This window comes from Pomacea canaliculata, linkage group LG9, assembly GCF_003073045.1.
Source record: "Pomacea canaliculata isolate SZHN2017 linkage group LG9, ASM307304v1, whole genome shotgun sequence".
Lineage (NCBI taxonomy): Eukaryota > Metazoa > Mollusca > Gastropoda > Architaenioglossa > Ampullariidae > Pomacea > Pomacea canaliculata.
The window spans coordinates 6,720,321-6,834,241 of NC_037598.1; the positions used below are offsets into that span (position 1 = coordinate 6,720,321).

The window sequence follows — 113,921 nt, forward strand, 5'->3', positions numbered from 1 at the left end:
TTACAGTAACAGGTCTACGATGTTGTAGGTTAAAACCATCTTAAATAACCCTAGGGCTGGCCGACTTAACAAACATCCAAGTTTATATCCCTCTTTTCTTGACCAAGTCTGCAAACAAGATCGACGCCATTGCTGCTTTAAAGTAGGGGTTGCTGACACTTTGCTGCAGACCTTTCCAACTTCCTGCACTTTTAGAGACAAGCCCAGAATAGTAATAAATGCAAAAAAAACAACACGACACCATCTGCATACACTGTCCGTGAATCTCAACTAGCAGCCTGACAGTAATGCAGATCAGAGGATATGTGTGCTTATTTTCGAGATATGTAATCTTTATACTCTCCATAAAGAAGCTTCTTAATGTCAAGATCCGTTCAATAATGTTTCCCGTGAACTATACAGTTTTCTTTCTATATTCAGATGCTTTCGTCGCCAGATATTCGTGATACTCTTTCTTACTCATTACATGCAGACATTTTCTTTTCCATATTAACAATGTAAACTGATATAGCGACATCGACATTTGCTGTCTCCTTTTGATGTGTGCATTTCACTGCCTGGGTCATTCTTCTATGCCTGTGTCAAGTAGTTTCCAGCCAAAAACATCTTCATTTGCTGCTGTCTTTGCAGCTTATTCCCCGTCCTAGCTATCTGGTCTGAAGTTTTTCGAGATGTATTTTTTTCTGATCTTTGAACCATGTATGATGCTCACTTTTTCAACTGTAAAGGCCATATGCTTCTGCATTTCCCCACCAAGGAAAGGCAGCCATCCCTGTAAACAGATACCACAAAGAAAGAACAGCGTGTCCAAGACAAGAGTTGAACTCAGGACAGCAAATCCTTACTGCATTGCTGAGAGGCGCTAACCGTTGCACCATCGGACCGCCTTACGAAGAAAAAAAAAAAAGAAAGAAAGCGAATAAAATTGTAAATAAGGATACAGATACTGAAATCCTTACTCACACACCATCAGGTATTTCTGTTACCCTCGCACCACACCTAATTAAAAATAATCCTCCAAATTCCATGACATTTTTTTTATCCATAAAAAGTCGTATATTAATATACATCAAAGCATTAGAATCTTCTAATAGGCTCATGCTAACATAGATGAAGTTCAGCAACAGACGTCTGCTTCTAATTTAATGCACAAGTCTGAAAGGGAGAGCATTCTAATGTCATTTGCTTTGGAAATGTGGGCGTCCAGGCTTGCAGACTCAAGTCGTTGAATATACTTTGCGATGACATCGAAACATAAATTTTCGGAGCAACAGTGCCTCGCTTCTTTGAGCTGCATACAGCCTTTAGCATCCTCGTGTGAAGTCTCCGGTTCCTCAGGGAGATAATTGCTTGGATATTTTAAGTAATCCGATAGAGGGATTTTCATTTCGCGTTCAAGGACTTGAACCATCGCATTGCCTTTTTCTCATTTCTTCCGCACGCATACCCAACACTGTTCAAGACACAAACACACACATACACATACACATTTCCTCTACCCTTTCATGACTGTCACATTTACTGCTCTACTTATTTGTGAAATCAACCGTGTAGAGAATTCACCATCTAATGCAATGGAAGCTATATAACACTCTTTTATCCAGAGTCATTGTTTCATAACTTTTATTATGTTGAGTGATTTTATATGGTTTTTATCTGCACTGCCCAGCCTTAGCTTCTCAAAAGCATTAACAGAAAATTGTTCGACGCGTTTTAATTAGCTAATTTTTCTCAGCCATTTGTTATCACCATAATTTTTTTCAAATATTTACTTTTTAGTTTATTCTTCATGCATACCCTTGGCATTTTCTTTCTTGCACAAAAGAGAATATGAAATGATTCGTCTTTCATAACTTTTCTATAACCTTTAATTTTAAAGTTATTTCTTGGATTTATCTAACGTCTGCAAACCACTCGTCTCCAGATGAGAAAGTGTGCATTAAAAGTACGACCGATCTCGAGTGCATGAAAATAGGGACTGCTTCTATACTGAGAATGTTGGCTTTGTTAAAATTATGTTTGGAGGTTATAAGGCCATGTCGAGGGAGCTGGCTGGTGGCAAGAAGCACCACGTGATCACCAAGCAGCCTGTTATCCGCTCTGATGACGGCTGACAGTATAACAAGTGGTTTCATTTTCAAAACTGTAGTCGTTACCGCCGCGGCTGAGACAGCTTTTGACTGTCTTCTCCCTCCTCTGTAATCAAATGCCGAGCATCCGGTATCTGTATTTCATTGACTTGCGTCTGGCATCAGGATGGTAAGAGGAAGGGTTAATCTTCAGCCCCTTGTCACGTATCATTGATAGCATCTAGTCATAATACACCATATTACTGGAAGACATCCAGAAGCCTTTTATTTCACCTTTCTTATTATCAGGTCTGTCAAACCCACACGACACAAAGGCCGAGACAGGTCTGAGTTCTTCTTTCTCTTTATACCACCTACATTTTTAGCATATTATGTCAGTTTCTGTCCTTTGCACCAAATGTGTGGGATGCAACATTAAATAGAATCGACGATCAGATTTCTATTACATTTGTAGGTGGCCATGTGGAATGTTTTGTTATATTTTGGCCGTAAATGTTAAATGTACTTTGCCCAATAGTAATGTCTGCGTGTAAACTGTTTTCTAACATTTTCCGAGTGTTTCCGAGACGTACATTCTGCCGATATTTCTAATGGTAGAAAATTAGCAAACATTAAAGGAGTTTGTCTGAGACCAAACTTTTTAAAAATGTGTTTATAATAATAATAATAACACTTCTGAGAAAATTTAACTCAAATGCATGGCATTTGCTGACAGACGATGACGACGACAACAACATGGATGATGATGATGATGATGATGATGATGATGATGATACAACTTAGACTGCAATGGCTGTGATTGTCACCCATTAAATTATGATATGGAGATGAGGGATCTCCTTTTAAACCTTTTTTTTATTAAAAAAACTTCAGTCGAAACTTCTAAATAAAGTTCAGATCCGTCGGATTGTATTCCAAAATCAGCTGTTTCATTTTCTGGGCAAAAAATCACTTCGTGAACACAGTCTGAGTGATGTTTCTTCATCTGACTAGAGGACATACCTAGATTGACTGAACTTGCTGTTACAGAAACTGCCTATACGCTACAGAACTCTCCAGGAGAATAATCTTCTGCTTTCCTGACGGCAGGTGCGAATGCCGATGTTATATCTTGAAAATTGAGCATAGATATGTACTCATATTTCGAGATTATTATTTTTAAATGAACTTTACCTGATCACAAAGAAAAAATGTTGCGCTCGTGTTGCCCTTCAAGGCAGAAATATCACCGCTGTCCAGGGAAGATAATATGTCTATGGTCGCTTGAATTAGTTTCGGTTCTGTCAAAAGGTCTAAATGCTGACTGAGCTTGGGGAATACTGTGGTGCTCTTGTAAGCCCAGAGCTGTGTCAAAACTACTTTCTCTATGACATCAGAAAAAAAGGCAAGTTTGAAACTGGAGGTAGGTAGTTGCTGAACACGTTGACGCGAAGAGTGGATTTTTCATGAAGTGGCTACACCAGGGCATTTTTAAACAAAGATGGGAAAAACACAATGACAAGCTGATATTTACAGTGCTTCTGATGGTAGGAAATAAAACATCTCAGCACTCAAGAAGAAGGCTTGTGGGCTTTGGGTCTAACTGACAAGCTGTTGGCTAGGGTTTCAGAATAATCGCCTTTATGTAGGCCGCAGAGACTGGTCGAAAGTTGGTCACAGAGCATCCCAGAAAAACATCACAAGGGTTGGTGTCAGGCGCCGACCTCCAGTCCAAGGATGATAGAATGTCTGGTATCTTGCTACCGAGATAATCACAAAACACTTGCGGCAGCTGTGAAGCAGGATAGTTCAAGACAGGCACAGTGAAACTAAAAGCTGACATTCCTTACATAAACCTGTTTTATATTTTTTGAATAATGTAGGTCCATTAACAAACGTTGAAAATGGAGGATCCAAGAAATACGAAAGATTTACTATTAAGATGGCTACAAATAAGATTGCTTCATAGCATTTTCCCCAACACTCAAATATCTATTTACATGTAAGGGGATTCAGAAGCATTATTTTTCTTTTTCTTCTTTTGTCTTCACTCAAATCTACAAAGAGGGGTGTCCAAATTATTTAAAAATTTGTCTTTGAAATAAAAATATTCAAAAATATATTAACTAGCTTGGATACAATTGGAGTTTTCCCCTCTGTCATTTGTCCAAGAGGCGTTAAATTTCTTTTTCTTCGATTGTGCTGAATATTGTTTATTTCATCTAATTTCCCCTCAAACTTTATCTCAACTATTGCGCTCATGACAGTTGAGAACTTGATACTCCCAACAAATTTTTATGTTTACAACATCTAATTCCCCAACGTTTAGAACTGCCCGTGCATATGACTATCAACCATCCAGTCTGACACTCGTGCTCTTTCACAACACAAAAACAACGATTTTGTCACGGATTTCTCACCTGGCACAACACAACACAAAAATATTCTATTCAAATAAGCAAACAACTTTATCTCTAAATTGTTATATTCACATATATAGATAAAATCACAACAATCAATCCCAACACCGGACATAATCTTAGTAACGTGTTTACTGTTTGTGAACAGAGTCCAGCCTCAAGGCAATTTCAGTCTGTTAACTCAGATTACTTCCGCTCCTCCGTTCTAATCTTCTATTCTTCTAAGACCAATTTTGTGAAAAGTTTATCGCTCGGGACTGGACACAGCAGCAAGTTATGAACGCTATTACATACAGCACGGAGCTTTCTCATCTGTAGGACCTCGTAGACCGGAAGCTCTAACGAGGTTACAGGTTGTCTCATGTCGAGTTTTCCCCAACCAAAGAATTAGCCCATGCTTGGACGACACCAGCTTGTTGTCGCAGAATGCTGGTGTCTTATGAAATACTGTTCAGACCCATCCAGACATCAGCAAACTGTGACTGTGCTTTGCATCTTCTTGTTTATTCTGATTACTTGTCAAGAGGATGGACAATATCTCTGTTGAAATTAAGTTCAAATAAAGTGAGAATGGATCCACTTGACATACTCCTCTGAATATATTAAAGCAAACAGTCTTGCCCATTTCCACAAACACAAGGTAAATGCATTCGTATAGTAAGTATGTACCCAACGCTTAAAGGACAACGCGAGTCCTCGTTGAAAATAGCTGGAAATGGAGCATAAAGCATCGAAAAAACATATTCCGGTGGTATTTTCCGACAAACAGGCATGAGAGATTTTATATTAATGTTTCTTTTAAACACGCCTGGATGTGTCGAGAAAGCAGGAAGCGACGAAAGGGAAATATTTCTAAAAATAGCGTGGTCTGCTTGAGGTGAGTTTGAAGAGAAAACATGACATCCTTGGTAAAATAAAGCAGCTCAGGACACAATGTGTTGCTGACTGTTCTCTTCGACACTCAAACGGAGTTTGTACTCTTTTAAGAAATCCTAAAGATAACAACAAATGCCAGTGGATTAACTTTATTCAGAGATGTGTTTATACAGATTTCTGCTTTGTTCCAATGGGCCGTGGGAACCTTGTCCCCGCGCTGCACTCAGGAATTTGCTCAAACCATGTTAAAATCGATCATTATCCGGCCACACAACACACGCAAGTTTTGGATTTTCAGTAAAACAAAGAGATTTTCCTACACAAGGCCAACTATACCAAAGCAGGAGCCTTTAAAACCAACTACGATTGCTGGTAAAAAGTTTAAACAAAGATCAAGCATCAGATATACAACATCGACACTTTATACACCATCTGGTCTGTAAGTAACATCGTGACACACTCACAAACACATCAGTCGTATCTTTATCCACCTCAATGCAAAAGCAACTGACAGTGTGAGGGTAACATTGATGGGCTTTCTCAAAACACATGAAAAAGAATTGAGGGAGATAAACGTTTGAGGAGCTTAAACTGGAACATGTGCGAGTATCAGTAACTGTATAGTAAACTCTTCATGCAGCTAAACGAAGAAGAAATACATTTTTACATTATACTTTTATTATATTTTTAAGTGTAAAAAGTCATTATTAGATGTCAGTTGTAACTATAAAACAATGATGCAATTTGGGCAAATCTATCAAATAAAAAAATACAGGAGTGTATTTGAGACAAACGCATATATGTATTTCAATGTGTTTATATTTTATTAACAATAATACACTTGGAAAAATGCTCCCATTACATAAATTAACCGTTTCATTTTCTGGACCAAACAAACAAACAAAAAATCATTCCTTGAACAAGATAATCTGAGCGATGTTTCGTCTTTTGACTCGAAGATGTTCACAGGTTTGTTGAACTCAGCCACATCTAGCGGCAGGTGAGAATGCTGATATTTGGATGCTTAAATCTTTAAAAGTAAGCATAATTATGTTCTCTTATTTTGGGAATTATTATTTCAAAATAAACGTAACCCAATCATAAAGAAAAAATGTTGCAATCGCGTTGTCCTTTAAAGACCTGTCCTCACACACGAGCGCGTGTTTGTCGCGTGACTGACCATGTTTTTTTGGTCATATATTAAGTAATATAAAAAAAAGACAAAATAATCCCCAAGTAAAAAAGGAAAAATGAAAAAAAAATCTGGCACCAATAAAGATTATTTTTCTACTACCTCTGTATATAGGTTATTTTGTTCTGCTGCACGCATGGCTGAGACAATGAGGCGGATAGGCATCGGAAAGTTGCTGATGTTTGTACTCTCTAGTCACATGGACTGAGAGCTGAGAACTGAGAAAAGATACGTCCATGCACACAGCAACTGGTAACCTTCACTAGCAGAATTTTTTCTGATTGTTTAATTTTCTCTAGCCTGTGTACTAAAAGACATTTCAAAAGAAAGAAAAAAATCGTAGAGCTTTTCTGTCTTGACACACAAATCGATACACCGTTTCTTGTCTTCGTTTTCGAAAGAGTTTTTCATAAACAGAAGATTGCCGAGCAAAATGTAGTCGAGGGAAGGGGGTAGGCATTTAAACGCAACGGTGATTTCCAGAAGTTAGGAGCAGACAAAGCAGTGAGCTTGGTACATAATGCACACGACTGTGCTGTAAGAGCCAAGCACAAAGGCGGGTGGCTCCAGTGTGCTTTACCTTTGTGGAGCGACAAGGGTAATTTAATCCCCGACAGCACTGGCATTTTAAGACAAGCTGCTGTCGTCGACGCGTTCTTGCTGTAGGTCCTTGAGACCATAAAGCATCCGCTGGGTGCCAGAAATAAGTGACATTCACGTTGCCAGCACGTGCACTGGTTGGGTGGTGTGACGTGCGAGCGCGTGTTTCATTTTGAACAAACATGCATGCCTTTGCACACGCAAACAATCGCGCGTGAAAAAAAACAAAAACACCCACACACATACAAGCAAGTAGACGCAGATGCACACCCAAACGAATGCATTAGCATGTTCGTCATCAGAGGAATGGCGCGCAAAATATACACATACAAATCGTACAGACGGACGGACTGACGAACAAATACATGTGTGCGCGCGCACACACACACATACACACACATACACTTTTTCAAAAGTCCACCAATGGACTCGTATTTGCACGTGAAGTGAAAACATTTGAAGAATCTAACTAAATTAGGAAAGATTTTGCTGTAACTTAATGAAGGCTCGCGAAAGACGAGAAGACAAAAACGTTGGACGTTGAACGGTATACACCAAAATCTAGCTTCCGTAATCATTAAACTGGTAAAGAAGACGGGAAAAAAACATCGATATTTAAAAAATGTTTTCTATGATTAGCCACTCTTGCGTCAACGATGTAGATTTTTTCAATGCAGCACTGAGAATATATTGAGCTTATATTGACTTTGAACTGTAGGAAGCTTACTGGACTGGTATGGTGAAGATGTTGGACTTATTTGTGACAATCATTAAAAATGAAATTATAGACTTCTTACGAATGGATTAAAAGTTGAGCGCCCTCTTTGATATTCTTTTAAAGAGAGAACAGGTTATATCGTATAATAACTAAAGCTGAAATATTTTTCAAAATAAAAAATGTAACTGCAGTGAAAAATCATTAAAGCTTTTTTCAATTATAAGTAAGCTGTGTAGAAATTAGAATTCCAGCTGTGAAGACCATCAACTAAAACTTTAAAGACTGGCAGAGCTTCAAAGGCAGAAACTTTGGTAGCAAAGAATTTTACGATGTCCCCCAGTAACAATAAAATATAGTCATAATTACCATTTCTTTTTTAAAAAGTATAATTTAAACTGAATATCAAAGCAAGGAATTTGAAATTCTCAGAATGTTCTACATAAAAAATAATATCAAGCCATACAAGGGAGGCAGTCCCCGATAATTAACTGTCCATATAGTGTTCCTCACTACTCTCTACCCAACCTTCGCCCACGCGCGCGCGTGCGTACATGCGTGTGCTGCCAATATAGTGTTTTGCTTACCACAATATTCTGCTCCTCTTTCTCCGCTACTTCTTTTATATATTATATATAATCGTCGGTTTTGTTGCTATTCACAGTCCTAACATAAAACATGCCACCACTCAGCTTTGCCATATTGAGTTCAGGCTTTGTTGTTCACCTTAACTTTCCATGCACATGTGTGTACTACGCCATCTTCCCCTACCCCTACAAGAAAGAAAGAAAGAAAGAAAGAAAGAAAGAAAGAAAGAAAGAAAGAAAGAAAGAAAGAAAGAAAGAAAATGAAGAAGCCTGTTCACCATTTGGGGATTTACGTCAGTTTCAGAATTGTCAGGCGAAAGACGTTCATTGAAATAAGGCTTTGGCGTGGAATAAGACTTTTGCCGAAATTGTCCAATTAAAAACACTTTTTTTCTTCGGTGACATGCATGAAGTCGGTGTTTCCAAGTATGTCTTACTTGGTTGTCAAATATTTAGTTATTACTGGTCTCAAGTTTAGCGCTAAAACCCGCAAACCCTTCGAGCAAATTGTGAGGCATAGCTTTTCTCACCCGTGTCCTAGCCTGTGTCAGTTGGTCGGTTGGTCCTTCTTTCTCTTTGTCTGTCCATCTGTCTAGAACACACACTACACTCTGGAAACGTCTGTCTTACGATGTCTGCCTGCACCGGGTGGCGAGACACTGGTAAGCGATCGTCTGATGATGCTCCTATAGCTTCCCGTTCCTGCTTAATGAAAATATGAAGAGCTATCAGAACACCTGCTTCTCTGTCGCCAGACGAAGACAGCAGGCAGCAGCTTTAGAGGCCGAGCTGTTTGGTGAGTGCAAGCGTCTCCATCTCGCGTTGTGATCTCGGAGGTGCGAGAGTGCCCAATGCGCGGCTGTTGCGACTGATCACAATGTGAATAATTCAGCACCGCCATCCAAGACAGACTTATTTTCCAGGAGAAAAAAAGCAAATTGTAGAAGACAGTCAAGGACTCGACCACGATCGAGTCGTCACTGTTTAGGGGGATGGGCTGTTGGGAACTGCAAACGACATTAGATGTCGGGGGGGGGGGGGGGGAAGAAGTGAAAGTAAACGATCAGATCTCTGTAGATATTTTTCCCCGAAAAAATGTAGCCTTGGAGGAGCCAAGAATTTTAAAGATTTTTCAAGAAAATGATGTAACGATAGGTTGGTATTTTTAAAAACTTTTCCAAGGGAAGAAAGTGCAATGGGCGCAGATTTTAGTTGATTTAAAAAAATGCTTTGGTAAGAGCAGAATGTAAATGTCCCATTTCCACCTCTTACCCATAATATTAACGTGTAATGGAGGTAGTATTAAATGTCCATGTAAAGGCTGGTGATGGTGCTGATTATGAAGACTACGAAAGGAGTATAACGATTTTTATCTGCACGCCCGCGCACACAGATAAAAGACTTTATGTATCAAATATACTTAAATGGGATAAATAGAGGGTAGGGGAGGCTGGAGTTTAAAGATGGGGAGGGGAATCAGGCGCATATGCTCGGAAATGTAGCTGCACACATGCGTTTGCTGTCGATTTTATGTCAGATGCCCAGAACCTTAATCAGCCTTGTTTCATGGAGACACGACCCACCTTCTTCGGACATTGTAACAAATATCGGTATATGGAGGTGAGCAGATAAAGCTGCTAGCAAACTATCGCCTCTTCAGTCAGTCGAACAAGAGACATGACACTATATGATTGTCAGACTACGAACTGTAGTTAATGAAGAGATGTGAAGCATTGTTCAGGAGGCAAAAGGTGGAAACAATGATAATCGTTTTGTCACTGCTGCAGAGTGGAGTGCAGACCCCGCAAACACTGCCTTGCTTTACCCTAGGAACTCTTTGCCAGTGCTTTATAGCTACACCCCAAGGGTAGTGCTACATTCGCGGTGTCTGGACACGGCTTTGTAACAAGAAGCTTGTCTTTCCCATAGTGCACCAGGGCAACGCGTTACCATCGCTTTATAACTATGGGATTCTTGCGCTATCACGAGCAAGTGATTAAAGAAAAAATACAAATGAGCTAGGCGACTTACTTCTGTGTGAGCATGTAGGTAATTTGTCTCTTCCACACTCCCGTCCTCGTGGATTTTCTCTTTGTGTGCAGCTTCAGGCTGCTGCCTGATCGTGTTCCGACACACAGGAGACCTCTCTGATGGGAGCTAATGAAACTGCAGAACTGATGCCTGACTGGATATTGATGCAAGGCGCCAGTTACGGAGGTGTCTTTACGAAGGATCAGTTGGTAGTGATCGAGTCTGGTGTTTTCTAATACCTCTAGTGAAAGATTAAAAAAAGCAGTCATCTTCAAACACAGAAAGGTAGATAGATAGGTAGGTTTGGGAGGGTACTAGAGCAGATTAGAAAGAAATATATCTAATATATGGCTTGAAAAACTTAACTTACATAGATACATAGTTCACAACCAAGCCCTAAAGTAATTTAACGCCGCAGTATTTTTACCGTGTAACCAATTATTCTCTCACGAGCATACACAATTGACACGAAAATATGTTCTTTCAAGACTTGCCATGATTTTTGTGAGGACTCCTCCTTTCCCCCTGTTTGTTGCTTTGTGTAGAAAGAATAAATGTAGCATTAAGAGGCAATTTAAATAGCGTCTAAAAGCCGGAGGCAACTGAAGTCTGGTGCTGAACGCAGCGAAATCACGGGGTCCACGAGAGAATGCGAGATTGGGGGGATATCATTCGTGGCACGAAGGAAATGTTAGAGGCGACGGCAAAAGCCACTGGGACCTGGAATATCACCGTGAAAGGGGCATGCGGAATAAATGTCTCGTTTCCGTCGGAAATAACTGCTCCTGACTGACAGACAGTCTGCTGGCGCGCGAACACGCATCCTAATGCGCGCACCTTTTCCCCGAACTCCCCTCGTGTACGTCTGTCAATGTCTGTCTGTTGGTGTGTCTGTCCAAAGTACGCGTTAATTCACTTTATGGCATGTTCGTGCTTTCTTACCTGTCTTTCTACCTACCCATCTATGAGTCTAGTGGGCTATCCATAAAACTGTTATCATTCTATGGCTGTGGGTGCCAAAATGTGTACACCGACTCTCCATCCTACATTAATACACGCACGCACGTACGCACGTAAGCACGAACGCACCTACACATTGTGTTGCATATCATAGACGTTTCATCAAGCATTTATGTTTTCTTTCTTTCTTTCGTTCCTTCTTGGGTCCTACACCAACACTACACCACTAACAGGATTCTCCCCCACCCTCTACTGTTTACTGTTTTATTCCACGAATCTCTTAGAAAGAGTCGAATATCGATTCAGGTAGCTTTACAATTCTAGAAAATCTTTTACGTTTCTGAAAGTACATGCACTTTTCAAAGGAACAAAGTTCACTCAAAGGTGAGGACAAATAGAGAATTGTAAAGGGCTGTGAGGGCACGACCTGAGTGCGACAAAGAGTGCGACAGCAGCTGTAGTTAAATAGTTTTTGTTTTAGGTTCAAAGTGGCAAAGCCCGTGTCGCAGTGATTATCTGCGGCCGGTACAGCTTCAGAGGTTTGTTTTTTATTTTCGTTTTTAAAAATTGTTTTCTATTTTCTAGTCTATTTGTGTGCTTGTTTGATTTCAACACAATTTTCTCATTCTCAGCATCGTGCTCTGAGAAAGATTTGGATAATGGGGTTTAACTGTTTGATGGATGGTAGCGAAATTGAAATTTTATTTTGTCGAGTGGCCGTACAGGTTGGGTGGTCAATGCAGTGTTTTCCCATCCGAGCACGGCTTGTATTTCTTGGTAGGGTGGGGGTCAGAATCGTTAAGTTTCTGCCTCCAGATTTGTAAAGCTTTCTGTCACTACTCTTCGGGGTGCCTGCAGGCACTTGGTGCATCTATGCTCTCATTACCTAATGGAATTCACTCCCTTTCCATATCCGCCACCTTCCTATAATTGAATCCTTCAAATCTGCACAGAAAACACACCAATTCCTTGAGCATTACTCCTAACACAGTCCACACATTGCTAGTTCTCTTTCAGCCCCTCCCTTCCCCGCCTTTTCCGCCTATTCCTACTTTTCTACTCGTCTTCCTTCGCAGAATCACGACATTCTCAGCTTCTGTTACTTGTTCCTCTCCGCGTTTTCTATATTTGTCTTCTATTCTTCCTCAGTACTGTTGTGTATTCTTTAGTCCTTCGTATGCTGTCCATGTTGTCCATGTCTCATTCTTGTTTTAAGCGCCAAGAGCATGCTCCTTACAAGTGTGAGTAAGCGCTATACAAATCTTTAATTATTGTTACTATTAAGCCACATTTACCACTCCTCTCAACAAGATTAGTATATAATTTCTGCATTTACTCGTAGCTACCAAAGTCCACGAAACATTAGGTCTGACAGCTTACAGCTTCTGTTGTTACTGTTGCTGATTGATGGTACGAAATCCTAACGATAACAAAGGGCAGAAATGGTAATCGCAAGCCGACTTGTGCACCAACAGCTAAAGGTACAGGCGGCATCCTAACTTCCCTTGAATTCCTTCCACAGAGAAACGACTATCAGGTTATCTGTCCCGACTGGAAAGAGAGATGTCATGGTCGTTGTTCCCATTTGTTTGCATGTGAGCCCATGTTAACTTTTCTCCTTGTGTCACGGTTGGGCCTCAAGCGTGCATCCCCTGGCTTGATTTATCTCTTTTTTCACGGAGGAGCACCACGCATGTGAAACCAAGTTCACATCTATCTTAATTAATAAGGCACCTCATGCATATGTGACCCCACAGCTCTGTGATTAGAACATGGTTGATAGCAATTTAATGAATAACTTCTCCGAAAGGCAAAATAGTGTCGGGTACTTATCAGAATTCGAGACTGCGGCAAAAAACACGAGGAGACAGGAGTGGACTCCCAGAAATACAACCATCTAGTTCTGTGACCGACAGGTGGCAACTGTTTACTACTGCTCAGTCTTAATGTTGATGACGATAACAGTCTCGTTCTGTCGAGTGGAGCCAGGCGTCCTTGCAGACTTCGAGCCGACAGAGATCTCCATATTTTGGTCATGAGCATATGGGGAAACATTAGGCTACGATGCTGGAGGACTTAGTCAGTGCAGTCACGTGACCCTTTGTCGGTCAGTCCTCATTGTTGCATGCACTCACTTTTTAATACACAGGCACCCCTACACACAATCACGCACCTGATTATCGAATGAAACATAGATGCAAAAACTCGCCAAAGAAACAATAACAACATCAACAATTACCACAACAGGCTTGTAGGTTTTGTAAGACATACGTTACAATCCCAACTGTCCATTTGTGATTTATCAATTATCTACTGTTGCATCACCTGTCTTGGGTAGTAATCAGGCTATTTCTACTAATTGCAGACAGCACATACACAACTTCATTTTCAATTAGCAGTACTTTGTAGTTGTTTAGCGGCGCTAAGGTTTTGTTTTTGAAGGGGAGGGAGGGGGAAAGAGGTCTGCATGATGAGTCTTAAGCTAAACGACATTTCTCTGTCAAGTAGCACACTTAAGGCAGGCGACAGAAAAAGCTGGAAATGGCCTAATGGTTGCGACATTGTTGCCATGGTAACGCGGACTTGGACCTTTTTTTTTTTTGGCACACGTAAACAAAGCGCTCGTTTACAAGGGAGAGTTGGGCATTTGCATCAGCAACTCTCGCACTTATGTTGTACCAAATAGCCCAGAATGTCTCAAAAGGACATGGCCATTAGCACACGCGTATGTACCTTTCTCGTAACGAACTGTCGCATATGTTTGCTGTCGAGTTATTCCAATGACCTTCACGAACTTGTGTAAGACAGAACGTTCTCGACAGAAGGTGCACAGGAGACTGTTTCTTTCGTGACCCTTGCTGTAATGACATTATGGTTGAAACGAGAGAGAGCGGTAGGATGCAATTCTTTTTATTGATGAGGGTGATACCATAATCAACGGGCTTTTTCCACAGCTAGCCACAAATGGAAATATCAATTTGATAAAGAAATAAGACCACAGCAACATTCATGAAACATCACAGAGAGAGAGAGAACGATCACTGTGCTTTGAAATGTACAGCAAAAGAAACTACTTGTTTGCAATAATCGAAGTTGGAGAACGTCTCTGATCAGGATTCCTTGCCAAACAGAACTAAGAAGCCTCGGAGAATCGATAAAGACCGCGGCGATTTCAATTTGTGTCGTCCGTTGTGTTTGATTTTTGAGACTCCGTGTGGCGCGTGGGGGCGTGCGCGCGTGGATTAGTAAGTCTCAGCTTTAGAATAATCAACAAAACTGTCGAAGACTTAGGAACGCAGCGAGGAATGTTTAGTAGGTTCTTTTGCATCTCCCTTTCTGTTCCAAGCATTTAAGTGTCCATAAATTTTAGATACTGAACTGTCTTATAAACAGCTGGACAGAGAAGAACAAGAGTTAAGAACACCTCATGCAGCCTACCCCCTGGGACTTTATTTAAAAGCAGAAAAGAAAGGCTGTTCATACATCCTTACCGGTTTGCATCATTACATCCAGTCCACACAAACTGCAGAGTGGATCACTTTCAACCATTCACGCTTGTAAAATCGTACAAGTGCCAGGGCAAACACACGGACACCTACACAAACACATATATGTACGTGTCATAATCTGTCTTTTGACATTTTAATTATATTCTTAATAAATTCTGAGGGTCTTATTCTATACACATTTCTGATGTTGGTGTATTTGAGAACAAATCACCATACTTCCCACAGCCGAAAATTTGTAAGAGGAGATAAGACCACGGAGAGATATATACCCATGATACGACAAGAGTCGGTATCCATGGAGACAACACAGGGGAGAAAAAAAAAAAGGAGTAGTTGCAACACTATTTTCCAAAATGTAATTGTCTTCTGAAGCTTGCAACAAAGCCACTCACCATGGTGCCTGCCTTCGCACGCGCCGCCTGCCAAGTTCCTCCCCTTCTCCCACACGACTTATTTGCTTAGGACCAGACATCAGGTCGTCTGCTTGTTTCGTCGTCTGCTAGCCTCGTCGTCTGCTTCTTCGCGTCTGCGCTTGACTTCAAGCCCCCTATGACGTCGACTATTTGTTATCGATAAAACTATATCGTCACTTTTATTCAAAAAAAGGACCAAGAACGATGTACAATACGTGTCAGAAAAAACAAACGAGGCTACATTTGTATAATTTGTCGACTAACGGCGGCGAGTAGCTGCAGCTGATCGGCGCGTAGCTTTGTAAAGGGACACGACTCTCCATTGCTGCTGGGATCGATTGATAGCAGGCGGGGCTACTGAGCCAGCGAGCGCGACCCTTCGTAAGTTAGATCTCACTTTACATGTTTATAAGTAAGATGCGTGTATGTGTGAGCTTTACACCGTGCTTGGCCACAAAGCTCTGAAATCGTGCAGCAAGACATGCAATTTCTCATCTCATCCGGGGGATCTTCTTCTTCTCCTCCTTCCCCCGGACTTGAGCGTCGCCAGAAATGACAGCCTTCGTCGTTGCAGACGATAGTATGTGTCAGCGCTAATGCCACATGACTGACAGCAGACGCCAAACTGTTTCATGTAACACTAAATTTGTGAACCCGAGGCCTGGTTTTAACGCATGACTGTTGTCAGCTTGTTTATCTTTTCGAGAGTGCTGGGTGTTGTGATGCAGTAGTGTACTTCGCGTGGCGGCGAAACTCTTTGCGAGGAGGACACGTGTTGCACACCTTTGGTTTTTTAAACCGCCTGCATAGCAGCGCCATCGTCTGCTCAGCTGATCGACAAGCGAACACACTCTCTGATGGAAACTCATCTATATCTTATAACTGCGCGCGTGTCTGTGTTGATCTCAAGTACTTTCAATTTTTCGCAATGTTTTACAGTGTCAGGCTCAAGTCAACACCAAGTGATTCTTCGTAAACAGATGATTTCTTTTTGAAGAAAGCACTTTTATTCAAGATTCATACATTTCCACGAGAAATACACGCAACATTTCCAAGGCAAATATAAAATCGCCAGGTCAGGTCCATGACTTAATCCAAACATGAAGTTGATTTGGCCATTGGCATGAAAAGATGACTGCAGGAATTTTGGACACTAGTAGAGGCAGTGCAGCATTATTGGAAATTGTATTTGAACAAAATTTTAACAGAAACTGGCCTAGGATGGACTAATAAAATAAAAAAGAAGAGCAAGATTTTCAAGGCATACTGTCAAGTGACTTGCATCTGCTGGGAGACTGCCACTGTATGTAACTTTCCTAAAATGCAGCCAGTCCTGAGTCCTTTCTTCCATCTGCTGTATGTATGTGGTGGCAACTCTGGCTTACTGCCATTGCAGGCAGTTTCCAAGTCCATCATTGTTCTCTTCTTAGTATCTGTAGTACTGCTGGGGACAGTGATGACATTAGATCAATCTTCACCAGCTCTCAGCACAACAAGCATGACAAGAGAAGCTACCACTTCCCTTCCTAATGCAGGCATTAGATCATCATGCAACTCACGGTCCTGCTCTTCACAGGTAAGTTAGAAAAGTTTTTAGAGGTACCAATACTCATTAAATAGCAGCTTGCGTTATCATTATAATGTCAGTTTTGGCAGAGGGTTCTAGAAAATAAGATAACATAAAATTCTCTTAACAACACACTGTTGTAACTTGGATATCTCTAAGCTTTTTACACCCATAGTGGAGGTAACAGGCATGCAACTGTCAGTTTTCAAAAATGAAAAATGTAATCAGATCTTTTACTTACACATTTATTTTTAAGAAAAGCATTTTCATTTTACCAGTTTTCATGAGCGAAACAAAGAGAAAACAAGCTAAAACAAAGAAAAATTAAGGAAAGTATAAAAAGTAGATGAACATTCTTTTCTTAAATTTCAGAAATAGTTTATTTTTATTGTTTTAGAGATTGAATGAAGATTATGGGTGCACGTGTACCTATGACATGACCTCTTATTGTAGACTCTCTCTGGACAGCCAGTTCGGGCATGGGAAATAACCTTCTTTGCTTGCTATGTTTCGTGTTCTAATCAATTGTTCTCCAATAGCAAGTGTTTTTTAAATGCTTATTATATAACAGATGCATGCTTAAACAACATTATCAACTAGTTTACTGCTTTCAAAATCTTCATAATGACTCCTACATGTAGAAATCTTTTTCTTTAGTTGAAAATATGCTGCAATGATAAGAAAACTGTCAAGAACCATCTTCATTTCTGGCTTAGTATTTTGTAATCTGAAGAGCGAGAAATGTGGATGGACATATGCACATGCACACGCAACCACATGCGCATATACATTCACCTGTGCTCACATTCACATAAGAGCTCACATGCACACACAGAGGTATTGACACAGCACACTTATTGGCATGAATGTACTCTCCCTACTTTTCATTCTCATGGATGTATACACATTCATTCCCAACTCATACATATATTTGCACATCTCTATCCCACGTAATGACTGATTTGATACAAAAATACAGAAGAGGGCACTTTTAAAAATCTGGGGAGGTAGTTAAGTACATTGAAAACTAAAAATATAAGCTGATGGCCATTTACTTTTCTGAATTAGTAAGCTGTCATAACATAGATATATAAAAAAAGCCAATAAGCCTACTTACTTATTATAAATCAGGTAAAATTTATGTTGTGAGAAAACTTTAAAATTTGTTAAAATGTTGATATTTAGCTTTAGGAAAATAGTTTTTGTAAAACAGTTATTTGAAGATATACTTTTTTTAATGTTATGAATATGTATTTGTAGTCGTTCGTGAGTCAACATGTTTTATTTCTGTCTGTTCAAACATCTTCCTCATGTTTGTGCTTGTGTTACGCTTTCACTGCCAGTCTGTCAGGATCTCAGGTTTGTTGTCTGCCTTCCTAGTCTTTGTTCCTGTCTGCCCATTTGTTTGTTTTAGCTTTGAACCTTGCCTGAGGCATTCTCTCATGTGTCTCATAAGATAATTGTGAAGTCCAATACAAAACAGATCTCCTTTGTAGATAATCCTGAACATCAATTATAAATTATCATTTTAACTTATAAATTTACTGCTCACAAGGCTTCTTCTTTGTTTGTATAATAATCATACAAAACTGCATGAATAGGTTAGTTTACATACCTAATGTTCTTACTGTCACCTGGAAATGTTAAGCAATATGCACAGTAAGATAAAAGATAGAAGAGCTGGTAGTGAACTTCTCATGTTCTGTTCTTTTTATTTCCCCTTTAAAATATCATTAAGAAAGATTACCTTCTCTTACACGTCTGTTCCGTAGACTACAAGATCGATTTTATGAGCATCGTAGCCGTGAGAAGAACTATGTATATAAGTCTCTAAGCATCTCCAGTCAATATTTTCCTGCTTTAACTCAGTTAGATTGACACGTCGGTGTCTATTTATCACATGATAATTTGTCTGGTTAGTGGAAATTAAATTATTTTAAATCGAATAAACAGCGGGATTCCTGTTTGGCCACCGTCTGCTGTCTTGTACTCACACCATAGACACTGTCCATGCCGCACACCAACGCACATTCCAGTGCTAGCCTCCCCCATGTTTTATAGGTTCGGCCGACATCGCTGGATAAAGCATCACAAAATCTTGTTCCGCTATGATTTTTAAGACAAAAAAAGACATGACAGATTTTATGTTAATGTTTTTCTCCAAATTACACCTGGATTTGTTGAAATAACAGGAGGTGACGCACCTTGAGTATGACTAAAGATGGCGTCGTTGGCTAGTTTTGTGCTCACATAAATAAACGATGGAATCACTGGTAATAGAAAACAGAAGGGAAAGGAATGCGTTTAAGGCCCAATACTGCTCAGAAGAATTCGTACAAAACAGTTCAGTAGAGACCGTTTAAAAGTGTTTGTTCAGTGTAGGCAAGTGTTGGGTTAAAAATGAGACGAAAAGAACTGTCTACAGCAGGGGTGGGCAACTTCTCCGGTCGGCGGGCCGGATATGGGGAAATGAAGTCCTTGGCGGGCCAGATTACTGGATCAATACCTTAATCGCGTATTTATCTACATATGCAAGGAATAAATCGTGTTTAATGTAAACTCGCAAACTTTAATTTTAAAGCATAGAGACCGAAAACAGTATTTAATGATGTTAACGTAATGTACTTCAATAGCTGCTGAAGTCAATGAGACAGCTGCGGTCGATCAAAGTTGTCAACAAGTTGCTGGAACTCTGTGAACTCTGGCTGCATGTCGGACATAGAAATCCTCAGTAACGACTGCACGTGAATATCAGTTAGACTGGAACGCAGATTTGTCTTGTTAATGTTCATGGGCCACATTATCATGTACGACCAGAAACAGTCTGCGGGCCAGTCAAAATCCCGTCGCGGGCCGGATCCGGCCCGCGGGCCGTATGTTGCCCACCCCTGGTCTACAGTTATGACTATACCGTAAGATAAATGGCAAGTCCATCATCGGTGGTGACCTTATACAATGTCATGAGTGTGAGTGATGTGTATGCTGGAAGCAGCTTGATACACTAAATGGCAACGTGTGGGTAAGTAAAGTATAAACTGGTTTTATAGACAGCAATGATCAATTTCGTATAAAGTTTATATTATTATTTTAATGTTAATGGTGAAACAATGTTAACTGTTGAGAGATGTAACAACAGAGCACACTAAACTTTAACTATGACAATAAGTGCTTTGTGTGAACATTTTAAAAATTTAAGAACCCTTGAATTATCTGTTTTAATTAATTCCTAAATGAGGTTCTAAACGTCTTAAAATCAAGCAAAGAACAAATTAATAATGGTAGCAGCTGAAAACATTGAGATGTCTGAATGCGCTGGGAGTCAGTGGAAATACAGGCTAACATCCCTTAATGGTGAAAGCCTGCAGAGTCTTGAAATGGTTTGAAAAATGCCATCATGTCTTCATTTAAATGGTTTTTACTAGTTGTTTACTCCTTTCATTTCAGCTGGAGACTGAGATAAAACAGCTCCAAAAGTTATCTTCCTGTATGTTTGGAGTTTGACAGGCGTTGAATTTTGTAACGAACTAAAACAAGCTTTTGAAAGTGTGCAGACGTACTTTCATTAAGGAGCGATGTGAGCTCAGTAGTTTTGTGCATATAATTGAATTATATAAAGTTTAAAAAATTGGAATTCTTTAAACCATCCTGTCAATTAGAGTTACGATTACAGACTTGAAACTCCATGGACAAGTTTGTTGTGGCTTTCACACACTGACCGAGGTCCTTTCGCCAATCCTTGCAAAGGGATGAGTTGCGAAATCACACAAATATTCCCATCTTCAGAATATTTCTCCTTCGTCAACTCAAAAGCAGCAACCACACGTTCGATGAATTGCTTCTAAAATACATTACATAGAAGCTCTCCATTAGTAGCGGGTAATTTTCATCCACTTTCCGAGCAGTAGGTGAGAATGTCGATTTCTGAAGACGTATACTCACAGAGTAAAAGGTATTATTAATGCATATTTTAATTATTATACATTAAATATTGTTTTATTTTCATAGCATATTATTATCTATATCCGAACATACCGAAAACTAATGCACTCAGGTTGGCCTTTAAAGTAAAGTATAGGCGGTGATAATAAAAGTCAGTTAAAGAAGTTTCACACGGTATCAGACGTGGTTTTGAGCAGAAGGGTCAGTGACCTAAGACAGGGCAGCCCCATTTTCCACAGGTTGTAGGAGCATATAGGTAGCAGGTTACATCCTGCGCAAGAGAACTCAAGTACTTTTAACTCAGTTCGACACAAGAGTTTCGCGATGGCTTGCGCCTCTGTGTCGCAGATGTGTGAAAACTGTCGTCGTCGACATAATTGATGATGACCGGTGTAGATAAGTCTGACCTGACTCAAACTGCATAGTGAGAATGAGCCCACACATCTTTGTGGAGAGAGAGAGGGGAGGGGGTGGAAATAAAAGGAACTTATTTCTCTTGAATATTTTTTGACCCGATAAATGACATAAAATTTCGTCTGCAGGTTTAAGAACTGCTGGTAGGTGGGTAGGTGGGCAAGGAAAGCAATACGACGGAGCGAAAGTCGAGAGAGGGTAAAGTTGTGTAGCAGCAGTTTTGCAGACCCCAGAAGACAGGGTATGCTGCGAGTACTCACTCACAAACACGTGCATATACACCTGCGCACATCGAGGCAATAATTCCTAGCAAAGGAAGGCAGCATCAGCGATGGCTCAAATAAAAGAGATACAATAGGCAATCCTCACACGCACAAAGGAACCTGAGGGTCGATAATCCACAGAGAAAGGTAAGCTGAACTAGCCACAAGATCTGGCAACTTTATGCATGGAAGAAGCCACGCAGCTGTCGCAGGTGTTGTTCCTAACCTGCCCATAAGTTGCACTCAACACCTTTGCTCGTGCCGAATACACTCATCAAGACCAAAGTCTGCTGGGATGCAATGTGCGGCGCGCGCGCCATACTTGCTCGTGCAAACGTTCGCATTCGCAAAGCGCATCGACGAGCACCACAGATTTACCGGTCAAGTCGAAGTAAAGTTGTTCAAAATCCCAGGTAGTTTGATCATTTTAAATTTCATTAGCTTTTGTGTCAAACTCACTGCTAAAATGTTGAAGGCTGTGGACAATGTTATATTTTATAAAACCAGTTGCACAGGGTTGTTAAGTAACACACACACATATGCTTTCTTTAGGCATAATTATCTCTTCTTGCTGCAAAAATAACTGCTGAAAATTACAGTCTTTCTTTCTAGCCAAAAACTAATATGTGGCTGCGTTTGTTTGTCTGCTTAACCATGCACAGGCTTAACTTTGCAGCGTGCGTGTCAGATCGGAATCCTTGTAGCGGATTTACAAAGGAGATGAGTCCAGGCTATGGAAATGAGATCCTAGCAAAAGGATCATCCGTATTATACAGAGCACCGTGTAACCAGCAATAGGTTCTCCAACAGAATCATTTCTTTCAGAACATCCTGGTCATTGTCAGGAAAGGCAAATCCCATAGCTTTATGAGCGTATCGACCTCTTCCCCATCTCTTTATAAAACTAGGTGAAGAGTAGGAAGTAAGACAAATACCGCAAAGCATAAGGTACAGGGAGTACAAGCAAGTTATAGAGGATGAATGCGGCGAACAGCAACGACGATGATGATTGTAACGACTTGTGAACATAATTCTCGTGCATGCTGTATTGGTCTAGGCTGGTGTGCACATACCAAGTCGTTCGTACGTCGCATGAAATCTTTCATTGAAGATGGCAGACGATAGTACTTCATGGATATAACTAAGAAATCACTTGAATACTAAGACTATCTCTGTCATCATTATTAGATGCATTATTTCAAACTCTCATGACTTTTATTTTAGTCATTTCCTTTCTTATTAGACCACATGGCGCATGACATTGCGATCAGCGTACAGACAGACGTACAGACTGCGAGTGTGCACTGCTTCCAGAAGGAAGTGACTTCATACAGTAAGAAGCAATCATATAGGAATGGATATGTTTCAACAAAATCGTGCAGTAACGAAACTGGATAAAAATATATTAAAAAATAGCAAGTTGTATAGTAGTTTTGGAGTGTAAAGAGGGGTCTTCTGAGGAGTGCTAGACGTCATTTGTAACGGTCACATGAATCTTTTTTTGTTTGTTTCTTGTCCACACATGTTTCTTGTCTTACACATCAAACATCAAATACTCCCGAAAAGGTCATAATTCGCATGGGCATGGAATCGGCTAAACTCGCATGCGACATGACTATCAGTAAAATTAAAACTGATTACACTCAAGTGCTATAACTATGTAACTCTCCCAAAATTATAAGAATTGTGACTACTTGTTTTAATTTTTTTTTTAAATTGCCAATGGAAAATAACAACCTTTGAGAAATATTAACAAACACGAAAATAAATTATTAGGAGCACAAAGTAATTATTTTGTGAAAGAAACACTTTATTTTTATTTTTTAATACTTTAACAAATTGAGCGACAATGTGAAGACAGGAGCAAGAATGACTTTGACCCCAGGTTTATTAGGTCGGATATGTCATGTCGCTGGAGAGAATACATCGTTTCAAAATTATGTGTGTACACCTTAAGCTGTCATCCGCATATTTATCACCAACAGAAGAATGCCACGCTTCTCTGAAAGAGGTATTTTTCAAAATCATGTATGTGCTAAACATCTCTTTTTAAAAAAGACTTTCGTTGACATCTTAATATGCTTTGTGAATTACAGGAACTACCTGAAAAGAATTTTTAAGCATTAACTGACAATGGCACCATCTCTACCAGTGATTGTGAAAGACAAGATAAACCAAGATTTTCGGCCTTGATATACAAGCAGCACGCGCAAGCATTTCGTATTTGCTTCCCTTTCCCACCTCGCAAGAGGGCGCTATTGTGCTTTTAGCTATAAATCAATCACATCACATTCCTCCTTGATCAATACTGTGAAAAATATGGCCGGACGTTCTTGCCGGTTGCGAAAACGAGGGTCTTGAGCAGTACAGATCGAAATTACATGTCGACACCCTCTCTTCCGCTTGGTTTGTTCCCGACAGCCGAGAGCAGGAAAAAAAATACAATAATAAATAAACAGTTACAGGAGGTCGATATTAATAATGCTGAGATCACAGTGCTGTACAGTTGTATTTCTCTGTAGCCACGTCTTTATGACAGACCGAAAACCAGCCACGTGGCTCCCACGTTTTTTTTTTTCCACCCTGAGTTGCACGCGCATTGATTACCGAACGGTACTATGGCCCAGGTACGGGTGTGTAATTGCTACGACCTAGGCACACCTGGTGCAAACGACTGTTTTTCGTTCATTAAATCGGTAGACATATGATCATTTCCAGCGTTCTCATTGTTGTTGTTTTTTCTGTCTGATAATAAGGGTTCCCTGGTAATAGGTTGTCGTCAATAAACCTGCAGCAGCGAGCTGAATACCGTGACCGATGAAAGATGTTGCTCACGTAACCGGGTAACCAGGCGTACGCTAGTTGCGAGTCTTTACATTAACTGGGACAACCGCTAAAGAACAGGTGCACCGCTAATTTCATGGCATAAGTACAGTTTGGTACACCGTTATTTTGCCCTAAATTAACTGGGGGAACCGCTAATTAACTAATTAAGAACTTGCAAAGAGCAGGTGCACGGCTAATTTTGAGCTGTTAGAAGAGTAGGTGCACCACTAATTTCGAGGGTTCAGTTTGCCTGTTTCAGTAAAAAATGGATACAAACCGGAAAATGCCTCATTATCATATGGCCCGGGGGATGAAAGAGAGGTACACAAAAGAGACGAGACAGGACAATCTAACACATTTATCGACAATACTTTTTTGTCCTTGAGCTATTTAGTTCTTACATTTGGGCTGAAGAAAAAAAAAAAGCCATTTGTGACCAGGCTAGTTAAACCTACTCTGTAGCACCTCCATTCTTCTAACAGCTTTGTTCGTAATTGTGGTCTGATGCCGGGCTTTTTTGTGCTCTAGGGCTGCTACTGTGGCAACTTGACGAGCTAAAGAATTTGTTGAAGTACATAAAGGGGGAGTAGGGCAACGTAACCCAGTTATGATCATCTGTAGAGCAGAAGGTCGCTGGCTGGAGGTCTGACCTACCCAGCAGCTGCTCTACATGAATAGATGCCCCACTTATCAGGGAAGATAAGACTTGGGTCCGTCTTCCTCATGCCCGACACGCGGTAAGCCACCAACCTTCATTGTCTGCACGACCACCAAAGGCTCTGGAACTGTCCTATTTCTTTAAATATAACAGTCTTTCATAATGTTATGCGTATGCATCGTTTTTATCCTCAGACTAACTTGATCATTTTTTTTTTACATTTGTGTAAGCACCTGCTATTCATTTCAAAGGGAACTTCTTCTCTGATTCTACTAGTTTAAAACGTTTGATCCTTTACTGTCTGACCAGAGAGAGTGTGTGTGTTTGTCTTGGTGGGAGTTGGGGAGGCCTCTACGGCCTGTGTATTGAGCTCGTGTTGACTGGGAGGACACGCGATCCCGAGGTCAACCTCGAATGGCTCATCAAATCGAAGGTCGAGTGAACGATGTAAACACGAACTGACCGACAGCTCTGTAGCTGAGGGGGAAAATCGATTTTGGAGAATTTAGATTTTTGCTGTTGTTTTGGAGCAAGTCTTCCTTTGTGGACTGATTGGGCTAAGTTCAGTGTAAGACAAATGTACAAAGTGTAAATGAGTACCCCATCACCCAGGTTTACCACTATTCCACTTCCTTCACCCGCCTTGTCGTTCTCGTGGTCCTGATCTACAAACATCAGTGGATACGACTGTGGGGCATCTGTAACCTTGAGGTACAAAGAAGGGGATTACAGCTTCACTGCAAGCCAGCAAATACGGTTACATCAGTGCCAAGTGCCATATGCAGAGAAAGACCAGCGTGCCCTGGACGAGATGTGAACCAAGGACACATTATCGTAATAGTATCGGTGCAAAGTCTTTACTGCAGCGCCACCAGACCGCGCAACAGCTGCCATGACAATGAAGAGAGACCGGCAGAACATTCTAGTCTTTTGCTGTAGAAACTAATGAAAGCTGATTAATGCAGCTGAGATAAAGCAGTTGTGAGCAAAGCTTTGTCCAAAGGTAATGACAAAGGATAATGCCGCGCGTGTGTGTGTTCTAAGCATTTACTTTTTTTCGCGCGCAGACACATTTTTTGAGCTTACAGTGGCAAATCACTACCTCAATCACCCCTTCCCCCCTCGAAGGAAGAAGCAAAAAGTTAAGAATGTCGAAAGGGCAGCAGAATCCCTAGAAGAGTTGTTTTCTCTTCAGCTTTCCCGTGGACCACCTCTATTATTGTCTCCAATATCTCTCTCATCGTCGTCTTCGCATGCCAGGTATCTATGTGGGGCAGACAGTCACCTACATAGTCGGAAAGAGCAGCAGAACACTTGCTATAGAGACAAGACTCTCAGGCTTCGGAAGCCTGTGAAGGCGCGCAGTACCTCAAGTAGCCCAGAGGATCCGTGGACAGCAGGGAAAAGATGGCGACAGGAAGTCCTGCTGATGCTCCACTCTAGTACTGCGCATGCTCGAGTGTGGAGGTCACTGCCGGTGTGACACATTTACGGGGTACCCAGCATGGCATTTTCTTTTTTTTTTTCTTGTCGGCATTTTTCTGCGCCACTGACCTAGCAGCGTACTGTCTACTTCACTAGTCTAGCTTACACCTGGCTTTTGCACGCGTGTACGGGTGTGAACGTGCTGTGAATGTGACACAGTCTGTCTTTTCACCAACAGCCGTGACTTCGCTGAGTGAATGAACTGTGTTCATTGACACGTAAACGAATCAGTCACGGGCTGCCGAGCACACGGTTACCTGGCACAGAGTTGATGCATTGCACACTAGGCAAGTATCTGTGCCTAACTGTCACTGACAGTAAACTGAACTTTTTTCTCTCCCCTACTTATTTAAACTTCAGGGGCATTTGATTGATGAAACTTGGGTATATTAATATTGGAATGCGCACACTACTTGACCGCACCCGCGTTTCTAAAGAACATTAGAAGTGGTGTGACTGTGTGTGGAGTAAGTATTTAAAAAAAAATTCTCTTGTTTGTCGCTAATGAGATAGGGCAGTTGTAGCTGTTTCTGGTTGCACACGACACCAATAAAAGATTTCAACCCATCTTCTCTGATATATACATTGTGGTAGATACAGTATAAATATTATGTCAGCTGATCTGTATCTACTGTAAAATAGGCCAGTCATTAAGACAGTGCAGTAGAGGTGTGTCCTTTAAAAAAATAAACACAACTGGTTGCAAACACGGTTGCCGTGGGAATACGACTGACGACCGTACATCAAGCCTGGCTGCTGTGAGATGGACGGCTGCTGCACCGTTTGACACCGTGAAGACAGGTGCATTCGCACCGAACAGCTTTATACGTCCGTCCAACGTGCTTATCTGTAACTTTTACAACAGACGCTTGACGAACGAGGCTTCATCCGCCAACTTCTCCTGGAAGTTTCAATTGCTATACAAACTTGTGTTGAAGGGACTGAGCCATTAACATTTTTTTCAACTTTTTTGTGTCAGGGATCAGGCACGATCAAAGTCCCTCTGGCGCTGCGCCGACAGAGATAATAAACAGTTCGTCTGCTGACATTGACGAAGCGAGCAGCTTGTCACTCAAACACCCGACTCCCTTAAATGCATACAAAAAGAATTAAAAGGACAGGCATAGTGAAGGGAAAGAGGACCACAGGATGAAACATGATGGATTTGGACTTTTTTTCCCCTTGGAGTATTTTGCAGATTAGCTTCATTGTGGCGGTTTTTGTTTTTCGCGAGTTTATCTTGGCTATGTATTTATTTATTTAAGCAAAGCTGTACGCTTTAATAAGTGTTTTTCAAGCAGTCTGAAAGACTTGACATTAACTGTCAAATTTCTGCAAAGAAAGGCAGGACCAAAGAAAGAAAAAACGAAAGAAGGAAAGAAGGCAAAATGTAGAAGAGGCAATGCGTAAGTGCATTCTGAGAGGTTTATGGCGGGCGCTGTATTAAACCTGTTTGCTTAATCACAAATATAACATCATTTTGGCTGATGCTTGTGTCAGTATAAAGTTTGTTGCTAGCCTGTACTAAACCTGTCTGCTTAATCACAAACAGAACAATATTCTGGCTGATGCTTGTGTCAGTATAAAGTTTGTTGCTAGCCTGTACTAAACCTGTCTGCTTAATCACAAACAGAACAATGTTCTGGCTGATGCTTGAATCATTTTGAGGTTTGTTGCGAGCCTACATGCATATGTTTCTAACTTACAACCACATGCTCTAATTTACAACCATGTGCGGTAACTTACAGCCATATATTCTGATGCTCCAATTTACAAATGTCTGCTTTAATCTAAAACAATAAGCTGTAACCTATCGCCAAACGCCCTGACAACCATTTGGTCTGACTTACAGCCATATGGTCTTATTGACAGTCAAATGTTACTAACTTGCAGCTATATGGTGTAAAACGACTTGCCGCATACTGTTATTCTCCAACACACTGATTGTGTTTTATTCTATTTTTACAACAGTGGTTGATGAGACAGATTTATTATCTTTGCAAAAAATAATCGCCTTATGCGATGCTTAACAAGACCACTCAGTTCAGAACTGTGAGTTATCCATCGAGTCTGTAGTAAATCAGTTGTCATCAAGATAACAAGAATGGCGTATGTTAACATTTTTTGTATCTCTGAAGGGTACTGGTAGTTGCTGGCTTCCCTCTACAATATCGGAAACCTTGACATCTTACAGGACACTGGTACTGTGGCCTTGACCTGTCTTTCTCTTTGCCCCACAAGCTTCTCCAGTTCTTGGGGTTAATTCGATTTTGAAGAGCCACTTTTATGCACCGTATCCTGGTGGTTATAGGAGAAAATTTCGCGTCCCGGGCCTGTGACTGGATACTTCTCTCCATCCACCTGCCTCATAAATACCCGATTCCCAGGGTGCGGTAAAAGAAAGTTGAATAGAAGAGCAGATTCCGTCATGGTCTGGACAAAGAGCACACTAGCAATTCACTTGGCTATGGAACTCCTGACTATTTAATTTCTAGAAAGAAAATAAAACTTCTGAAAAACAGCTCTACGAAGAAAAAATAAATAAGAGTGATTTTTCTCGTGGTGGGTGCATTCTTTCCCCATGTAGTCGAAACGATTGTGGATTAATATCTAGGATTCGCGGCGTTACGCTCGATCGCACCCACTGTCGGTACAAGGATGCACGCGCAGTGAAAGAAGTTGTTTTGGCTGGATTGACTGTGATTCCACTGATTCAGTATTTATGAGATCTTATTCTTTAGTTCTCTCCTACAACATTAAAACTTAACTCCTGCACACTAACTAAAGAATAGCAAAGCTGGGACTGTTTCTATCAACCCCACTGCTGGAAGCTGGAAGAGTCGAGACTACAGGTCGGCACAACAACACAATCCTAGCAATGCACTTGAATGCATAGAAACCCCGCTCTTCACTTAATCACTTAATTGTGCGATGATTGTTGGGATGAGAAGAACGGGAGCATCTAAGACATACTTGATCAATTTTACTAATTGATGTTTCTTCCATTAAGTTTACTAATCAAGTGGCGTGCTTCCAGAACAAGTCTATCTTCATTTAGGGACTGTCATTAATCAGGTTCTGTCTTCTCTTTAATTAGCACTGTCCGAGCTCGTATTCGTGGGTATCGATAATTAACAGTGGGTATAATATCCCAAATTGGAATCAGAAGGTAAAGTTAACCCGATAGATAAACTGTCTCCTGATTAATGAGCCCCTCAGAAGGTGAAGTTTATTAACCGACTGGCATAGCCATAATTTCGGAAAAAACTGCGAGATTGCGCGTGTGCTGGTCAGCCAAAAATAAATAAATAAAAATAAAAAACCCACAAACATCTAAAAGACAAGAAAAAAAAAAGAAAAACTGTAAAGAGTCCAATTTATTCCCTCTGAGCAAATGGTGCCCGCCGTGCACCGGTATTAGACAACAAAAATTTGGTTTGTTTTTGGAAACAAAAGAAATCCTAAAAACCGAAGACATGATCGATGTAGTTAGAAAGCGGGAGACACGATGTTGAAGGGAAGCGTTGACTGAGATATTCAGTTTTATTGTATGGAGTCTGTTGTTCTAAAAATTACGAAATCAACAAACTAAGCAGTTCTGTACCATTATATTTGCCTTCTTTATTTATGACATCTTGAAAATTCTATGTTTGTTTCTGCTTGATTTTTCTTGTTGTTTTTATCAAACACGATATCCGCCATTTTTCGCCACGCTAGATGTGTTATCGGTAGAGGCCCTGTCCGATAATTTACTGTTTGAGGAGGAGGTTAAGGTGGGCTTGGAATACTAGGATTCAGCCGTTACCTGCGGGTAGCGAATTAACCCAAGCCGGGTAGGAAAACAGGCTCCGTAAACATGCTTTATGAATACTCACCCAGTTTTACGAGACTAGGTCAGCCCGTGTGCAGAAGGGTGGTACCCAGAGCTTGAGGATCACAACTTGTTTACATTTCTCATGTCGGGGGTTTAGGGGTTTGCGGGTGTCTGAACTTTTTGCACCAGACATTCGCGTCTCAAGCTACACATGCGTTGGGCGACAAGAGACGCATGCGCAGACAAGATGGAATGGTTATCTTGTATTTTGAGACGAGGATTCTCACATATGTTAAAGTATCTGTCTAGAGTGTAATGATGTAATCCGCTTTGAGACGACCGTTTGCTTATTGCAAGGACAATATATGTCTTGAGTTTGACGGCGTAAGACGCCGTGAGACGACCATTTCCTCATATTCTAATATATTATATAATATATTATTGAATAAACAATGTATATAATATGCAAATACGATCACTCGCTCATATCCTAGGATAATAATGTTTTAAACAAAAAGCATGTAATCCGCTCTGATACGACCATTTAATTGTATGTAAGGACGAGATATGTCTTGAATTTGACGGCATATTTTAGACCAGTATATCTCTTCCGCTTTGAGACGACCAGTTACACAACAAATGATTCATGGAAGGATGAATAAGAAATTTCTGGCTTAAATAACCTGCGAAACATTATCTTTACGAAAATGACCCGGCGTATGACGGAAATGACCCAGTCCTGCGCATGCGCACTTTGAAGTGAATGGCTATCTCGCGAGAAAGTTCAGATCGCGGTAGACGTTTACCTGAGCTTTTGTGTCGATGCCGCGAATGTTATCGAGACAGCGGTGTTGACTCGGGTGGGTTAAAATTGCTGGTTAATGATGTGGCAGACCGGGCAGCTGCGTCCCACCGCAAGAATTGTTGATAATGATGGGAGGTGTTGTGTTTCTTATGCTCCTCCGTGTGTTTGGTGTGGTTGTGGTGTGTGGTATTTCGTGTGTTACATACCTTAGTGTTACATTCTTCGAATTTGAAAGGAGTCGAGGATAATATCAATTAAGACAGTGTTCTCAAACCTATCATGCTCAGATTCCATGTTCTTTAGTGCGCCGGCAAATGTCTTTGCTTCTGTCTGTCGGTGAGCGTCTGTCACCAATACAGTGAAGGTTGGCTGTCTTGGGTTCGGCTTTCGTCTCGGACACGCTGTTATTTCTCTATATGTGACATCTACAGGGCTGGCTGATATAGCCTAAGTTGCTGGCGGTGTCAAACACCAGACCCCAACCCCCATTGCTTTTATCTGTGATCAGGACTCGCTCTCTCTAAAGGAAAGTCTTGTCTAGTATCAAGCGCATGATGCAAAACAGCTGCATCTCTAAATCGCTTCATTTCTCCACGGGTCATAGCGGTACTGCTTCCTTCGCCATGACAGTAAGTACAGCTGCGCTGTTTTTCCATTACAACGCAGCTGTGGGGCTTGTTTTCCAGTGTGCACAGTTCCAATGTTTCCTTAGTCCACTTACGGTTTTACCATTGTCCCCCCAGCTGAATACTGTTTTCCATTTTTTGTGAGTTTATAGCATGGATTGTGCTTTTCTCACCCTTTTCTAGCCCTATACACACATGTGCATTATTTGCAGTGGAACACAGCTGCACTGTACTGCGCCGTATCACCGTTTTCCAGCGCAGTGTATGTGGCCTCCTTGTGTCGCCCGCTCATGGCGGACAACTGTACCACTTGCCATCTCTACTTTGTGCACTCATTATGACATTTTGGCCAGATCTGTTTTTATTAGTTTTACTTCTATTGCTAACAATAATGAGTATAACAACAAAGGAGTATTAGCAGCAGCAATTTTAGTGTTATCTAGAGACAGTTGGAGAGGGAAGGAAGAGAAGAAGAGAGGGGGCGAAGGAGGACGACGTGTGTGTGGGGAGGGAGGGAACAAAGAAGAATGATGATAGCTGAAGCAGTGTAAGGTCTACATTTTCAATACACAGATATGTTGTCTATGTGTGTGGTGCGCCTGTCGGAGTCGAGATGGCCACTTAGTTTTCAGACTGTAATAAAATTCACATGTAAATGGCCCGGCCACTGACTTCTCGTTATTGGAGCGTAGCTGATGTCGCTGATATCTGACTTGATAAGTGAACAAAAGAGGTGTGGATCGCAGGTGAAGTGGCGGGGGTTGCACCCGAAGGTGAAGTAATTAGTTATTCTATCTGCATTGTGAGAACGAGACCCAATACACCGGGAGATGGGCTGCTCGGGGCATCTACACCCTTGCCACACATCATTGCCCGTTTTTAGACACAATGACCCTACGGGCGTTTTTTATGGAGGAAAAAGAAAGATGTAGACGGTAATGCAATCCTCCTCCCCCCATCCCTTGGCAGTACACGTGCACCTTTTTCTTCCTTGGAAGACTGAAGTGAGTGTGAGAAAGAGAGGTGGGGTAGTATGTGTCAAAGTCTTTTGCACGCATTTTGAGCGTGAACTGTTATTTTTTTTTTTAAAAAAAGGTCAAGGAGAATTGAACACCTCTCATTATTCACCATTCTACCCCTTTAAAACCCCGTCTAATCTGTACCCAAACAGTAGTCACGGAGCTGGGTAAGATCGTACCTTCTTTATCCACAAGCTCAAGGTGTGTTTAAAAATAAAAATCTATTTGCTCTCAGGTAATCTCGGCAAAGTAATCGTATCCACCCTGCACGAAGTCTTTTCAGTTCCTGTGTCAAGTACTTCCAACTAGCCACGACCTACATTTCCCCTTCCTTCCCGTACCCGACCTTTATCGCTCTGTTTGTTATCGCGCCACCCGGGGAAGACGAACAAAGTGATCCTGACTCCACGCCCTGTCACCACCATGGCCTCTGTCCCCGTGCTTTGGGACACGTACACTCATACCCGCAGTTTAGCCACATACCAGGGGTAGGTGGGAGCTGCTAGTCGTCTTTGTCACCAGGTACCCCACCCGCGTCCTTAGGGAGACGCTTTGCTTTTATGAACATCCTTCTCAGCATAATTTTTCTCAACTCATGGTTGACACTTACACCTGTGCCTGCCTCGCATTCAAGGCTCGCGAAATGAGGAATTGCGACCCGCTGCATTGATATATGTTTTTTCTTTTTATTTGTGTGTGTAATGGAGAGGAGGTTGTTTTATTTTCTTGTATTAAAGTTCTACGTACGTGGATGAAACCCCGATGTTGTACCCCTCTCCACCTTATAACTGCCCTCTGACCTACTCAGTGAAGGTCAAAGTTGAACGTTTTTTCTTTGACTCAGAGGCACGTATATTCTCTCTTTCTCTCTCTCTCTCACGCACAAGCATGAGATTGAAGTGCACGTGTTGTTTGACTGTCCTGCCTATACAGTTATAGAACGAAAGTTGATGTTTTAAAATATACATACCATGTGAACAGGGCACTTATGGAATCATGCCAGTCTTTATAGATGATTCAGAAACAACCATCTAACAAATCTCTAGATATCTGTTTCAGGTATTTGAAAACATAAATATGAACTGGGTACATCGTCGAGACCATAAAGAAATGTTAGTATGCAATAATGCTACTGTAAATATTGCTGATGCTGTTTTATTTCATTTTTAATTTCCTCCCCTTGAAACAAACCAAAGGGTTTGCTCAATAAAGAATTTGTTCGTTGTTTGTTTGTTTTGTTTTTTTTTATCTTTCTCTCTCACACACACAGATGCAAGCGCGCGAAAATGGTCTTTGGCCTTTTCTCTTTCAAAAAAAAAAAGCACCAAGACATGCCTAGTGATTTTCTGCAGGGCGGTGCTTCAGCTACAAGGTTATCATTTGCTCATTATGTACTTACTGGGAATGTGTTGTTGCGAAGAGATGATTATAAGCTTTTAGTTGCACCAGGTTCTTGTGGGTCGAACGATCCACACCCCTTGGCTGATAGAGAGAAGGACGTTGAGGAAGTATGCAATGACGTGAGTGAGGATTGAGGTGTCATTGTCATCTGTTGAGACGACACGCAGAGAGTGGACTGCCACATGGACGATGCTTTCTTGTGGCAGTAATTGTGAAGGGAGGGTGTATCCATGCCTCAGGGCCTACACGAAGAAAGCAAAGACAAGTATTTTTGTAAAAAAATATAAATGTCAGTCCCGCGACCTTACAGTAGTAGAGCAGTGAGGTATTAATGCTCATTTATATCAGGGCTTCTGTGAGGGCGGTACCCAGTTGATTCTGGTCGCTTCCTTACCTCCCTCACCCCTGTACGGAGTCGGGTACCCATTCCAGTCTTTGGGTGTGGGCGCCGTTGTTCTATCAAATCTATCTCGCGGGTAGGCCCTTTGCTCCGATGTCCTCCTCGATCCAGTTCTCCGTAGCTGCTTTAATCCCCTTCAGGATGGAACAATTAACTATCTTTAGTTAAAATCTACTCTCGGGTTGCTTTTCCTCTTTCGTCGAGGCCCTCCGTTGGTGACAAGGTAACTATATCAGCGTCTGGGTATGGCCCCCCATTTCCTTTCCATTTCCGGTTAGACCTTGGGTTTCCAGTCGCCGAGCACAACAAAGATTTCCTCTTCGGTACTGCCTTTATAGCCTTGTCTAGCACTTGATAACACTTCTCCACTGTTATCTTCGTGCGGGAAGTTCGGAGCATGTAGTTGGGCGATGGTGACACTGTGAAGCTTGGCAGAGACACCCATCGAGATCAGTTAGATATGAGAGTACAGTCGATGACTCCATGTGCAAGTAAGCCCACGCCATACTTATCTCTGGCATCCTCCCCACTTGTATCACAGTTTAAGACCCTCGTCAGCGACCGTCTTCCCAAATATCCTGTGCCATTCTAGCTCTTGTGGAAGCCGAAGCTCGTTCACTGGTGTAACGTGCGGACGTTCCACGTACCAATGAATGTTCTTTCTCTTAATTTTATTAATTTTTTCAGGTTTCTTTTTGTTTGCTTGTTTTTTTGGGTTTTTCTTTTTTTTTGTTTTTTTGTTGGGTTTTTTTTTTTTTTTTGCGTCAGGAACCTTACGACGGATGAAGGTGTGGCGGCTCGGAAGAGTTATGGGAGGACAAGCACTGCTAGTCATTGATCGTAAAGAAGGTGAAAGTTGTGAGTAGCCAGCAAACAGAAATAGACTGGATCGGGATCACATATTTACTTGCCAGCAACCTTCAGGAAAGTGGATCGGAAATTAAACCTGATCGACTGACCTCCCGTCTTCATCAAATGTCATTTCAAAGGAAAGAAAATATGTCTAAGCGGAAAAACCTAAACACCAGGTGAAAAGTATTGATGAGAAAACTGTCGCGTCATCTTGACCGGTACATCGTGGGCATGGCGACCTTTTCTTAAAGGCTTGTGAGTGAATTACAAGCTTTAATCTCTTTAAAACTCGGAAAAAATATAAGAATTAACATTTTGACTGCAGTAGACGAAGTTGGTTTGCTTCTCGGAGAAATTTTATTTTAAACTCTTTTAAACTTTAAATTCTTTTAACAAAAGAATTAGGAGAGGAGGAGGAGGAAAGAGGATTAGAAACGGAACTATTTAAAATATGTCTATAGCATATTTCAAGCAAGCACACCAAGAAAGAAAAAGGAAAAAAAATAAAAAGGAGACAAGAAGAAAAGTTAAAATACAAAGATTTTAATTGTTTACAATAATAGTTATTATTCCTATTGCATTTGTAGAGCGCATTTCTCCGTTGAGTCTGTTGTACGAGTCTTATCTCTTGTAAGATTATTTTCAGAATCGTAGTAAAGCTCCTTAGCTAAAAAAAAACAAAACAGAGTGTGTATAGTGCCTTCACGCACATCCGACCACACAAATATAAAAGGCATGTACCAAAATATAAAAAGTACACACGTGGCTTGCCCGCGAACATGGATTTAGGGGAAAGATTGCCATTTGTTGCCTAGGAAACGAGAGGATATTGTTTGGCCTGGTTGTTATTGGTTTCTGTTAGCTGTCCTTTTATCTCACACTTTTTGTGAATGTTTCTATACAGGTCGTGCGTTCTACAGACCTTACTGGATAACCAGCATTCTTTCCTTCTCTCTCTCTCTGCGTACGCGAGTGTGTAGTACTATAAAAAGTTTCACCGCCTCTATAGTCGGACTGTGTTGGGGACAGACATACCATTGTCACATGTTTACTTAAGCATTGCATATTGATATCTCTGTAATATTTTATTAACAATCCGAATGGCATTTTGCAGAGCAAATCTTTCCACCGCTAACAGTCTCTATGACACCCGACAAAGGATACAAGCTGCTCGGCGTTGTTGCGAGACAGTGTCTTTTAGAACTAAAGTTGAAAAAACTTTCGTTGCTTCAGTTTATTTATTTATTTGTTTGTTTGTTTACCCTAGCGAAATATCGACCGGCCTCAGACGTGTATAGGTGTCAGTGGCGGTTAGAAAACATTTCAAAGCTGTAACTTCCAACATTTGATGATGTTACGTGGAGACATGATGAGATAACGCTTCCACCCTTCGGTGACGTTGCAGGAAGTGTCATTGCCTGAAAGTTGAGGAGTCTAACGGAAACGACGTCACAGTAAGACACGGCAGGTAACGTTTAAAAGCGAAAACTTCCGGTGACGTTCTCTCGGCTGGATCACGCTTAAAACACGAAACTTTCAACTTTCCGTGACATCACGGTAAGACGCGGCTAGGTGACGCTTCAGAGCTGAAGCTTCCGTTATTTAGTGACGCTCGCTGCCGATGGATGCGATTAGTAAGTGCTTACCTCTGTAGAGGACTCGTGGGACCTTTGCTATTTCAGAAAAGCCATGGGAGGGGGAGCTAGACAACTCTACTGGGAGCAAAATATGACTGGTTTGAGGCTCGCTCAGTTGTGTTGATGAAACCTCCCCCTCTCCCCCAACTAGGTTTATTAGAGGAGAGATTGATGCTGCGGGAGGAAAGGGTTGACCTCCGACTTTCACATGCCAGGTACTAGAGACAGTTACATTGACAGCTGCAACAGCCACCAGGCTATGGAGCTCTTTATTTTGATCTTGACCTGTATCAGCAAAATTACTGGCGATCCTAGGTGAGGGAGCAGCCATAACAAAATGCTGTCATACACCACTCATCTTGACACACGCACGAGCAGGTCCAGACATACAGACAAAGACACAGGGGCACATTTAAGCACCTTCAGGGGCACACTGATAGGGAGATCGGGGCCGCAAGCACGAGCCAGAAGGGGCAGGCCAACGGGGCCCCCTGCCGAATAATTTCCAATCCTCAGTCGCACTTGCTGCGTCCCGCAGATGTTGTTAGTGTGTCTTAGTGGGGGATCTCTAAGCCTTAGGCAAACTTTAATCAGAACATACCGAGTATTTTTAAAACAGCCAAGTCGAATAAAGTAGAACGCCTGTAGGTACAATGTGGTTTTCTTAGAGAAGGAAACAGACGGAAGAAAGAAGAACAAAGGACACGATAAAGCAGAAATGAAATGCAGGTGTCGCAGGCACCACTGTAGAGGTTGTAGGAGCTTCCGAGGAACGTGCAGCATGTTAAAGTTAAACTTCAAACTTGTCTTTGTCAAGTGCCAGCGCTAGCAATTTTTTTTTAAAGGAACTCAGAACTACACGGACGAGAAAAAGTGAACCAATCAATAAATCAGCTTTGTAGAGAAGAGGTAGACACACATGCGATATGACTGCCCGTCGCCATATTGACACTTTGAGGATGTATGGTTGCTGGAGAAGTTAAGACGGGCACGCGCTGTAAATATTTACCTTCCTTTGTTCCTTCTTTTATATGACTCCGCACTAAACAGTTGATGATAAAGACACTCGATGCGCAATAAAACGTCTCATCAGTTGCTTCTTATGCTTCGCATTTCCAAAGAGGTGGCTTGGATAGCTCGGCACACACTTTGTCCAACCTTGTTTGACTTAAAATTAAAATTTCGAAGCAAATCAACATTGGGGGCGCATTTGTTAGAGGATGACCTCAGCAACATTAGTTGTTTTTTTTAAATTGTTTACTTCTCATGGTGAATGCCTACAAACGTTTTCCGGCACAAACAGAGGTCCAACGCAAAGTAGGCATTGGCGTCGTCTTGGCTACAGCCAATGGAAGGACTGGAAAAGTATGTTAATTACGCGTTCCTTCATTCGTTCGATGATGACTATGGTTTCAGAAAAAGTAAATAATTGAAGAAATAAAGATTTAGTGATGGGTTTGGAAATTTCTGACGAGGACAGTCAGCTTGGAAGCGTCTCCCACATGTATAGTGTTTGTGGGAAGGTAGGGTTGCGGGGGAGGACACTGGCCTTGCGTGCTGCGCGTCTCTCTTCTGCTGCCGTAACGCATCAGGCCTCAGCTGCGTGGGCTACCTGGGCGAGGGTGTTGCGCCAGAAGAGTCGTCGAGGACAAGGGCCTCCCAGTTGAAAGAATCGATCCCAAGGTCTGTGAGGTTGACTTTGAGGTTGTAACGGTTGTAACAGCACATTCTTAATTTTGTTGACCTTAAGTCTGGTCGCTGTATCTAGCATCGAAATATTGAACAGTTTGCAGTCTCAAAAGACATCCTTCATCATGGCAGAGAAGAACATGCTAAAGAGTGTTGGGGTGAGCACACAGCCCTGCTTGACGCCATTGGTGACGAGGAAGGCCAGCTTGTATTTCTCTCCCTTGTCGAGGACTGACCATAATACGGTCAAGGAAATGCAGGACGAATCTGGTGAACGTTTGTGGGCACCACACACCACGCGATTTTGCCTGTAGGGAAAGCAACTGTAGTTATCTCCAAGTTTGAAGTTGCTCTTTCTTTTGTTTATAGGTACTACACTGGCTTCGTCGTCTTGCTGGGGGCCGTGCATTCATGCTACATGGACTGGTAAAGTTGGGCCAGAAGTGAAACAGAATTTTAATTAGGCGTAACCATGAACAGTCGTGACATTACAGTTTTGACCTCCTGTGGCACGTGGTCTTTGTAGGCTTGTATCTCGTCAAGGGAAGAAATTTATTCACACTACATTTTATGAATATGTCCTTCTGAGCTTGATACAGTCGCTAAAAAGAACAAGATGCACTCGTATAGCAGCTTCATATGCTGTGGTTATTTGTATTAGAACCCACACCCACTCCCGTCGGTGCCCGTTACCCGCCTGGTCAACCCACACTTGGTGATTGGTATTTACTCCTGACTGTATCTTAGGAACGAAGGCATGTGTCAAATACGGATAATGGGGAGTAATTTACGGTGTCTTGTTTGAAGTCCTCGGTCTGTAAAGTTCGACCTAGGAATTCCAAGGTAGTCTTTGTGTTTTGCTGAAAGAATGCGCAGTCGTCACGGATGCGTGTGAAGTGTGCGTGACAGGGTTAAGAAGGTGAAGTGAATCAGACTGTGACGGTCAGATCATGTTCATGTCGACTGCTACGACAGAAATGTGGGCTATCGCAAAATATTGATTTATTTGGAAAGAAAACACCTGAAAAATGGAGGAAAATAATTGTACAGGGAGATCTGTGGACCGACAGGTCCTGGAAATTATTTGATTGACGACCACATGCTGTTCCCTGTACACTAACTGCGACTGAGAGAGACTCCAAGTTCCCTCACTGTCCTTTGTCTGAACCAAACTCTTCTGTGTTGTTTGGTTTTCCACTTGTACGGAAATTTGAGAAACGTGGTGTTGTAGTCGCTCTTCCCCTACCTACCTGTCCCACTCTTTTTTTAAACCAAACACAGCCTCGTTCTCGCCGATCCTCACAGGCTTTGTATTCCTTAAACCAGACTCACTACATTAGGTATGCGGGTTTTTTTTTTCTTTTTTGTCCCCGGTCCACTCACCTGAAATAAACTGCCACTCCGTACTCGACAGAAACCCACCCTTTTAAAATATCTTAGAAGTCTGTTTTCTGTTGCTTTTATATCTGTGTGTGACCAGGTGTTCGTGTGCAGTTAAAGGTTTCAATTTACCAACAAATAAGTGAGGACAAAGTTATCGAAATCTTTTAGCACCCTGTGCATGGATGAGCGTTTTGTGGTGATAGACATGTTTTTCTACAGTTAAAGCTTAATTTTATCAGTTAATAGTGTGATGCAGCTCAATCAGACGTTGGCAGGTATCTTGTTACTCAGAGTTGTAGAAAAAATGGCAGCATGCTGATCAAGCATTTCACTTTATTTTATCTGTCTTTGAGAACACCTCCATTGGCCGTACTCTGTGGACAGTAGCGTCGGGTGTCAGTGAGAGAGAGAGAGATTGAGAGAGAGAGAGAGATCGTGCATGTGTTTGGAGTGGGTGTGTGTCCCATCTACAAAATGTCTTACTGCATCATTGTACTGTCTGTCCATGGCGTTCCCAAGTTCTCTCTCTTTTTTTTTTTTTGCCCTTTCCTCTTACTGAAACCTAACTCTTTCTGATTCTAACACGGAAAAGACCCAAAAAGCCGTCAACCGTCAGCAATGATTCAGAAGACGATCTTTTTATTTGCCGTCTCCCATTTTTCAACCCATCTCTACAACCGGAGGAGAATGAAGCACAACGCCGATGCTGATGCCAAGCAACGAGGAAGCTGACCACTCTGCCGCGAGCAAATGCATTGTAGAGAATCCGCACATAGACCTGGGTAGGAATCCCTTCTCTAGCACAACAAAAGTCTTATTCCCCAGCGGAAGCTGGCGCAAAGACGAGCGTGAAGCCCGGTTGTGACGGGCCGGTGGTCGTTATTGTCAGCATGACGTCATCGACGGTTGTGTGGAAACGGCATCTGCGTGAGGTTACAATGGCCATGATCTTAGCCGGAAGCTTTTGCGCGCGGAAGAGCAAGAAGGAGAGGTTGTGACAAGTCGCTGCTCGTCAATGCCTCGATGACGCCACTACTCTTGAAGATGTTGGCGAGGGCTGCATCCGCCTCGTCTATTTTTTTCCCCCCAACAGAAGCTTTGCAGAAAGGCATGATGGTGCAGATCTGGTCAAGGATGGCTTCGCACCGTCGGTACACAAGCGACCTCGTTTTCTGTGAGCTGTTGAAGGACTCTCTTGCCCGCACTTGGCATTCTCTGGTAGGACAGCTGCACGTGATCTGTCAGAAGCTTCGGCGGACGAGAGCTAGGCTTTTTTTCCTCTTTTTAATATTCTTTTTTCTTCCAGTTTGAAACACTTTGACGAGTTCTTCAGTTTACCAAAAAAATAAGAAATTTTTTTTTTTATCCGAGCACTAGGGCGGTCCGGTTGCGCAACGGTCGATTCCTAAGACATTATTTAATAATCCATGCTATATATATACTTGCTGATATTTTGTCATTACTTGCTATCAAACGTTACTTAATATAGTTTTACATGTCACTCGTGGCTAAAAGGTATTTTGATATCAGGGATCGAAATCCTGCTAATATTAACGCATGTACATTAATGTGTCATTTGTTTTCTCGAAAACCCCTAATATGTTTATATGAGGTGGGGGTCTAACAATATTTAACAGTTTTAAAAGATGGTCTGAAAATTCCCGACAATTTTATCTGGGGTATGAGAACCTGTGGTATTTTATGGATGGGAAACACTAGTATAGCGCGGTCTCCTACACTACATAGAGGTCTTTGTCTTCTACTCCTCCAAAGTTACTCGTTAGGACAGCGCACCAGAAGCAAGAGGATGAATAACACAGAGCGAGTGCTACTCACTTAAGTAACAGCAAAAAGCCTGTCCTTGGCTTCTACCAGCCCTGCCCATCCTTTAGTTCCTGCCGCCTGCATTACAGTCGTTGTCTTGTCTAAACAAGACATTTTCTAGCTTCAGCCCGGATGTTTGGTCTCCATTTGGCCATCTGCGCTTGGTGTCTTCCAGCGTGAATGTCCTCTGACAGGCAATCTGGCTGATGTTAAGCTTTGCTTCAGCCAAATATGGTTGAACTGTCATCCTTGCCTCAGCTGAGACTGCGCCATCTTGCAAGACTTGCTTCGCTCAGACTTCGCCATTCCCTTCCAGAAGTCCTGTGTTTGCAGACAACGCCACTAGTTTTGTCTGGCCTTCAGAATTGAATTAATTCCACCTTCTGGAGAGCAGTCTACTGCATTATCTGGGCTACCTAACTCTTGCAATGGTCATACAAAATAACATTTTAATGACTGCAGGAGTAGGAATGAGAATAATTCACAAAGCTCAAAGTATGACCACATTTTAATGACTGTTGGAATGGGAATGTGAATAATTCACAAAGCTTGGCCAAGAAAAGCTAGTAGGAAGAGAAGTGGAAGCGGAGGAAGAAGAGTGTTGTAGGAGGGGGACAGGGAAGAAGTGGGGTGGGGAGAGATAGAGAGAGGTCCACTGTCATCAAACCAGCTATTCAAATGTCGTCTTTAAGATCATTTCCTCCTGACTCTCACTGGCCAAACTGCTTTCCATGCTTTCAGGATCCAATGCCTTCCTTTGTCGGTCTGTGCTAACAGCTGTCGGAAGTCTTCCCTAAGGATAAGAATATTAAAACCTTTCCCTGATATTGTTTTATTTGCTTGTTGTTTTCTTCTTGACTTGTTTCCTCCTTGTCCTCTCTTTTTTTCTGGGCGTTGGTAACGAGCCTTGAAAGGCCCGTGTCGGCCATGACAAGATGGCTGCCCACACACACCGGTGCTTGATACACCGCTCAGTGACGACAGCAGCTGTCGCTTTGTTTTCTCAGCAACCTATCGATTGATGCTGCACATGCACGCGCTAACATGCGCTGCTTCCGTTTTTCCCCTGTCTACAGGCCCGAGATGGTAGACGATACATCTCCACACAACTAATGCATTCTGCAGCGCCGCAGGATGCTGTCGTCTTTCCAAGATAGCATCAGACATTTTGATGGAGGTTTTGAGTTTTCTGTGATTATTATGTACTAATCACGTGCTCCATTATGAGGCAATCTCTTGATGTAGAGAGGAATGTGTGTGCGAGGGCTTTCGCTCGTTCGTTTATGAGTGAAGACAAGCGTGCGTGTGCTTTTGTATATCTGTTGTTTTTTTTTTTAAGTCGCGCCAATGGTTAGGTTTGACTATATAAGGTTTTATCTTCAACTGCAGAATTTAAGTTTGTCATAAACTTTGTTGTTGTTGCCACATTTGCAATAAACATGTCGTTTAAAGTTTACAAGTAGTTTGTCGATTTATTGAAAATCTTGGTTGTTGTTGAGAAACTTTTACCACATTTTTATAAGAGTACGCAAGTGATATTCTTTTGGATGAAACCGATATTTCTTTTAGACAGTCCATTTTAATCTGAGCACTTTTCCGCTTTTGTTGAACGGAAAGCAGTCAAAGAAAACGAGCGAAAGGAGGAAACGGCAAAATGAAAAGAGCCTTCAAGTGACCTTGCGCAGATGTCGACAATAAAAGCTAAGAAATAACAAATGCAGCCAAATAAAAAAAAAAAATCGTGACTTAAATGATAAAAGGAAAGAAAAGCAAGTCTTATTTCAATACCAAGTTATGAAAAGAAGAAAATAGGAAAGGTTAAGAAACAAAAATAAATAGACGAAGGAGGCAATGAAAAACTTAAGAAATGAACAGCTAACAAGACAAGCAAAGAAAACGAACACCTCAAGTAAGTGATCCGCGTGCTTTCCTCCTGAGGTAACGGATCATGACGTCATCATTGAAACAGTAAACATGGTCAACTCTGAGTGGACCTACAACCTAGATGTAAAATGATTCGGTATCGAACCGTCTCTAGGGAACCAGTAACCCTAGCCGTACAACCCTAATATAACACACATGAAACGAACTCCCTACTTAAGTCTCCTTTTTCTTCATTTATTTCCCACCTGGTTTCTGAAATCATGGAAATGGCTGCGAAAGATGGGAGAAGGTGGCGGGTCGAGGTAGGGGAGGTTCAAGAATATTCTGGCCTAGTCAGGGCGAAGGAAAGAAGAACATGCTATTTTTGTGAATGGCGAAACTCTAAATGAGAGAGTTGCGCACCCTCCCCTCTCGAGTTAACCGCGGTTACGCGACCTGGGCAAGTAAAAGCCGGTAATTGGCACGACTCGATAGCCTAACCGCTGCGAGTAAGCACAGTTCACCCACGCGAGGTCAGCTGAACACGGGCTTCTTTGCTGCAGATGGACGTCTCCAACAGCTTCCAGTGAATTATGTAATCATGCCTCATTTAGCTCGCTACAGCTGCGGAGATTGTTTCCCTTTCAACGGCTGCACTCGAGCCATGCGCCATTTAGCGCGCCTTCAGTTGTTGGACGGTCTGGTGGAGCTGCTCGTTGAGAGCACGCACTCAGCCACCGGCTGGCCGTTGCTTGCTTCTGTCAATCAGGGGCTGTGGTCCCTAGTTTGCATTGAAGGATGCTATATGACCCTCTCGCAATAGCCTCTGTAGTTTCTTCTTCGACTGGCTGTAATTTTTTTTTTTAATGTGAGACTCTACTAGGAAATTGTTATCTTTGGTACAAATAGGTCTCATCTCCTGTTTTCCCAATTATAAACAAGACTATTAACTTAAGAATAGCTCCTTTGCAATTTTTTGTGAATGGAAAGTAATGTATGTGCAGCTAACCCCGGAATAGGTCAGTAATTATTAGTTGTAGGTAGCTCAACACGCCTCACTGTCGTGGCATCTCCGCTTGTAACAGTCTGAGAACCCTCTAACCAGCCTCGTGTTATTTCAGTCAGCTACACACACTCAAACATCACTTTGCAGGCTTTCCTGACCAACTACAATGAATGTTCTGATTTCAACTCAGGCGGTCGGACCTCCGCGGTGTATCGTGGAGCGGTAGCCATGGATCGGAGATAAAGTAACGCCGGCGGTAGCCAGATATTTGTGATCCATGTCTACGGCCCCAGACGATTGGTACCTATCGATGTACTGCGAATGTTTGTGGGTGTAATGTATCCATCATTAGTTTACAGTGAGGCTGCAGGAGAGGCGTACTCTATCACACATACACTCGCGGAGGCGCACTTTATGTTGGCGAGGGCGGGTCACATCACGCGAGCTGGCAACCACCAATTTTCCTGGCGCTTATTAAATAAACCACCGAAGACCCGGCCATCTCATGTATGTGAAGCCTGTCTTTTTTGTCAATAATAAGAAAAACACGAAGACCTTCTGAGACTGAGAGATAGGGAAAGGAAGGAAGAGAGAGTGGGAGGGAAAGACAGGGAGTATATATATAACTGTCTGAGAGAGGGGATGCAAAATTACCCGTCTTGTTCGTTATCCTTTCAATGTGCGACATAATGGCCGTGTGGCCGAAAAAAACGGGGTCTTGTAACTAGCGACCTCCTCGTGACCAGTGTCTTTATTGGAAACACTGACGTCACCAAGAGAGAGGGCAAGATGATCGATCTTTGACCTTTTCACGCGTCAGGAGTGAGGCTGTACATGTGTGTGGTGCACAAAGGGTAGACAGGTGTGTATATATATTGCGCACGTGTGCACGTGTGTATGTGTGTGTGTATATGGGTGTATATGTGTGTGTGTGATGCGCGCACATGTGTAGGTGTAGTTTTTTGATGTTGAAGAACTCAGATGCTTTCCTTTAGATTATTTATTCATTTATTAGTTCTTTCTGATTTTTTTTATTGTTGTTGGTTTTCTTCTTTCCTTTATTTATTAGTTATTCGTGTTTTCTTTCTTTTGTTGTATGTTTTGTGTTCGTTTTGTCTTTTTTGCTTTCTTTTCGTGTTTGTTTGTTTGTTTGGTTTTTTTTTCGTTTTTTTTTTTTTTCTTTGCTTCGAGGACATTATACTTCTCCTCTTTCTACTTTTTTTTTTCTTTTTTGATCTTTGCAGTTTATCTGTGAGGGTTTTTTTTCATCTTCCGGTGTTCTAAGCAACAGAGAGTTTCGTAAACAGTACTTAAACACCTGACCCTTGAAGCCGAGGTGCTCAGGTTCCACTGCCGACATGTAATTATAGACAAGAGTGTCGCCGTGTCAACACCAGTGTCTTGTGTAGACAGCCGTACTCTCCAAACCTAGACCGTTAACCCAAGAAGGCAGAAGAATGGCCATAAAAAGTTTAGTAGCGCCACCTGCGTCCCTCAACACAATCGTCTCAGAGTGTCTGTTGCACAGTCGTGTATATATATACACATGAGCCTGTGACAAAAGTTCGACCTCTACAATGAGTCAAGTGTCGTAAAATTAATTTTAATACTCTTGTATTTTTGTGGTGCGAAGAGAGTGTCAAGAGTATGTGTGAGTGTTGCATGCTTGAATGTGTTTGTATGTCGGAGTGAGTGAGTGAAAGTGAGTGAGCTGTCCACTTCTATGTCGAGCAGCTGGAACAAAGATTAGACGCTGGGAGTAGGATGTGGCGGCGACTGCAGCAGCTGAGCATGTCGGGAATTAACTGTCTGGCCGAACTAGCAGACTGCGCTACAGGACAATCACGCCGGTCTTTGACTTAACGAAGGAATACTTTGGAAAATGATCGGCGTACTTTAGGGAACACGAGGAGTCTTCTTTGAGGAGCACTTCCCCTGACCACTCCGCCCACCCTTTAGAAGAAAACTGTTCCAGAGATGGTCTCCTACGACCGCTGTGAGCGAACGAGGGGAGCGATTACTTCCTGAACAAACTAAACAGATTCTTCACACATTTGCCATTTTAAGAAAATTTTTTTTAAATGGAAGACACCTTTACAAGGTACAAGAGTTATAAGGTACAAGAGTTTTAGTTATGATTCAACAGATCATTTTGAGTTTTTTCAGAGCGCCATCTGCACTAGGGTGGCGAGAGGATCAGACACTTCCCCTTGGCAGAACGGTGTGCATGCGAGGTCTTGAAAATAAGTCTGAAGTCGCCGGTCTCAAAGTGCTAGTCGATTTTATAAGCTGAGACCTGCCTTGAGACTCAGTTTCAAGACTTCACATGCACTATGTGCACTTCACAGGCCCATGGCGAGTTTTGGAAGCCGAAAAACTTGGGCTTAACCGTTAAGTCCGACGTCTTGTTGAGAGGCTTCAATCGGCTTTGCTTTCGCTAGTGGCGACCTGAGTGGATGTTGTTTTTTGTGGTGGTGGGTGGAGGTGGGGATCTTATTAGGCGAATCAGAAGTATCTTCTTTGGATGCGATGTCGACTGGACATCAAATCTCTCACGGCGTGAGGTACAGAGATGGCAGGACATAGGCTTTGTGCCTGCTGACATTTATTTTAAAAAGTGGCTGGTCGTTAATATCACAGGCGATTCTAAATGGGGGCAGTTGGATGCTGTGTTTTGTCCTAAAAGTATGTTATAAAGTTGGATGCGCACTATTTAAGCTTTCCTATTGTAGAAATCTACCTTATATGCGATCGTGCGTATGTGTATATATATATATGTGTGTTTGTGGGTATTTCAAAAGATATATCTTCATATCCGCCGGAAATGACAAAGATTTTCATTTTGTTAATCAGCATTGCAGTGCAACAGCCTCTCCTTGACTCACCAAACGAGACATGTTGAAAGATGTCTGAACATGTTTGCTGATCTTCCGTCTATAAAATCTGCTCTTTATAGACATCGTGAAACTTGTTTTTACCTTTTTGAACTTTACAGCCTCAGATCTTGCATTCCAGCTTCGTGTCTTATTCTTCCGTTGCAAGCTACTTCAGAACTTTGACGTCGGTTACTTCCCCTCTCTCGCACTAGCTAATTTGTCTCCCCCCTTTCCCATCATCCCCTCTTTATTTAAAGAACATCAGCAGATGAACCACATCTCTCCTTCCAGAGACTGTCTCTCCCAATCAGCTTTTATCTCAACACAAGCGTCTAAATGCTAAAAAAGGACAGGAACAGAAGAGAAGGCGAGTGTTTGTTGTGTGTCTCTCAAGCTCTCACATGCCGGCATGAGGGAACAAAAGAACCATCCTGACAGAGTCCGCGCGTGAGGTTGGGGCCTTTTTGTTATGCTGCTTTATGGACTTCTTACCGGCGAAGATTAGACTTATCTCCTGGGCTTTCTCTTGGGAGGAAACAGCTTTTGGAAAGGCGCGTGGTGTCTTGATGGGGTTATTTCAACAGCTGCGTTTCTATCACCTTTTTTTGTTTGTTTTTTTGTGCCCATGTCTTTGATGCTGACATACTGCCCATTCATCTCGCCTGCTGCAACAAGCTTTGCTCATAATCGTGATTTAATGCATTTCTTGTGTTCACATGTCTTTCCCAAAATGTAACTCATGTTTTTTATCTGGCTGCTGTCCTTTGTTTGCTTATTTGTATAGAAAATATGTTTTTATAACTTTCCCCTGTTTTGTAATTCGTAGCATATTCTTCCTTTTGAATGCTGTTTGATAAACCTAGCGTCCAGCTGTGAGTAGGGCGGTCGGTGAGGTCAACGGTTAGCACCTGTCACCAGTACTGTTAGGATTGGCTTATGCTTACTGCGAACTTTACTACTCAGTGTGGAGTAGACTAATGATTTGTGGATTTGCTTGTTTCAGGCAAACGTGCCGTGCAAGATCAACGTCTTCGACAGCCTCTGCGTGATCAGTTGTAAGTTTTGACATCGGTCACTTAATGACCTATCCTCAAAAATTATGTGGATTTAGGGGTGGGATGATATTTATTTGTCGTGAGAGAAGGTACTTGAGGATAAAATGATGTTTATGCCTTTAATGAACATTTCTCAGTGTTCGAAACCAGTTTATTCCACCGAGAAATGTTCATTAAAGACATACACATCATCTGACCTGACCTAGACTGAAAGCGAGAAAGATGTGAAAAAGACGGGAAGCAAAGAACATTATAAATGACAACAACAACATAAATTTAAGTGCTGACAAAAACAGCTCCGTCATCGGGGAATTCAATGATGAGGGTTCCAAGGCACGAAAGGAGGAAACTGGAGAGAGAAAAAAAGCAGCGAACTTCCGTTGTTGGCGAAAACCTTCCCGCTGGCCTCTCAACCAGTGTCTGCAAGAACACGGACGCCTTTCTTGGAGACAAGAAGTATGCCATAGGACATGGTGCTGATCAACAGACGCTGACCTCAGTGCCCAGGGGGTTCATTTGTATGCATTCTCATAAGGTCCGTGAAAAGAGCAGATTCTCAGGTGCTGGCATATGTCCATGAGACTGCTCCAGGGGTAGGGTATAATGGAGTGAACACTAAAGCGATCATCTTTTGTTCATAATTTAAAGCAAGTCCTCGGTAAAATAATTCTTTCTTTCATATATTTCTTTCATACACAATTTCTATGTTTCTGTGTCCCTTTCTCTTTTCTCCGACTCTCCCAGATTTCAGTCAGTGCCAGCATTTCTGTTACAGACAAGCAGCGCAATCACTTCCCCAACAGACCCCGGGACCTGAACATCAGTCACACAGTCGTTGGAAATCGGCGATTATTTAATATCACCTGGAAACCACCATATGACTGTAAGTATATGTAACTGATGGCAATATTGCCTAGCTCTAGTCATCTATAGTGGTTAACTCTTATCATATATTGATTGTGGGAATACTCTATAAATCTCGTCATAAATATATATTGATATATATATATGTGTCAGTATGGATACATACTAGTCAGAGCTGGTAGGAAAACCCTATAGTAATAATAAATATACAGCTGGTGGAAACACTGTATAGCTTGTTATATATAGCAAGGGGGAATATTGTATAACTAGTCATCTGTAGCTGTGAGAATACCTATAACTATTGTATAACTATTTTAGTCTTTGTTTTGTATCCCATGTACATGTGGGCAGATTTTCGCATGTCATCAGATTGTCTTATCTTTCGCTATTTTAGTCTGATCTTCTTCGTGTACACATTAATTATCAATGAAAATAGCACTGTGAATTTTTTTATGGAGTCACCATCTTCACATCAAAAGTATGATGCTAGCACTCAGTACCTCGACACCTAACTGAATGTTATGTTGTGGCCGTGGTATCTTATATAATATCATACTGACTGTCGGCACAGTATCTCCAACGTTTTTATCTCCTCCAAGCATTTGCTGTGAATATTCTTTTGAAATATTCATAATATTTGATCGCCAAATATAGAAAAACTTTGTCCGACGCTGCCAACGATTGCGACAGACTCTTTCGCAAGCTTTTATGAGTGTGAGTGCTGATGGCGTTCTTCATCCCTCCTGCAGCTTTCCCACGGATTATGTATTGATGGAAATGTCTGTCTATGCTTATTGATGTAATTGATGTAAGTAAAATCGTAGACCGACCGAGATTTCTTCTCACATCATATCTTGCGGTAAGGAACGCTGTGAAGGGGAAAGAGAGGGTGGTCGAAATATGAGACAGCTGTCCCTGGGGTGTCTGCTGACGAGCTTGTTTTCCAACAAAAACTAGGATAGGGACTTTGTCTGACATCAAAGTGTAGAAAGATTACTTTGTGTGGGATGAATAAGAGGGAGAGGACAAATTAGGGATTGGGAGTAGTGAATGTATAAGTAAACAGTTGTACGCACTCGTGTAGACACAGCTAGAGTGTTCATACAGAACAGGACTACGCTCACACCCACAGGTACACAAGTATGGAGCCGACAAATTACCTTGATGTTCCTCAGAAAAGACGGTTAGAGCAAATACGAAAGAAAGCGTTTGGAAGTAACACTGTCTGGTGGTGTATGAACCAGTTCTAAAGCTTCTCTGACTGTTACTGTGGAAACAGTTTAATGTGGAGTTCGGTTAATTAGCATCAGCTATCTTCATTTCCTTTTAACGAAGTCCGTGCTTCTGAATATGACTGAAAGCACGAGAGCACCGTTTAAACGGAGACATGGGGTAAGTGGGGTCTGCCAACCACAATGCAACGCGCTACAGATACGCTGTACATACACAAACCTGAATCACTGCGTCCGTCATTAAGACGACAGATAAGCTAATGATTGCAATGTTTGCCGTTCGTTATTGACGGATGGAAAGTCAAGGTATACGGGGACAGGGGGAGCGATGAGGTGGAAAGTAGAGGAAAAAATGGAAAAAAAAGATCCTGCATAAAGTTCTATTGAGTACAAAACAAAATGTGAATAAAAATTAAGCTGTACTTACCATCTTTCCAGAAGATATATTCAGAACTGGTTTGTTTGTTTGTTTGTTTGTTTGTTTGTTTGCCTGCCTCGAAAATACAGATTAAGCAACATGTGTTTGATGGATTTTATGAAAGTTATCTGTGAACGTGCTCCAACAACATATCAGCTCTTAACTCCCTCCCCCTCCCAAACACACACACACGGAGTGTTAGCACAGACGCAACTTTCGACGGTCACGCACAGGTACGTTATATTTTTTTTCAGCTGACAACAAAAAAGAGGCTGGTGTGTACAAAGCTTCCGGTTTAGTCACATTCATTGTTTAGTCTCGCCGAGACTAACCGTGGAGAATTTCCCAAGAGGCTAAGCGTTGGTCTCGGCAGACAGACGGCAGTCCACCTGTACACGTCCGTGCTGTAACCTATAAAGGAAAGGCCGGCGTCCGAGATTTTTCATTAGCCGTCAAATGCCTGTCCCTCCATCCCTCCCTCCACGCCCGCCATTTTGTGGTGAACAAAACGCAGAACAGGAGCTTGGGGTGGAAGGTAGTGGCTGACTGGAGAGCGAGAGAAGCTCCTATTGGCATTCAGATTTTGATGAAGAGAGATAGTCGTGATGGGAATTAATTCTCATTGATTGTATCGAGTCTAGCCGTGGAAGGGGTTGGGGAGGAACCCAGGATGTAAGACTTGTTTTTCTCCCCCAAAATTCTAACCGCCTCTCTTTTGCCTTCAGATTCCTACAAAGTGTTGGATGGCTTCGAGCTGATTCTGTACATCCGTAGGAACAGATCAATCGATTTTCCTGAGTGCATCTTCTTCAACCTGTCTGGCATCAACTGGACTGAAGTCGAAGATATTCATGTAGGTTTTTTCAAATTATATTTTTGTGGAAACATACTTATGTCATGAATAGTAACCTTCTGGTGTCCAAATATTATGGCGTGGACTGCCTCAAAAAGCCTCATTTGTTTCTCGACTATTAGTGATCATGTTTTGTCTTCCTCATCATTGCCGTCGTCATCATCATTGTCACTGTCCTAATCATCATCAGCCTTGTGAGAAGGAGGAGGAAATTTTCATTATCTGACTACTAACTGGTAGCATCTCTCCTGGGTTTTCTCTATCTGGCCTCCATCTTGGACGCCGTTTATTCAACCTCCAACTCTCGGACAAACCAGTCCCCTTTCCCCCTTCAACGACAGCGACTTGAACATTGGACCATTCTTTGTTACAGGATGTACTCTTCTTCTTTGACTGCTGGCATGAGGGGGCGAACACAGAGCTGGATCTCCACATGCGCCTCTACAGTACCCCGCTCCCCGAACGTCAGGCCCTGTTCGCCTCCAGAAACTTGTCACTCGCAGGTGGGTGCTGTGCTAGTCCCTTTTCATTTTTCTCCTCTCCAATCTTTCCAGACACAGATCGGGCACAGAGATGGTGAGCGTTTTTTTTTCTTCATAAGCGACGGATGATATTAGGACACTGCGTACATGATTGCTGAGGAGCAGACAACCGAGTGAACAGACCACTGACGTCTGAGCCCGGAGCCTTGATGCTGTTGGGCGAATGGAACTTCGCTCAGTCCACCCAGTTGTCGGGAATGGGTACTGAACGCCATAGAAAGTTAGGAAAAGGTAAAGCAACGAGGTAGGCGGCCCGGTGGCGCAACGGTTAGATGTTAGCGCTGTTAGCGCCTGTCACCAATACAGTGAAGGTTGGCTGCCCTGAGTTCATTTCTCGTCTCGGGCATGCTGTTCTTTCTCTGCACGTGGCATCTGTTTACAGGGCTGGCTGCCCTCCGCCAAGGACGGTCCCAAGCCCGGCTGAAAAAGGAGGAGGGTTGGGCGTGGGGCCAGCACCCCCACCCCGTAAAAACAAATCCTTGCTACCAAAACATCGACAACAGTTAAGACTGTAGTCGATGGCCTATGTCCCAGGAGGGGCGAAGGGCCTTAAAAAAAAAAAAAAAAAGCAGCGAGGGGGTATATAAGATTGACAACTCCCTCCTCTCCACCACACTTCACAAAAAAACTGACAGTGATAAAGGGCTCTAACACCTCATTCCCCAAAGAGTTAAAAAAAAGTTGGGAGACGATCTTGAGCTTTTCCGTAACTGCTCATTATTCATGTACATTATAGCTGAATGAAGTATGTTGCTGACTGCACACTTGTATCATTATCACTAACGCATGCGAAAAGGTCTCCTTATGTATCGTGTCGCTCAGTCAACAGTACGCAGTGTTCAAAAATATATTCTTATTAATCTGTGACCAAAAAAAATTATTAAACTTCTTTCTTAAACCATAAAATGTTTTATTGCCAAGTTTGTCATCAGATACCATCTGTGAAGATATCAGATTGCTATCAGGTAATGAGACTGGCAGATGTGAAAGCCATACTTTGAATGACAGGTATAGACATCTGTCGCCATCAAAGATTGGAACAATAATTTCTTTGCTAGTTATCTCTCTATTTTTTTCTTTTTCTTTTTCTCGCGTCTTTTCCGTGTCTTTCTCTTCTCATTGTGTTTTATGTGTTTTTAAAGGAGTGTGTTCAGAGAGGTGCACTGAACGATATGAGGAACCAAGACATTCTTGTACCAATGATTGTCTGGGATAAAATCTCGAAAACCCATTTTGCATATATATAGAAACTCGCAATTCTTCCTTGTCGATTTCCCTTTTGTTTTCTTGTAACACATCTGCATGAAAGAAGTACATGAAGTACAAATTTAGAAAATAAATCGTTTTGCAGTATATAGCCAGATTCTACCGTTAGGAGTACCAGGCAGTTGCCTAGGGAGCAGAGACGGCTTGTGTTTTTGTTTAAGTAACGTTCAAGAAAATGGTATATCTATATACTACCCATTTATTTACAAATAATAAAATAATGATAGCAGAACAAGTAAATTAACTGTTGAATAAGTTATAATTGCTTTATATTTTTGCGCGCCCCTGGTGCAGTGGTGTGGAGTGCTGGGTAGGACGGGGTCTTTCGCTTTTAGGGTGCAACATAGCCTAGCACCGGCCCTGTCTCTTGGCTCCATCCAGTCCTTGGATGTTGCGGCGCTTCATGACGATACATCATGGCGACATCATCGACTTTCTAGACTCTACCTAACTGGACAAATATTTGAACATGTGACAGCACCCTTGACTTTGCCAAACTTGGTCAAACGTTCGTCCATATTTGTCCGATTAAGAATGGCCTTCACTAAACTGGAAAATGCGCGTTGTATTTTTTTCAGTTGAAAGAAAGATGAACGATTTCTCACATATGAACACACCGTACACTGGCATTTATCGGTTTTGTTGTGTGCTCCCTTCGTCCATTGGTATTGCTTAGCTTTTGTTCGTTGAATTGCAGTCACGTGATAGTATATGGAGATGAACAATGGGAATAGGATGGTGCTTGCGTCAGTAAGCTCCGTGGCACAGGCTTCTATGATCTCCATGACTTTTATATCTGTGGTCCTTGGTCAAACCTTTAGCAGCCTGCGATAGAAAGATGGTGTAAGGGAGGTAACTATGATAATCGAAATGGGGAAAGTGAGAAGAGTTAGGTTTCGCAGATGAGTCGACCCCAAAACAGGGCAAGAGACGGACCAAGAAAGAAAGAGAGATAAAGGGAGAAACAAAGTAGTGCCAAAAGAGAATCTACACCCGCGCGAGTGCTACCACATTAGCTGACACACAAAAGCACGTTAACCCTACAAAAGTGCAATGGGCTGTGTTTTATTTTTCTGACGACAGGGTTAGACTTGAACATTTTCTGCCTGGTGATGTTTGTAGGTTTGTTTCTAGAGAACTGAGGGTTACTCTGCGCGTCTGCAGGAACAACACCGAGGAACATCATGAAATCAGACTTTGGAAAGTAGTGTTGTAAACTTCGCCCACAACTTTTGAGCCAGATTTGAGGGGTAAAATCCCCTTGGTTTGTTTGTCTCTAAATAATGTGCACAGATGCTGTGTCAGCAGAGGCATGTTTTCAAACGTGTCGAATATCGTACACAATTATTTCAGTGGCGTAGGAACTGAAGTGAGGGGGAGGGGCAAGGGGCACTGCACCCTCAACAAAGATACTGAGAGGAAAAGAATGTGAATGTTGTTCACTGACAGTTTGCCCCCCTCTCCCTTCAAAGCTGACATCTTCATACGCCACTGTATTCTGCTTTTTCCTGTTGTGTGCTGAAAAGAATCAAAAGATCGTCTACGGTGTTTTAGTGTGGGTTTATGGCATGGGACATAACCACCACAACTGCCATTGCTATTCTTCAGGGTTGCCTCCCTTCGTCAATACGCGCGGCGCTTCATTGGTCACGAACCCCAGCCCTTACCATCCCCCCACTCCTCCGCCTTATCAGTATACAATGGGGGAGACGTCGAGACTGCGACACAGCATGCAGACATGGTACCGGTTAACAAACAGCAGAAGACTTGTCCTCGACACGGAAGACTGAAGATCCCCCCCCCCTTAGCTCATGTCACAAAGGATAAATGATCTAGCTCCTCCCCCCACTCCCCTGTCCTCAGGATTTCCTGACTGTGACAACATCAGTTTCGCTTCCACCGAGCCCTCCTGTGATCTAGGCAGTGCAAACATGGAAAGCCCATTCATCTCCAACCGAAATGTGTGCAGACATGCTATATAAGGAGCAGGCTACACATGTTGTCCAACAGCAGTCTGTGAGTGTACATTGCAACAGAAAATGATTTTGCTGGAAGTGGTTTATGCACTTATTTGGTCTTCGAGTTTATATCTGACATTTTCAGGTGAGAGCACTGCTTTGTTCTTGTCATACAATTAATGGTCTTATACATGATATTACTGGGGGATGGGGGTATATAGGTGAATAGTTTGGCGGCATATAGTAACCATGGTAAAGGTAAATAGGGTTCCCTTCTTTATATAATTCTACAGTCGTATTATTAGTCACCATATGCAGGCCTGACGAGAGTAGGGGATAGGGGGTTCTGGTGTACCTGGGCCTGCAGCTGTGAAGGGGTGGATTTTGGTATGTTACTGAATGAACCGTAGATATTGCCAATTGAATTGTAAACATATTACAACTGGGAAAATAATTTATGATTATAATTACAAGGGGTCTGGAGAGGTGGTCTACCTCGGGGCCTGTGCTAGCTCTCGGCGGTCGGGACCAACTGGCCCTGATAGTTCCTACAAACAGTTCGTGCTGTTGCAACGATCCACCGAACAGTTTTACAGTGGATTCCCCATCATTGTAGTAGCTGTGATATAGCCTTAGTTGCTGGCACCAGATAAAACACAAGCAGCCTTTCATTGAAATATTCCTCACAGTTAGGAAGTTGACAGATTACCAAAAGAGAGAGGGAAGCTGGCCCAAGAGAACCCCTGGCTGAGCTTTGCTGAGGCCAAGACAATTATTACAGCCAAGCACAAGAAAAGATGGCTCCAACAGCATCCCCGACCCACTTTACAAACTCGGTAAAGAAAAACACGTGACCCGTCACAAGACTGAGGAGGGTCACTTTAAACTCGGACATCAAATGTACGCAAAGTTCCGCATTGGAGAGTCCCCACACTGCCATTGTGGCACAGTAACAGTGACCTTTTTCCTGCAGGATTGACCAGCCCACCAGGACCTAAGGACAGAGACATGGCATGTTACCCACTTATAAGGGAAAAAAATCTCTGTGATGTCTGTAGCACACAACAGATTTTGTCAGGGTCTCTGGGGTTTCTGTCTGAGCCTTTGTTTGTGCAATGGTTATAAACACTACGGTCAAACACCAGCCTTTGAGCTGCATAGTTTTGCTAGGAGAAAAGTCCCATGCAATTTATTTTTATTAATCGAATACTTAATCGAAGTAAAAGAGAGCTCATCTTTGTTGTCTGGAACTCACCACTTGTTGCAAAATTAAGGAATTGGTTGTTGCCAAATTTGTTCATGTTTGTTTCTGTTGAACCTTAAAAAAACTGCAACAGCCTTTTTTCTTAGAAGTGTGTAAAGTGAAACAAGAAACTGATGCAAGTTTTTCACATTTGAAGATTTCTGCAGTGGTGTATTCATTAATTTTTACTATGTTTTCCCAACTTTTCTATGTACAAATGTGTATGTATGTGTGTGAGAGAGACCTGAGAGATAAGTGTGTTAAAAATAACATTATGATTGACAATGCTCACATAACATGTGAAGACAGATGGAAAGATAAATTTAGTGAGGTACATTTCTTTCATCTAATGCCTTATATAAATATTTGTTGCAGCTAGATGATAATAGATCTTGTATGGGGAAGTTTGTTAGTATGTGGCATAGATATGTCTGTTTATAAATTTGTACTTGCATGGTAGGCTTTCTCATTTAGATATGAGTGATTATGCTCAATCTCTTACTTTCAGTGCAGATAGCTGCATATTCAAGAATAGGCTACTAGGTACTGTGTTTATGCACAGATAAGTGTGTGAAGATATATGAATGTTTGCTTGGGAAATGAAGTTTTCCCACTGAGGAAGTAAAAATTAATGTGATAATTATAAACACCTTATTGTGTCCAATGACACTACCATGATTCATTAATTTTAGTCTCCCCCAAATCCTATTTATGAATACCTTATTGTGTCCAATGACAGTACCATGATTCATTAATTTTATTTGCCCCTTCCCCTTGTCCAAGGACACACACACTCAAATGTTCAGAAGTTCAACCACAGTAAAGTAGTCAATCCATCTCTCATCCTCTCAGGGTTTTTTTTTTTTCTTTCTCTCATTTGTTGTTTGTTTACATGGGTGATTTTACTTTACAAAACTACAGCTACTTTAGTGTTCATATTTGTCAAAAAAGAGCAATAAATTTGCTAGTGTACTGTGAAACAAAGTATTATTTCAGAAGAGTACTAATTGTTGCAGCTGCTACTGAATGGAAGCCCCGGATCCATTGCAGTGTACTGCCAAATGGCACTGCTTTTGTCACCATTTATCCTAAGTTTCCTGGTGCTGCACACTACCAAGTTTGTATGATCAACAATTCTGTTTGCCATGGAAATGTTTCAGAACATGAGGTAATTAGTGCTGCATTGGTTTTTACTATATTTACAAATTGCATATGTTAAAATTCTGTGTCCTGCTTCACTGTCTATGTAGCAAAGAAGCATTGTAAATGCATTTGTTTATCTGCATTTCATTTCATACATTTATTTATTCTAGTTTTGTGACTCCACCTGCTGTATGCTGCAATTCCTTGAGTACAGCTTTTAGTAAAATATTCCACATTTCCTTTCCTTTTGCCTCTGTTTATTGCCATCATAGTGTCTGGCATGGTATGCAGGGTAATCCATTTTTCTCCGGCATGTGTTCAACGCACTGTTATACACAATGTGATCCATATACTTCTGCTTGTCTGCTCTCTCCATGTGTATTGATGTATTCATATAATTTCTTCCAATCATTTCTGCAGTCTTTGATTGTTTAATAGTCACTTCACGTTTAGCTTGTGAGCTGTGGACGCTGTACTACAGACTGGCATTGATTACATTTGTTGACACTGTTAGATCTTTCCAATGTGCACATATTTTCTGGTCTTGCAATATGAGTATTGTGTTTCTTCCCAAGTGAACCTCACAATGTTACACTCAGTCTTCAACACTTTTTATATTTACTTAATACATGCTAATAAAAGCACCTTTGTAGTAAATTTCTGCCTTGCAGCAATATGCTTTGACAGAACATGGGAAAATATATATATTTTAGGAAATTAGATATATATTATAATGGAATAATTTTTCAGTCCTGAAAATTTTTAAGAGTATGTAAAATTTTATTTGATGATGGCATTACTGTTTTATTATTGTCATTTTAGCATACAACTCTTTTCCAGGAGTTTGTGGACAGCATTATTTACATGATCATTAATCTTGATACCAGACTGTCCTACGAGATATGGGTGAGTGAATGTCACGCTTGGTTATTCTTAATCTCTTTGTGGTTTCATATGGAAAATTTAAAACCATCATCCATTTTAAATGGTATGTTTGTACTAGTGAAGACGTGGGATTTCTTTGTTTCTTAACTGTGTCATAGGCAACTAACAATCCAACTATAAATCAAGTGGTTATCATTTAAGCCATTTAGAAAGACAAATTATAACTGGGACAGGCAGGGCAGGCAGAATACAATGAGTGAATAATAACAAATTGTATTGTTCTAGTACTGTTGACAGCAACTCCCTCTTTAAGAATGTTCAGAAGAGATTATAGCATACAACAACTTTACTCAAATCTCTTGCACAGCCTTAGATAAATTATTTCAAAGTCTTCTTTTATCATACATAAATAACACACTCAACAGCATGCAACCAAAGCAATTTATTATTACCATTTACAGGTGAGGCCAGAGACCAAAGCGGGGCATCCACTTGACACCTATGTCGTAAAAAAAGATTTGTGCATTTTTCCTCATCAAACCCCAGGTATTTTTGTCATCAGTCTTCCACCAATCATTATAGAAGTAAAGTAATACTGAATTAAATGCAGAACTGTTGCTGTGTGTTCCGCTTCCAAAACTTCTTTCAGAAGATATCACCTGATCTTCTGGGATTAATCAGAGTGGTTTTAGATTATGTCAACCTCTTGACTTTGTTAGTTGTAGCAAATTTTTTTCCAGGAAACGTACTCTTTTGTTTCATTGGTCTATTGCCATTAACAGTATTTAAGTGAAAACATGTATGTTGATACCTGGCTGATAAACGTACAATATATGATTACAGAAGAGTCCTCTACTCTTGCACATTACAGATCATATGGTCATCCCAAGTGTAGAACAAATATTTAGCATTTAGCAGATATTTAGTATCTTGTCTTTCCTGAACAAAAAGGTTGGTTGGTTGGTTGGTTGGTTGGTTTGTGGGGCAACTTCTTTAGTAGAGTCTAGAAAAAATGACAACTTAAAACATAAAGGCATGATGGTTTGTTGTGCAGAATTAATACAAGCTACAAGTGAGCTCATTTTCCCTGAGTTTATTGTCTAATGGGAAGTCAAGAAGCTCTTTATCATGCATCATAGTGGCGATGAGGTGGTTGCACTAAGTGGACTGTTACTGTTTCAGCACCAACACCAGCACCAGAACCAACAACACTGTTGCCAACATCTACTTTTGCAAGTGATCCCTCTGAATCTCAAGCCACCCTAATAGCCCTTGGGACTCTACTGGCAGTGATCATTTTTTGCGTGATTCTCGGATTTGTTGTTAAAAAGGGTGAGCTTGTTTAAAGTGAAGATAATTATGAATGAAACAATCAAGTTCCTGCATGCTTAGTGAGATTCAGATCTGCCACAGTTATTGGTAGTACAAAGTATTGGTCAGAAATCCTAACCAACTTAGCATGTAGTATTAATACAGTTAATAGTCGCAAAGATAGTTTCTTACCCTCACTTTTTTTTCTGTGTTTGAACAAAGGCTTGCTGCATGCATTATGTTATTCACCTCATTATAGTTTTTAAAAACCTCTCGTGCTATGGTCCAACATTAACTGTTAATACTCCATAGTTTGAAATATACAGAGGCAGTGATAGACCACATTGATGGTTTTTTCCCCATGTTAATAGATTTGAAAGCTTTGACATAAGGCATGCATTGCTTTAAACTTTGTTTTAGTATAACTTCACAATTTTGCATGTATTCATGGATATGTCTAGCTGTGATGAATGACAGTTTGCATTTTTCTTGAAATCAAAACAGGTTACCTTAAGAGGATATTTCCCTGTTTTCTTTGGTTCCATTGTTGCAGACAGCAGCCTTTAAGTAAGCAGTCATTTATTTACATTTCATTGTCTTGGGTCAACTACGATTAAGCTTTGATAACTAGGATTATAGTCAGTTTAGGTACGGTCAATGTAAATGGTTTAGGAAGTGTATTTCAGGTTTGCCATGTTTGCTGCATTATTTAAATCAGATTTCAGGGATGAAGTAGAAGTGCAAAGCAAACCACACCTTTAATATCAAGGGGTGTATCACCAGTTCACTTCTCATTTCCTCATTTTTGTCTCTACACTTTATTTATGACTGCTGTAGAGTCATCCATATGCTAATGCCTTTGTTTCTTTGTTGTATGGTTAACTGTCCATTTGTGGGTAGTCTTTCATCCACAGCACATTGGGCTTGCTTCCATTCTCTGTACAAATTCAAATATTGTCATTATTATAACATCATCTTAGACACAAAATCATGTTGCACTGTGTATTTTAGATTTTGTTCATTAATTGATGGAAGCAGTAAACCTACTATGTCAATCAGAAACAAAAAAAAAAGAAAGTTTCAAAAAGCCACGAAGTTTTTCGAATATATATATATATAAACATTTCTACACTTTAAAGCTGTCAAATTTGGTAAAATAACAGCATTGAATATTCTGTGAAAGTTTTATGCAGAGTTTGTACAACAGAGTGGTGGGGTATGTGTGTCAACAACTCTCCAACACACTCAAACCCCGGATGTGTATAGGTGGATTGCTGTCTGTCTGCGAAGACCAACACTTAGCCTCTTTGCAACATTCTCCTAAACAATTAAAGAATGCGTTTAAACCGGAAGCTTTGTATACTCCTGCCTCATTTTAGTAGTTAACTGGAAAAAATCGTCTGCCAGCAGTCCAGTAATACAAGTTCATGCTCAAACAGAGGCAGGAAATATATAGTGCGTTGTCTCGTCGGAAATGGTAAAGGTCAGGGCTGTCTTTTCTCAGCTTCTCTTGATAAACAATAATATTGATTATATATTATATGTACTTGCCATGAACAAACTGGTTTCGCTTTAAAAATTATGAAATTACAGGAGTAAGTCTTCAGAAAGTTCCTAGGGTCTGAAGACATGGAAAGATTTTATCTTCCTTTGCTTTTCTCTTTGTTACAGACATTCTTCTGTTATATATACACGAAGATGAAGACTTCTATACAAGCTTTGTGACAACTCACACTGGGCATCTGAAAAGCATCATTCCCTGCAATTTCGTAGACAGCAGGGATGTTCGGCACCAATCTATGCCCAACAGCTGGCTCACATCCCAGACACACAGATGCCATGTGTTGGTCTATGTGTCACCATTACTGCTGCAATGTTTATATGGTCAAAATTTCACCAGCAACAATGCATACCACACTATCATTGTGGAAGCTGTGAGAAGTTTGACAGACAGAACATTCAGCAGACATAAAAGAGCAGTTTTTGTTTTATCGGGCTGCTGTGGTTTGAATGCAGATGCAGCTGGAAGACTCACAAGAGACTTTAATCTACCCTGTCATTTAGTGGCACAGAACAGAGATGGGCCAGAAGGTGGTGTGACCTTGAACTCACCATGCAGTCTCCTGCATGAGATTCTGGGCACAAAAATGTGCCCATGCTTCACCTATTTAGCATGCAGTGACTCAACAGGCACAGCCAGGTCACTGTTGCAAGCACTGCAGCGTTTGCAAAACAGCAGTCAGTACTCTGATGAATACATTTCTGGGTTTCTGTCATCAGCACCATGTCATGGAGCAACTGACTCCCCATATCGGAGCCAATGTTTGCCAGAAGACTGTAATGTCAGCCTCTTAAATGGCGTAGACAGTGGCTTTGAGCCAGGTGGTAAGGGTTCCAATTCTGATCTGTCCAGCAGCCCGCCTTGTACCTTCATAAACCATGAAGATACAAGCGAGATGGATTTGTATCAGTATCAAGTCATAGAAGGCTCAAGAGGGATCAATCCAGAGACTATCAGCTTTATCAGGCCAGAAGAGCTAATGTCCTGCAGTGGGAGTCAGATTAACATTGAGAAATGCCTGCACACAATTAATGAAAATAGCGGCCGGCATTGGTGATGTAAAGATGTTTTCTGAGAAAGAGGTGTTTTGGGAGTCTGCACTTTAAAATTTTGACTACAGCACAAAATGAGAAAGAAATGTTTCATGTGTGTGTGTGTGTGTGTGTATTCATATGCGTTTGCATGTGTGTATGTTTGTGTTTTGATGTATTTGTATTTGACCTGTTCACTTCTAAGCAGTTTCTCTCACCCATTGAATGATTCCAGACAATTATTAAGATCACTGGTGGAAAATGTAGTGCTTCAAAAATTTTAATTTACATGTTGAGTGGTTTTGAGTGATCTTCACATTAAGCAATGAGGTTTATTTTTGCTCTAACCTTCTCTTGGATGTTGCTATGGCTTTTTTCCTGGCTACTTTATCATGTAGTTTGCATTTTGTGCAAGTCCCAGACATCCAAATTAGTTCATCCAGACATAATTTTGTCATAGAAAGTTACAACATCTTTTGCTAAGAAAGAGCTATTGTAGAGTCTTCTAGCTCCCGTTCTTCATACTGTCATGAAGAAGACATTTTTAGTTGGGTGGTCAGTATGTATGCAGAACTTGCTCTATCTCAAGTGACTCCAATTGTGAGGGTAAGAGGTCATTTCTGATTTATTTTTGTTTTGAAAAAGAGCTTTGAAGGCCTGGGATATCCTGCACAATGCATTTAAGTACTTTGTAAAAGTAAAGTTTGAAAGCAGTATGCAAGTCTTTTATGCATAATTTGCCAAAAACAGCCCAAACCTCATTCTTGTAAGCTGCACCTTGTGTGTGCTTCAATGTTCTGTATCTGTGTGCACTAATTATTTATGAGTCATTGTTAACACATTAACACATGTGCTAAACAGACCAACAAAAAAACCTCTGTCGTCATCCTTCATAAAGATATTTCCATACCCTACTAGCCTACCCAAGAATGGTAGATCAGCTAAGCAGAGGGGCTCAAACCCTGCATTCATGGATGGATTACCACACAGTATTTTATTAGAGATGGCCTCTTCTGATAACTTTTTTCATTTCTAGAACAAATGTGCATATGGTGAAGATCACAATAAATTCATTTCATACAAAGTGAACATTGCATTTTGTTGTCTAATACTTGCTCAAGGAACATCATTGGTCAGAATGAATAAATTTGACTTTTCCTATCTTCTTGCTTGCTTTTTCCAGTTCTTAATTTTTTTTCCTTGGCAGAAAGTTCCACATCTCCCCCTCTAGCCCCAAACTGCATGCGTAATGACACCCTTGATCGGGTGTTCTCACTATGCTAGTTAGTTAACCTCCTGAATTGGGAGTTAGTTTGCCCATTAGGGTAACTTAATCAGCTGGTTCCCTACCCAAGCTAAGAGAGCTGTACCAATGGGTAAATTGCCAACATCCTTGGATACAAGCCCATAAGGTGGGCAGAAATGGGGATGGCAGATAAAGTACAACTCACCTTGTCATGATGGGGTCATTTTTGTGCGTATTTGGCATTCCAAAACATGATGAATAGTCATCTACAAGTGCATAATTTGCACTTTGTTTGAAGATGGTTCTATTCTTACCTCTGACTGGACATTGTTATACAGCCCAGATTGAAAGGGTTGTGTCCTTTGCATTCATTCTGTTTTACTTTAATTGTAACATTTAAAATTGCTTCTGCCAAGAAGTTCTTGTGATAACCAACATTGCTCAAAGGTTTATAATGTAAAGCATTCCAGAATTGTACATGTTAGTGCCCACTGGTTCTTGGTAAATTTCTTGTTGTTTTTCTATGGTGTTCCCTCTCATTTTGCTCATTTTCCTGTTCTACCTTAACTTGATGTCAGTAATTCTTCTCTGGGATTTCTTCAGGAGAATGTTGATTGTAATCATACTATCACAACAAAATCCTGTTTTAAGATGTTTAAGGAAATATTGTAAACTTGCTTTAATGCATTGAATTTTGTGGAATTTTGAGCTGCATTGTCACTGTGCATGCAATTTGATTGTTAGCTGAGGACTGGAAGTGAGAAAGAATATATATTCATATGAATTTGTTTAAGAGGCCTTTGTGGACCTCAAAATATCTGCAAAAAGAGAACTACAGAAGCCAAAGTTATAAAGCAAGTGTAAGTTGTTGCCAGGGACAACACAGGGAATAAAGACATACATCTTGTTTCCAAAGAAAGAGAGGTGTCCACACCTGCAAGTATTGTTTTACCCCTGGAGCCATAGTTATAAAGAGATGGCAAAGATTCCTTGGGTTAAAGAAAAATGATGTGTCCATGCACTCTGGGCATCACATGGTAATTATGAAAATAAGACACTTTTTCCTGGACCTATTGATTTTAGTTTATTCTTTTCTTTTGCATAAGACTGCAACAACGTTTCTCCAGCGGACCGGACTTTGGGCAGCCCCCTTCAGTTGGGCCCATGTGGTTCCAGCATCCTTTGCCTTGCTTTCCAATTCAGTTTTTGCCTCCCAACTCTCCTCTTCCCCTGAGGGTTCCAGTCATGCCTGCCTGGCAATGGTGTCAGCTGGTAGGGTTTGTCCTATCCAGCCCTGCTTGCTCTTATCGATGTCTTGGCTAGTGGCATTGTGGTTGGTTTTGTTTTTTTTTCCAGCATGCTGAGATCTTTGCAGGCCATCTAATGCCCAGGATATGGCATAGGCATCGATTAGTAAAGGTCTGAAGCTTGTTGCTGATGGTGTTTGTCACTCTCCAGATTTCAGAACCATACAGGACTGCCTTCGTAATGGCGTTGAAGATGAGGGTGTGGAGAGATAGTGTGGAGATAGTGCACTTGCTGTGGAGAGATAGTGGTCTGGAGTTCCAGATAAAATCAAATCAAATCAAATCAGACTTTATTGTCTGTTGAGGAGACCCAGGACAGAAATTTTTCTTCGCTCACAAGGGCAGGCATACATACTCATACAGACATTTAACACACAGTTAGGAGTAAAGATACAAGTAGTTTGGATAGATAGATAGGGCCTAGGCTGGTTAAAGTATGCTTGACCTTTTGATGCTGTCATCTGCTTCACCGTCCTTGTCCTTGTTGACTGTGCTCCCCAGATATATGAATCAGTCTGTTTTAAGGATATTCTCTTCTTGAAGTTGGATTGGGACTTCCTGCTTCTTGTTGATTCTTGTCACTTGGTTAATGAGAATTTCCCTTGTGGTTAACTTGGCAGGATGAGTCTTTGCACAACCCCTGGATAATCTTTATGAGCTTAAGAGGAATACTATAGTGGCGATCAGCCTCCAGAGGGCCTGTCAAAGGCCTTCTCAAAACCTACAAAAGTTATAAAAAGGGAGGATTGCCATTTGACTGCTCAATGATGATACAGAGGGTGGTGATGTGTTCAGACCTATCCTTGTGAAGTCCTGTTTGTTCTGAGCTCAGTGCCTCCTTCAGTCTCTCTAGTATTACCCTTGTTGACTTTGCTGGGAATGGACAGCAGCATGATCCCCTGCCAATTGTTGTACTGGGAGAGGTCTCCTCTCTTTCGTAACTTGACCTGGTGGCCTAATTTTTAGTCTGCTGGGACTAGTTCTTGTTTCCAGATCTTGTGTAGGAGTAGCTGGAATATTGTTGCTGTTGTTACTGGGTCTGCCTTGAGCGCCTCTGGGGGTATGTGTTATTTTGTATAGTAGCTTCATATTTCCCTGTATGGCTGCTGTGGGTGAAGCATCTGAAGCTTTCATCGGCACCTGTCATTGGCTCTTCTAGAGAGGAATGTTCCAGACCAGACCCCTGTTGGAATACTGTTGTGGTTTCTGAAGCAAATGGTGTTTTATGGATTGTTAGCCCAGAGCAAAACCCCCATCAAGGATGGCCAGGGTGCAACATTTTGGCTTGGTTGGACCTGCCAGGAGCACAAGGATCCTGTAGATTGACGAAGTGTGCAAGCCACCACACCAGTACAAGGTAAGTTGCACCAGTTGGTAGTGGCTGCAGCAGATGGTGGTGGGCTTCTGAATTTTTTCTGGAGAAATGACTTACTCTCGCTTCACAACTATGGCCCATAATTGTTTAAGTTTACGTTTGCTTAGAGGCCCAATATTTATTTCTTCACATGACTGCTGGGAAATTTTGCATTTTCAGAGTTGTCTGTTTTTCTGAAGGCTGTTTCCTTGTAAATTTGTTTTAACATGGTTAGAGTTACAGGGTGTTTTACAGTGCACCTAAAACAGAAATACACTTTTAAAACTCTGAGAAGCCAGGAGTTTTCATTTTTTCATTGATGGCATCAAGGCATCATTAAATGTGTTCTTAAAGCAAGAAAGGGTCTGGATTATTTTATATATATATAAAATTTTTGTTTGGTCTTATTTGTAAATGTTGGCTTTAGTTCAGATCTGGAATGGAGCAGTTATTTTGATTATTAAACATTTGATTTACTGTTAGTGAGTCTCAGTCCTTAGTTGCCGTATTGTTTACCTCATTATAATTGGGATGCGAACATGACTTTAAATGGCAGAGTTTTTCTGCCTACAATATTTGTTAAAATTGATTTTCCGTCCACAGGTTATGATAACCCTGAGTTAGACCTTCAACTTTTGTAAAGCCCAGAAGTTTGTTCTTGTAGTTGTGCTAAGTTTATGGTTTCTTTCTTGATTCCATGTTACTGGCATATTTTACATTTTTTTCAATTCATGTGCTAAACTGTCATTGATTGAGAAAAGTATGTACATATGTATACGTGCATTATTAATACAGTAAGGGGAAGAGATTTTGACCTTGGTGATAAACCTTGATTGTATGCCATTTTGCAAGGATAAGCACCAGGTGTAGTTGCAGTTGAGTGAACAAGAACCGTGTCTTGCAAAGAGTAAGTGGCAGCTCCACCTTCGCCTGAGATTGCCTGCCACATTTCTAAAATGAAAGAAAAGTTTCAATTTTTTTATCTGTAATTTTCTGCCTCTAGATGATGAGATTTGAGATGCATCACTGAGAATAGCCGATCAACTAGATCCAGCACTTGCTGTAATAAAAGTTGCTGTTCACCACACTGTCATCGCACCACTCACAATTTGATATAAATCAACTCGGAGCACAAACAGACACTTGTTTCCTTTGTTTTGAAATTAACAAACTAAATCAGTTAAAGAAAATGAAAGGCATGCAGCATTGACAGATGGTGAAAAACACAAAAATACAGGTAGTATGGAATCTCATGTGGCATTATTGCCTTATGAGTTCCGATATGGCAGCTAGACAGCCTAATTAAGCAGAGCCAGTCAGGGTCTATCCACTAATTTCAGATCATTGAAATCAACCAAGAAAGATGTCAAGCATTCATCCGTGCTGTTTCTAATTATTGTGGTCTGGTTCTAAAGTGGCATTCAGTAGTTCTCTGTTTTAGTAAGCAGAAATTTACTGTCTTAATTAATTTAACTTAATAATGCACTTTCCCTCCTGGCATCTTCAGAAGTTAATGTTTTACCTTCAGTGGCTATGCTTCCTGACACTAAAGACAGTTTAGCGAGAAAAACATTAACGTGTGTCATTAATGTTTGGCCTCTTTTACACACACCCCTTAACCTACAGGGATCTTATGTATGGGTCCAATCGTCTGGTGAGCTGAAGGAGCAGTGTAATAATGTCTATGGCATTTCTTTATCTTTTTTTGTGCAATGCATTCTGTAGAGGGGATGTGTTCTCCCCTCTTAACTTCCAGGAAGTTACATATATTTTCCTAAATATCCTTATCAACCTTGTAAGACTCTTGAAGCTGTAGTTAGTAGTTGTGGAGGGCCAAACAGAAGGGAACCAAATCTCTTAGGGAAGACAGAAAGTGGCAGAAGGAGAAACTTGTAGTGTGCCATCAGTGAATCATGAGGAACCTCTGTTTTCCTCCGCTGCATCCACTTAACTAAGGTGACCAGACGTTTCGGGGGCGAAAGCGGGACACGTACCGATGATGATGTCGTCACCGTCAAAAAACGCCAAAAAAAGTGATTTTTAAAGACAACTGGGACATTTGATGGACTTGCCAGAAAGCCAAAAAGCGGGACATTGGGCGTCCAGCCCGACGAGCAGGCGGGACAAGAGGTCAAAAGCGGGACTGTCCCGCCTAATGCGGGACGTCTGGTCACCTTAACTTAACAATAAAATACATCAGAGGCATTTTTAATTTAAAGCGCAAACCACAGAATAAATGGCGAAATAATGCCACATCTACTTATCCATTTTTATCCAATCATCAGCATAGATTGTTATGGTAAATTATTATGTGGCAACACTATTTTTATGGTCAGTAATTATGCTGCAAGAAGAGATACAAGACATTTCAAACTGCAGAAGATGATAGCTATGTACAGAATGTATTGTGGAGGAGTTATCGTTTTTTTGCTCTTTTTTATTTTTTCCTTTACTGGAAAGGCCTGGACAGCTGGAGGTTACTTTTTGTTTTGATTTGGTCTCAATCCAGCACTTCAGACAATCCACATCAAGGTCTTTTTATTTTGTTTTATTATACTTTGTACAATTAAAAGCCTTTTGGATCAAATTGTAAGTGGATTGATAATCGGCGCAAGACTGAAATTCAGCAACGCGAGAAAGGATGTATAGTCCTTTTTTTGTTGAGTATTCTAACTCTGCAAGGGTGCCAAACTTTTTTTTTCTAATCGCTGGGCTGAACATAAGAATTTCTCCACCCCAACCCCACCCCACCCACACACTTTGTGAATAGCACAGCTGCAAACATGTGCATCTCTCTGTTTTTGTACAGTCAGAAGTAAAGTCAAAACAAAATGATCCCTTTAAATATTATATATTCTTTTAGTACCAAACAGCATGTGTCATTGGATAAATAATTGGCGCCCTTCTGTGATAAAGACATATATATTGAGTTTATAATGTGAAAATAAGTTTCGTATGACTCTTTTTCACATTATCTTGGACATGCTTATCCCTAGACGTGAATGTATATAACATTGTAAAAAATATTTAAAAAATGTTAACAAACAATATTATGTTGTTTGGTAAAATTGCAGGTTTAGAACTTTGTTGTTGTACATACGCTGCCTGTAATATGATGGGACGTTTAAGGTCTACATGTTAATTTTAAATAAATGCCCAAATAATATTGACTGTATAAAACAGCTGTTTTATTCATTTGATTTCCTTATTGTTGTCTTTTATGTTGAATTTTTCATATGCTTTAGAAACATGTGAGGCCAGTGTTCAGATTATTTTATTGCCGGGACAGCGTTCTATTATTGATTTCACTTCAGTGTTTATATCTCTCTTTCCTCCCTCCCTCTCTCCCTCACTCTCGTGTGTGTTTTGCTGGAAGGAAACAATCGCCCCTTAACCTTTCAGTCGTCGGGAAGTGAAATGTCCGAGCCCTCACTTTTCTCGGGGCCAGCTTTATGTGAGCGGCACTCATCTCTCCCTCGTTGCCCTGCCTTCCCGAACCCTCTATGAAGTTAAATACTCATTCCTTTTCCAGGGAACAGAAGAAAACAACCGTCTCTCGGAGAAAATAGCTGAAGTTAATGCAAGTCAAAAAGTGGGCGTGGGTGCGGAATGGGGGGGTGGAAAGAATGCTAACCTGCTCGATTTTTTTGGGGGTAGGGGGGTCACTTCAGTAGGTTGCATACTGTTATATTTCTCTGGTAGATTACCCGTGCGTTTAATTTTTGCGGAGGACCTATTTGAAACCGGATCTTTTTTGTATCTTCATTTTCCCTCAGGGGTGGGGCAATGTTGGTGGGTGGAAGGAGCAGCAAACTATAAAGCTTTGGTTTGTGTTCGCCACCGTGACCGACGGTTCTGAAAAATGTTCCCCCCTGCCAACCAACCCATCCCTCCTTCCCCCCCCCAAAAAAAAATCATGTCTTCGACTATTGCTTTGTATAATAAGATCCCCTTGTGTCAAACTTTGATATGCTCGTCTGCCCTCGTCTTTGTTGCGATATTGAGATCTCGATCGCACTTTGTAATGTTATTTTTAGGACGGGGTGCATTACTCAACAGCATGATCCTCCCGTCTCCCCCAATCCACACTACCCCCTACAACAACCTCGAACATTTTTTTCGCAGTGTCTGTTTTACATGTATTATAACTATCTCAAAAGTTGAGTTTCATTTTATGAAGTTGCTTTCGAATCACTGGCTGTAGTATCGCCTTCAACAGAAAACAGTGTTTACCTCCTACACTTACAGACGCCCTCTGGTGGGGCTACACCTCCCGAGCACCCCTCCGTCTGCTCCCAGTCCTTTCGGACGATTTACTTACTCCCTGACGAATTTTGGAGGTCGACAAATATCTTCCCGCTCAAAAAATTCTGTGTACAACCAGAGAAAGTAGTCTCAGTAGCTATAGATTATAAATTGTCAGAAGACGGTCCCTCCGGGCAGGACATCCATGTGCATTGCTCATTGGAATGTTCGATGGGAGCCATCCAGTGTAAATAGAAAAGCGAATGGAAGTCGATACTGAATAATCAGTGGAGAGGTTCCCGAAACCCTGAATGCGTGTTTTGTGGATAGAAAGGGTCAGTGTTAATAACAGTCATGCATGTAGCGTGCCAAGATAAATAAGTAATGAGAGTGTAGAAAACGGGATAGAGTATGGTGATGGTGTATGTTAGAGAAAGGAAGGCACTATTCATGGGATAGATTCTTTTTTCTCTCTCTCTGCCACAAATCTCTGTCACTATTTGGGAACGAGCTTCAAACGAATTCTTTAACCGCACTTACAGTCTGGGTCTGAATGTCACTTTGGAGTAGAAGGGATCTTTGCTCTTTTTTTTCTTTCTTTATTGATACCCAGCAGGGCGTCACTAAATGTTCACTAAGAATGCCTTTGAGTGTAGGTGGGGTACCTTTTCTTTTTGTTCGTTCTAACGGGCATGTTTGAACGTGTCAATACCCTGCGCACGTTGTCTGGAAACGAGGTCATGTCCTTGGTGAGGGTTCAGTGATTTTCCTCCCGACTGGCTAATATTTCCTTCCAATGTTTTATTGTTAAAACATTAATAATTTTCTCAATACTAGATGTAACCAGAGTAGCTACTTTTTTCTAAAGAGAGAGACGTTTACCGTTGTTGGAACCAAACAAAGGTAACGGTCTTGGTTGGAGCAAAGCAACAGATTGGTCGTCACAGACGTTGGTGATCAGTTCACGTAGTCGGCAGATGTTGTCTGTATTTTCCTTATTGTCCCACAACCGGTGACATATTTTTCCTCAGAGTTTCATCGCTTTCACGAGAGTCTTGGGGGCAGGGAAGATAGATGGAGGGACCATGAAAAAAAATAAAAACCTCGTACCGCCCGCAAACAGATTTCAAAACAATGATAGAAGCTGTTTTGTCTGTAAGTTACAAGTACTGTTCCATTGATTCATAGGTTTTTTTCGGGGGTTGTTATTAAATGTAAGTGCTTTTGTATGCTAACACTTTCCCATACCCTGTCCATGTAAATAGTGTTTTCTGTCGGAGTTATGGTGAACATTCCTAGCCTCAGAGCAGTGTTACACAAAGGCGTTTATTTACCGAGGAAACTTTGACCAAGTTTGGGAAAGTGTGAATGTCGGTCATAGGAAATGGTGTTGGATTTCGAACGTTAGGCACAATAAAACTTCAGTCAAGACGCTGTGCGGAGTCCAAACTTGTTTGCCTATACAATGGGACTTGAGGGCAGTAAGGAAGTGTGTGCACTTTTCCTACTTAAGAAAAGCCTTCGTGAAATAACTTTATAGCCAACCTCACGTGAAAGTGTGTAATTTAACGGATGTAAAAGATCGTCAACCTTCACATGGGTCAATGTGACTTTGTGGACGAGATTTGAGCCCTCCCCTTGTGTGTGTGTGTGTGAGACAGACAGACACAGAGAGAGAGAGAAAGTAAGTATATAGGATAAGATCTCACCAGTCTACATGTTACCTGAGCTAGAGCGGTGTTTCTCTGATCGACCGAAGCATTTGTATCTCGACATGCGCACTCAATGGGGCAGGACAGAACTAAATGTTTACAGTGAAGTCCCTGTTCATAAACGACCTAACCCATAAAGCCCTTTGACCTTTAGCATAACAGCCATTTTGAACGAGGTTATCAGTTATAAGACTGGTTACACGTGGCTGACATTGTGTACAGGCATTGAAATACTTTTTAATGTAATATTTCGCTTCATTTCATTCTTACTGGTTTTATTTAATTATAAATTATAGTTGTCAGTCCTATTAACGTAGAATGTCACAATGATTGAAGATGCCGATGTCACTGCCAGTAGTCTATAGCCGTTACCTTTGGCAATAGCCAAATTCCGAATCCAGTGAGTGTGCAGTCAGTGGTGTTTGTACACATAGTGCCATACGTCAACTGTTGTAGTTTGTTGCAATTGTTGATGCTGTTGCGCTGGTACTTTGTGTTGATGTGCCTTGAGACATTCTAACGAATAAATTTTTTTCTTGTGTTGTAGCCCGTGTCCATATTTTGTAATCAATGTGCGTGTGTATGTGTGTGTGTGCGCTCGCGCGTATGAACGCAGTTTTTTTCATTGACAGGTTTACGCTCGGTACAAACTATTGTTTCCCGAAATCCAAATAACATCCCTCTGTTCTCGAGATACAAATATCTCCTTGCACAAAAATTGATTTTTAAAAAATACACACGCCAGAAATGTGCATAGGTACGTCTGCATTGTGAGAGGTACCATCAGTGGGCAAGCAGAAGAAAGGCCAGCACGCTGACGTCAGAATTGTACATGGTTAGCTTATGTTGAGAAAGCCTCAACCAATCGGCGACTAGGAACATAGGTTAATTAGCGCAGCATATCGTGACATCATGAACTTGATCTGTTTCTGTACATCTTTGTATGTGTATATCTCCAGAACGAAAGTTTTTCGAGGAATATCCAGAAATAGTTCCTTACTTTGAGTTTTACCCAACCATTAGAAAAATCCCCCCCACAGGTCTTTTACGGAGTGCATGAACGCTTGCTAAAACTGATCAACGAGTATGTGTACATCAGGACTGCTCAGTGAAATCTTGCTGAGATATGTGCAGTTTGGCCGTTGCACAGAGCTGAAAATAACAATTTAAGTAGGAAAATCAGTCCAAGATATTTAAAGAAAAAAAAATCACATATTTTTCTCTGACATGTACACGCAGTGTCTGTTGCTGCCAAATCGTTGACTTTTTCTTCTAACAAAGACACATTGGGTCCAAAGTTGAGTATGTGTGTATACATGTAAATGTATTGGAATTTGTACCACGACTATCCTTACTAAATTAGAACATTATTGTTGTCCAGCATATTGTTTTGGACATATTTCCAGCTTCCTGACGTTAATATAACGCCAATCTATGTCTCCTTGTAAACGGGGTTTTGTTAAGTGCTCATTTACTTATTTTTCTATACTATAGAGAGAGCTATATATAGTCACCATGCAGGAAGCTATTAAACGCTTTTGTGCAAATGACAGGAAACCCTGCATTATAAACACAAGTACCGTGAGTCCCACATCCCGTTAGCAATTTAATAGGCCACTATGTTTACAGCAGATACAGTGTATGTTTGTGGGTGCATGCACGTGGTGGGGATGGGCGGATGCAATGTTTTGATATGTTGACAGTAAATTCCCAGCTGACCTCATCCTGCTTGTTGCTATGCAGCAGGGGACATAACTGACCCTTCTCGAACTAATCTCCCTTTGCAATAGTCTTGCGCTCGACAGAGCTTATAGTTCCAATCCCGTCTACCTTCCTCGCTCTCTTCCTCTCTCACACTCAGGGGTATTTTAAAATAATGTGGGAAAATACGCACTAGAAGAATGGAGCTATACATCTGTGCCGGGACGGAAATTCGCTCATAATTAGGTCACTGGGTTCAAATGTTACGAGGCCTTCGATTACGTCCCCTTAGACACAATTCTGTTTCCGCGTTCATCGAAGCAAACAAATCGATGAAAAGGCGTTTATTTTAAACCAAACGTGTTGTAAACATGTTCTTTGAGTAAGACAATATCTTGAACGGGATGAACAACTGAAGATGCTTTTTCAACTGTTATACATATTTATTTCAGCACGTATCTTTCTGACTGTCATTTCGGGTTAGTATCAGTCTGTTTTCTAAAGTGCATCGACCTTTCCACATACACGGATGTATAACTACGATCAATTATGTTGGGAAAGTTGGATGCTCCAAAAACGACCATTTTTATTTCGGGAAACTTGACTGTGTGTGTGTGACAAACTCGGTTCAATTGACATATGTTCTATAGCTCCTTAATTTTATCGTCTATTTTCCCTTTTACTCATAACAGAACGTTTTATTCATCCTCAACATCACATACACAGTACATATTGGTAGGAATAAACTGCATACAGAAAATCTTTGTGCGAGTGAAATGAAAAAGCTGTAAATTAATAATGGTAGTAGTATATTATTATATAGTAGTATTAGTAATATTCACTGTGAGGATTTATTGCTGCAAACAAAGCATTTTGACTAGTTGTACACTTACCGGATATGTTAATAGATTAAATGGTAGTAGCATTAAATAATCGCATAAACCTTTTAATTAAAGTTGTATGATCCATAAAGTCTCATAAACACTGATGACTTTGATTATGGTGACTAATATTCAACATTTGTTTTTCACACACTTCTTTGCTCCTGTGTCGCCCTTTCTCCACTTCATATTTCGTTTTATCCTGTTTATCACACTATTGTTTAATATTTCTTTTCCTTAGCAAACATTTCTTGTCTTTGAGTGATTATTTATTTGCATGTGGGCCTGGCTCCCACCTTTCTGGTTGACCAGCTTTCTGTCTCACGCCATCCCTTTCTCAGTGTCTTGCCTTCACTCTCCCGATTTCTCACCATCCCTCTCACTTGAACTAATTTTCATTCTTTACATGTTCATTACATTTAACATTATTTTTTGCTTTAGGTTAGTTGTATTAATCATCATAAAGTTTATTGTAAACAGTATAAAATAAACTGACTTTGCAACCATTTTATTCCATACACTTTTCAGCTCTTTTATGAGTGAATTCCAGAAATATCAAAATAAAACCACTTTATTACAGCTTCCATACAGTGGAATCCCCATATTCACTGGACGGCACTTCCAAATGGCACAGCCTACATTTCCATCGAACCCTTGTTTCCTGGTGCGGCACGATACAATGTTTGCATGAGGCATGTTATATCTTGCTACGGAAGCGTTTCAGAATTTGAAGTAATTAAACACTATTTCTTTTTTATTAAATCTGTTCTTTCTGAATAGGGCAGACCGTGTAATGTGGGTAGCACTCTACGTTGTCATCGTAATGACTTTCAATTGCAAAAGTGCACATATTAGAGGGCTTGATGCATATGTGTTGGCTGACCCAGCTGAGAAATTGTTACTCGATTCCCTAGAGGGTTAGGGAAAGTAAAGCAATGATTAAGAGGAAATGGGTGTTGTGCTTACAAAACTGGCCCAGAGATTAGTAGGGTCTCTAACACCTCCACCCTCAACAACCATAAGGTTAAAGGGCTGGGGTTTTTTTGTTGTTGTTTGTTTAAGATTAGTTTCTATGGTGCTGGACAATGCTTCCTTTTAACAAAAGTGTGTAGACTGGTTCGTGACTCCTGTTTCTCTACAGTGCACTATTTTAATCATAGTTTTTCTATAAATGTTCACAGATTTGGCTCTGTAATGTCATGCATTTTAAGAACAATGCTTCATTTTTTCCTCCTCCAAAGAAGGAGGAATGAGTATTTAATACAATCACTAAGAAATCTGTTTGGAACATTTAGTCTTTGAAAATTAATTTAATGACATGGCCAGTTTCTCTCCATCAATCATTTGTCTTTTCAGAAACATGACAACAGTATTGTATTTGTGGTCAACAAGCTTATTGTCCAATTGTCCTATGATATATGGGTAAGTGAAAAGATATTCTTCAGGAGAATTCATCAAAAGTACATTATTTTAAATGATTCATAAAATTCAATTATAGTTATGTTTAAAGCCTTTGAGTTTCTATTTAGTGTCATGGTCACAGCTAAATGGAAACAAACTAGTTATGTTTAAATAATTAAAGTCACTGATAACACATAGTCACAGATAAAGTGACTAGCATGAGGAGGTAATGTTAAACGTTATTATTATCGACATCATCACCATTATTGATAATACTGCCACTAAAACAACAAATTAAATTTTATAAATTCCTGGATAGGTGCAGTTAATAATAAAACATACTAACAAAACTATGTGACTTGGGGAAAAAAACTTATGGGTAAACAAAGACCCACCTCTCTCCCTCTCATACACACAAAATAAAAACATTGGTGTAAATTTTTATACTACAGATTATCTTCAATTCGACCATGTTTCTGTACTGTTTAAAAATACAATTTAACATACAATCCAGAATGGCTTAGCAAGGGTGGTTTCAGGCATATAGTTATAAATTGAGAATAATTTGTTTCCCCAGGGGAAAATGGAAAACTTAAAGTTATAAAGCAGTGTCCAGACCCCATAGAAGACTACATATTTCTTTACATTAGGCCACCTTTGCTATAGCTTTATAACCACAGCTTTGGGAGTAAAACATTTGAGGGGTTTGAACACCACTTCATAACTTCAGAAATAAGATACTTGTGCTTGAGTTCCCCATTTTGTCTCAGGGCAATGACTTAACTTCTTCATAACTGTGGCTTCTGGTGGCGTTCTGAAAAAAAAACATGTGCATTGTAGGTTGTGGAGTCAGGTTTTACCTCTGCCACACATGATTTCTCCATGGATGTGACACTTATTTACAAGGCGTCAAATAATCACTATTGTTTTAATCTTGCCAGAGAACAGACATTGAGATGGAGTCAATGGAGACATTCATCAGTTGAAACTTATTCAAAAACGTTGAATATGTTTTAGTATTTTTTGGTATAGCTGAGATCAGTTTATGGCATTTGTGATATCATTCTCTGTTACTGTGCACAGGTGATGCCACTGGACATATATGGCGATGATTTACTTGATAAATACAGGTTCCATACACATGTGACCATTTCACCTCCAGTGCTAGCAGGTATGTTATTAGTCTAGTATTAATTAACCCAATGTACAAAAACTGCAGTATTCATTTCTGTGGAAAATGTGTAGAGGTGCATAATCAGGGTACAGTGATATCTTGCTTGAATCACACTTTAAAAAAACATTTAAAAAACCCATGAGACTTAATAATGTAATATAAGAAACATTTCCTGCCGTAGAACACACACTCGCCGTTCAATGATATAATATACTGAGGCTGTTTCAGAGCTAGAGGCTCTTTCAGAGCTAGCAACTGAAACTGAAGCCACTCCTACTTCTGGAGCCACAGATAAACCAAACATCTTTAATTCCCATGTTACCATAGCAGTGGCAACTCTTCTGTCAGTGGTGGTTCTTGGTGTGCTTATCACAGTTGCTTTTAAGAAAGGTGAGCTTGCTAAAATGAGAATAATAATATTGTAACCAGAAGAGCTTTTGGGTTCTTTGACTTACTGAATCTGAGATAACTGAGGAAATGTTTGTTTGTGTAAGGGTCAACATTTTAATTGACTGAAATATACTTTTTGTCACAAGATTATTGTGATGGTGAATAATTATGGTAACATCATTAGCTATATGTCATACCTATATTTACCTTCAAGAAAGCAAATCAGAACATTTAGTATTTATAGTTAACTGTACCAAACAGATAATATTGTTCTGTTTATTTGTCCTTGAATGAGCTTTGTGTACAACTTTAATCTGTTTTCTTTTGTACTTGTCTATATCAGGTCGCAACCATTTTAATTGTGACTAATCTGTTCCTCTAGACTTCGTGATGAATATATTTTGTGAATAAGGCTGAAGGGTACTTTTAGTTTAGCTTTTTTTAAGATCATTTGGCATTGATCTGCTTTAGACATCTTTTGTAAGCTGGGATTAATCCCTGTGGCCTCCTTTAGTTGTTTTGTCCTATTCCATTGACGGCCTGGTACCCATGGGAGAACCTGCCACTTTTTTTTTTTTTTTTAGAGGAAAGTATCGTTTGCTTAACATTTTTCTAGCATAAAGCCAGTCAGAGACAGGAAAGATTGCCGTTGTGGCTTAGGTGGAAATAATTTACACTCTTGCTACTGATTTAGATATCTGCAAGTGAAAAAGAAAATCAGGAGTAAAATGTGTGAAGTTCATTGTGACAGATTCCTTGAGAAGTGGTTATGACTAGACATTCAGAGACTCACTTTTTAAAAATTTGAGGTGACATGTTCCAGAAAAGATCATTACTATGCTTATTAGTGCAGCAGGTTACATGAGAAGAGGGTGTCTATAACCTAGACATTTTCAAAGAAGTGTTGACATTATTGAGCTAAAAAACATGTGTCTTAAAAAGAAATGGTTTTAACTAAAATAAAAATATGTTCATAGCCCATTTTCTTTGAGAAAGTAGTTTTGTAAACTTGTAGTTTGTAAGTCAAGTATATAAGAATTGTACGGTATGATCAATTTGTCAGTTCCTATCCTTTTGCTATTTTTATTTTTCCATATCAAAACAGGTTATATTCAAAAGGTGAACGTTAGATTTCCTCGGGTTTGCTGCTACAGACACCAAACTGTAGGTGAGAAATCGTTTACACACACTCGTGTCTTTTTAGAAGACAGATCAAGTTGTAGTACTGGTCTTTATACTAGCATATCTTATGAAATGAAATGTCCATTGAGTAATTTGGAAGGTTTTCCTGAATGGATATGCTTTTTTATGTAATTAGCCACTTACAAAACGCACACAGCTCTTGGTCTGCCTATATTAATGAACGTATTTTTAGATTTTAAAGGTTAAAAATTTTTTAACAGAATTTCACAGAACAAAATGGCCTACAAGTCTGAGTTTCACCAAAGTTGTTTGGTTTATCAAGCGCTTTTATTCAAACCCCAGAATGAAAAAAATGTGTGAAGAATGCAATCACGGCAAGCAAATAAGAAACGAAAAATTATACCCAATAAAATGTCTTAATCACATTCCCTTGTATTGTGATTTTAAAATGCAGACAAAGTTCTTTTCTGATTTGTTTTTTCTCCTTCGCAGACATTCTCCTTTTGTATATACATAAAGAAAACAGCCCCTTCACCTCACTAGTGAAGGCCCACTCTGATCATCTGAACAGTTACGTTTCCTGCAACTTCGTCGACACCAAAGACATTCGTCAAAATCCCAATCCTAGCGAATGGCTAGCATCTCAGATGAAAAACTGTCACGTGCTAGTCTACGTGTCACCGTTGATGCGGCGGTATTTATTAAACGAGGAGCCTTTTAGCAACAATGCCTACCACACCACAGTCGTTGAAACTGTTAAAAATCTGACATCACCCGATATGCTCAAGGGGCGCACGAGAAAGGCGTTTATTTTGCCAGGCTGCTTCGACGGGGATGCGGAAGCAGCCAGGAAACTTGCAAAGAGGTTCAAACTGCCCTGTCATCTGGTGGTGCAGCAGAAGAAACCAGGACCGGACCATGAAGTTGAACTGAACTCGTCTTGTGAACTCCTACACCAGATTCTAGGCACCAGAATGTGCCCTTGCTTGACCTGTTTCGCGTGCGTGGACTCGACCGCCACAACCGAGGCGCTGCTGGACGCGGTGCAGGAGTTGTCACTAGATGAAACTTTGGTGAGGGAAAACCAACAGTCTGGTGAACTGCCAGTACATCTTGCTAACCCCGAGCAGGTACCGTTCCTAGATGCTTCTATGTCTGGTTTGGGTTTTTTCAGCAGTCCTGACTCGCCCTACGTCAGCATTGGAGTGGATGAACCGAACGAGGCGAACTTCCCGTACGAGGACGACAAAGATAAAGACTCTGTTAGCTTCATCCAGCCAGAGGACATCCGTTTTAGTTTAGGTAGTCAGCTGAGTTTGGAGAATGTCGAGGAGAATTTGGGCAGATTGAACAGAAAAAACGACTGGTAGTAAAGAGACTTTGAAGGAGTGGACGTGCTGTCAATATTCTATTATCAAATTTCGAAAGCTTTATTTTCGAAGTTTTTATATTTTCTTTACTTGAATGAACGAAGTCATTAAGTTAAAGTGGTTCAGACGATGTTGATCAAGCTTTATGCCTCGAAAAAATGACTTTTATTTTTTCAGGCATTCTTGTTGATCTGTGTTCAGATGTTATTGTGATGCATGATGCATAATACAAACTGTCTCCCGCGTGTTAAAAAAGTATCTGATAAACGGAGTTATCGAGACTATTGCCCGACTGTAAGGTTTCGTGCAGAGAAAGAATCGACCCGATGTCAACAATGCCATTATACTATAACATGGATGCAATATGTTCGGTGATTCCCACTTGCTTACACTGCTGTACAAAGGACAGAGGTTATCGGGTTGACTGGCCCTGACCAACATTGGATGTGGATATGGCGCCTGAGCTGTTTATTGGTGATTTGTACACGTCATAACCACATTCAGTGACTGAGTCAAGATGAACAGTCGGGTGGTCCATGATTTGAAATCCACCCAGATTTGAATGTTATCACCCCTCAAGAAAAAAAAAGCAATATGTACAGTTATGTGTAATATTTGGGATGTGATATCTCGGATCTGAGATCGAAAATGCTTGGACATGTTCTTGTTGCTGTAATCAAAGTCGGCGAAGACGCTTTGAAGGGATAGGAAGCTATGAAAATTATATATATATTAAAAAGCTGGTACTCCTATATATATATATCTTTAAAAAAAAGTACGCCAACTTTTTGAAATGTCGTTAATGTACATGTATTAAGCAAGGGACAAGAACATAATTCTATTTTTCTCGAAGTTGGATCAAATTTCTCTTACAATCATATTAAGGTGTGACAGCCATATTATAATTTGTGTCAAAATAAACCAGTTTCAACACGATCAAACTGAGTTAGCGAATCAAAAACGCACATGTGAACAAGCAGAAGAAATGAAGCTTAAGAGATTAACCTATAAATTTATGCTGGATAGTTGGTGGTTGGGAGAATTACATGAAGTATGGGTGTGACTGACACTGTTAATGCTAATTCTGGTGGCGTATAATTTCTGCAAGGATCAGATGAATAAAATATTGTCATTGTCAGCGACCCCTGTACAGAGTTATTTTCCTTCTGTCAAACATTTGTTTATCAATATTAATCTCCGACTTTCTACCATGATGTACATATATGCTGGTCACTATTTTCATATCAAATGTTATCATTTTCACACTATTGTATTTAGCCTAATTAATAAAAAAGAATTTGGAACAAGAGTAAGGTGAACATGTTGCATGTGAAAGTGTCTTGGAATTTTGGTCGTTTTTATTGACAAGATTTTTAATTAAGTATTTTATACTTGACGAGTGTAAGTGATGCATTTTTTCAATGATTTTTATATTAAATTTTTAAATACATGACTAATTTTTATTTAGGGTTGCAGAAACTAACCCAAAATGTAACAGTTCAGTTAGATCATGGACGTATAGTTCTGGACTGCAGGCGGTCTGCTAAGACTAATACTTAGCTTCCCGCGAAGTTGTAGCTTGTCAGGTCTTTGGTAGCCAACATTTGTGATTGTTATCATGTGACATATTGTCTTATTATCATCCATGTTTTGTTCGTGTTCTTTATTTAATAATCGTTCTCAAATGGTGCCGAATAATATACACGATAAGAGGCCTGGTTTTTCGTTATTCTTTTGTTCTGTGCTTTTTTGTTTTTAATCACCGAAACAGATTCCTTCAAAGATATTGAGCTGTTAAACTTTTTTCTTTCTCTTCTTAAACTTGAAAGAAGGTTGTTGCTTTCTTACAGAGATGTACGTCCGTGGTTAGATGATTCTATTAGCTATCCTGTGGATATTATTGCACAGCAGCTGTTTTAGTCTTTGAGAATGAGATCTTTATGTGTTCCCTCCTCTTATATTTTGATTACTTTTATTCACTAACATTTAATTAACATAATTGTAAAAAGACGAAAATTGCGTTGTGAGCATTGACAATCATGTGGTAACCAAAAGTGAAAAATAATAATTACCTCATGAAGAATTCTTCTTAATTTCTTGTTTTCTGTTAAATGTCTCAACAGTAAACCAAATCTCTGGCACAAAAGATGACACAGGTCATGAACAAAAGTTATGTCATGAACAAAAGTTTTGTGTCATTTTGTTGTTGCTATCTTATATAAAGCTGTTGAATAAATAAATGTTACATGAATCTAATGTTGATTCTTACTATTTTGAACAGTGATTTGTTGTTGTTGTTGTTGTTGTTGTTGTTGTTGTTGTTGTTGTTGTTGTTGAAAGATTGACATCGACTGTAGGGACTGATTGTAAGATGATATCTAGCTGTCACGGGGCATGATGTCGACATTTGGTGCCCGCGTAGCAGCAAGATGGTAGTTAAAGGAGAGTCACATGGCGGAAAATTGTCCTGCTCGATAGGCATTCAAGAAATCGTAATCGTAATCTCCACGGCATTTTTGTCGAGTTCATTTAACTTGTTGCTTATGAAAATGACGGAAGAAGGAAGATTAAAGGTCAAAGGCTGTATGAGGTCGGATGTGACTGGATGAAACAAAAAACCATGCTACTTAAGTGGCGACACTTCCTTTGAGGAAGGTTCCAATGACCTCTGGAATAATATGAGAAGGAAACCTCAGAGGCATGACTTTCCTTTTATTTTTCCTTGTATGACTTTTTTCCAGTGTGTCCTTGCCCTGAGTGTGACACTTCCCCTACAGCTGCTATTGCTGTTTGAATGTATGAGATATACTTTCGGGGATTGATCGGTTAGGCTGAAGTGTGTGGGATTAAAGTGTATTAGTTCATTTGGGCATGTATGCCTGCGTGTGTAGCATGAGTGTAGACTCGTTGTATATGCCTGAACTCCTCCATCAGGAGGAGGTATGCGTGTACTAATTATTCATTATTATTATTAATGTACTTTCTATGCATGCATAAACAGGCAAAGCTTCACAAGAGCAGAGACAGACACAAAATTACCGCTAAATGTAAACAATGCAAGTTTTCACTCCTACTATTTCAAATTCATTTTCTTTCCTCCAAATCTACTTCAGTATATGTAAGAATAATTTTCTATGTAAGAATATATATATATTGTAATAGTATAACAGACTGATTTAGTCAATGGCACATTGAGACAACAAGATGTGATCACAATCACACATTCACCAGATATACACGGCACGTTGAAATAACTACACCCACGATCATGATCGCGCAGTGCATAGCCTCTGCACCTACTGGAATTAAATTCCTCCATGTCTCTGAACGAAATTTTCGAAACAAATTGCAAATTTCGACATGATGCAGAAGTGTACAACCACAGATCACTTACGTGTGTACAACGCCTGCGCCTCGGCCATGCTAGCTATGACGGAATCGGAAGTACCAAATCACGTGATTTTTCTGCGCATAGTTTTCGCGCATCTAATTTCGAAAATGTCTGCAAGGAGCTTGAGCACGCCATGTAGCCTTCAGAGGGACGGTTGGGAGATAGGTAACCGTACACAACAAATTTAAAACTTGTTTTAAACAAAATCTAAAATTGTTTAAATAAGAGAAGTCAGACTTCCGTTCCAGTCAGCACAATGTTTCGTACGTGTTTGTCTAACAAATCTAACTAACATCAAAGCAATTTGTGAAATCTAAATATATATTTTGAACAGTTCTAGAAACATGTACAAAAAGGCCTGAACGAAACAACAGCATCAAAAATCACTCTTTGCCTCAACCCTAATCTTTCATATTTTAAAACTAATGAAACATTTCAATGACGGTTAGCAATCCTGTGGATATTATTCAACAGCAGCTATAAGAATGGGATCTATCTCAGTGAGTCACTGAGCCTGTTAAGAACTGGAAACCAATAATTGACTAGTTAGGTACCTTCCGATCTCAGATGGGAACGACCCTTGGTGGCGACCACATCGTCAAGCAGGGTCGATGTTCACGCACCTCTGAGTGTGTTCTGGAGTTGCTGCAGTGCCTGTGACTACAGACTACCATCAACTGCCAAGTCACTACCATCACCACTATCTGACCGCCGAATGGCATCGTTCCTAATTCGATCAGAAACTTTGGGTACAATGTCTAGTGTATACAGGCACACGATTCTGTACTTGTTGAACAATTAAGGTACGCAGTTACTGGTGATTACTAGCTACTGTGCTGCACCACCCACCCTCTACATCTGACTAGTCAAGAGCTTGTTCATTAAGTTCACGAGGACTCTAACGGTTTGTCTCCACCATTTCATGGACTGTAACATGACTATGTAATATTATGGTAAAGACAGGTCTGGAACAAAGCATGAGAAGTTTCTGAGATCCCAGTTTTGTGCATGCGCCAAACGAACAAGCCTGAACAGAGGTTTCGGCACGCATGGTGCACTTAGCCTACAATCAGATCCGCATTTCGAATATATTAGGTATAGATATATATGCTCAACTGCCAACCGCCACTGTTCACGTGATCACGAGGTGCGACGTGAGCTTTTTTAGTCGTCACGGTTGGCTTGTCTCTCGACAAGACTTGTGTTTGTTGGGGAGGTGACAATGGGGCAGAGGGTTAAGAAGGGGTTGGGGGGATGGGTTAAGACGCCTCATGTTACATTCAATGATTATTTCGTCGACTGTGTTCCAACATGCTTAACACGGATAGCTGTCATCATTTAAACTAGTTTATTCTTCTTCAAAGTATCGTTGACTGACTTTTTAAGTCTCATATCTGTCATTTTTTGCCTCGCATGATGTTGCTTTAGACCTCATTTAAATTACTTAAAGGCTGTCCGTGGAGGGGGCAGAAAGCGCTGGCGCCGAGGTTCGTGCAGTTTTCCATGATCGTCTCAGGGGGGTCGGAAAATGCTTGGCTTTGGAAGTTGGGAGGAGGGGGAGCAAGGTCCATTCTGACAGTGAACGACGTTCACACTCGCACATTACGCAGGTGCGTGAGTGAGTGCAGTTATGCACACACGCACATGCACATATATGGTGATAGCATTACACAACATTCTGTCAAAAGACAAAGTAATACTTAACAAGAAACTCATTGAAAAACGACCCGCCCGGTTATCGAAATCACAAAAAATTATATAATATTCATTAATGCTTTTGTTTTGTAGTAGTGGTTTTTCCCCTTTCTTTAGATCGAGAGCTAGAGGTGAGAGAGAGAGCATAGCCTTTGTTTATTCTGTTACCGTTGAAAATAAAGATTTGTCATTTGTCTTTCTCTTTCGGCTCATCTACCTTTCTGTACTTTGTGAAGAATCCCATCTGAAGCATTGGGCTGGGGGTAGTCATGCTCCCTCAGTATCTTTTTTAGGGGGCGGTTGCCCTCCCCCTTGTCTCCATGGTTCCTACGTCACTGTGTCTAACGTTTCCCAAGCTCATCTCCACAGAGTTTTGGGAAGGATACCCGCAAGCAGTTGAAAGGTGATCTTTCTTCGGATGAACGATTGTGAAGCTCATGCCCAAACTACATTTATGAAAGAATATATGAAAGTGTATGTTAATGGATATAACCATCATAAGGCCTTTTCAATGAATTTCGAGTACTAATTTGCTTATTTCATCCCCCTACCCTCTCTCTTAAAGTGCTTGTGAGACTGGGGAAGGGGAGTAATAGGTAGTGGGCGAATGTCTGTGTGTGAAAGAGAGAGAGAGATGAATCATCCAGGCCTAACTGAATGGCCTCCCTGGCCTCAAATGATTGATATCGTCTGCAGGTACTCACGAGAGGTGGCGTGGCTGAGTGTCATCAAGCGCAACGGTCCATAAGAACATCTCCAAAGTTTCCTCTGCATGTGCCAAGCGCCCGGCTAATTTAAAGACAAGGTCAGCTTAGAACAGGAGTCCTCCACAGACAATTCCCCAGAACAACGGCACACCCTCTCCACCTCAGTTCTGCTTGACCTCCAGATCTCAAGAGAGCAGCGGGGAATGAAAAGGGTGACCCGGTCTCGCGACGTCCTACAAAAAAGACGACTATTTGGGCGAGGGCTCTGCTCACCATGCGGCAACACCGAAGAACGATCTATGTCTTCTGACAGACCTTCTCCACTAGGAATATTTCTTCCTCCGTAAAGTGGTGTTAAGCTGCGAAGGATTTCATTTGGTAAAATGGGGATAGCAAAACAAACATCACTACCATTAAAAACTGCAGGATCGCGCTGATGCAGGGCGCCACCTATATATTTTACCTCGGTTTGCTTTGTGTTGAAAAGAAAGGTCACCAAGTACTTTGAGACAAAGCGCAAATCACCAGCTGATGACAACAGAAATGGCCTTGTCGTGCTCAACGCCAGTGGTGGTGCCAGCTTTCTGGTTTGCATCTTTCTTTTCCAGTTTGGGTAAGGAGGGGACATCCTGCTTTTTTCTTCTTTTTGTAAAAAGGCTTATGTCTTCTCGATCTGCACATGATTCAGGCTGTTTGATATTCATTTTGAAAGCGATCAATCAAGAACTAAATTCGGGGTGATTGAAGAAATGGTTCCAGTTCTAAATGTTCAAAATACATCGACTTTAGCTGCTCCCATGCGAGCATGATGTTGCAAACGATGGCATGTGGACCAGCATTTCTAAAAGAAAAGAAACAGACCAACAAAAAAAAAAATACTGCTGTATGTCATTCAGAGATGACACAAGCTCCTTCCTGAACGATATTAGAGAGTTCCACTAACATAAATATGATATCCACAAATCAACAAATACCGTTAACTCCTGGTTGGTGTCATCCAGACTTTATAGAAGTCACGGAAATCATAGAAGTCTGTGGTGTCATCGCGTTTACCATTTGATCTTGAAAGCTCTCTTCATCTCTTTCGACACAAGAGGTCAGTCAAACAACTGCAAGACAAATAGACGATAAATTCTTAATTCAAGTACATTGCTGGATTTTGTTTTCCCTACTCTAACATTTGATGGAGCTATGGTTTGCTAAATTTGTACTTCCAGGAATCGAAGTTGATCGTCAGTCCTTCTGAACCAGGTTCAGACTGGGAAGATGAAGAGAGGGATGTAGCTTGAGTGATGTTGGGAGTGTGGTAGTCAAGACGTATGCATTGTCATTGTGTTAATCAGTGTCCGGCAAGGAGTGGGAACCGACCATCATCAGCGAGTACGACAATGTCACCTGCAAGCTGCGCATGCGCATTGCGCCCTCTCTGGACACAGCGTTCAGCTATGACGTAGCAGCAGTACGGACTGATGGCCAGGAAGAGTACGAAGACCGCTGCTTAAACGTGAGAGAACGATTGGAGTTTTGTGTCCTCTCTCTCTCTCACATACACAAACACAAACAAGCAAACATCTATTTTGTCTTTGCTTTCACATCAATAATTTGTTCAAGAAGCCATCCAAAAAAAAAAAAAAATACTGGCTTATATTTTCCGTTTAACTTGAGGCTTAAAGCGTCTGGTGCTTGGCAGGTTCGGGGCAAGCTTGAAGTTCACTGTGAAATCTCAGGCATTCCAACAGACACCCCTTGTGAATACCAAATAATGGTGAGTAACCCCCTGCACATGTGACGATATACTGCAGGTCTGTCAATAACCGGAAGGACAGACCCATATGAATAATACTTTATGATAGATGATAATAATAATATTATTATTATTACTATTACTACAGGTTCAGGCGAGAGACGTGTATGGTAAAGCCATCAGCCAGATCCATCGCAATGCTACGCGGATTTGCATCTCAAGCGGTTCACGTAAGAACTTTTTTTACATTTGCATTACTGCACTAGGGATGTTACAGGTCACATTTACAATAGTCCTATACTATACTTAATACAATCTACAGGTGAATATAAACATATTGAGCAAAGCTGAAGAGGTTCAGTGGAGTTGATCAGATATATGGCCAATCAAAGAATGAGCAGTGGTGACGATTTTGTTCTACATTCTGCATTGCGTTTTTGCGGCCAGACCACCAGAGCGATAGCTCGCATGCCAGCACATGATCAGGGTTAGAGCCTGTTCCATAAGACTGCTAAGTACCTCTGCTTGGTTCCGATGATCTTGGAACAATTATTATAAAGGGAGACTGGGCTGTTCCTATTACCAAGGGACCGGGAAATGAAAGGGGGACAAAATAATGACGAGATTCTCAATTAAGGACTTGACAGAACCAAACTATGAGAGAGCTGATAGAGAACGACAAGGGTTTCAGTAGGAGTTATAGGCTTTACTGGCCACAGATGACAATAATAGGTCTGCGGTCAAATCGGTGAACCGGGTGAAGATCAGTCGTCAGGAACAGCAGTTCAATGAACGCAGATGTCGTCTCTAGATATCGCACCTGGCAGGAAATATAATGGCCAATTTTTACTATCTTCTGAGGCATCAAACTCTCCCGACTATGAGCTGAACACAAAGAAGTGCACAAACCTTATGCCTGACCTGCTAAAGACAGCTCAGTGAAGATCAATGGTGCAGAGCTTGCCAGGTCTCCCCCTTCCCCTATCCCCCCGACAAGTATCAAGAGACTCAGTTCGACTGCCAAGGCTAGATAAAGCTTTTGGCAATCTGAGAGTGCAGGGAGGGCTGTATTCCGGGGGGTAGACCCTGACGCTTAGTACCCTCCCTGTCTCCGCTGAGGATCTGTCACGCATCACTGCTAAACAGCGTGACTTTGTGTGCTGTTATTGCATGTCTTTCTTCTCGATCTACTTTATTATTATTTTGAGTGATTGCTTAAAGGTTTGTCTTTCTGATACACGCCTTTAACAACCTAGCAATTATGGATCCGATTACTGACAAAAACTAAGTGATTAAAATATCGCTAGAACTGTATAGTGTGTAAAAAGTGATCATGCTAAAAGTCGACAATTTTTAGCTGGACTACGCAAATTCTCTAGCATTTACAGACAAGCAGAGAAAGTCAGGCAGAAAGATAAATCGGCGACAGACAGAAACACAGATATAAATTGTCTTCCCTCACACACACACACCATCTCTCTCATTCATGCATCATTATCGTCATGATGATGATATGACTTGTTTTAAAAGAAAGAAAGCGCAACACATTAAAATTAACGGACTCATTATGTTGACTCACGTTGATTTATACATTAACCATTCGACTACATCTCTCACACATGCAGGCAATTCTACCCTTCCCCACAGCAAACATGTACGAATGTACACAGATGGTGACAGACTTCATTATCTGTACCTCCACAATACGCCAACAGAAAGTTTTCTCGCCTTGTCTTATTCAAGTATTCTGCTACTTTAATCACCGCAAATTGCCTTCAGTGTACTAGATATTACTCGGAATATATTTTCATAGATACTCAAGCAACCGTTCGCAGTGAGAGCAGTACCAGATGGGAGACCAATGGCAGCCAGTCTAGCCCCCCGTCGGAAACTATTGCTAGCGGAAACAGTTCTTCTCCGGTTGAAGCTGACTCATCTTGGCGCCTTATTCTAATCATCCTTTTTGCAGTGGTCACTTTATTTGTGTTGGCGGCAGTGTTTATAGTTTGCATCAAGAAGTCACTGAGACACAGACAAATGGGTATGCTTTCATGATGCTTTGTATTAGGAGCTTTTTTTTTTTTTTCTTTTTCGCGAACCTTTCTATCCATTGAAGCTCATGGCGTTTCTGCTTATTTGAGATTTTGATAATGTTTGTTTTTCTGTCCCTCCCTCTTTTTGTCAAACATGAAGCCTAGCTGTTCAACCAGTTTATTTATATTTTGCTGACAGGTTGCTGGCATGTGAGTAACGACAGTAGGCAACACAAGGACACAGCACTCGAATGTGGAAACCAGCTGTTGACGGGAGAGAACTGAAACATGTGAGGCAGTGAATAAGTCACTCAGAATTATCTCCCGTTTTAGTGTGTGTGTGTGTGTGGTAAATATCTAGCGATATTTTAATCACTTAGTATATGTCCAGGACAAGACAGGCATTGGACATGATTTAGTTATAATGCACCAATGGACAGCAACTGATGTGAGGTCGATTCTGGAGGATGAACCCTGAATGATGATATTTTATGGATAAAAGAATGGCTAGCAAAAGCTATGTTTTGTGTTAGAATGATGCTGGAAGTATAGGATAAATTATGAAAAAGCTGTAAACAACTGGGACACTTTATTTTTGTAAAACAAGGAGGGATCAGTAAGGCAGAGGAGTTGTTTGATAGGAGAGTATATAAGAATGTTGTTTAATTTGTTTGACAAAGAAGGAGTGACAAACTGGTGCGAGTCTGAAATGTCTTCTATTTTCTTTCTCTGCGAACATTGAAGAAGACTTTATCAATCTTTTCATGGATAACAAACTTTTGCTTACCACTGACTCCATTATTCTGCCCTTTTAGGATCTGGGTGGACATTTAAGGAAGCAAATAAAGGGATCAACAAAAAGCTACAACAGACCTATCTCAAAGGCAGATAGCGACTATTTTGAGGCCGAACAGCTGGTCTTTCCTAATTTGCCAATTTTTTTTTTATTCATTGCATTTTTGTGATAACGAAAGGCAAGTAAATAAGGGAATCATGTTTTGGCTCAGATGTCAAAGTGGAAAGCTTTCTTTTAAAAAATATTGTCAGCATTTTCAATCTAGTGTTTCCCAGAGAAACACACTGCATGAGGTTTTTATTTAAGATAAAGAATGTGTTCATATTTGCTGTTTTGTTCTATTCAAATATATAGTGTCGATTTATAAGTATATGGTGTAGATCTATATTGTTTAAAGCAAACCTTGTCAATAAAATCACAGTTAAAATAAAATTACTGTTATTGTCGAACTTGGTTCAGAATTGCATAACCATCTATAGATGATAAATTTATTGTTGCATTTAATACCATGATCGGGCAAAGTGAGAAACCACTAAATACTGAATGTGGATGCTTGTAAGAGTATGCAAATTTCTGTTTGTGTCTGTGTGCATGTGTACATGTATTTTCTGTCAACTGGAGATGTTGGGTGGAAGTTAGGCTAAAGATTGCAGTGGGGGCTTAGGTTTGAGGTTGTATGGTTGTGCAAGGGTTGATGATGGGCTAGAGGTAATGTTAAAGAGGAAACTGGGAACCATCTGTGTTTTCCATGTGTAAACATACGCACTGTTCCCAGTTTGTAGGTGAATACAGAACTGTAGGTCTGCATGCAAATAATGTGTAGTCAAATATGAATAATTTTTTTAAAATGTACAAACATCCATACATAGATGCTTTAATTTGTTCCTGGGCACATTGTGCACATTGTACATTAACTACAGTCACACTCAACTATGGAAGCAGGCACTTAATATGACAAACATAATATAAATATCAATACGTGTGTAGGTTCATACAGATGCATACATTCATGCACACATTCACACACACAAAGTAATTATGTTTAAAAAGCAAGGACTGCAGAGTATAATATAACTGTAGACCTCCCTTTCAAAAGTGCTCTTACAAAGCAAAGGGCTAAATACAAATGACTAAAACCATTCAAAGAAATGACTTGTAGTATCACAGGTAAAGGCAATAAATTTTGTAAATAAACCACAACATTAAAGTTAGTTTATATAGCATTTTGGCTTGAACAACAAGCTGGAGTATCAAATTTTGTTGACAGAAGCATTCATAAAACAGGGACGTGTTATATACTTCCAACAGTTGATCTTTTAAAAGGTTGCTTGACTGCATTAAGATAATATAAAACCTAAGCCAAAACAATAGGCCTATGTTATACATGATGCATTATTTTTAGTGTAAGAGAACAGATTCAAGTAACAAAGATTTAATTGGCCATAAATTTAAGCATCATCACCCATTCATGCTGGTAATGTATTTTTACATACCAGCAAACACTCATTTATCCATCATTTAATCAGTATCACATTTTACAATTTGGGTGAACAATCCAGTAAATGTTTTGCTTTAAAGCAGACAAGTGATTGATTAGCAAATGCATCCATATATGCACTTCAAAGAAGTGTTCCTAGTTTTAAAAAAATGCCACAATACAAAACAAGATGCAGAAAAATATTTCTTTGGCCTAGATACCACGGCTTCAGTAAAACAAATCTGTATTTTAAAAAATTAAATGAGAATAAATGTGTAAATTAATTATTAGCAAAATGGAGTTTTTAGAAATCAATGAACATCACTTCATTAGTCCAAAAATTCACTTTAGTTCATCGTACAATAAAGCAACCTGGAGCTTCCACTTTTTCTTTAATGACCTTGAAGTATGATCAGGTACTCAGATAACATTATATGTCAGCACATTGGTTTTTCCACGTCAGCTTTGTCTACAAACACTATTGTACATCACTGACAGATTTTGTTGAAAAGTCAACTTTGATTTTAGATAAAAGAGTTCTGATGACAGTGGAAGTGAAAACAACTGGAGCAATAAGAATGCCTTCATATCTGCTGAAATCCATGTGGTCATACTTTCTGCGACTGCATGGGCAAGGCATGGCCAGCTAAGGAGCTTGGACCTGGGATTAGGGGCTGGCCGTTGTTGTTGCTATGCTTCTGCATCAACTCTGCCATGCCAGGAAGTCGCGAGAAGTAGTTGCGGGCAATGGTGTGCTTCTGTTTAACTTTTTGCATGAACACCTCACCATATCCCTGTGGTGGGGGAAAAGTATATAAATCGAAATGTAAGATATATAAAAAATGGCCTCATAGTAATTATTATTATTGTTTTTTACATGGCACATTCTTAGCCTTCCCTGTCCTTATGGATCAAAGAATTAAACACTACTAGCGGGCATGCATGTATAAATGGTAATGCGAACTAAAAGAACATTTTCACTCCTTGATAATTATTAATTGATGGTGATAATGATGGTGAACAGAAAATGTGCAACTCTGAGAAAATGTGTCTCTAACAAAGCATGTCTTGTTACAAAGCATGCTAATTCCAATCACCTCGTCCAGTCTCACAAGTTTCCCGTGAGCTGTGGCCTCATCTTCAGTCAGAAGGATGCAATTCCATGGTGACCACTGGGTATGAGAGTCCCATCGTATCAATACCATGTCATGAAGATCACTCCAAGCACTGAGGATGCTCTGGCCATTCCAGATGTTCTCCACGAGATAACGGAGATCATTCTCCTGTACAGTAGGATTTAAACATGTTTCTTATTCTTTTGCAATATTTTTATACTATATTTACACTAGACTGGAGTCCCACAGTATGTTAGAATATATTCTTAACAATTAAAAGGCCATAGAATTTTAATGTGTATGTATATGTGCATGCATGATGCATGCATACAAATGTATGTGCATACATGTGCGTGTTTGATAAGAGAAGAGAGAAGGTAAAGTGATAGAGAGACATGCCCAGGTACATGGCCAGAAATGATCAGTAGCTAAATTGCTATTTCTAGCGATGCTGTAAAGGGAATATTTTAGTGCATTTACAATAACCTTGAAGATATCTAATTTTAGTGGAGATCATCTGCATGGCAAAAGGACTAAGACAAAAACAATTCAGCAGGTAAGTTGAAATACCTGCAGCAGGAAAGCAATATGGGAACCATCTTGATAGGCATCTTCAGATCTCCGCAGTGTTCTGAGCATTCTGCGGTACTGACTGGACTCCTGGCGAGTTCGAGCTTCATTGTCAATCTGTTGACAGGTGCGGCATTTTCCAACTGTTCGAGTGTTTCCTGTGAGGGAGAATTCTGTTGATGGCATGTACTTGTTACATGAAGGACAAAAATAGATGTTCTTGCGGAAGACAGTTGGGTCTTGAGGTACCTACAAGTTAAAACATCAGAAGAAGAGGAAAAAATGAGCATCAAATGAAACATTTTTAACTCAGGCTAGGAAAGTTCAAACTGATGAAAAAGATGAGATTTAGAGACTCATTTTCATGATTTTTAAAGTAGACAACTTTCAGACATTAATCCATAGACATTTTCAAAGGCAGCTATTTTATGAACATCCCATAACAATAGTTAATGCTTTTTTGTGGCTGCAAGCATACGGCTGTAAAAGACTTCTCCTGCTACTGGCATGATATACAAGGAAGTCAAAGCTTTCACCTTTAGCAAATTAGCAGCTTCAGGATTAAAGGTAGGTGTCTTGATGTATTGCATGAACAAGGTGGCAATCCGTTTGCGAAGGCCAGTCAGATTGCTCTCTTTGACTCCTCGCATCAGTAAGTCCGCCTCTCGATCAACCAGCTCAATGATCTCTTCTGTCAATTTGCAGTCATGTTCCTGTATCATCCACACACACACACACACACAAAAAGTAGAAGGATTTGTCCTTCACATATGAACTCAATCTATTTATGGTGTCATCGATAAAACCTACCTTTTTACTGTTGAGAAATAAAGAAGTGATGCAAATTAAGATATTCTGACTTTACCTGAAGTGATGAAGAAAAGTCTGCCATAAATGGGAAGCAGACTGGATCTAAACTTTCTTACTTTGTTTCAAATTTTAAAAAATCTCCAAAATGTTTTTTTTTTTAATTTAGACTTGTAGCACTCTAGTAGTGTCATTGTCATTGTAGTGTACTAAGTTATGTCTTTGTTTGTATAGGGTAGAGGTCGAACAGCTCCCAGGACTGTCCCTTTGTCACGTTGACTGTGTGTCACGACACTGCATATAAGTGGCTCGTTCACACTCTCTCGACCACACCCGCGGGTAAGACAATTGCGCGTTCTTTCTATCAAATAAAAGAATGGTTCGCCTGTACGAGTCTTCTTATCTCTCTCCTCACTTCGTTCTTCTTTTCCCCTCTTTAACGCCCTCCTCCTTTTCGTCACCTCCCTTTGACATCACCTTACGTCATTTATGAAGCTCCTTGAGCTGTCTACAGGCCAGCATAAGGTGCTGGCGCTTGCGGAGTTTAGAGTCACACAGACCACTCGACCATTTAGGAAACGTCCATCATTCACACCCTTTCATCCACACACGTGCTCAGTCCTAGCACTCTGAATAGGTCCCTGACACTGTACATAATAACCAGCCTTGAACTATCTACCAGTGGCTACTGGCTACTGGACCTATTGTTACACTAGACTTAAGTTATGAAGTCGCCTGACCCACTTGGGGAGGCCATGACCAGACGGTGTATGGTAGGGGTGACCACTGCCATCACAGGGGCTGAGAAAGGTCATGACGAGACAGTGGGAAAAAGGGAGGATGGTTTCTGGAACATTTAATGGGGATAGGATAAGTAGTGTAGTTTTACAGATGAGAGGGGCTTTTTTGTGCTTTGGAAGTGAGAGTGGAGAAACGGCAGGCCGGCCACTGAGTGAAACTCTGAATAAAATCTCCAGTTGTGCGGCAGTCTTGATCTTTGTTGTGTTTTTGTGCGACTAGCCCACCCCTACGTAGCCATCAGGGACTGACAACCAATCTTTGAAATGGTAGGAAAGGCATGGCTTTGGTTGAGGAGAGACAGAGGTCATGACCAAACCTTTACAGTGTGCTTGAGGGTAAGCAAGACATCCAGACGTTCATCCTGTGTGAGGTACTTCATGTTGATAGAGTTGTAGATGTCTCTCAGTTCCTTGGCCCGCATGGTGTAAGGTGTGTCCATCTCAGTGGGTTTGCCATCAAAGCCCCGCCATCTCTTAGGGGCAGCAGCCTGCATAAAAAGGAATCCTCACTTTATAAGAACTTGTATTAATCCTCACATGAAAGGCTCTTTATCACTGACATGAGCCTTTGATTTTTTAAAGAAAGAGAATGCCAATAGCTGGTTAAAACAGGACTTAAAAACTTCTAAAAAAATCAGACAAATAGATAGACAAAAGCATGTGAGTCACATTAACTAACTATAGTGTCTCACCCCTCAGGCACAGGCTTTTCCCTCTGGATGCACAAATTTTCATGATTGTCAGAAACTTGTAAATAAAATAAACACCTCTTGTACAACTATAGTTTTTATTTTTCCCTACAGAAGAATCTTGTTCCTAATCACCCCCAGTGGAGCATAGGTCCGTACAGATGAATCTTGGTAGAATTCTAATTTTCCTTTTGAGTGATTGCTATGCTCTTTCACGCTTATATAACTACAGCTATGGGGAGACTCCCATACTGACCTTGTTGAGAAAATCCTGTATGTACTGCTCTTTGTTGTCAATGTTTGTTTCTATTTTATGGCGGTCAATGGCAGCTAGTAGCTGTGTCTCCTGATCAAGCAACATACACAAGGCTGCCTTGCGCTCAGCCCCTGTCAGCGTGCTGTTGATTCGCTCAATCTCCTCCAACCGCCACTCTGTGAGATAAGGTTTTATTGTGTTCTCTCATTTAAAAAAATAGCTAATGAAATGTCACATTACGAAACAAGAAGCAGAGAAATCTTTTTTTGACCTAGCTTCAATGGCTTCAGTAAATATGTATTTTTTAAAAATGAAATAAGAATAAATGCACAAATTGTTAGCAAATACTAGCCATTTGGAAATATAGATAAGTTACTAAATGTTCACAAAAGATGTTGTGCACATCTGAAGGCTGATGGGCAAACATGAAAACTTTCTCTCTCTCTTTCTGTCATAGACAGGTGATATGGTACTTTCGTTTCCAAAAAATGTGAATGTTTGTGCCTGTGATTTGGCTAGACAACTCATGTCACATGTGCAATGTGCTATTGCACAAAAGTGTGATCATTTTTTTTTATTGCTGTCAGAAAGGTGTAGAACTCTCTAGAAAAGCATCTATAGTCTTAAATTTTCCATGGCCTGATCTGTTTGGTACTTCCTATATAGTACCTCCTTGTAAGCTATACTTAGCTGGAACACATGTGAAAGAGTGGATGTTGTACTTTACCAGAAAAGGGAAGTGAATTTAAGCCAGTGTTTATTGTGACAAAGAGATGATTTCCTGTAAAAGACTTTTTTAAAATGTTATAATTTATCTCCTGTGAATGAAGAGTACGTTACACTAAAAAGACAAATGATGTAGATGCAGCATTTTTGTGGGGTGATTGTGCATCTGAGACAGAATGTCAGGCAAAGCTTCATCAGACAACTCCCTGAGAGAAATGAATATCTGATCTATGAGTACTGACCCTGTGTTGAGACTAGGGCAACCCAAGAGGTAATGCCTACAGTCACTGCAGCAAGGCAACACAAAGCCAATTGTGTTCTGAATAACACATACCCAAGAGGTGATGGTGGCTCTAGGGCTCCCAGAGATGACTTCACCAAGTGAGTGCTATATCTTCCCACTGTCATGGTCAGTGAACTCAAATACAAAACAACATTTAATTTTTGTTCTTGCCTTAGACTGCGTTATCAAGATATTTTCTTTCAGTGCATAATATTGATGTGTGGTGAATGAATCCACTTAAAGATGGAAGCCTTGTATTAGTATTATATTTGGTGGAAACCATATGTACATGTTAAAGGAGAGTTAATTTTTTTAATTCTAAACTTAGACAGGGCCTCAAGAGGCAGACTAGTTGTTGAAAGAGAAAGAAAATGCAAATATCAGGCTCCATGTGTGAACAAGATAAGGCATGTGTATGTCTTGTGAAAAACACACTTTCACACAGACACATGATGACATCTATATATATATATAGATGAAATGAATACACTAAACTCAAGGGCATTATATGTACATTAATTGTCTAAAATGCTCAATGAAACATTGATTTACTAAGACAAAAAGACTTACTCTCAAGTGCATGATAAAGTAGGTCAAAATCTTCTCTGGTCTTTGGGTGCATTCTTCTTTCAAACTCTTGCTTGAGTCTATTTTCTTTCTCCTTCTGTTTGTTAATCTCTTGCTGTCGCTCCCACTCCTCCCTCCTTTTCTTGTCTGCTTTCAGTTTATTCACGTAACGTGTAGCCAGCCACCGGCGGTAATTCTTTTGAAGAATGATTATCTGTTGAGATAATACGACATGTTTAAATAAAATTAATTACTCCTTATTAGCTTTCTCTTAACAAAACTTTCATCAATGTTTTTCAAGACAGACCATTTTTATGTCTTTCTTTTGTTACATTTTAGTAAGACTTGGACTATAATGTGCAATCACATTTTAGTTTTCACCCTTTTTTTCCTAACATTACCCATTTTTCTAAAAGAAAGACTACTCTTACTTCTTTCCCACTTTTCTTGCTCCCCTTTTAATTGTAACATTCCACCTTTAACAGCTTGAACCCTAACTACTAAAGATAGACCTAAGAAAATTTGCAGGCTGGTTGTTTATACATAGTTCTTCAAAATTACATGAGGAAAATGTTAGGATAATTATGATGTTTCAGTTGTAGTTTTTTAATAATTTTGTTACATAATTATGTAAGACTGCATGGAAGAATTCATAAAAAATGAGTTACAAGAAAACTGTCATGCTACTGCCTAACTTTGTAGGCATTGCACGAAATAACAAATAGCAGCAAACAGATATGCAGTATATAGCATGGTTATGTTGCCAGAACATTGAAACCTTTAAAAATTAAAGACCTCATAGTACATTTTTCTAGAAACACTCATCAGAACTACAAAAACACACTTATCTTTAACCTTCCACAATGTAATGTAAACCATCTTGTTTGATACAGTCAAATCTCCCTACTATGCCACCTACCGGGACCGAGCAAAAGTGGCATAGTAGCGAGAGTGGCATAGTACCGAGGGTTCGTAAAAACGGCTTTATTTGCTCAAGTTACCCGTCAGTCCAAAGCTCTCAAGAATCGTCGGCTGGCGCTAGCTGTCTCCTGTCATTCTCCCCCTCACCTCTTCATCCTCCACCCCTCCCAACCACATCCAACCACCTGCATCCTGTCGCTAGTCGACACCCTCCCGCTCTCCCTCTGTCACGTGACTGTCACCCGGCCAGCGACCACCCCACCATCGCCAGCCTCCACCCTCCCTGTGTGCGTGCTAGGTTCCATCCACCTAACTGCGATGTCCCACACTACCATACAGTATAATAATCGAGCACTGTGCGGAATTTCACAACTTGTGTCTTAACAGTCACAAAAAAAGTGGCATAGTAGCGAGAGTCTGGGGTGGCATAGTAAATATTTTTTTACACTGAATTTATAGTCGGGACCGAGCAAAAGTGGCATAATACCGAGAGTGGCATAGTAGCGGGGTGGCATAGTAGGGAGATTTGACTGTACTTTAACAGTTTTCATCCTAAAAGCAGACACAAGAGAATGATTCACAATTAAAGCGAGCTTTTACTGGACCTTTTAAGTTAAAAAAGCCTGAACTTACTTTTTCGAGAATGTTGTTATGGTATTCTTCTGCGTAAGTGTACTCTCCTGGAGTCAGCAGCTTGTCAGTTATATTAGAAACGTAGACTCCAATACCTAGATAAATTCAAGTTATATTAATCTCTGTATGTGTGTGTGAGGGAGAGAGAGAGAGCATGTGTGTAAAAATGTGTGTAATGGATAACTGTCAAATACTAATATCTAGATAATATCTACATCAGACCTGGGCAAAGGCCGGCCCGCGGGCCGGATCCGGCCCGCCTCCTGTCTCTGACCGGCCCGCCGCTGGCCCACCCACCAGTATATATAGTATATATACAGTATTGGGTAAAACTGAGTTAACTATATTAGTCCGGCCCTCTAAACCATCCCAATTTCTCATGCGGCCCCTTGGGAAAATTAATTGCCCACCCCTGATCTACACAATACAAATAAAATGGCAGTCAAAGAAAAGACTATGGAGATTTCAAGGTTTTTTCAAAAGTGCTAAGTGCAATACCCAGCCTGCAAGAACTCTTGGGTCCCTCATGGGACCTCTTCGGGAAGAAAGTTGGGTCCCTCTCGGGTTTTGGAAGCGGGACCCTAAGGGGACCTCGTAGGGAATTCCCACGGGTTGCCATGTTTTCCCACGAAAGACCCACCCACCTTCCCACGAAAAAACCATTGGATACCCACCGATCGCCCATGAGAAGTCGTGTTTTCCCATCAAACTCCCAACTCCCACTCCCCTCTTGCTGCATTCCTCACCCTTTCTCACTTTTACTTACACTGGTACACAGGCTTGCACACCATGAAGAAAACATTCAACAGCTTTTCAAAATCTCGTTTCCTCACAACGCATAAATAGTAGGCAAGAGATATCATTAAACAATTTTATTATTTACACCAAAAAAACTATTTTAGCAGTTTACATTATTTAAAGCATTAAAATTGTTTTTGAACATAAGCATTCATCCAATTATTTACATAAAAATTGCAGTCAATAATTTTTTACCCCATGAAAGTTATTTTTGAAATAATTATTTATAACATAAAGTCAAACAATTTACATAAAAGATAGAAAAATATGACACCAAAAATCGATCCATGAGTGGTGGAATCCCTGTAGAAGAAAAGAAAAAGTTACAATGTATTTACATATTTTGATTTTGCTGTGAAAGTAGAACTAACCTCTCACATAGATGAAAGCTTAACTCTTTCTTTATGCACTCAACACAGGTGGCCGCTCACTTGTTATGCAGTATTCACATTGGGCTGATGCATTGTTGTAATTTTGTTTAGGCCTATACAGCTCGTGGTTTAAAAGAAAAACTTAATAAATAAGATAGTTTAGGCCTTTATGAACACAATTATCTCCCTTACATGACGAAGGACGTATGTTTGAACGAAAGTCTCGCCGATTTTCTACACTGGTGTCCAGACACTTCATCCCCAATGCTTCAACCTTAAAATGAAATTTTAACGATAAAAATTATGAAGCCAGCGAAAAATTTAATTGCAATTCAAATAATTATTTTCATATAAACATCACAATAAGTTTAACAATTAAAATACTTTAACTAATGTTGTAGATGTTCAAATGACGTTGAAGTTAATAGCATGATTTAAATATTATTAATGTATTTCAATATTTATTTTAATTGTAAAACTTATTGTGATGTTTATATGAAGATAATTATTTGAATTTCAATTAAATTTTTCGCCAGCTTCATAATTTTTATAGTTAAAATTTCATTTTAAGGATGAAGCATTGGGGATGAAGTGTCTGGGGATTAAGTGACTGGGAACCTTCTACACTACCTGTCCTTTTCGATGGTACACATTGTGAACATCATGCATCTGAAACGTTGAATAACAAAAGAAAGAACATCCCAGAGGATATTCCTGCTTCAGATGAAGGAGAATTTGGCCACGAATGGTGTAAAAATGGTTTTCATCTGCTCCCGAATTTTTTGTTTGAAATGTGTAAAAAAAAAACATTTTCCAAACTTCACATAATATACCTAATTTTGGTTGGATTATCATAAAAGTGAGTTCACAAGCAAGATTACGGTAAAATTGTTCAACTTCTACACATTTTGATCTGTCATAATCAATTTAAATTGCTGTTCTATCTTGTTTAGTTATTTTTTAATAATTTTTTGAAAAAGGGTAAATTCATGCATACAGGGGGGTTTGACCGCCTTTAGCCTTGTGTAAAGAAAGAGTTAAAGCTTTCATAAATCTACTAATTACTAGTGAGATTACAAGAACTTGAACAAGAGTCGAATAAAAAGATTTTGAAACGGTAATGTCTTGATGGCCATTTGTGTGTATAAGAAGTTTTGGATAATATCTGAAAGTAACCAATTAATCTTTAGTACAAAAAGTAAAGTAAATAGGGCTACTGAATAAATCCACGAAGAATAAAACAATGCTCACATTAATAATTTTAACTTGACAAACTCATTTTGTAATTCCACTCACCATTAGATGGCATCACCCTTCGAATCATTCCTCAATCCATGCCTCTTGGACTGCAGCTGTGCACAAATAGAAATTGTAAGGTAGACTTAAATGCTATTGTAGACAATAATAAATTTGTAAATGTAGAGAAAATAATACTTAGATTCACTATTTTTCAAAATTGTTCGGAAACTGTCCTTTTAAGTTCATATTGACGTACACCTCAAAGAAATCAAAACCAAACAAAAACTACACACCAATTAATATACTTCTCAGCTGAAGTGACTGGAAACTTTTTCCCCTTTGGTTCCACTGAGCCAACTCTGAAGAAAGCAGCCGTTTTAAAATTCTCCGTGCACGAGAGGTGCTGAACCTGTTACAAAAAATCTTTAGTTGTTTCCACCATGTAAAACACTACAATACAAATGCAAAATAAATTAATTCACTGGATTGGGTAAGTTTAAGATATAATGCTGAACCCTACTCCACTGATGAGGGATCAATGGTTGCATGATGAATATAGCTACAAACCAGACCCAGTCTCTTAAATAAACCCTAGTGGGACTTCAGAGAAAATAATGGCATTAAGTGACTCAAATCACCAAGTTAATTAAGAGTTTAATCAAAGCTGTTCTTTATGAAAGTAAAACAAATTTAGTGGTCATAGTTAATAGACACACAGACTGCTCATTTTGACACCATGAAAAGCAAGTGACAGAATTATTTTATAAATAAAATCTATGCATATAAAATACTACATTATTTTGTACTTCATAAAATGTGCATTATTTGTTAATACAAATATTACACTGACCACACATTCTTGTCAGGAGAGTTAACCTGTAAGCCGATGCTACGCCTGCCTGTTTGTTAAATGGTTTATCAAGACTGTAAAGCATAACATACATATTAACTGATATATTAGCTAAAGCTAAAGGTAACATTTAAAAAAGGTGTCTAGTACTAACACATTATACTTAAATGACATACCACTTTTGTTCTAATTCCTTTCTTCATCAGCTTCTCTTTCCCCATATTTTGTAGAAGCAGGGTGACCTGATTCAGTTTGTGAACTACATTCTGTAGTGCTTCGCTCTGCTCGTCAACTTTGCTGAGAACTCTGTTCAATAATGTATCTGAAATCAAAATATTTTTAGTCTTTAAAGTAATGACAAAACTAAACTATAGATGTAAGTCTATTGACAATTTTTTTAATTAACAAAAAATGTTTAGATGGATATAATAAGGATGTGCATGTACACCATTAGAAACACAAAACCTGTGCTTGTATAGTGATCCTCATGAAATCATAGAGGGAGACAAAATAAACTTACTGGTAAAATTCACTGAGCCAGACCTACAGTCAGTGTGATCTGCAATTAAAGATTGTTGTAATTAGTTCTTTTTGTAAATCATGTAAAATAAAATGAAAAAATGGCATGCAGCATTTTAAGAGAATAGAAAATATATGTGATCAGATATGTGTTAGAAAAATGACAGACTTTGACAAAGTTCATTGCATAGCTTTGGATTTCATACATTTTGTTTTAATTTCAAAGTGTATAAGTACAAAAATAAAATTCTTTCTTTTGCTTTGCATTAATTTTCCTAAATTTTAGTTGTTCAGAAAGCAATGTGATTGTCTCGTTGCTTTCCCCTAGAATGCACCAAGACGGAGACAAACGTTTGGTAATCGCAGCACCGCTGTTATTGAGAAAGCAGACGACGAATTTCAAGCATGACTCAATGAGTTCATGTCATAGATTTCAACTTCGAAGTTAATCATCAATAATACGAGAGATTGTGTGTGTGTGCTTTACCTCTTGACTAGTTGATTTGAACCCATCATGCACTGTCATCTTGCTTCCGCCAATCGTATTCGCGCTCAACATTTCATTTCTGTAATTAGTAAATACGTGTAATTAGTAGGCAAGAGATACGATTAAGCAATTTGATTATTTACAACAAGAAGGATATGGTTAAACCATTTAAATTATCTACAGCACATATAGAAGACAGCGTCATGTAAAAGCGAGTTGCTAGCGATGTATATGTGTGATAACTGCCGGGTACAACACGTGAAACATTTCACAAAAAGCACTACAATACTTATATATGATCATAAATTATTCATGACTATCCACTGTTATAAAGTATAGTTGTTTTAATGGCATCTTTCACTTAACTTTATTAAGACTTACTTCAGAAATCGGCGGTGTTTCACTTGAAGATGGACGTACAGTTCAAAATGTCCGCGCGCAAAGAACCGGCCGGTGTGACCGGGTACGTTGTACCTTTGACCCCGTAGCTACACGCGGCGAAGGGGAAGAGAGGGGGTTAGGGTTAGCGGCTGGAGGGATGCGACACGATCACGTGGCTACCAAATCGAGCGCGGCTGAAGAAAAAAAGCGCGATGGACGCGTCAGTTTAGGATCGAATTACACGCTTCCCATCCCAAATTCTCACTTCCCTATCGGGGCCGTTCAAACACCCAACGCCCTTGCAGGCTGGGATAGGCACTTAAAACACATTATTTTGTATTTTCTGCATGCCCATAGATATGTGAGGGGACCAGCTGAAAAAAACCACACGCTTACTGGACAATAGCCATGATTCAATTCAATTGGCCAATTGTCAATTTGGCTAATCAAGTTAATGCTTATCACAATGAGATTGGCATCATTAAATCTCTCTCTCATACACACACACACACAAATGAAAGAAATCAACATGTGCAGGTCAATACCAATAAATAATTGAGAAAACTTAGGAATCATCAAAGGTCCACAAAGATATCTTTTTAAATCTAAAGACTACAAAAATTGTGTTTGAATTGACTAAGGACTGTGTTTAAATCAACTCTTGAAGGTGATCAAATTTCCAAGTGGTAGAACCAACCAGTGATTGAAAGGTATGCATATATTTGGAAGGACACATGTCTGGATGGTCCCCAATCTGAATACATGAGGCCAAGCATCTCATCAACACTTCCACCCAATTTACCCCCACATTTAGGCATACGCACCTGTCATCTGGGTAGACGTGTCATTGAAGGTCTGTTGTACTCTACTCCGCACCTCCACAGTCTGAGTGTCTCGACAATACCTTTCAATTCCTGATGATGCTCTGGGTAATGGAACAGTCTGAGCGGCAGCATTGTGAAACTCGATACCATTTATTTTATGTCTGTAACCTCCCAGGAATGGTTTTTTTATTGTGGTCCTTTCAATTTCAACCACAACATCCTTAGGCTCTCCTTCATCTGCATGGAAATCAGTAACATTTAATGTTTTTCTTAAAACTTTCGAAATATTTCTCATGTCATTTGAAAATGAGAAGTTACTGTATTACTTATGTAAATCTCTTGAAAATATTTCTGGAATCAATAACTGAATATTTTAACTGCAAATATTTAGATCTTATGCAAAATATAGCAATGATGTACATTAAAAGATGAACTAACACACATACAAATTAGTAAATTACACATGACATACATCATGCAAATAATTTGCACTGAATAATTTATTCTATAAAATTATCAATTAAGTTCTTTTTAAAATACTACGAAACATTTTTTACCTTATCAAAGACTTCTAAGTCATCTTCCCATGTTTAACTAGAGGAATAAGTTTGATAAAAGTCCCACCAGACTTAAGAAATGAAAGAGAAAGGTAAATATAGTGGGTAATTGTTCACTCGTTTGTACATAAATAGGGAACACACATGAGTGCAAAAAGTTCTCACCAGCTTGTAGAAAAAGAACAATGGCACAAGGACAAAACAGTAATTTCACCCTCGTCAACACATCAACAGTGATTGCATGACTTAGCTTCTCACTCCTCTATTCAAACCATGATGACATGATTAAAACACATTAGTTTCTCACCAGTCTGTACACGAACGGTAATGACATCTGGCATTTGGTATTCTTGGTGGAGCCGATATGAGCGGATGGGGTTGTTCACTGGGTCTGAGGACTGAATCTCTATCTGCACTGTTCCATTAGGCCCAACACCTAGGTCAGCCAGCGTAGCTGTGTCCTCTATAGCTCTTCCTGCATCCCATCACAATTGTTTATATTGATTAAAATAATATTTTTGGAGGCCTTCAAATAAAGCTTTTGTTTGCTGTTCCAAGATCTTCATGGATATAAGAGCATTGAAATTTCCATATGGGGATTTGCATGCGTGAGAGAGAGAAAGGGCATATTTCATGTAACATTTAATTTTATTGCTTTCTGGCAGATGATTGATGGATCACAATTGATGAATTATGGTGATGGATAGATTTTTCTGCCCACTTAGGCAAATTCGGTGTACTTTAAGAAAGACTGAGTCACAGTCTAAACTGACTAAAGTCAAGCACAAAGACAAAAATAACAAAGACATAAAGTAATATTTAACAGTTAACTTTTCTAACATTGTGACCTATGCCATTTTCTATTTTCTCATTTTAGAACCCTGTACTTTACTGCGTGTTCAGCAGATTATTAGATTTTAGATTTCAGTGATATATCTTTCTCTAAGTGTGTATCTGTGCGGCTGTCATGTTCAATTCCTCGGTGCCAGGTTATAGTCTGTTCTTAACTGTGTTGCCCTAGAATCTTTCTTATGACTGTGAGAGATGCGAAATGTTCCCTGCGATGTTGTGTCTTATTTGTTCAATTTCTATGCAACACATTAAGCCTACTTTGAGGGGAACTGTGTTATAGAGTCTACTAATCTATACTGATATTGTTAGACCATTCATTACTTATATCAAAGTGCATTGAGCTTGCTGCCAACTGCCATGCTATTACTATTATTATTCCATTATGTAGAAATGTTGTGGATAAACTATCAAACTGTTCTGTCAATGGACAGGGTGATAGCTGTCTATATTGCCCATCTTACCATCAAATATCATCATGATAACATCAACAGACATCTTGAGCTCTGAGGCAAAATGTCTTTTCAACTCGAGCAGTGTCTTGCCAAGCGTGCACGCCATGGTCACCACTTGACCACTTGGCATCAGAACAATTTTGACTGTAAACAACACAAACAACGAAGCCCATTGCATTCCTTTTTTTGCGAGTTCTGACAGCTTATTTTCATGCTTGCAACATTTAAACATGTTTCTTTAATATGAGTATTTAAAATACATTCTTAAGGCACTTGGAGAAAAACAACTTGAACTACAACTTCATAAGTGTGATGAATAATTTAATGTTGAAAGATTTTTACTTTAATATGAATTAAACTTTTTGAAACTGGTATCTTACAAATCGTTGTAGGCTAGAAATAGAAAAAGACAACTTAATTGTTACCTGTAGCGGTGGAGTCCAGATCTATACTCAAATGTTCTTGTGCGCTTTCTTGTTTGATTTCAGGATGTGACATCTGCGACTCTGGCATTATTTTGTCTGGAGTGACTGCCTCTTCCCTAGTATGTTTGTTGTCTTCTGGCTTCACTTCTTCTGGAGCTCTATCTGTGTCCTGTTCAGCACTTTTCCCTTGTAGAGCAGGGTTTTCCTCACTAAAAACCTGCACTATCTCTTCCTTTTTTTCTGTGGCATCTTCTTTTCCCAGATCAGTGATCCTGTCCTCTGCTGTTTGTTGCCCACCTTCTCCTGGGTCAGTGGGAACTTCTCTGGGAGCATCTGTTTGTTGCCCACCTTCTCCTGGGTCAGTGGGAACTTCTGTGGGAGCATCTGTTTGTTCTTTTGGGGTTTCTTCTGCAAGATTTTCAAAAGACTGCTCTACAGCTGTGGCCTCCTCACCTTCTTCAGTCTGTGGCTGCTCCTTAAGCTGAGATGCTTCGTCATCTGCCATTATCTGTGAAACCAAGAAAACTTCTAGGACACATGGACACCGACATTTCACAGATAGTTGGCCTGGATATTTTAAAACGAATTCATGTAGCTGCACTGTTTATCATTTAAGAAAAAAAGGCGGACATTCTAATTAAGTTAGCTTGATAAATCAGTTAGTTAATCGTAAACAACATATGTAACACTTTTAAAAACATATGTTCCTTCATCACTCCTCGATACCGTTACCTTAGTTCTTACAGAATTGGCATGAACTGCTAAAATACACCAGCATATCTATAGACATAATAAATTTGCTGAACATATACTGCTGTTTCCATTTCTAAATGTTTTGGCAGATATATTAATTTAGCATGACTTAATTACAAATCTAGATATACATCCTGGAACATAAAGTGTGAAATTTCCTTGAAAATATAAGAGGTGGCACAAATTAAACTGCATTCTGCTAATTAACTACGAATATATATCTATATAGACAGAATAAGTGTATGTCATTCTCAATTACAAATTAAATTTTTTAAACGAGTGCCACTAAAGATCGAGTATCATTCCTAAAAGGATTTTAAATTCATTTTTATTTTAATTTGTGAACTCTCACATCCACAAATAAAACGTTTTCTTCAGCTAAAATTGAGCAAATTTATGCTTTTAATCCTCGAGACTGCTTAAATTAATGGTCTGGCACAGTTTACGATATTTGAGTAATATATATTAGTTTTACTATCTTAGACGGCCAACAAACTAAAAAAAGAAAATTAATAGTCTATTAATTAAATATGCGTATATACACTTATGTAATAAGTTCATTCAATATGCGGTGACAGTCTTTAAAAAATGGGAGTAAAAGTCACATTTCTGGATCTTTTTAAATCCAGCGGCTCGATCACTATCGTGATATAATATTTAATATAAATCTAGAATTACAAAATGAAATCTACAGACAGCAAAACAAACTTTAATACTGAAATAAGCAATAAAATAATGTTGGTCTGCTTTGTGTATTAAAAGAACTTACACAGAGATTTTCGTTCCCACCTCTTTTACGAGGTCTTTCTTCTCAGATGGCCGCCATTTCGAGACTGTTGTGGTGATGTATTGGTTGCTATGTAAGTACGACATCGCGTCTATAAGCTCGACTTTCATTGGTCAAATAAACCATCGTGTCCAATGGAATTGATGTTTACAAACCCGAAACACGCACCTGAAGGCGTCGTTACCCCCTTGCAACAAATCGGCGGCAACAGCGCTGGTAGTTGTGTTCCAAAGTTGTGACTTGCTTGTCAACAAAACAGAAAAAGATAATAATGACATTAAATAGCAGTTGGAACTGGTCATAGAAGACGAAATCAATCTGCAACCGAAGGTGCGAGTTTCTAATCATAAATGTATAATGCTTTAATTGTAAAAGGGAATATATACTCAGTTTACAGCTTTGTAGACTAGTTGGTAGATAACATGGGCGAGTCACTCAGATTAAACGTCAGGCCAACCCTGAAAAGATCATATCGTTGCAATGAGTGAATGTAAGCACATATGATGAGCTTTACAACTATAATTTTAAACTCCAGTCACGCACTATTCGTCAATTACTTTAGGCAAACGTATATCTATATCAACATACATGCAAAATCATAGATCAACACGTACAGTGACGTACGTAGTGCTACATTGCTGGCAGTTTTTCCAGTCGTCGTTTTGGAAGACGTGCCATTTTATTCTGACAATTTCTGACTGCATAAATAAAGGGCAGTTATGATATGTGGTTTAAATTAATGTTTTATAGATTAGATTAATAATGTCTTCCAGACCCAAAATGGCAACAGCCAATGGACTTATAAAATGGTGTGCGCCCAAACTCGCCAGTCAACAGCATTCTGGCATCAACAAGCAGAAATGGCACACTTGAAGCAGATAGTCTATCTCGACATAAGAGCAAAACCGCTGGGATGGGTCCAGATGGGTTTCCTGTGTTGCCTCCAATACAGAAGCCTTTGAGACAAAAAGAAGACCCATACTCCAAGAGCAAATTAATGACATTCCGCTTGGCTGATCAAAATAAAGCTCTTCTCATGCAGATTTTGTAAGTTGTTTTCAGTTATGACATACTGTCCGTGACAAATCATCAGTGTTAGACATTATCGTTATAGAAGTCAGTGTTATAGAAGTAATATAAAAAGCTGCACTTCTCTCTCAGGCAGTAAATAGCAACTAGAATTAATAAAATTATGTAAAAAGCTATATGAACTAGAAAAGATTCAAGTGTTAAAGACCATGAATCATCATTACATCATGTTTATAATATATAAGCATATATATATAAATCTGTTTTCATGAATGAAAAATGACATCTTTTTGAAACTATTTCGCAGACTCTATTTGCTGTTAACAAATTGTGTTAAAATACCAACTTCATCTTTTTAAAAATAACTATCCAATTTTGCCAAGATGTACCTTTAATTGCCCATAAATCTTCATTATAGAATATTACTTTTCTAAGAGCCTCATAACTGAAGAGATACTTCATTGTTTAGACATGACAGTGCCATCAAAGCAGCAGATGAGGCTCACTTTTTTAATGAGACAAAAACAGAAGAAAGTCCTGGTCACCAGAATATCCTGTTGAGGTATGTGACAATATCATATATCTGACCACTGATTAAGGTATTCTTGGAGTATGTCTATGTTGAAATCTATACGCAAGTTTCTTGTTATTACCTTATCATACACTCAATAGTTGATGTAATTAATATTCTTGTGCAAGATTTCATGTACAGTTTAAAAATATTTTGAATCCTGTATGTATTTGAAGCTTCGACAAAAGCTAACAGAGGATCAAGAAAAGTGGTATGATTGCCTTGTATTTCAAAATATTTGCTTTTTTAAACTTCTCAAGCACATTTTGTCAACATTCATGGTCAATCATGTATATGTTTTCTACATTGTACACAAATTATTCTTTCATCACTCATTTTGCACCTAAAAATCACATTAGTTTAAGAAGAAAAAACACTTTTATTATGCACGCTGTTTTCTTCACTGACCTTTTCTATACACAGTTATTAAGGATTTTCTTATTATATTATTTATCGTTTTATTTTTAGTGAAAATTTCTCATATATGTTTTCACCATAGATGATGAGCAAAGATCGAAGGATAAGGGTAAGATTGGTTTGTTCTATTATTCAATAAACTGCTTATACATCTGTTGGAAACTCATTCTGTTTCCATTTTTTCTCCTTTCCAGACCACTGTTCCTTTGTCTTGATCTGTATCTTTTAACTTCTCTCAGCATATTCCTCTGCTTTTTCTCTACCATTTTTATATGTTGATATGACTGAAGTATAATGTGCATTAATGTATATAATAAATACACAATATTCACCATTAGTTTTGGATGTTATGTGCCTGTAAATAGACTGGACTTCTATGACACTCAGTGAAATGCAGTATGGTTATTTTTCCTTGAGAAACAAAAGATAAATATTGACTACAGACATGCTATGGTCTCAGTTATTACAATACATAATCACATTCTTTTTCTCATTATGATTTTGTACCCTGTTGCATATAGTCATCTTTTTGTTTGTTTGGTTTTTGTTTTTTAATTGCATCTGTCTCACCATATGTAAATTGCTTCATTTCATATTTATGGTTGCAGATAAACTACCAGTTCCTCAAGAAGTCTGTGGAGAGTGGCCCCATCACACCTATGCAGCATCAGTGGGCAGACCACATCAAGAACCTGATCCCTGAACATCTTTCGCAACTCGCCAGCTCTAAAGGATGTAATGAATACAGTTATTTGAAGAAGTCCGCAGAAACTTCAAGGAAAGCATGAAAAAAATCTATGGGTGTAACATTTTTCTTGACAGACTGTCTCCCTTTATGAAGATTAACATACCTTTTTGATGGCAATGCATGCACATAAAGAGTGCGCCTTAGATTCAAAATTTATGGATTTGCCTTTCCTGTTGGTATAACACATAGAATGTCATGTCTTCAGAGGTGAAGACGGTGGAAGAATCACCACTATGATAAAATCAAGATGAAGGGAGCTGGCCAGGAATTGTGTGCATGAATAATCTTGATTGATTAGACTGATTGAGGTCTGATGCAATTCTTCAAGCATTGATTTTGATGGCTGACTTTGGCATTTTTGCTGGATTAAACTTTAAAGAGGCTATGTACAATGGACTCTTGTAACATTATTCTGAAATGAAGAAATGATTTTTTTCTTTAAAAATTTGTTGAAATCTGGTATCTAAAGAGAAATTGTGAACAGACGTTGCAGAATTAGACAGAAAGGTAAATATAAATCAATCTACAATATCGATTGATTGTTGATCTCGGGAATGAATGAATGTACAGCAAAATTGTAAACCTACAAATGGAAATAATCACAGAAGCCGCATATCTCATAGGAAAAGTAAATTTATTGCAGTGGCCAAGCAGTCTCTGCCTCAAAACCAGTGAAGGCACAAAATGAATGGTGGCAAGGGCTCATCCCTCGAACCAAGAAGACTGATGATTAATGGCATTGTCAAAGATAATCAAGTTCTCATTAATCGTTAAATTACCATGATTTCTCTCTGTCATGGAGTCATTTTCGCTTGCTTTCATGGTAAAGAGGATAGGAATTGATTCAATTATGTTAATCACGAACAAGAGCGCTGCAATATTTGTAGGTATTTTCTAATGGTGCTATGAATCGATTTTGACCCGCCCAGTTCTCTCTGAGATAATGTGTGACATTTTTAAGTGTAGTACGCAGTGAACTAAGATAATTGGTGCAGTATTGTTGCAGTCTTGATATTGAATATCATTCAAATTATTTGCTCATTGCTTCTTGCAGATATCTCCATCTTCACCATGATATGCTGCATTCTGTACTCGTTCAGGGTTTGATTTCCCGATCCTGGCATGATGCTTTCCTGACTACCGGCACGAGTCATCAGGAATCCTGCCTATTTCCTGCAGTCTTCCATCCGCAGACCACTGCTGCGAATCCGTGCAGACGCTCTCGCGCATGACTTCTGGTGAGCTCAAACAGGAAGAATGGTTATGGTTCTAAACCAAGCAGCTCCTGCTTATTCTTGATCATTTTAAATTAAGGAAAATTAAAGATAGTCTTATTTTTGTGTCACTTGAATTCTGCAGTTATCGTGAGGCTATCTTTGCGAGTGGGTAGCTCCTCATCCTTGCGCCATTTCTTCACAAAAATGAATATTAGCGTAACAGTGGTGAAGCTTTAAACTTGTAAATAAGCAGATTAAACTGGAGAGCTATATAGTTTTTTTGAATCCCATCTTTTCATTCCTCATCTTAGTCTTTTGTAGTCTTTCAAATCATACAATAATAGGGCAATGGTCTTGCAATATTCTGGCCAAAGAGTGTTGCAACTTGCAAGCATTCATTCCAAAGGAAGAGCACAAGAATGGCAAGAT

At 40.1% G+C, this 113,921-nt stretch overlaps 4 protein-coding genes and 1 long non-coding RNA gene across 9 annotated transcripts; 4 read left to right on the forward strand and 1 right to left on the reverse strand.

Moving 5' to 3' along the window:
* Positions 1 to 15,805: 15,805 nt before the first annotated feature.
* On the forward strand, positions 15,806 to 68,940 carry LOC112571837. The gene is made up of 11 exons (XM_025251164.1): positions 15,806 to 16,948; positions 48,723 to 48,774; positions 49,550 to 49,657; positions 52,014 to 52,141; positions 52,515 to 52,644; positions 58,167 to 58,318; positions 59,134 to 59,199; positions 59,640 to 59,724; positions 60,361 to 60,510; positions 60,994 to 61,056; positions 62,161 to 68,940. The coding sequence occupies exons 1-11, from the start codon at positions 16,694 to 16,696 to the stop codon at positions 63,105 to 63,107; spliced, it is 2,136 nt and encodes a 711-aa protein (XP_025106949.1). The 5' UTR covers positions 15,806 to 16,693; the 3' UTR covers positions 63,108 to 68,940.
* A 5,968-nt stretch (positions 68,941 to 74,908) lies between these two features.
* Positions 74,909 to 83,276, forward strand: LOC112572243. Of its 2 annotated transcripts, none has more exons than XM_025251817.1 (7): positions 74,909 to 75,125; positions 76,108 to 76,259; positions 76,884 to 76,949; positions 78,012 to 78,099; positions 78,331 to 78,492; positions 79,598 to 79,660; positions 80,128 to 83,276. In XM_025251817.1, the coding sequence occupies exons 1-7, from the start codon at positions 75,065 to 75,067 to the stop codon at positions 81,003 to 81,005; spliced, it is 1,470 nt and encodes a 489-aa protein (XP_025107602.1). In that variant the 5' UTR covers positions 74,909 to 75,064; the 3' UTR covers positions 81,006 to 83,276. The 2 variants fall into 2 exon arrangements, with proteins under 2 accessions (XP_025107602.1, XP_025107603.1); XM_025251818.1 differs by having other exon boundaries at positions 74,971 to 75,125; positions 76,108 to 76,191.
* Positions 83,277 to 84,488: 1,212 nt separating this feature from the next.
* Positions 84,489 to 91,534, forward strand: LOC112572252. Of its 4 annotated transcripts, none has more exons than XM_025251830.1 (8): positions 84,491 to 84,561; positions 86,788 to 87,411; positions 88,142 to 88,302; positions 88,489 to 88,563; positions 88,691 to 88,772; positions 90,356 to 90,583; positions 90,775 to 90,865; positions 91,391 to 91,534. In XM_025251830.1, the coding sequence occupies exons 2-7, from the start codon at positions 87,330 to 87,332 to the stop codon at positions 90,858 to 90,860; spliced, it is 714 nt and encodes a 237-aa protein (XP_025107615.1). In that variant the 5' UTR covers positions 84,491 to 84,561; positions 86,788 to 87,329; the 3' UTR covers positions 90,861 to 90,865; positions 91,391 to 91,534. The 4 variants fall into 4 exon arrangements, with proteins under 4 accessions (XP_025107618.1, XP_025107615.1, XP_025107617.1 ...); XM_025251832.1 differs by lacking the exon at positions 84,491 to 84,561 and adding an exon at positions 86,347 to 86,494; XM_025251833.1 differs by lacking the exon at positions 90,356 to 90,583 and having other exon boundaries at positions 84,489 to 84,561.
* Positions 91,535 to 92,229: 695 nt separating this feature from the next.
* On the reverse strand, positions 92,230 to 109,583 carry LOC112572251 (IQ and ubiquitin-like domain-containing protein). Its single transcript, XM_025251828.1, has 13 exons — positions 109,493 to 109,583; positions 107,971 to 108,478; positions 107,555 to 107,689; positions 106,549 to 106,716; positions 105,685 to 105,921; positions 100,216 to 100,310; positions 98,665 to 98,875; positions 97,086 to 97,261; positions 96,458 to 96,628; positions 95,070 to 95,246; positions 94,534 to 94,782; positions 93,946 to 94,131; positions 92,230 to 93,642 (listed from the first exon to the last, which is right to left on the reverse strand). Exons 2-13 carry the CDS (start codon positions 108,473 to 108,475, stop codon positions 93,457 to 93,459), a joined length of 2,496 nt encoding a protein of 831 aa, XP_025107613.1. The 5' UTR covers positions 108,476 to 108,478; positions 109,493 to 109,583; the 3' UTR covers positions 92,230 to 93,456.
* Positions 109,584 to 110,320: 737 nt separating this feature from the next.
* Positions 110,321 to 112,237, forward strand: LOC112572475. The gene is made up of 4 exons (XR_003101003.1): positions 110,321 to 110,557; positions 111,009 to 111,101; positions 111,610 to 111,636; positions 112,136 to 112,237. It is a non-coding gene; the product is annotated as an uncharacterized LOC112572475 (long non-coding RNA).
* The last annotated feature ends 1,684 nt before the right edge of the window (positions 112,238 to 113,921 follow it).

What these genes read in the sequence shown, in the direction of transcription:
- LOC112571837 (XM_025251164.1), top strand. Translation starts at nt 16,694, where the DNA reads ATGCAGCCAGTCCTGAGTCCTTTCTTCCATCTGCTGTATGTATGTGGT. An exon ending in GAAATGTTTCAGAACATGAG is followed by an intron (nt 58,319 to 59,133) that starts GTAATTAGTGCT and finishes ACTCTTTTCCAG; the next exon opens with GAGTTTGTGGACAGCATTAT. An exon ending in TTGCAGACAGCAGCCTTTAA is followed by an intron (nt 61,057 to 62,160) that starts GTAAGCAGTCAT and finishes TCTTTGTTACAG; the next exon opens with ACATTCTTCTGTTATATATA.
- LOC112572243 (XM_025251817.1), top strand. Translation starts at nt 75,065, where the DNA reads ATGCTTTTTCAACTGTTATACATATTTATTTCAGCACGTATCTTTCTG. An exon ending in CTTTCTGACTGTCATTTCGG is followed by an intron (nt 75,126 to 76,107) that starts GTTAGTATCAGT and finishes ACTTTATTACAG; the next exon opens with CTTCCATACAGTGGAATCCC. An exon ending in CACAGTTGCTTTTAAGAAAG is followed by an intron (nt 78,493 to 79,597) that starts GTGAGCTTGCTA and finishes ATATCAAAACAG; the next exon opens with GTTATATTCAAAAGGTGAAC.
- LOC112572252 (XM_025251830.1), top strand. Translation starts at nt 87,330, where the DNA reads ATGACAACAGAAATGGCCTTGTCGTGCTCAACGCCAGTGGTGGTGCCA. An exon ending in ATCTTTCTTTTCCAGTTTGG is followed by an intron (nt 87,412 to 88,141) that starts GTAAGGAGGGGA and finishes TGTGTTAATCAG; the next exon opens with TGTCCGGCAAGGAGTGGGAA. An exon ending in ACGAAGACCGCTGCTTAAAC is followed by an intron (nt 88,303 to 88,488) that starts GTGAGAGAACGA and finishes GGTGCTTGGCAG; the next exon opens with GTTCGGGGCAAGCTTGAAGT.
- LOC112572251 (XM_025251828.1), bottom strand. Translation starts at nt 108,475, where the DNA reads ATGGCAGATGACGAAGCATCTCAGCTTAAGGAGCAGCCACAGACTGAA. An exon ending in TATCATGATGATATTTGATG is followed by an intron (nt 106,717 to 107,554) that starts GTAAGATGGGCA and finishes GATGGGATGCAG; the next exon opens with GAAGAGCTATAGAGGACACA. An exon ending in AACTTGTGAGACTGGACGAG is followed by an intron (nt 93,643 to 93,945) that starts GTGATTGGAATT and finishes CCCCCACCACAG; the next exon opens with GGATATGGTGAGGTGTTCAT.